This window comes from Nyctereutes procyonoides, unplaced genomic scaffold, assembly GCF_905146905.1.
Source record: "Nyctereutes procyonoides isolate TBG_1078 unplaced genomic scaffold, NYPRO_anot_genome, whole genome shotgun sequence".
NCBI lineage: Eukaryota > Metazoa > Chordata > Mammalia > Carnivora > Canidae > Nyctereutes > Nyctereutes procyonoides.
This window is the reverse complement of record NW_026575142.1, coordinates 13,104,485-13,248,663: the sequence shown is the minus strand read 5'-3', so window position 1 is coordinate 13,248,663 and position 144,179 is coordinate 13,104,485. Positions and strand designations below refer to the sequence as shown.

General features: G+C 41.1%; 1 protein-coding gene across 2 annotated transcripts; it reads right to left on the bottom strand.

The window, feature by feature from the left end:
* Positions 1-38,914: 38,914 nt before the first annotated feature.
* Positions 38,915-95,273, bottom strand: SP3 (Sp3 transcription factor). 2 transcript variants are annotated; one of them, XM_055308121.1, is made up of 7 exons: positions 95,099-95,273; positions 94,312-94,481; positions 93,602-93,748; positions 84,135-85,494; positions 49,065-49,257; positions 43,587-43,783; positions 38,915-40,677 (listed from the first exon to the last, which is right to left on the bottom strand). In XM_055308121.1, exons 1-7 carry the CDS (start codon positions 95,103-95,105, stop codon positions 40,361-40,363), a joined length of 2,391 nt encoding a protein of 796 aa, XP_055164096.1. In that variant the 5' UTR covers positions 95,106-95,273; the 3' UTR covers positions 38,915-40,360. The 2 variants fall into 2 exon arrangements, with proteins under 2 accessions (XP_055164096.1, XP_055164097.1); XM_055308122.1 differs by lacking the exon at positions 93,602-93,748 and having other exon boundaries at positions 95,099-95,271.
* Positions 95,274-144,179: the final 48,906 nt, after the last annotated feature.

Sequence of the window (144,179 nt, the reverse complement as noted above, 5' to 3'; positions counted from 1 at the left end):
CCTGATAGACGCACCCCTGGTGGACCGTCTGCCGCCACAAGGTTAGGTAGCACATCCTTCACCTCACATAGTTACCACTTTGTAGGTAAAGTTGTTGGTACAGCTCTACGCTCATCGCAGCGTCCAAGCACACGATAGGGTGCAGTTAACCATAGTCGCCACGCGCTACACTCCACACCCCTGGACCTTGGCCACCTTCCAACTCAGAGTTTGTACCCTTTGGCCAATGTGTCCCCACTTCCCCCCACCCCCTGGCCCCCAGCAACCACCATGCCACCCTTTCTATAGTTTGATGTGGTTAGAGTCCATGTAAAAATGAATATTTGTAAAAATATTTGTCTTTTTTTTTTTTCGGTCCAATTTATATCACTTAGCCTCAGGTTCCTCCCATGTGGTCACAAATGGCAGGATTTCCTTCTTTTCTTGTGGGTGAATATTCCATGGTATACAGATGCCACTTTTCCTTCATCAGTTGATCCCTCAGTGGACACTTTAGATGGTTTCATGTCTTTGCTATGATGAAGAGCGCTCAAGGAGCAGGTGATTTTGTCTCCTTTGGATATACACAGAAGTGGAGATGCTGGGTCACAGGGTAGTCCTATTTTTAATTTTTTGAGGAAACTCCATGCTGCTTTCCACGGCCCCTGCACCAGTTTGCATTCCCACCACCAGCGCACAAGGGTTCTCTTTCCTCCACATCCTCACCAGCATTTGTTAGCTCTCAGGTGTTTGTTGTTTCTTTGTTTTTGGTAACGGCCATGCTAACGGGGCGAGGTGACATCTCGCTGTGGTTTCGATCCGCATTGCCCTGATAATGAGTGACGTTGAGCAGCTTTTTCATGTGTCTTGTTGGCCACCTGGATGTCCTCTTTGGAGGAATGTCTGGTCAAGTCCTCTGCTCATTTTTAATTAAGTTTTGGTTTGTTTTCATTTTGGTTCTTTGGGGTTTTGGGGTAGGGGATTCGTTGTAGGAGTTCCTTATACATTTTGGATATTAATCCCTTATTAGATATAAGGTTTGCAAATATTTTATCCCATTCCATAGGTTGCCTTTGCATCTTTTTCATCATCTCTTTTGCTGTGCAGAAGCTTTTCAGTTTGGTGTAGTCCCACTCGTTGGTTTTTGCTTTTGTACTTGTGCTTTTGGTGTCATATTAAAAAAAAAAATCGTTGCCAAGACTGACATCACCAATATTTTCCCTTATGTTCCTTCTAGGAATTTTACAGTTTCCATTCTTATGGGTAAGTCCTTAATCCTGTTTCAGTTAATTTTTGTAAGTGGTGCCAAGAGGGGTCCAATTTCATTCTTTTGCATATAGATATCCAGTTTTTCCAACATGAGGAAAACCGAAGAGCCTGTCCCTTCCCCACTGAGTATTCTTGGCAGCTGGAGATCTCCGTATTAAACCTTTACAAAAATCAGCAATATCCCAAGACCACCTGATATGTCATATCCAGTGGGTCTTCATAAAAGAAAAATCAATGACTTTATACACAGCCTTCTGAAGAACGTTTGGTTATCATGCAATTTCAGTGCTGAGATCCTTAAAAATCATCAATGTAATGATCTTAGAGAAGACAAAAAAAAAAAAGAATCCACAGATTAGCTGGAGTTACACAGCTAGTTAGGGGCAGAGCTGAAACAAAGATGCCCATGCTCCTGACTCCCATCGCAGCAGAGCCTTCAGTGCCTGGCGGGACAGCTCACCGCAGGCCGAGAGTACGCTACAGGTAGGCCAAGAGATGGCAGTGGTCCACTAGATCTTGTAGAAAAAAAACTTTTGAACCTGCGTTTTATACATAAAACTGAAATCATATCTGACAGGAACTAGGTAGCTTTCCCTGGAAACATCCTAAATTCCTAATTATTATTTTGACCTGTGAGATTTCAGCATAGCATCGGCCTTCGGAGCACGTTCCAGAGTGGCCATACCATGCAGCATCTTCCCCCAGTTGCGCCGTTCAGATTCGGTGGATCTAGTCAGTGCCACGATGCGAGAAGGGTTAAGAACTTTCCCATTATATTTTATATTTTATTTTTTATAACAACCTTAAAATATACCAATGTTGGTGACCTCTCCTTTCCAGCCCAGCAACCCTCCGACAATCTTTTTATGTTTCTTAGAAAGTTTCACTGAGGGTCATCTTAGAACCAGCCTGCGCTCCAATGGCAAAGCAAAGAGATTCAAGGGCATCTTCTCACAGGGGCTGTGAGAAGAATGAGAGCATCCCCTCGTGGGCATCAGCCTCACAGTGACATGAACCTGTCAGGAATACGCAGGCTCTGTAAGGAAAGCTGCAGCTTGACACCCTGTCAGCCCTGCTGGATCCCCTCCTGGTGAATGTTTACAGCTGCTCTGAAACTCTGCAATAATTTGTATTGTTTCTCGAAGTCTTTCTTTGCTTCCTTCATGTCCACTTTTTAAAGTCTTCTGTATCTCTCTCTTTTTTTTTTAATTTTAAGGATAAGGTGTGTGTAAGGCTGGCTCGAAGGATGTACTCAGTAAATATGTGAGGAAAGAATTATTGCAGCTGAAGTCTATAAAGTTGTACAACAACATAAGAAGTGATCGTGTTCGTTATTAGCTTGAACTGGATGTTACAGAGGACTCCCCTTAGTAGAAAAAATGAGTAAGGGGCACCGGGGTGGCTCAGTCGGTTGAACATCTGCCTTCAGCTCAGGTCATGATCGTGGGGTCCTGAGACCCACCCTCGCATCAAGCCCCACATGGAGCCCCACATCGGGCTGCCCGCACAGCAGGGCGTCTGCTTTTCCTCCACCCCCTGCTTATGACCTCTCTCTCTCTCTCTCTCTCATCCTCTCTCTTTCTCTCGAATAAATAAATAAAATATGTTTTAAAAATAGTAAATGGGTTCATTCAGCAAAACAAAACAACAAATATTTGCTAAATGGTTTTAGCGAATATAAAAAAAAATAGATTCACTGATACTAAATTCACCAGGTACCATCACCAATGCTTTACCATTAAAATAGTATGATGAGATATATAGAATATTGGCTTCATAATCCACCAAACAATCAAAACAACCAAATGGTAGTCATTTATTTTTTTTATTCCAAGGATTATGTAAACTACATGGAAATCACTATAGTGTTTGGAAAATGGCAAAGCCTTCCGGCTAGAAATGCTCTACTGTGAATTAGATGAACCTCCACGCTTTGGACTAGTAGGTGCTCCCGTGGGATTTCCACCGTCCGCAGAGTACTTGATGCCTTTGAAGAGTTACTTAGCTGGAGATTCCGTCTCTGCTCTTACCTTTAAGTTCCTCCTCTACTTCTTTACTTGCTGGAGGCCGGGGGTGGGGGCGCTGTAGAAACAGAGGCCCACAGAGTGCCATGTTACATTGTTATGCATTCAATATTAACCCAAAGTAACTTAAACAATGTGTTCTTCATAAATATAGGCCTTTGTGGGACACCCGGGCCCAGCGGTTGAGTGCCTGCCTTCAGCCCAGGGTGTGATCCTGGAGACCAGGGATAGAGTCCCACGTCGGGCTCCCGGTGCATGGAGCCTGCTGCTCCCTCTGCCTGTGTCTCTGCCTCTCTCTCCTCTCTCTCTCTCTCTCGAATAAATAAATGAATAAATAAATAAAATCTTAAATAAAATAAAATAAAATAAAATAAAATAAAATAAAATAAAATAAAATAAAATAAAATAAAAACAACCACAAAAGACAAACATTTTAAGGCCTTACAAATTACCTCTGAGTTTCCAGCATTCACCAAAGCCATACCACGGGAGTTCCACTAGCCTGGATCCTTGCCCTCCGGACACACCAACACGTAAGCAGTTTACGCCACCTGCCAAATGGCCAGTGTGATGCCAACGAGCTGCTGGGAACCCTGTTCGGTATTTAACAAGGGCACATTCCTGGTGCTCCCCCGGCCCCCCATCGCTCCGCACGGTTGGAGGTGATGCTAAGCTGTCGCGTACCTCCTGAGACCTCACTGCCCCTTGAGTGCAGTGCACGGAGGCTTCTCAAGGCCCGGGCCCCTTGCGGTGGACAAGGCCACGGACGGTCCCGATCAGCGGGCCACCAGGGGATGGGAGCGTCCTTTCTGGGGTCTTGCGGGGCAATGAGGAAGCAACGGGCTCGGGCGGTGCAGCTGCGGGTGGGGGCCTCTGTTACCCCAGGCGTGGCTGTGGAACGGAGCCCCCTGCAACCCGAGGGGGGAAGGCGTGCAGAGCTGGACCCGAGGGTGCCCCGTTAGACAGCGGATCTCGGGCGTCACTTGCTTCTACGGCGCCCGATGAATCCGTGCCCGTCGCTGCCAGTGCTTCTGAGCCACCTGGACCAGCTCCTTCCCCTATAGCCTTCCTGCCCGTCCTCCGGCGAGCCCTGCCTTCCGACCCCGGGGAGGGACCCGTAACTGTAGTTGCACAGACCCAGGACTCCTGCAGCAGGTGACTTCTTCCTCACGAGACACCCCTCCTTCAGGCCCACAGGGGCTGCCCGCCGAGGTGTGCCCTGCACAGCCACGGGCAATCCGGGGGGGGGGCTCCTGGTGATCCCCCTGTGGCCGAGCCACACCTGCAGGGCCCTCCTCCCCGGGAGCCCCAGCCCAGGAGCCAGCTAGCTCTCTCAGGCCACCCGCCGTCTTAGCTGGAGCCCTGGCTCCAATCTGATCCACTCAATGAATTCAATTCTCGGCTCATTTTTTTCTAGAAAGCAGGCCAAGAATCACCTGGGGACTCAGTTAGAGATGCTACTTTCTCTGTCTCTTCATAAGACAACGCTCACATTTCTGCATTTTTCTCTCTCCTCTACCAAAGGAGGAATCAGCCACTTTCTACCAAGAGCCTGAAGCCAAAAAAAATCCAAAATGTGGCCCCGAGGTTGCCAGGAGGATCTCCTCCATTCTGTGCCCTCCATTCCAGCTCCAGCAACTCCGTGCAGATGCTCCGCCTCTCATTGCCAGGCCTTCCTTGTCTGTCAGCTAAGCCTGCCCCCTCCTGTTATTTTTAGATTCGATTTGACTCCTCACAAAGGGCCAGGGGTGGGGAGGGGAGACTTTTCTTCTTCTTTTTAATTAAAAGCAGATGACAAAGACAACTCAGTCATGGAAAATAATAGGAGTCACACTGTCTCTCTGGCTCCCATTCGTGCATTTCCGCCATCAGCCTCCACCGGAGCTGCAGCAATGCTAATCGAGTCTCCCCTGCCTCTTCTGGCAGAGACGCATTATCTAAGCAGATGTCTACTGGGATTCCATTAGAGGGCTCTTATGCTAGTCTTCCTTTCCACTCCTGCTCAGAATGATTGCAGTTGGGAGCCGGCTGGGAGCTTCTCTGACTACATCCGTACTCCCCTGGAGGAGCCCAGGGCCTAGGGAGTGAGACGTGAGTGAGGAGGTCCAGCCTCTTCAGGTCTCTCCATTCCCACCTTCTGAACGCTGAGCCTGCCTTTTAAATCCGTTTCTTGGCCACCCTACTGGTCCAAATAGACTGAGAGCTCCCTCAGGTGGGACCCCCCCGCTTTCCATATTCTGCTTCTGGGGTCTCAGGAAGCTGCACAGGCAGATGGGTATTGATGGTGCAGCACATGCTCCATGGGCTCCTGTTGTTCACCCCCTTTCCAACAACTGGTTTTTTTCTGTCTCTCACCCAAACGCAGCTTGTGCATATCCTATGAGCTTGGACGTTTGTTTGCTTACCTGTTTGCTAATTCAAAAGACAGTTTAATTCCAGATCTCTTGTAAGATTTCATTTAGATTCAGTCTCAAAGTCACATTTTTAAATGTGCTTACAGTTAAAATGTTCTGTTATCATTTATAATTATTCAGAAGTCCTTGTGCTCTGCTAACTTACATGGAACAGAACGTAGCGTTGGTTCTGGTCATAGCAGAGGATTTAGTTTTGCATTGTCAAACTCTTGCCTTTCTTGTTTCCCAAAGAAGAAAGCCATGGGGTGGGAGTGACCAGATGAAATTACTTACAGGTTATTCAAGAGACTAAGCCTCGGCAGGCCTGATAAGGACAACTTCTGATCGTGTCATATGGCAGATGGAAAATGCAGGCATTCTAGAATCTCTGTCTATCCCACTAGGAAAATTAGAATTCTTGATTGTAAGTGACAGAAACCCAAACTTAGCTTGAGCAAAAAGGCTGACTTATTTGAAAGCCCACATCCCCATCTAGAAGAGCGGGAATGCCACTGGACTTCAGAGACAGCTGGGACCAGGGACTCACAACCCTCCAGCATGCTCTCTTTCCTCTACATCTTTCTCTGAGGCAGCATTATTTCCCCCACGCTGGCGTTGTCCCTGTTGGGAAACCCTCAACTCTTCATCATCCCCAGCTTAACCATCAGGGAGACCATTAGGTCCCTCTTCCCAATTCCAGTTGCAAAATCCCCAGGGAATGATTCGGTTGGTCCAACAAGGGCAAGATGCTTACTCTCATCCCTGGATATTGGAGGCTTTTCTCAGAAAAGGGGGACATCATAGAGGGCTCTTCAGTCACCCTAGTTCACATTTGCCATGACGTGTGGCAATCGGGCAAGTTTCTTAACCTCTCTGAGACTTGGTTTCTTCTTTATAAGATGAAAAGTTCAGGAAGCGGGGAGAAATACCTAGTCCAAAGAGCTGTTGATTTTACACAGATAAGCGATGCTAATGGCTGGTGCAGGGTCTGGTATATATATATGAAGCATCAATAAATGTTCATTTCTCTTTCAAGGTGAGTCTTAAAGTCAAGGAAGAAGTGAGCACATTAAAATGGAGAAGAAAAATTTTTGGAGCACAGGGAACCAAATGAGAAATGCTATACAATTCAGAGTAAGAGGCACTATAGGACTTGTTAAAAGGAGGGTAATTGAGCCTTAAATCATTCCCACCCATAAATCACCCACAAGATCCATGTTCTAGAAAAAAGGGGGACAGCATTCACTATTGGGAACCTGGAATGTCAAGTTGACCAATTAATCTGTAGCTTGTGAGACAGTCTTTGCTATCGAGGGGAAGATTATTTCAGTCAAGTAACATTTTAGGGCCAACATAAAAAGAATTGTAAAAGATTTGGATTTTGATGAACTCTGAGGAGCAAAAGCTGCATTTGCTCATATTCCCTTTATAACTTTTTGGAGTCAAGCCAACGAGCATACCCAGCTGTGCGGTAGGATAACTTGAATTTACTACTAGTTCTACAAAAATATTCCCTGTGTTGTCTTCCCTCATACACTTCATCCTTAAGTTTTAGGAGAGGAAAAATAAACTTCATATTATGTATTTCTTCGGTAAGATTACTACACCAACGCAGCCCTGGAATCAATAGTTTGTAAAATTTCCAGTTTTCCCAAAGCTTTCCCAAGCCATTTAATATATCTAAGATCTGGCCTTTTTTTTTTTTTTTTTTTTGCATTTGAGTCGATTTGACTCACACAAACATCTGTTCTTGATAAAATAATATGAAACGTAGTGTTTTCATGGTGGCACAGAATCAAACTCCACCCCCCTCTCCTGTGTCTTCATCCCCTTCTTCCATAATCTGCACATCATCTGCTCCCTCAGTTTGTAAATGACCACGATGCCTTGATGACTCCTTAGAATCCACCTGCCCCCGGTTACCATCTCCCTAGACACGCATGGGCGACTAAAGGCGGTGACCACAACTCATCACCTGTGGCTTGTGATGTCTTGTACAGTCAAATCTTGACACCTGCCAGGTTCCTTCCATCCCCTTGAGCTTTGACTCAGCCCAGATCCTGGCTCGAAGACCCACTCCGTCCACGAAGGCTTCTCAGCTATTCCAGCACATGTGCACGCTCTCCTCTAAGCTCTTACGGCCCTAGTGCTTTGCTTGGTACTCTAAGCAAAGGCTGCCTGGTGCTGCAATGTGATGTTTCCGCACCTACGTCTGGGACCTTGCTGTCTCCTTGTTCCCTGGTACCAAGCACAACGCTGAAACATAGAAGAGGCTCTGCAGATTCATGTATGAATGAATAAATGAGCGGTGGAATGAATGCTTTTCTACAAGGCTTGGCAGTTACAGTCTTTGGGAATTGACAGCTATGTCCGACTTAAGTCTACAGACCGCAGATTTGGGCTCAACCCTGTCAGTTACCCTTAGTACAAATTCCCTCTTGGATCTGGGAGACGCTGGGATCAGCATTCGGAGAGTGAAACAGGGTGCCGTTAGGGATGGCCTGGAGCTGTGGCCAAACACAGAGGTGGGGCCGAGGCCTGGAGATGGGTGCTCATCCCGAATTCTGGTTCGGGAACCGAGTAACCTGCATTCCGTCCCAGCCAATCACCGAAAAGCAGGTTCTATGATCTAGGGCAAGTCATTAAATCCTCCTGAGCCCAAGGAAGTTCACAGACATCAACCAGTGTGAAGACAGAGTGGCCCTTCATCAGCAGAACAAATTACTGCAGGGCTCAAGAAGCATCCATTTGAAGGAGAGCAGGCCCAGCAAAGAGCTTTCTGCATTTGTCTACTGCTTCAGAAGAAATGTTCAGGAGCGCGGGTGTTTAGGAGACCATCCTTCATGGATAAAAGGACTAGAAGCTGCTTCCGGGAACTGGGGAACACAGTCTCATCCCCTGAATGTTCCTCAAGGCTCAGCAAGAAGTAGATAGGTCAGAACACAAAGGATGAAGGCCCCTTGACCCTTTCGGAACACAGTGGAGCCCTGCTAGCATTTTAATTAACATTGACCCCCTGATGGCTTGGTAAATAGCAGGTCCCTGGGTACTGAATGGTGGTGACAATGACTGAGGAAGAGAAGGGGCGAAGGGAAGGAAGAGGGGGAAAAGGAGAAGGAGAGGCCCCCACGTGCCAAGCTCAGTGCCCCCCCTCCCAGCATCTCCTCCCCTAACTTCCCACAGCACCTCTCTGTGGCGGTGAGCAGCCTGAGGCCAAGGGCAGGCTGGGAACTTGCCCGTGGTCACATCACCAAGTGCAGAGGCACTCACCAGTCAGAATGCACAGGCAGTGAGCGATCAGGGATGTCAGGGGACAGGAAAGGGACTCCCAGAGGGCAGACAGAGGGTGCTTGAGGCCCTGTTCAGGCCACATCTGCAGTGTATAGGATCCTTTACACATCAAGCTCACCCCCTGGTTTAATCCAGGTGCGGCACTCTGCATCACTGGGGAGCATGGGGGGGCAAGAAGCAGGTTCCAGGGGGTCCCAGAGCAGCTGTGGGGAGGGACAGAGCTGGCGCAGGAGCATGGGCAGGGCCAGTCCACCACCGGGCGCACAAGGCTTTCCACTTTCAAACCACCAGTACACACATCAGTGTGCACCAGCAAAAGCTGAGTCCCTGTTTAACCCTGTGCGGATACAGAGCACAAGGTTCTTTGCAGTGTAGGAGATTAGAATTTTTTTTAAGCCTTTGGCATCCTCTTTCAACCATCCTTAATGAGGTCCCAGAGGTCTCAGCGGGGCCACAAGCACAAGCACATCTCACCGCATCAGTGAGGACAGGGAGGCTCCCTCTCCCTCTGTTTGGAAGCGGAGGCAATAATTGTTGCACAAGAACCTGGTGGGCAGAGTGGTAGGGAGAGAGGAGGAGAGATCCCTAAAACACTGCCCAGATTTATCTCAACTTGCACATTCGTGCTGGGAAAAACACACCCAAAATACACCCAATGGGAGTCGCTCATTACTTCAATGTTCCAGGTTTTCAGTCTGCCGGGGGGAGAGCAACACAGTTTGGGCAACTTCAGAAAAAATGTCATCCCCCCCCCTTAAGGGAGGGAGGGAAGGGGGAGGGAGGGGAGGCCCGCGGGAAGGCCTGAGGATTGCAACAGAGCTGGGAGTCTCAGGCGCACACAGCGAAAACAAATCGCAAGTTCCCCAAACTATGGAATAAAAATGTGTAAAGAAAAATATGAGTGATGGACACACACTGTTTATGCAATTCCTTGGCACAGATGTAAGGAAATCAGAGCCCCCAAGAGGGGGCATCCATCGCCCGTGCCCTGTGCCCGGCCAAAGGGCAAGCGACCAGGGTTTGACTTGTAAGCCAAACATCAAACATTGACTCATGTCCATGGTGACAGGGTAACCGTGAAAACTGAGCTATTCGGATGCAAAGTTCCCCTAAAAGTCAAATGCCAGCGCTGCAAAGATCCCAGTTACCAGAGAGCAGAGCGTCTCTCCCGCGGCCAGGGACCTGTCCTGGTGCTCTTGGGTGTCAGTCACCCAGCCAGCGACCCCACGAGCAGGGTGCCCGCCCCACAGCCGTGTGGCAAAGGAGGAACGAGGGAGGCCCCACGGGACGTGCAGGAGTCGAGGTCGGACTCCGGGCCGGTCGTTTCTTTCTTTCTCTGGCCGCTTGGCTTAGACTATGAAGCCCTAACCCTGGGCCCCAGTGTGTCCCCGGCACTGTGCTGAGCCGTCTACAGGGATTAACTCATCTCGGAGCTAGGAGATGGCATTCCCACCCTTTGTTTGCTTGCTTATTCGTTTTTTTTTTTTAAAGATTTTATTCATTCATTCATGATAGTCACACACAGAGAGAGAGAGAGGCAGAGACACAGGCAGAGACACAGGCAGAGGGAGAAGCAGGCGCCATGCAGGGAGCCCGACGTGGGATTCGATCCGGAGTCGACAGGATCGTGCCCTGGGTCAAAGGCAGGCGCCAAACCGCTGCGCCACCCAGGGATCGCCCGCTTATTCGTTTTTGAAATGGAAAAACCGGAGGCACGGAGAGGAGGTCAGTGGTGGAAACAGGGAGGTCAGTGGTGGAACCAGGGTTCAGAATTCTGGAACCGGTTCCAGGACCCCTGCTCCTGCCCAAGAAACGCACCATCAGAGCTGGAGGGAAAGCGCTCACCGAGGTCTTTTTTTTTTTTTAAGCTTTTATTTATTTATTCATGAGAGACACAGAGAGGGAGGCAGAGACACAGGCAAAGGGAGAAGCAGGCCCCATGCAGGGAGCCTGACGTGGGACTCGACCCTGGGTCTCCAGGATCAGGCCCTGGAGTCTTACAGCGTTCAAGACCCCCGCTACCTGAAATCTGACCAAGGTCAGGGGCAGGGCAAGCTCCCACCGGCTGCCCACCTCAGGGACCCAAGAATCAGGGGAACAGGTGAAAAATGTACTGGTTGGCATATTCGCCACGCGAGCTAGGGCTCCGGATGAACAGACACGGCTTTGCCCCCGTACCACCCTGTTGGCACAGGTAGGATGGTTCTCCAGCCAGCTTGCCCCCTCCCAACCCAGATCTATGTTTTCTCAAAAAGTTAGCCTTTCTATTTAATTCCCTGAGTATGCACAGCCTCCCCGCTGGCCCCACGGACCTGGCTCGGCCTTGCGGTGAACCGAGGCCAGACTCCAGCCTGCTCCAGCCCGGGCCAGGCCCCACCGGATGGGGGCAAGGGCGCTGGCACTCTGGGCGCGTTCTTGCATTCAGCTGCGCCACCAGGCAGCCCTGGGCTACGCCATCCTCCCCTTGGCAGAATTTCTTCCATTGCCTTGCACTCAGGTATTTTGCTGTGGACATGTAGCAGAAATCTTTTGTGAAGCAGGTAAATGAAATTCCTTACCGCCTCTGCCGTAGGAAAAATATCTGATGATGTCATCCACCGTATCACCCCCATAGGAAAGACCCCATGAACCACTTCCTTTTTTTTTTAAGATTTTATTTATTTATTAATGAGAGACACACACACACACACAGAGAGAGAGAGAGAGAGAGAGAGAGGGAGGCAGAGACATAGGCAGAGGGAGCACCAGGCCCCAGGCAGGGAGCCCCATGCAGGACTTGATCCCTTGACCCCGGGATCACGCTCTGAGCCAAAGAGAGGCGCTAAACTACTGAGCCACTGAGCCACCCAGGCTGCCCCACTTCCTTTTTTTTTTTTTTTTTAGCTCAAAAAAGTTTTGCTTACCTTGAGGAAATAGTCTATTTTGTCATTTCTGAGCATGAAAATGTTGTCCTAATGGTCCATCTCTTTTTCTATCTCCATCTCACTTTTTTTGTTCCATCTCACTTTTTAAAGCTTCTAGAAAACTCAGAGTCAAATTTGAAATGGAAGGTATGGGCTTTTTTGATTCTCTACGAGGGGCTGCAAGACTTTTTGTAGTCTCACCATCTCCATAGGGAAAAATTTTAAATTTAAAGATGACTCCCTGGTAGATATATATGCATTTCCTTATTTATTTTTTTTTAATTTGGCCGATTTTGCTTTTTATTATTATTAATTATTATTCTTTTCATTGGAGTTCAATTTGCCAACATAGAGCATATCACCCAGTGCTCATCCTGTCAATGCCCATCAGTATTTCCTTATTTATAAATCATGTGCGTGTACCTGATTATATATTATTACCTGATTTTTTAAATTTATATTACTTGATATTTTATAGATTTATTTTTTTTTTATTTTTATTTATTTATGATAGTCACACACAGAGAGAGAGAGAGAGAGGCAGAAACACAGGCAGAGGGAGAAGCAGACTCCATGCACCGGGAGCCCGACGTGGGATTCGATCCCGGGTCTCCAGGATCGCGCCCTGGGCCAAAGGCAGGCGCCAAACAGCTGCGCCACCCAGGGATCCCGATTACTTGATATTTTAAAGCACAATATACACAGAGGCCAAAGTTCATCATTAATGACTAAAGATGTAAATCCATATTTCAACATGCCTTCTAATGATTTCAAAATTGTTTTAGCCTCTTCTTTCAGCCCTAACTAGATTGGACTATCATTATATTTATGCTTAATGAGGCTGACAAAGAGCTTGCCCAGGCAGCATGAGAAGGATCAGCAGCTTGGCCATTTTCTTCTTTGCTTAAAGATGATACTAGCAGGACAGGCAAAACCAACAGGAATATTTTTAAGTTCCTATCCGCCTTCGGTGAGGATATACTTGCACATGGATAATGTAAACCAGAATCTGCATAACTGGACGCACACACGCTACAGGATGCCACAGCCTCCCGGAAGCAACCCAGCCAGCCAGGAGGCTCTGCGGCCTCTCTGGGTGTGGGACGTGGGCCCAGAGTTCCTCAGGACACCTTCCAGAAGTGCCATGGGCTGCCCCAGGGGTGCACATGACCAGCACACATTAAACATTACTGAATCTTAATGCCTCTCATTTTAAGATGAAAAATGTCTCTAACTGAGCATTCTACTGTGTGCTCTTCCCACTGATGCATACCCCTGGGGAACCCATCGCTCCCTCCCCTCTCCCTCGCGTCACCTTATCCTGGCCCTGACCTCCCATTTATGTGTTTTCCTCTTGGTCACTCTAGTTTTATTTTTACTAACCATTATTTCTGGCCTGGGTCCTCCTTAAATCCTTTATGGAACCAGCGTGTGCATTCCTACGTGTCGTGAGCAGGATGGAGGCAAGAGGCTGAACGAGAACACTTTTTCTCAATGTCCATGTCGTTACTGTAGCTAATCATGCATTTGGGGATCTGTAGACTGGGGAATCACCTTTGGATTATTCCATATACCTGTGTCCCCAGACACTCCAAGGTCGTGGTCAGAGAATTACAACGTCAGCTGGCATTGACCATCACCTGAAATGGAAATACTTAGACTTGGACAGGACATTAAGTATCTACCAAATCAGAAGTAGGTTGGGTGACAGACACCATCAGAAAACAGTGACTTTAAACACTGGATTTGGTTCTTTCACATAAATGAAGTTGAGGAGGAGGTTCTCCAGGGTGAGTCTGGCAGTTCCATGACAGTGTCTGGCACTCAGGCACCTCCAGTCACTCCCAGGAGTGGTCTTCGTCTCTGTGACCCACAGCAGCTGCCAGAGCTCCGACCATTGCGTCCCTTCTCCAGGCTGACAGCCCAGAACGGTGCAGAGGGGTGGCGTCCCTTAGGCGACAGGCCCCCTCATACTGCCTGGCCTGGGCGAGCTGGTCGGAACGTAGGCATCCAAAGTCAGGGAGGACGCCCAGCAGTCTCTGCACACCCGCTGTAAGATCTGCAATGTTAGGGACGCCTGGGTGGCTCAGCAGTTTAGTGCCTGCCTTCGGCTCAGGCCTGATCCTGGCATCCCAGGATCAAGTCCCACGTCGGGCTCCCTGCATGGAGCCTGCTTTTCCCTCTGCCTCTCTGTCATGCTCTCTCTCTGTCTCTCATGAATAAATAAATAAAAATATTTTTTAAAAAATCTGCGATGTTCACGAGCAAAGCGGGGATTCAGGGTCAGAGTCGCAATCCGGAGAATTCTCATTCTAGACCGTCAACTTGTAACTAATTCTGATCCTTTTTGTCCCCCCCCCCCATTCAAAGACCCATTATTAATTACCACTCAGAGGTATCTAAAATAAGAACCATCCCGGGAGCACGTGGTCCTTTGCCGAAGCCCTGGAAATCGCTCGGTGAAGGCGTAGTTAACACCGTCCTGCCTGCCGACAGGCCAACACTCTCGGTGTCCTAGAAGGCCCCAGAGGGATCCTCCTGGGATACGGTGGCACAGCAGGCTTTGCAAACCTGATCCTCCTTCAAACGTGCTGGGAAAGTGAACTATTTCATGAAACTTGCAGTGAATTTTGGAAGGGGGGGGCTTCCACCTAGTGATGTGGGTAATCACGCTCTCACGCATCTGCCTCCGGAGCTGGAGGCTCAGTGCCAGATTCTCCTGACTTAGGCCCAGCGGGCCAGCTGGTGACCACGAAAGCAGCCTCTGAGAGACATCCCAAATGCAAACAGGGTCACAGGCACCAGCTCCTCCTGCAAGTCTCACCACCACCACCACCACCACCACCGTGTGTCCCATGGAGAGACGCTGGGGAGGCGGCCCCTGGGGTCTTGTCTGCTTTCCCACCCAACCAACTGCGACAGCCAGAGAAGCAGCCAGATGCTGAGGGACACTCTGCCGCTGCTGAACACACAGCAGGGACAGGACTCATTGTGCAACAGCGCACATTTCTCCTCTCGCAGATGCCAGATGCGCAAAGTATAAAAATACCTCCACGGGTCACCTCACCGGCATAACACACGCAGCGTTCCCTTTGCAAGCTCACACCGTGTCGGTGACATCACACTCCAACCAGGGGGGGCCCCGTGCACTTTCTAACGAATCAACCAGAGACCCCGAAGTAGATGGGTCCTCCCTTGCTGGGCCTCACCACCCCCAGCCAACCTGGGGTGCTCGCTGGCTCCAGGTCACAAGAAAGTCTGGGAATCTGGATAGCTCCGTGGAGCTGAAGAGTACAACATGTTGGGGACGGGGTCTGGATGTAACTGTGTACCTTTACGAGTAACGAAATTGCCACAGCAAAAGGTGTGGTTTCCAGAAAGCCGACACCGCGTGAGCACATTCACTCAACCCACCAACGTTACCTCCAACGCAGGAGGAGGGGAGGAAATCTCTTCCTCTGTTTTATATTCCCCCCCACTCTGAATTTTAAGTAAAAAGGGAAAGAATATAAAATCAGGAGCCTGTGTATCCCCCTGAGACCTTTAAATTTAAGCTGGACCAAGCACTACCCATGTATCACAGGCAACAATTTCACCCTGGCAGGAAAGTGGACTAAGTGACTTAATGGGTATTTTCCATCTCTAATTTCCATGATTAAAAGAAAGAGGTTGAGAGGGGTACATGTGGAGCCTATTGTGAGTTTGCCAATGAATCCTAATTTAGATCAAAGAGAGTCTATGTGACACTGAACCATAAACACCCTAGTGTGCGTTACTTCAAGGAAGTTGTTAGTGTGTCCCCGATGGCTATTATGTGATATAGTTGCACTCTAGAGCCTGCACCCTTTAATTACTAATATAGAAGAAAATCCCATATGAGCGGGAGGAATGTAAATGAGACCTCTGCTCTTTTGAACATTTTATGCATTTGCCAAATTAAAATTTGCTGTGGACTTTGGTTTTCCCTGATCGCTGTTGGTAGTGATCATTTGGCTCATGGGATTAAATCTGAATTTCCAAAAACGATTTCTGATCAGTGTGCAGATTTCAGATCTTTATGTATGATTTTGCAGTGAGACCTGGATCATCAGAACCAGATTGGGAAGGGTTTCTTTGAAGTTTTCAAAGGTAGAGCAGAAGTCCTCTTTCGTTCTCATCTTTCCCCATGCCGAGCGCTGCTCAGCGCAGGTCCAGGGGTATGGCCAAGCGGGGCCTGCGGAGGCCAGAGTCTCAGGATCCTCCCTCCACACTCGTGAGGTACCCCCAACATGTGCCTGTAGCCCCTGCGTGGGGAGGACCACCTTCCAGGGACATGGGTCTGATCATTGCCCACGACCACCCTTGCTGACCCTGAGATTTACAGCACAATTGCAAGATGAGGGCGACCACAAATGTAAACTTGAACAGCACATTTTTCATGATATTTCCTTCTCTAGGGTTCTTCTCCCCTTAGCCTATGTGCATGAAAAAGAGGATCGATAACAACTTTGCACTTGAATTAAGAGCTGAGTGTGGGACCGGGCCTTGCACAAAAGCAAACACGCTCATTAGGGCGCAATGTTGACCAGAGATATTAACCATCCAGGAGATTTGCCGTGCCCAGCGCTCCGTCTTGTTCAGTAAAGCAAACTCCTTCTTTGCCATCTGTCTCATGCTACAAAGAGATAATAATAATAAAATCGTTGCTTAATGAGTAAACTAAGTAGAGGATAATGCTCTGGTAGATCGTATCGATGTTCTTCTCTGAGGATGCCATATTCTCAATGAGGCAGAGAACACAGGGGAGAGCGCGTGATCGTGCACAAACGAGATGCCTAAAATCAAAAACCAATGCAGCATATGTCAGTATTTAAAGCCCCATCAAAGAAACATCCAACTTTTCAGCTGTAACCCAAATACAAATTTTCCTTACCCTGTCAATTAGCAGATTACAAAACTTCTGCAGCAGGAAGACCAGTCTGCCAGCAACGCCGTAGTGTTTGGAATGAGTCCAGGTCAGACAGATGGTGTGGAAAAGGGGTGCAATGAGACGTTCCCGATCGCCAGACTCCACGGTTCTTCCAAGCAGCAGAGGCAGCCTCGGAGGGGCGGAGCCAAAAGGTGAAGCCCATCTCCGCACAGCTGGAGAAGCCTGCGGCCTGGCCCAGAGAATCACCAGAGCACTCAGTGACAAGCACAACAACCTGATGGCTTCGGGGAAGCACTTAGGGAAGAAAAATAGGCAAAATATTAAATAAATGGAAACCTTGTTCTTTGGCACCAAATGAGCGCCCTTGCCCCAACCATAAACCAATGACCTTAAAAAGCAGAGCTATACCTTCCCCAAGACATGATTGTTAAATCAGGATAACAGAGTTCTTGCTGCCTTTGGAACACTGACTGCGCTATACACAATCAAATGATATAACCAGGAGGGGAAGACAAAGGATATTGGCTGTATTGTTATTAAATGCCATAGGTACCCGTCAGTCGATTTGCAAAACTGGCTCCCTTACCAACAGCACCTAGCCAGCTGCACAGAAAGGCTTGGTTCAGAAGCTGATGACTAATGAAGTCATTATGCACAGTAGTAACAGTAATAGCCCACTGAATTTCAGAAGTGAGTTCTAAAATGTAAACAGTCGCTGATGATTTTAAAGATTTAAGAATTTAAATTCCCTTTCATTAAGATCAAGGAAGCAAAGCAACTTCATTAACTTGACTTAAATATTTTTACGTCAGTAGAAGTGTCTCTGTCACGGTCTCTTTAACAGCAACCAGCCATTGTAAGCACCACAGTGCCCTTAAGCTCCTAAACAACTGTGCAGAGTGGGCTGATTCTCAGCCTTTTAGAGGCAAGAAATGAAAGATCCAAGAAAGAAACCTGGTTCACCCCCTGCAATAGCTCCAGTGCTCCTATTCCGATACCTGGGGTCTGGCTCAAAAACCTGTTTTTCCGCTCTCCTATGGTGCTCCCCAAGGAGGGAGTGAATACTATCCTAAGCTCCAACTCAAACTTTTGTCTTCAAAACGAGAAGTACCACCAGGTGATGATGTGCAGATGAATTGGCCCAGGGCAAAAGAGGCGGTTAGATTTATATTCCTTATTTTTCTTTTAGCTAGTTCCAGGGCTTCGCTAGAAATCACTTCACCATGAAGTTGGGGGTCAAGCTGGGGGACAAGTTGGGGGTCTTACTTTTAGGTGGCTCTTCCTGAAGGTGTTCCTGCATGACCAGGAACCGGGTTGCACCCTGACACCAGTCTTCTTCCAAGAGACAGAGATAGGCAACACATAAGGAGGTCGTGGTACTTTTGATCCTCACAGTGCCCTTCTGCCACCAAGTCCTGATTCTTGTCTTTGTGCTATTTTTGCATCTGCCTTAGAGACGCTCGGGTCTCTCTGGTGCAATAGTGGGGAGGAGAACACGGAGGTCATTATCCTGAGGATGCTGGACTAATCTCTTTTCAGCTGCATTAGCACAAGCAGACTCTGCCTTCGACCAGAGGCCAGGTTATCTTCTTTGACATGAGCTTGTTGGAACAAAGTGGGAGGAAACCCACACCTCATGCTCTGTCTACAATAGCCCCTGATGAGATGGAATCTAGACCCGGCAACGCATTTGATGCTATAGACACTTCAGAACCAAAGCAAGGTTGACCTGTCAAACCTGGCATGAAATTTTATGACTAGCACCACTGTCCTACTTCAGAACAACTGTACGAAAGGTGATCCCATGATTGGAACAACAAGTAACCTGGTGGATAGTTTAATGTTTTCAACCCAGGTCCCTGCCCTAAATCCACACCATGTGAAGAAAACGAGGAAAAATAGCACAAAAGCCTGATAGAAGTAACAATTGCCTATTTTAATGTTGGCAACGTATAAATGACAATTAGGTTGTTAATTGAGAGTTATTTCAATGAATTGTCATCCATATAGATTGTTCAGATTAGTAATGTTGTGCTTATATTGTGATTAAGCCGCTGGGCAGTTGCATAAAAACCGTTATATTCTGTGGTAGACACATCCTAACAACTCAGAAGAGGGAAAAGGGCCAAGCCCCTTGAAAGAGACAGTTGACTTCTAAGAGAGGCTGGGAGATAGAAAGTCTTGTTAAAATGTGATTTTTAGCAGAATGCTAGATTAATGAAGTGCAGTGTTTAATTAAAGAGGTTTTTATACAAGTGAAGCATTAATAAGACAAAAAGCAGTAAAAGAGGAAGCAGTCTGGTTACCAAGCACAGCAAGGAAAATATTAGCACTGCCTAGAACAAGGCTAGCAGCGCCCCGCGTTTGTCCCTAGAGTGCAGTCTCCCTCTCCAACTCAGGACAGGCACCGGTTTCTTTTCAGGCCTGGACACCAGAGCAAGCAAAACCCAAAAAGGTCTGGCCTGAAGGAAAGATTTAGAACAAACTCACAGCCCAGGACTAAATAGCAATCATTAACTCTGGATCTTTAAAAAACAAAACAAAACAAAATGCTCTACATCTTACTCAAAAGTTGTCTGTGGCTTTTCAATTTTGCAAAGACAGTTTGAATTTTGAAGTTCTTCTACTGTATAGAAGCTGTAAGTTATAGCCGTTGCTCAGTAACACACACAAAAAAATGATTTCAACATCCGCAGGCAGCAATTCAAGAGGACTTGACTGGCTTCGCCAATCTCACGGGGCATCCTTGTGGCAGCTGCTCCAATCTTGGGTAGAGTAGCTTGTTGGAAGCAAGTAGAATCTAGAGGCCATGTCAGGGAATTTCTTTTTTTGTTTGTTTGTTTTTGTTGTTTTTTTTTCATGTCAGGGAATTTCTGCACAAAATTGGACAAAAAGCATGATATTGATCAAGCTTCTCTTTATTTCTTCTTAAATTAGGTCAAGCCAACAAGCCTGGCAATAACTCTTATTAAATCGGAGTGATATTCCTATTCCTATCAACTGTGTATACTTAAAAAAACAAAAACAAAACCCTCACCTTTTGGTAGTCGTCTGCATCTATGCAGTACATCTACACTTCACTCCCCCACCCCTGACACTTCCCAGTATTGACATTGTGTCACTATTGTCCCACTTGATGGAGCAGTGGATGTCTTGGTTTTAACTTGCCCAGAATCATTTCCCTATCTTGTGGTAATTGGACTCTAAATTTCCGGGAGCACCCATAGAACCCATCTTGGAACTTTCCCTGGAACTCCTAGGAAAGAGAAAGAAGCAATTTGGTGACAGCTTTGTATGTTTATACCAGGCTTGAGAAAATAGGTAAGTACATGGTAAATAATGACAGCCAGGTTTCTCATCATCAGAGAAAAGAAGTTAAAAATAAGGAAAGAAGGGAGGCTAAATGAACCCTAAGATTTTGGATTGAAATTGGAGGTACTAAAGAAAAAGAAATGGGAGGTACTAGTAGGAATTCATGGCTTTTAAATATGCACCCAGATAGGTGGATGGATTTCAGATATACTCAGAAATAAATTATATACGCATGAGTTAGTGTATTTCCTAGCTTGGTCTTCTGAGAAGGCCCAGACACTATGACATTCGAGGGTTGATGAGCACGCCTAGGCACCCAGGTCTTGGGTTCCATTATTCTCCAATAAAAGGAACCAGGACTTCTTGGAGACATGATCGATTCCGGGACTATTATAGAGAAAATAAAATATGAATCTGTAGCATCTCAAGGTGCCAGGAAGTAGAGAAGGGCTCCAAAATAATGATGGAGGCATAAGAAAGGACATGGCTATCCTCCAATAGTCAAAGAGGAACAATCTGACGACAAAATACACAATGACAGCACTGGATTATAATAAGTGTTCATGGGTCCATGATGATACCAATAAATAATTGAACCAATAAGTCGATGGAGGAGAACAAACAGATGTTCTTACAGAAAAATCCCAACCAATAAATATAGATGGAAGGAAGCAACTAAGAAATTACTATTAAAATAAGATAGTAAGAGTTGCTGCAGGCAAGATCAACTGATAATTTCTAAAATTAATGGGCAAAGGTTTGGGGGAAAATAAGGCATTTGTGTAGTCTCAAAGTATCTCCCCCAAGATCTTTAGTAATTACAAAGGGAGACATTATGAATTTTTCATTGGAGACACCTAGCTGACACCATGTTAGATTAACATTACTTGTAACACGACATCCTGACATCGTGTACCCCCACAATGATGGACCAAGAAGAATCTATCATTTCTGAGATATTCTTAATGCAAATGCATCATCCGAGTCTAATCATGAGTACATACCACAGACTCAAGTGGAGCGATGGTTTATAAAAGAACTGATCAATACTCTTTAAAAGTAATCAAGGTCATGAGAGACAAAGATGGTTGAGGAAATGCCACAGAATGGAGGAGACGAAGGAGATGTGACATCTAAATAAGCTGTGCGATCCTCAATTTTCATGAAAAAATACTGGTGAAGCTCAAAATCTTTACATTGTATCAACGTTTTCAGTTTCCATCACTGTACTCATTTCACGTAAAAGTTAACATTAGTGGAAGCTTCACGAATGGTATTCAAGAACTTCCTGAGCAATTTTTGAAACTCCTCCACAAGTTTAAAGTCATTTCAAAATAGTCATTTCAAAAAGTCATTTTTTTGAGCTATTTTGTACTGCATGCACAGCATGAGGACTATAGTTAATGACACTGTATTGCATACTCGGTTATTGCCAAGAGAGTAGATCTTACAAGGTCTCATCACAAGAAAAACCATTTGTAACTATAAATAGTGACAGATGTTAATAAATCGGTGCTAGACTCAAGGGGGTGGTCATTTCACAATATCTACAAGTATCACATCATTATGTTGTGCACCTGAGATGACTATGATATATGTCAATTATATCTTAGTTAAATTTTTCAAAAATTAAAACAAACTTTTTAAAGTTTCAAGCAGTGGTCTTTTTTTTTTTTTTAAATAAAATATAGAGGGTAAAAGTCAGGCATTGTTGAAGATTACTGGGCAGTGGAGCAGGAGGAGAGGGTGGCCAGGGCCTGGAAATATGAGCTCCTGGGCCAAGCTCTGACTAAAGCTAATTTACTCCAGGATTTTTTGATTGTTCCTGGATGAGGGTGCAAATAAATTTACTCTACCAAGCAATACATTTAAGTAAGTGTAACAAACATACAGGCCATTGAGAAGAAAGAAGAAAAGTGCAGAGCAAGGGGAGCACTCGGTAAGGGTTGCATTCTACCAAATGTTAAAATGCTGTCATTAGTATTTAGAAACAAACAAAAAATTGAAATGTTTGTAAATATACTTCTCCAGTGCACCCAACACTTCTGAATAGCACTTCAGGCTATCAGCTGAATTCATGTTTTACCTACTAGCGGGCCTGAGAAAAGCAAGAAAACCCAATCCTGAAACGTCTTCCCATTGGCCGCGCCATAGTTCATGAAACTCACAGCATCCACCTCCTTTGGGGGTAAGATCCTGAAGATCTCTACCAAAATGTGAATCCTGTGGCCCAATCTATAAAGGCTCATCCAGGGGTGCTAGCTGGATTAGCAACCTAGCACCGATTTATTACCCAGATGAAGCCCTGTACCCTGAAGGTCTCGGAGGAAGGGGGCAGAGGATGAGCAATTGGTAGCAAAGGAACCAAGCAGGGGTGGTGGTGGGGATTCTGAAGTGCAGGAAGGGAGACCTGGATAATGTGCTGACATTGGGGGTTCGTCCAGCTCGAAGGTCCCAGGTGGAGAGAAGAAAGAGAAACACAGAGAAAAGGAATAGGAAAGAAGAGTGGCGCAGTGCCATGAACAAGCCTGCCAAGGAAGCCGTCTGCGGCCCCATTTGCAGCACTGGTACCAGCATAGTTTAAGGGGTACATGAGATGATGCCCTCCACGTACAGTCGTGCTGGGTGTTTCCAGACCCGGGGACAAGGAGGGATGGAAATCCAGGCCGAGTGCCCTTGCCCAGCCGTGAGTCCTGGAGGAGGCTGCATCTGCCAAGACGGATGCTTTTCTGCAACTGATACAAATATTGTGCAGCGGCAGCCTTGCATCAAAATAGTTTGCAAGCCTTTTTTTGTGGAGGGGCAAGAGCATGTTGGGACTTTCTGGTGCCACAATTTCCCTCCTCTTCGGGGAACGTGACGAGAAACCCTCTAGCCTTCCACATCAGTTGTGCTCCCGGGCCACTGTCACCCAGGCACCCCCTGACACTCAGGCTTGTGTGGGAGGTGGCAAAAGGCAGACAGCTGGAGCTCTAGTTCTGGAAAGAACTTTGCAGCAGGTTTCAAATTCCTTTCGATGACAGCCACCGGAGCAAAGTCCGTGCTACTAACGTTTCGCATACACGCTATGCGTTCGAGGGGGTCACAGGAGAAGGGCGATGGTGGCAAGCTGCCATTCTATGAGCATCTTCAACAAAAATTGAAAATTAAGTGTCTATATCCTCTTGTTTTTTCCCCCCGCTTACATTATTTACTGCCAAAAGTAGCGGTCAAAGTTAGGGGAGTCACCGGGCCTGTGGGTTATTTCTCCCTACTGCTTTCAGGACAATGTTAATTCGCGGGGCTGCTTCTAATATATTTTGACAAGGAGAAAAGGCCAAATTAGCTCATTATCTCTTTAGAGCAGAGCAGCTCAGAGAAAATCCCATCTGGCCTTAGAGTATCCTTTTTTTATTTTTTTATTTTAAGATTTTTATGTATATGAGAGAGAAAGAGAGAGGGGGAGAGAGAGCAGGGAGGGGGCGGAAGGAAAGGGAGAGAGAGAGACTCTCAAGCAGACTCTGTGCTGAGCACGGCCGAGGCGGAGGCCCCAAGACATCACAACCTGAGCCCAAACCTAGACTCAGATGCTTAACAGACTGAGCCCCTCCGGCCGCCCTGGCCTGTGAGAATCCTACCTGAGAAGGATAACCAGCAAATGCTCCTTTTTGTTTTGTGCAAACTCTTTCTGCAGCTTTTCCTCTGGCCGGTAGTTGAAGCTGATGCTCATCTACTGTCCCCTCAGGTTTGCTACTTCCAGAGAGCACCACTCACCTCTGGGGAGCCCCGATGAGAGCCCAAAATTCCAGCTTAGGCGCTCCTCATTGGCATTCGCGTCCCTGGTTTTTCCTTTCCATATTACTAATCAGCGACATAACGCAGATGCGGAAGATGGGGAGACAGCCACCTAACAGCTTTTAATCTTAGGCACCATCTGCCCTGAAGCTCTTCCTCCCAAGAGTCTGCTGCTGCCCAAAATATTTGCGTAGGGCTAAGTTCCCGCTAAATGCAAGCGTGTTGCTGTGGAAGTCCAGCACATCAGTAGCCCTTTCCTCAATCACATATCCATTATTTGTTTGTTTGTTTTTTTAAAGCATGGGCTTTCATTTTTTTTAAAATTTAATTTAATTATTCATGAGAGACACACACAGAGAGAGGCGTAGACACAGGCAGGATCCATGCAGGGAGCCTGATGTGGGACTCGATCCCAGGTCTCCAGGATCACACCCCGGGCTGCAGGCGGCGTTAAACAGCTGCTCCACTGGGGCTGCCCTATCCATTATTTGTTGACGGCCTACTCTACTTAACCCGGTCTTTGGTTCAGCCCTAAGGAAACAGCGGTGACCAAAATAGACACGGGGTGTGTCCTGGCCAATTCTCCGTTCTTATCTATCCAGGCCCATTTCATCTCCAACATTTGTCACTCCTCCAGAAAGCCTTCCATGAGCTCTACCCCTGGTTTCAATGACCCTCTCCTATTCTCCTATAACATTCTGTGCACACCCCCATGGCACTTAACACTAAAAGGGAACTCCGAGTTCCCAGGATTTCAAATAAGGGCAAAGGTCAGTTTACATCTCAAAATCCCCTTTCATTTTCATTTCAGTTATAAAGGACCACATAAAATAACTCTTAAAACGTCATCCTTAAGTGCTACTCAAAGGAGGGAAAAATTGATATTCATGGCACAGAATCTGGAAAAAATAAAGTCTATATTGCTCATAATGGCAAATGCGGTTGTGGGTCATGAATCTGGTCTAAATCACTAAAATCCATAAAAATCGTTACAACTTGTTCATAAAACACCTCTTGCGAGACTTTCCAGAAGAAACTTCAGAAGGTAATGAAACATCAGGTAATGGGGAATGCTGATTAGCTCCGGCAAAGCCCTGAGAGGCTCTGCTTTGTTATCTTCATTAGGTGTGCCATGAACACCTGCTCCCACGGACAAGCGCCTTCTTCATCCAAGTTTCCAAGAATCAGTGGGCAGAGAGCCAGAGCTCTTCCTGCCAGGAGACTTCTAGCCTAGATTTTATTTTTGAGTTGAACAAGGCAACTTCTCATGTCTTCCTCCACATTCCTGGGTCATCAGAATGATTTTGGTAAATAGATCCTTTAATTGAGAATGAAGACTATTAAGGTCCCAGGTCCTATGTTCAAAATTTGAAACTGAAACCAGACCTATAATTCGTAGTGAAAGATGGAAAAACCAAAGGAAAACGAGGGAAGAGAAAAATTCTCAAACAGGCTAAGAAAACCCTTTTATGTCTAGCTTCTCTCATAAAATAGGGAGTCTTGGGGAAATTTGCCGAATCTTGGATACAGAAAGCCTTTTTACTCTTTCTCCTCTTTGCATTTTTTTTTTAAATCCATGATAGTCTTGGCCCATTTCCTCAGGCTTTCCAGACCCATTAGCCATCCTGTATTACCGTGGTGTTATTATCATTTTGAGCCCTTGACAAAAGTAGAGGCAATTTTGTATCACGGTGAAACATTTGCTAAGTACTGACAAACACAATTTGCACATCTCCAAGTGGAGCTAATTTTGACATGATAAAATAGATGAAGATTACTGAGTATCTAGGCTTCATAATGACCTATTTGATTTCACAAAATAATTCAAAGGGAGGCAGAGGGAATCCACCAGTTACTAACTGTCAAAAACATATTAAGAGGCATCAGGGCAAGTATAAAGTTATTAGGTTAATCTATGGAAACTTCTGTTCTCCCCTCAACCAATCTTCTGTTCAATATGGACTCTCTTGACAGTGTCCTTTAATGCCTAAGAACTGTTTTAATAATCTTGAAACAGGAAAAAATAATTAGCATAAATTTGTAACAAAAGGTGTATAGACATTGATGCTATAATTATATACCATAATAGAGGATATAATTCAATGTCCTAAAAGACAGCTTGCCTGAAAACATGTAGGAGATGATTTGGGGATGTGTGCAAGGACAGAGCAATTTGGTAGTTGGAAAATAATTTAGGCAGCAAGCAATGTGGTCTGCTTACCCGAACCACAGGGCAGATGTAATTAAAAGGGGGAATGGAAAATATTGTGGGTTTGCCTAAAAAAAAAAAAAAAAAAAATGGGGTAGGGACTTTTTTCTGACTATAATCTTCTCTTGTTACAAATGTCAGCATAAGGAAGTATTGATGCGAAGAACACGAAACAATGGCAGATCTGTCGGGGCTCTTCCTCTTAACCACCTGGTATGCAGACAAATAGCGAGAAAGACAGAGATAAGTCTAGGTGGTAAGGCCAGTACATTTAGATACTTCATCCGCTTTGATTAAAACCCTGTACTAGTTCCCTTTAGTCTTTAGCTGAATTAACATACAAGAAAAAGAAACCAAGAGCAGGGAAATAAAGAAACTTGATGTTAACATAAAGAGGAGAAAGACATGTTCAAACAAAACCTATCCTCTCTCCTTTCCGCCACCAGCAGTTTCCTGCACAAGTACCTGAGGGGATTTATGATAGGGAGATCACCATGCTCTCTCTTATACTTTATTTATTTATACTTTATTTTTCTTGGAATTTCTTTCTTCAGAAAGTTCAGATTTTACTTGAGACTTTCCAATAGCATGATGTCTTGAAAAGAAAAATAACTAGGTCAGAATAACTTGGTCATACGTTACTATCTGTAATGACACCACCAGTGCCATACTCAAGACTAGAGGCATCAGTTATTTTTTTCTCATGTTAAAGTCGGGTTCCCCAAGGGGAAGGAGGGAGCTGGGGTGAGAGCATGTGAATCAAGAGGACCCTGGTGCCAGGAGCAGGGGAGATGGGATAGGCTCCAGCTGAGGGAGCTGGAGAGAGAGTTGATTACACAGATGTGCAGAGCAGTTCTTCGCTCTGAGTGCAGAATGACTGTTGCCATCCGTTTATTTCTCCCTGAGATGGAAATTGAGAATAATCCACTCTCTGTCTTACTCAGTGGGTCCCATCTCCTCTGCAAGGCACAGTCCTCCTTCCCAGTGGACACTTTGTACCCCCCCCTCCCATAGTGCAGCAAAGATGCAATAGATGCATCTCAGAGGGAAGGACTAGAATGCAGAGTCCACTTAATCAGCAGCTCACAATACATTTAGGGGTCCAGCAAATGTTTTTTGAAATTCATTTTATTTTTTTTTAATTTTATTTATTTATTTATGAGAGACAGAGAGAGAGAGAGAGAGAGAGAGAGAGAGGCAGAGACACAGGCAGACTGAGAAGCAGGCTCCATGCAGGGAGCCCGATGTGGGACTCGATCCCGGGACTCCAAGATCACGACCTGAGCCAAAGGCAGGCGCTAAACCGCTGAGCCGCCCGGGGATCCCCTGAAATTAATTTTAAAATCAAGTGAATGGTGAATCTAATGATTATACTACTAAGTATCTACCACCCCAAACTGAAACAGGCATTCTAATAAGTACATATTATACATGAAGATTCAACACACTACTATTCACAACAGCAAAACGGTTAAACAACCAAATGGATACACAAAAGGTTGCATATCTGTACAATGCAACATTATTCAGTCGTGAAAACGAATGAAGTCCTAATAATGTTCCCTGGTGAACCTCCAAGACGTTGTGTTAACTGAAAGAAGCCAGACATAAAAGGTGACATATTGTATGATTCCACTTATCTGAAATATACCGAAGAGATAAATCCATGGAGATAGAAAGCAGATTGCTGGTTCCCTCTCTCTCTCTCTCTTTTTTAATAATAAATAGATTGCTGGTTCTCAAGGGACTGGGGCATAGGAGGTTATGGAGAGTAAGTGCTTACTAGGGACAGGGTTACTTTTTTCAGATAATGTCTTGGAACCAGATAGAGGTGGTGGTTGCACAACATTGTGACTATGGTAAATGCCATCGAATTGTACATTTTAAAATGGTTAATGTCATGTTGTGTGAATTTTGTCTTGATAGAAAAAGAAATCTGAATTATATTTATCTTTGTGCCAATGTTATCATAAGATGTAATTTCTTAGAAAACTTTATGAGGGGCCCATAAGGCAAAAGTGGCTAGAGCGTCATGCAGCCTTAAGAGAATACACTAGGCCAGATGCAAGCTGGGAGCAACGTGAGATATCCGAGGAAGTGAGAGAAGGCACGGTGGCTGGGGGGACAGACCTGCTGAGAATGCTGGTGAAGTCAGGGGGGACCAACCATGGCAAGGACGCAGGATGCTATCCGGAGTGCCCATAGAGTTTTAAGGAGTCCAGTATTTTTTTCAAAAAAAATCACTCTGCCCTGCTATTTGGAGAGTGGACTAGGGTCAAGGAGCGTGGCTATGAGGAGCCCAAAGAAGAGGAAATTGCTCTAATCTGGATTAAGGCAAAAAACGACAAGGACTAGGATGAGAAGCAGAGGGCTGTCGGGGAGAGCTTTCCCTTTTCTGGCATGAGCCTCCAGATGCATATGAGGATCCTATTCATGTAGACAGATACTGACAGCCCCCAATTAGGGGCAGACATTCTGAAATTGAGTTTTGAACATATAAATTTTGAGGTACCTGTGAAACTTCCAATGGAGAGGACAAATGGGGAGTTCAATATCTTAGCTGCAATTCAAGTGAGGAGCGGAGTAGAGATAGGGACTTGGTTGCTGTCCAGGTCTGGGGTAAAAGGAAATTACAGAATGAATATGAGATCATCCAGTAAGAGTGCAAAATGAGGAGAGAACTCAGCTCAGCTCAGGCCCTGAGAAAACCCAACACTTAAGTGTCAGGTAAAAGAAGAAAAGCTGGCAGGGGATCCCTGGGTGGCTCAGCGTTTTCACACCTGCCTTTGGCCCAGGGCAGATCCTGGAGTCCCGGGATCGAGTTCCGCGTCGGGCTCCCGGTGCATGGAGCCTGCTTCTCCCTCTGCCTGTGTCTCTGCCTCTCTCTCTCTCTCTATGTCTATCATAAATAAATAAAAATAAATTTAAAAAAAACGAAGAAGAAAAGCTGGCAAAGGAAGGAGAAGTGGGGAGAGGTAGAAGGAAACTCAGGAGGGCCACGGATGTCAAGGAAGCAGACCACTTCATGAAGGGGAGAACAGCCAACTGACCTCCACACTCTTCACCCCAAGGATATGAACACTTCGTGTGACATGGTTATGACGTGGAGATCAATATCACCCTTTTCTATAGCTTGTCAGTGGAGTGATGGAACAGAAACCAGACGAGAGGAAACGGAGAGGAGGAGGTGGAGAGAATGTGAACAGCACTCTCAAGAAGCTGACAGTGAAGGTGAGCGGGTGATGGTAAGGCAAGCCATACCCTGACTTCACTCACCCTCGCTGCCCATCTGGCAAGAGGGAAATGAATGGGACAGAGACCTAGCCAAAAACGAGGGAGTTGGCAACACGGTGCCACTAGCTTTTAGAGACCAGCCATGAGCACCATGAGGCCCTCGAGCAGCCGGAGGCCTGACCGCCCAGCAACTTGACAGGAGCCACACAGCGATCCTGCTAATTTTATGGCCGTTTGCAAAGGGACAGTGTTCTCTACCTTTGCAGAGCAAAACCAAATAACTTAAGTTTGCACCTTGCTTCCCAGCGGCTCTCAAGTTGTGGAGGAAGGCCTCAAGGACACAGAAGGTAATGATCACAGGGAGTCGGAGTCCAAAATGCGATCTTCAAGTTAGAGTAAGACTCTGTACACGCAGCAAGCAGTTGGCTCCTGTGAACGATGTCAGAAGACACGAAGCGCCAACGCTGAAGGCCGAGCCCCCGCCCGATTCCCCTGCACATTCCTCTTCACTGTCCACCTCCTTCCTCCAAGCCTCTCTGGCCTGTGCCCTCGGTTTAAATTCTGGGACTCAAGAAATATCAACAACTGTCCCTTTATCCTTCGCCAATTGAAGGATCAGTCCAGCAGAGAGGAGCCCAGGGGGTTTGGGTTGGGGGGAGCCCTTTGTTCCTACTGCTCCTTCCAATGTATGTCATCAGTCAAATATGATTTTATGCGCAGAATATTACTTTTTCTTTCCTCCAGAACTGTGATTAGAAAGTTGTTTGCATATGCTGCTGCCTTGTAGTCCCTAGTTTTTCTGTTTCAGGGTTGACTCACTGTCTCCAGTATTAGGGTAGACTTGAGCCAGAAAGACCCCCATAAACAACTTTTCTGTTTCTTTCCCACCCCGAATTTGGCCTATCAAGCAAGCCTTGAGCTTAACACTAGAGCCTTAGCAAGTAAGCCCCTATATTCTCTATTCTTTGAATGCCATAAAAGGTTTATTGGGTGCCCTCGTGCATATAACCCTGTGCCAAGCAGACAGAGGGCTTACACTCAGGCTCTTGCATACTTGGGGTACAATGTTCCAGATGTCACATCTGTGGACACTTAACAGGGCTATGCTGGAGCTCTTGGAGGATAATGTTTAAGGATTAAAAAAAAAAAAAAGCTAGTCCTTCCCTAACTTTGAAATATAGGGAATATATTGTTATAATGGGAAAGCACAGAAAACTACATTGACAAAGATAGAATTTTTTAAAAGTCAGAAAGGCCATTGTAGTCAGAATGTCACCAAGCCTCTCTGTTTATCCTTTAGGACAGAAACTATGAATTGATCATCTTTTTTATCCCAAGTGCTAACCACAGAGCACAAGGATCAAATAAGGTTACAAGGGGAAAGAAAAGTAAACAATACTCAGAAACAGGCCAGAGATGTCTGTTACCACCACTTCTGGTGAACGCTAAGCCGCCAATGCAATGCAATGTTTTTTTAAAAGTAGAGGTAACAGAATTGGAAATGAAGAGACAAACCTTTTCTTATTTGAGGACACTATGACTATCTCCATAAAAAATCTTATAGAATCCATAGGCAAACTATTAGAACTGGCAAGAGAATTATGTAGGACTATTGGACAAAATGAGTTTATAAAAAATCAATAGCATATATATAGACCATATATAGACCAGTATTGACCAATTCACACATTTAATTTAAAAAAGCTATCTCCATAGCAACAAAAAAAGGGGGGGGGGCTCCAGAGGGGGGAAAAAGTGAAATGAGGTTTAAGACCTTTCAAAGAGAAAAGTTTATAAAAAGAGCAATAAAGTGAAGATACAGAAGGTCATGGATAGGAAAATAACACTCTTTCTCCAAATTAACACATACATTCCACGTAATTCCAATAAAAATCACAACATGAGTTTTCAACAGTACTTGACAATTTAATCCTAAGCTCATAGAAAAAGCCAGGGTTCAAGAATAGTCAAGACTATTTTGAAGGACATTAGGCATGAGCAGAGACGTGCCATGCCAGATACTGAGATGGTACGGACTGTATGGCCCTAGCACAAGGGAGACAGAAAGGACTGAAGGACTAGATCCACACACAAATGGAAACCTGCTAAATGACAGAAGTAGCATGACAATTACAGTGGGTCAAAAGTTGGGCCATTCAATAACGTGCCAAGAGATTCATAGGAAAATATTAGAGACTTCGCACCATAATGGGAAATAACTTTAAATTGGATTAATGAGCTAAACTTAAAAACAAAAATCTTAAAAAAAAAATCCTAAAATGTTCACAGAAAATATTTCTATGACCCCATAAAATTTCTTCAGAAAGAAAAGCTGCAACCCATAGATTCAGTAAAACTCTTACAAAAACTTACACTCAAAACAGCATAGAGCTAAAAGACAAGCCTCATATTGGGAAAAGATTTATTAGCCCATGCATCTCTAAAATAATACCTACCTGGAATTTATTTAAAAATCAGTGTAAGGGTCAGCCCAGGTGGCTCAGTGGTTTAGCACTGCCTTCAGCCCTGGCGGTGATCCTGAGGTCCTGGGATTGAGTCCCACATCAGACTCCCTGCATGGAGCCTGCTTCTCCCTCTGCCTGTGTCTCTGCCTCTCTCTCTCTCTCTCTCATGAATAAAGGAAATCTTTAAAAAAAAAATCAGTGCAAAAATGCAAATACCCAAAAAAGGCAAGACGGTAAAGGATTCAAGTAGGTAATTCCCTTCAGAGGAAACATGGATTGTAAACTTAGTCAAAATAGGCTCAACCTCACCAGAATATGGGGAAATGAGAGTTAAAATCATGAGTTATTTCACATCCATCATGTGGGACTATATGGTAACACTGGCGGTCTGCAAGAAAGGGTTTCCCCAATTTGAAGTTGGCTTATGCAGCTGACAGGTTGATCAGTTAGGACTACTTGGAGTGGGGGTAGGGATGCAGGAGGAAGAACTGGAGAGAACAGGGCAGAAAAGAGTAGCCTGTCCTCCCAGCCCCTGGATGAAGTGAACACCTTGGAAGACAGTGAGCGGGCTTGAGCCTTCTCTATAATATTCAATCCAAGAGGATGCTCTGCTGTGTAGACACCTCTACAGTGAAAGGCAGTGGGGAGTAGCCTAGCAGGGCAGGGACTGAATCAGAGTTAAAAGGTGGAACCAGTAAGAAAACCACACATTGTTCCTCCTACACTTGACAAATGTTTGCTCATGACTTACTGGTGTCAGCTTTATATATAAATAAATGTGGCTTAGGTTTTCTGATTCCTTGTTAACTTCTTACTTTTGACCCGGATGAATTTTAAATGTTGTTAAATTTCAAAATAAAATTGCATTGCTGAAAAGAAAAAATATCTGCCAACGCCAATGGTTAGAGAGAGTATAGGAAAATGTGAACTCCTATGCACTGCTGGCCGGACTGTAATCTGGTATGTACGCTGTACAGATCAATTTGGCAATAGTTGATAAACTTGAAGATAAGAATATTCTACTGAAAAAAAAAAAGAATATTCTATTGACATTTGGCTCAGGTCATGATCCCGGGGTCCTGGGATCGAGTCCCACATCGGGCTCCCTGTAGGGAGCCTGCTTCTCCCTCTGCCTGTGTCTCTTATGAATAAATAAATACTTTAAAAAATAGTTAAAAAAAGAATATTCTATTGACCAGTGATTGAAGTTCATGACACATACCTCAAACATACAAGTGCACAAGGGACTATGTCAAGTATCTCACTGCAGCATTGTTTGTAGTAGTGAAAAAATTTAAATAACTGAAATGTCCATCAAGAAAATGGAGAAACCGTGATATACTTATTCAATGAACTACAGCATTTTAAATGAATACTTTAAAAAAACAGGTGTTCCCATGGATACATCTCAACAACATAAGTGAAAAAACAAATCTCATAAGGTTAATCTACAGTAATGATACTATTTATATAAAGCTTCCAAGACATGAAGATAATCCTATATATGCATATATATGAACATACAAAACCATCCATGGTATCATTCTGATAAACAAATAAAAGAAGAGCAGCAGTTACCGCCTGTGGGTAAAGGGAAAGAAATGGAGTAAGACAGGGCTGTATAGATTTCACTGTAGCTATAACTTTTCTAAAAGAAACAAGCAAATGTGTATAAAATATTAAGACTATAAAAGCTGGATGGTGGATATATGGGGATTCATTTATTTTTTTTTCCATATTTTTTTCTGCGTGTTTGAAATGCTTAATAAAAAGGCACAAGACAAATAATAGCAATTTTGTTGATGTCTGCTGACAGACAACCAACTAGGTCAAAGTGATAAACACATTAATACAAGATGGGGATAATTATTTCCAAGTGTAGGGAGAGGATTGATTCCTCCAACGCTTACATTTACTTAATACTTAGCTTTGAGTCAGCCACTGTGAGAAGTGGTATACACTCATTAACTTATTTCATCTCCTTATGAAGATAATGCTACTATCATTTTACAGATTAGAAAGCCGAGGCTGGGAACAGAATGAGGAGTCTTACGCAGCACAATCTGGACATAACCCAGGGCTGTCGAAGTCCAAACTCTATGCGCCATGTTACACTGTGCAAAGTTTCACCTTTATTAAATGATTCAAGATGGAAAAAGCCACAGAAATTTACCAAGAGTAAAAACGGAAAAGGTGCAACTAACTGAAGATTTTTAAAGGTTCAGGATGTAAGGAAGACTCAGGAAGTGGGTACACACAGTTAAAAGTGAGGCCCTAACCGAACCTGAATCTGTATAATGAAAATAAAAGAGGGAAGAACATATGGCTTGAGACAGTAACAATAAAGCTGGATTGGCAAGAGAGCCAGTATTCCTTAACCCACTACACAGCCCTTGGACAAGAGGAGTCTTCAGACTTCTAACAGATTTCCAGGTTTTTTCATCAGTTCCCTTGGGTACATTATACCGGCCTTTCAAGGCTCACCCTTTCTGATTCCCTCAGGCTCTATACCAAGTTCTCCTTCACCTGAACCTGCCTCATCTGGCACTAGCGAGGACCTTCTGTGGTATTTCCTACAGGACCAGTCATCAACTATTTCAGACCACTATGTTTTAAGCAAGAAGGAACGGATTCTCAGATGTTTTTAGTTGGTGTTACTTGGTAGCAAGTGACAGCCTCCCAAAGTTAAGAACTAAAGGTGGAAGTGGGGGAGTGTCTCTCTAAGATTTTAAGGGTAGCTTATGGAACGCAGGAGCAGGCAACGCAGACAGGCACAAAACATTGGAACAGACACTGTAGTTACCGGCAATCAAGGCTGTCCTCATCTTTTTCTTCTAGAGTTGTATGGTCTCTCATCTTGGCTGTATCCTCTTTCTGCTTCATATCCACGTCCCAAATGCAACTTCCCAAGACATGGGCTTTCCGATTCCAAATTCTCAGAAGAAATCACCTATTCGGCTCAAATTTGACCAGATGTCCAACTCCTTGTCCATTCTTCTAAATAGTTCCTTCTCTGAAGGTGGCAGAAGTAATCCTCAAATGGCACAAAAGTTGGGCAGATATCCTAAAAGTTGTCTACTAATACATCTCCCTTATTGCTGTTGTCCGTTGGAGGCTTAGACTTTTCTTGGAGAAATAAGCTGCATTTCTTTGATGGCTTTTTCCAACTCAAGGCTGGAACCACTGAATGCTAAATTCAATCAAAATGAACCAAAGATTCTTTGGCTGGTTCCTAGAAATGTTAAAATAGGGATAGAATTCTACATCAGATTGTAATTTCCTTAAGAAAACACTTTTCTGTGCTTCATTCTTTGCTTATTTCCATCCTGATGGGACAGTCATGTGACACATCGTACGCCAACAATTCAGGTTCTATAGTTTTCACCTTTTTTTTCATTTAAAAATCCCCCTCCTTCTCTGAAGGAGGAAATCAATGCACGAACCATAGTCAAACAATGGAATCTCCCAAACACTGGCCCCCTTACTAGAGAAAAACAAAGCCTTCAGAGGCTAGTAACAGATGTGGAGGGGGAAAAAAATTGAGTTGCTATAAGCCAGAGACACTATGTTAAATGCTTACATTTTAATCCTCACAACAATCCTATGAAGGATATCATTGTTAGTTATCCCTTTTTATGGATGATAAAAATTAGGTTTTAAGAAGGTAAGAAACCCATCTGTTTTTGCACATCAAGTATGCAGCTTAATTCAAATTTACAGAAAGGAGTTAAAAGCTGGGGAGTGGGGAAAGACTGAAGGAAACAGAGACCCCTCAGCATTTTTAATATAAAAAAAAAACACATTTAAATATACAGTGATGAAATGGTAAGAACACACTACAGCATATGCAGCTCTTTAAAGATTTCAACTCCAGCTTAGAGGTCACTTAAATTTTTACACTTATTTTAATATTTATCAATATAAAACTGAACCCATTATGAAAAACTTGAATGATTTTCTTTCGACTCAGCATTTGCCCCTAGTGTTAATCACCACCAATTTTAAGTGTATGTTCTACTTGTCCCCAAAGCCTCTTCTCCTGTGCCTAGTCTTTTACTGAATACTTATCAATTACTTGCAAAGATCAGCAGCCAACTCATTACCAAAATCTTTTCTTACATTTCATCCAACTTAACCCCTCTGCCGCATTTGATGTTCATCACCATCGTGACACTTTTTGGTTTCTTACAGCCTCTGTGACTTTCTCCCCCAGTTCCTTAAGTATGACTGTTTTCCAAGGTTCAGACTTTAGATCAGATTCCCATGCAGTTTCAACAACCAGGATTTGAATGAGAGCTAATGTACATTTTCCTTTTTTTTTTTAAAGATTTATTTATTTATTTATTTATGAGAGAGAGAGAGACAGAGACACAGGCAGAGAGAGAAGCAGGCTCCATGCCAGGAGCCCGACGTGGGATTCGATTCCGGGACTCCAGGATTGTGCCCTGGGCCAAAGGCAGGCGTCAAACCAATGAGCCACCCAGGGACCCCCTAATGTACATTTTTCTAAGACCCAGGATTCCGAAAAGATCAGGAATCACTGGTAAAGATCAAATTCTGAACTCTGCATTTTGACCACCTTCCTCCAACTCTCAAAATCCCCTACCATCCACAACAAACCACGCTGTACCTTTGCTGATGCCATTTTCTCTGCCAGACTTTCCCAGATTTCTCCATGCAGAATTTTCCCTCTAAATTTCTAGAGCACCTTGCATTTGCTAGCGTACCACAATGTATTTGATTATATTCACATCTGCCCAAAGGACTGTATCAGTATTTTTGTGTCTCCCACACTAAAGAGGTGATTTCACTAAAATATCAAATCTTGTCCCCAAGATTACCAATTTGTTTTGTGCTCATTTTCAAAGACTTAGTACTCCTAACAAAAAATTTCAAAGATCCTATTTAGTGAAACAAATAGTTCTTTTACATTGAAAATAATTCTTATCAACTTAATTAAAACTAAGAACCAAATTGTTGGGGCACCTGGGTGGCTCAGTTGGTTAAGCATATGCCTTCGGCTTGGGTCCGAAGGATTGAGTCCCTGGATTGAGTTGTGCATCCAGCTCTCTGCTCAGAGGTGAATCTGGTTCTCCCTCAGCCCCTCACCCCCTTCATGCTCTCTCTCTCTCTCTCTCTCTCTCTCTCTCTCTCTCTCGGCACGCACACACTCACGCGCGCTAATAAATAAAATCTTAAGAAAAAAAACTGATAGGGTAGCATGACCAACACATTAACATATTCTAAAACCAAGTGCTCTATAGTAATAATAACCACAAATTTCAAACAATATTGAATACAAGATTTTTAATAAGACAAGAGATAGGCTCATGAGAGTAGTAGGATTTGGACTATTAGGATACTAAGATGCTTGCTCTATTTAAGTGATTCTAACCCAGGAGTGTTTATCAGAGCCACTTAAGGAGCGATTACAAGATACATACATATTCTCCATCCCCAGAAATGTAGAGTTACTAGGTCAAGAATGCAGCAAGATCAGTAGATGTTTTTAAATGTTCCCAGCATTTTCTGATGAACAATACTGGCTAACGTACTATTTTCCATGATATGTTTTTGACATGCTTTCAACTTATGTGCACATGTATTTTTACTATTTAAGCATTTCCACTACTTTGAATATTTTAAGCATTTTCACTATATTGCCCTAAGTCACTTACAGGGCACCTGACTTTTTGCAATAGGTGTATTCCTTTAAAGCTTTATGTGGATTTTGGTTAATTGAATTACTTCTCAAAGTCATTAAGTCTCAATACACAGAAAATAAAATTTTAAGTGACATTTCCTTTAAATTAAGGTATACAGTGTACAAACATCTAGCCTACCAGGTAAGTATGTTCTGATAAACAGGAATTGTTTGCATGTAAATACACTGAATATGCGCTCTAGCCTTCCTGAAAATAAAGCAACTGATGAAACACCTATTAAAGAGTTATACTTGCACTAATATACTCAATACTAAGATTCTGTAACTAGAAAAAATTATCAATATATTCAGCATTTTAAAATACAAAAATAGAAATATTTGAAATCAGCTAGGCTGAGGCTGAACATTAACTGATTTTTTTTTTGGTTAAGATTCAAAGCTCACATATTCCTAGTGGGTACTCTTTAAAATCCAAAAACTTACTTAAATAACTTTCAGAACTACTTACTTTCTTCATTGTATTCATGCTCTAAGATAAAATATGGTTGGAAACTCATGGATCAAGAACACTCTATAAAACTTACTGAAAAACCTCAATATTATTTAAAAACATCTCTACTATCACACTCTAAAAAGATTTTTAATCTCCTGACTTAATGGGTATTTTGCTCATGCGAGCAACCCTGTCACATAATCCTCTTCACACATCCTCAATAATAAAAAAGTCCTAAAAGTTATCTGAAGGAGTTTAAAGACTCAAATTCTAATCCTTGTAACTTCAAAATAATTGTACATTCCATTAATTTCTGTAATTCAAGTAATATTTCCTATTGCACATCACAAGCTTAAGTCTCATATTTAAGAAAACTCTGCCTGTGTTTGTATGGAGATCTAGAGTTGTCCTATGCATTCAAAGATATTATTGACAGTGTCAGATTGGGCCTGGAAAACAGACAATGGAAATCTTAATCTTTAACCCCACTGTACACATGTGGAAAGTAACTGGACTTTTAATTTAAAAATATCTAAAATATAGTCATATTGTACTCTGCTTTTATCATTAGACATACACAAATCCAAAACATAACTTTTTCAAATAACTTTTGCCATGGTTTACATACCAAAGTATGTCTTATGTTATCATATTCAAGTTTTTAACAATTCATAATATTCTGCACTGCCTTAACAAGGGCAACAAGGTTTGCAAAATAACATTATTACAATTAACATGAATCAATGTGGACTTAAGAGTTAAAAGATTTTTTTCAAAAGTTTTATTTAGTAATTAGCTCATTCTCAGGTGAAAATTAGTAATGTTAATGTCTCTACTCTTCCCTTCCCAGGTAAATATACCTGCTCACAATAATTTCAGTGTCTGAAATCAAGAATTTGTGACCAAAAGGCTAAGATGAAGAAAAATAAACCACACAGATGTTTCTTACCCCATACCACTGCAAATATTTTAAATGCATAGGAATACAACAAACTCAAAAGAAAAAAAATAGTGTTTTATTAACTACCACACTGTTATAATACACTTTAAACGTACAATAAGGTAGCCTTTAAATTTGAGGTGGTCTTAAGAATAACAAATGAACAGAATTCCAAATTTTTGAAATAGGTGAACTGCTGTAGTTATAGGTATACATTTAGGAAAATTGTATAGCTTTTACAAGACCAGCAATGAAACTTTATTTTGTACATTTTTTTAATAATTGAAAATATAAACAATAATTAAAAAATAAAAGAAAATACAGCATAATAAAAAACATACATTTCTCAATTAAATGTACTGGATACATATAAATTTAAAGGGAAGAAGCAAAAAAGGAAAATGGTTGATATTTAAGTGCAGACTGACTACCTAGACAAAAAAAAAAAAGACTTAAAAAAATATCATAAACCTCTAGTTTTCTATGACTAATATCCATATGGTTGGAGTATCGTCACTATGGAAGTGATTTTGTTATGTTTGCATATGTTATACTTTACTGGTAATTTACATGATGGCTTTTAAGGCCCTGGCAGACATATGGTTTTTGGAAACAAGATTGGATTTAAAAAAAAAAAAAAAAGAAAAAAAATCACTGCTAAGACGCAATACACCTTATTTTTTTGGTCCTCCAATATTCAAGAAAAGGGATAATTCACTGTAACATTTTCTTACCACCCAAATGCCTCAACCTATACATTTTAAACTTTTTTTTTTAAACATTGGTTATATTGCCCAACTTCATTATTGAAAGAATATTAACAAGACATTATTTTGGCAAATTAAATCTTAAACATGGCTTTTCAACAGGATTTAAAAGGTGACTATCCCTAGAGTTCCATGTTAAAATGTAGTTTTCAAAATCTTACAAGAGTAATGCTTAAAATATTGTACATAGTTAACCTAATTAAAATAATTAGCTTCAAAATGACAAATTGATAAGCTAAGTAAAGCCTACACTATGTAACATTTGCTTGGAAACTTGATTTGTCAGTTATGCATAATAAAAATTCCAGTCATCAAGAAAATTACAAAAATTTTTTTTATCATAACATGATTTCTTTCACCCACCAACTTTTTTTTTTATCTTACAATAGATAAATACCAACATGTTCTCATTTTTACACTAAACCACACAGGATTGATGCATTTGGTTAGACTACCATTCTCATTGTTAAATTCAATTTTCTCTTTATATAACTTGGTAAAATTTCATTTCTTCTAGATTCCAAAAGTACCTACAAAACCCATGCAATTTTACCATTTTTAATATACTATGGAATATCATACAAAGTAAGGCATTTCAGTGTCATGTATAACCAAGTTACTGTCAATCCAAAAATTTTTGCACATCAATAAAAAGATATCTAAGAACTTAGGAACAATATTCTTCTCACTACTGTATAAAAATAACCACAATGAATAAGTATTTGTGTAATATTTACTCCATTGTCTCATTTCCAGAAACTGTGACAAGCTGTAAAGGTATTTCAGTGTTGGTAAGGATATCTTGATTGCTGGTGGTGGAAGTATTAACAGTTCCTATCCCTGAAACAGAACCTTGTTGAATATTTGCAAGGATAAGTGTTGTTCCTCCTGCAGTAATCAAAGTATCATCTCGTGCAGCTTCCACAGATGCCAGCACTGTACTGCTAGAGTGAATACCTTTTTTATTCTGATGGGTTTTAATATGTTTGGCAAGATGGTCACTTCTCATAAAGCGTTTTGAACATTCTGGACAAACAAATTTCTTCTCACCTGTGGGGGAAAAAAAATTTAAGTTACTTAGTTTTTTAAATTCAACATTAATAGATTGATCATTTGCTGAAAAAGAAAGAAAGCCAACACTGACAGGGACAGGAAGCAGAGTTCAGTTAAAACTGTATTTAGTTTCATGAGCTGCCCTTGCAAGATTTCTCTGAGTATTTTTCCTCAAAATAAATCTATCATCTCTACTCTTCAATGAGAGGCAATCTTCAAACATTACAGATGGATACTCAGATGAGACTTTAATAGTTCAACTATGCCAACAGTTTGTTTTGAAACCTGTTACAAATACCATCCAGCTAAAAAATGACTATCTGTAACATATTTCTTTAAAGAGTACACTGTTTTAAGCTATATTTAAGATATTCTTAACATGTCCTATCCATGATACTAAACCTTCAACTCTTAAATGTGAATTCCAGTAACTACACAGACTACTTCTAGATTAAAGCAAAAACACAAGCTTGAGGTCCAATAAGACTGAGTAATCCCAGGAATAATGGAGATGGCTACATGACTTGATTTTAGCTGGAAGAGTCAAGAGCAAGCCTAACATATCATTATGTCAAAGTTAATTTAAGATCCTGGTGCCTAAATTTATTTCCCAGAATGAATAAAATAGGTTTTTTAAATATAAAAGACAGACAAATTTTATTGTCAAAGACCTACTATGCAAGAGAATTACTGGAAGATAAAGCAAAAGGTCAATTTAAAGAGAATCCAGAGAGAAATAAATCAATAAACAAATCTTATATTTTGTTTTCTTCAAAATTCTTACCTATCTTGGTCCAGCATCTCCACCCTACGTAGGTCCTCACCAGACTTCACACCTGAACTATGCGCCAATGACACTCTGGAGTTACTCCCTCTTCAACCCAATATATCAGTGTCAGACAAATCTTCCTTAATACTAACTTGTACTGCAGTATAAAATTCCACCATTATACTAAGGGGTATGCAACAGTAACCTGCAGATAACTAAATAGTTTAAGTTGAAATTCTCTACTGCTTCATAGTTTAAGTAGTTTAAGTTGAAATTCTCTACTACTGGGGTGCCTGGGTGGCTCAGTCATGATCTCAGGATCCTGGGACTGAGCCTCACCTCGGGCTCTCTGCTCAGCCTGCTTCTCCCTCTCCCTCTGCTGCTTCTCTGCTTGTATTTGCTCTCTCTCAAATAAATAAAATCTTTAAAAGAAATTAACTAATTCTCTACTGCCTAACGGAAGAGGACCTCTCTGTGGCACAATCCTAATTCTTTAACAGAAATGCAAGAGACAGAATCTCATCTTCATGTGGCAAATGGTCTCTCTCTCACCTCTTCTATTCACATACTACTCTCTTCTTCTAAAGCATTTCCCAACATTTCTCTTGGAATTAATCCTGAGAGATGTCCCATGGAAAATGGCACAACCACCACAGGAGGCTGGGAAATGCTACACATACATACTGCATCTCCCCGACGTTGGAGATGCACAGTCTTGTTAACGTTCAATTAAAGGTCCTAATGGGAGCTGCCTTGAAGTTCCTTGTAGTAACTGTTTAACCAAGTGTTTCTCACATTTATTTGATCAGACCTTTTTTCCCCTTTTACATTACTCCTTTTTATATCCTGATGAAATTCCACCACAGAGGAAAATTCTGTTATCAGGCCATCTTAAGGTCTACTATCCCAGCCCACTGTCCATTTATGTCTTATCATCCCAAGCACTAATGACTTCTGCCTCTGAGCATACTCTACTTTCTTACATTGTTACAGTTTCAAAGAGGTTAATAAGCTCATCCGTATACATACCTGACAAGTGAGACATAAAATACTATGAAGTATTAATACATACCTCATAGGTTATTTTATATATTTAAACACAATGTAGGAGATGTGAAAGCAGAGACAGTTTATCTCCCGAATCTAACAGAGAACCTGGATTTGAATCCAGATCTAGAAGACTTCAAAACCGACACTGTCTTTCATTTCACCATGCTTTTTCCTTCTAAGCTCTCTAGAGACTACAAATAGATATTTTTCAATTCTTCAGTGTTGAGCACAGATTGTTCAAACACCTTGACCATTATATGGTAGCAGGAGGAAAGCATCTCTAAGATACATTAAGTTAGGATTTAGTTGGGTCACTCTAGGCTCATTTCACATAATCACACAATACTGTGTGGAAACAAATGAAGAGAGTCTTTCCATCAATAATGCCTTAATTATTCCTCAATGAAATGTTTTTTGCTTATCTCACAGATATTAAAAGATGAAATGCTTGAATTTATCAGAAAAAATGAATTATTCTTGTAGTACTGAGGAACAAGAATAAGAAAAATCAAAAGTAAAGGAGACAACTAATTTAAAATGTTAACATAGGGGTGCCTGGGTGGCATAGTTGGCTAAGTGGCCAATTCTTGGTTTCCGCTTAGGTTATGATTTCAGGGTTGTGAGATCACTTTGCATCTGGCTCTGAGCTCAGCAAAGAAGAGTCGGCTTAAGACATTCTCTCCCTCTGCCCCTCCCTACCCCCTGGACTCTCTCACTCTAAAAGAAAATAATTAATCTTTAAAATGTTAACCTAACAAATAAGAATAGCATAAATGTCCCCTAAGACATTAAACAATGTTAAAGCAAAACAAAAAAAAAGCTAACTAAAAAAAAGGAGGGGGGGTGGGATGTTAAAAGCTAACCAAAGCCCACATAAAATAAAATGTTATTTTACAAGAGAAGCCATATTGGCTTATTGGGAATTATTATTTTTAAATTGGTGTTACTTAAGATAACAATTGGACGTAACCAGTCATATTTTAAAAGATCCAGATTAGTAAGGTATGCTAAGAAAAAAAAAAAAACCTTCAAGGTAGTATGTAGCCTTATCATTTATTTTTGTCCGTTAGAAGTAAATATTAGTAACCTGTATGTGTTCTTCTGTGCCTCTGTAATTCATCACTTCGAGTAAATCTTTTACCACAGAACATCCAGTTACAAACAAAAGGGCGCTCCCCAGAATGCCAACGCAGATGAGCTCTCAGATGTGAGGTCTTCCCATAGACTTTACCACATCCTGGTATATGACAAATGTGTTGCTTCTTTTTCCCAAGATTGGTACCTCTAAAAAACACACAAGAATAATATATACTTCTATGAAAATATTCGAATAAACATTACCACGTATATCATTACAACCCTGTGTTGAATATAGAAGACATTATCACCATGAGGTCAATCAGAAACCAAGACCATTTAAAATCAATTTAAATAAAATGTATGTCTCAAACATGTAAGTATTGCTTATTACTTTTACTTCAGAATTAATGTGATTGCTGTCCAAATGTAAATATGCTCAAGAATTACATAATTTAAAAGGACATTTCATAAAGAATGTATAAATAAAGCTATTTGTTATTCGGTCAGAACCATTCACAAATTCGATGCATAGGCCCAATACACATTAAGTTAGCTGTATAAGAAACTAAATGGTCTATTCAAAGTCATGATGTCAGCTAATTTAAAAATCAAAAACCAAGAAATGACTGCATAATAACAGGTACAATTAAAAAACAGATAAGCACCTTAAGCGGACTTTAAATTAAAATGACTTAAGCATATTTATTCATTTATTTGTACAGCCATACCCTTAAGTATACACTGACCTGGAGACAAATCAAAGGAAAAAAATCTAGACAAAGCTATTATCTCAGCTCCTTTAGCACTATATGAAATAAATATAAATCAAAATTATCTTTACAGTTAGAATTCTCTTCATATTAACCATGCAAAAATACCCCAAACTATATACATCAGAGATATAATAAAATACAGTTCTCCACAGCGCAAAATTTGACATTTGTTACATTTTAGTATTTGATACCAAGAATAAGGTTTGGGAGATATGTGCTTAGATGAATGAACTCAGTATTTTAGGCTAAGCAAGAAGAAAACTTTTTTGATTCCAGAACTGATATTCAAATGGTATTAAACACTATAGAAAATGTTATTATTCAAGCTATAAAAAAAAAAGAAAAATTAGGCTAGTTACTGAATAAAAAATAAATGAGTTTATAAAAAACATGACACTTTAGACTCACTGTCAAAATCATAAAAACTCTGCAATGTTTCTCAGAGATTAAAAAAAAGTACATTTAAGACCCCCAACTTCCCCTCCTCCCCCAATCTCACAGTATAGGTATAGCCTGTAAACTTTCCTTAAGCCTGCAAATCCTCCTTTATATATTATACCTATTGTTTTTCAAATTTTACTGGAAAAATGCATATTTCCCCACATTTATATTTTAATGTACTCACACTCAGTAGCATGTGAAATTGCCATAGGACAAACAGTGCTAAACGGTGCAGTGCTGGCTGTTAGATGCCATAGGTGTTCTGAACAGGGAGACATCAATGTGGGCTCCAGTAGTTAGAGAAGGCTTCGTGGAAGAGGTGGGTAGGATTTAGATAGAAAGGAGGGAAGGCATTCCAGGCAGAGGAATAGCATAAGTAAAGACAAGGAGGAGTCATGCTGTTGTCTTAAGGGCAAGGACGTCATAATCTAACACAATTCTAGTTCCTGCTCCAGTCCACCCCCAATTTCTACAACTCTCTTCCAAGAGCTGAGTTGAGTGAAACAGGTTTTTCTGGCTCACCTGCAATGCCAAAGTATTAACCAAAGCCAGTATTTCCATTTAATTTAGCTTTTAAAAATTTATTTTATTCTTAAACAGCCCTAAGAAAAAGCAATGTTTGTGATTATTGGTGTACAAACCAATTTTACACATTGTGTTCACCATAGCAATTTCACAGAGAACCCAATTCAGTTCACTTGTACTCATGATTTTCCTATATGCTAATAAGCATACCACTCAAGTGAATTGATGTGCTTTTATAAACTCGAAAGTGCTATTTTACTAACTTAGCAAAATTTAGCTTGAGAGCACTAACAAAGCACAAGACTGTAACAAATTACAGTAACGAATCTGGGTTCTCAAAGAACCAAAAAGCCCGGGAAAGATATTTTCAATTGAATTATGAGAAAACAAGAAATACTATTTGAAAATGGGACAGGCATCAAGGAAAAAAAAATGGGGACAAGGATGCACACAAATATATGTAGTTAAGTGAAAAGCTCAATACCTGGGTCCAAGTTTCTGTTTAAAAAGGAAATTTTATTCAAGATCTAGATATGCTAGATATGGATTTATGGCATATGAAATGAAGGAAGAGAACTTTCTCAACAAATAAAACAGTAATAAAAGATTTAGCCATAAGTTTTCTTCTTGATTCACATAATCAGACCACTAATACCTCTTACACAACCTAGAAAAAACTATTTTAAGTTTCTATTCCTGATTGCCTAAACTTAAACAATGCCAAGGCAGAGTGACACAGAATAAGTAAAGCTAAATTCTCAGTATGAAAATTAAGAAAAGTTAAGTACATCAAGTACTTTCTTTTGTTTGGGATGGGAGAAATGAGACATCAACTGAAATGCTGACAGAAGAAAAATTTTAAAATATGGATTGATGTTTAATCCACACAAAACCAACATAACAATAATGCTTTTATAATTTATTTTACTTTATTAAAATTATTTGTCTCTCCCACTAGAGTAAAAAGTTTCTGAAGGCTGGTTCTGCTTAATAAATATTGGTTAAATGCCCAGATGAATACAATTTTTAAATATTTAACTATCTTTTATACCTTGCTCAAGAGGTAAACAAAATTTTGTTCTCTAAAGATGCCACTTTATACATATATACACACACATATACACACATATAGAAAGAATATAGGTGAGGGGGGAAAATTTTTAAATTTTAAAGCATTGCCTATTTTTTTTAATTTTTTTTAATTTTTAAAGCACTGCCTATTTTCACCTTTGTTGAACACTTTGGAATATTCTGGATTTACTATATGGTATGCTTCTATTAATTAGAAGCAGCAACTGTCAATGATACAACTGTGCCTATCACATATATGTTAACTGAAGTTTGTTCAAATGAGCTCTAAGAAATAATATAGTTTTTTCTTAAGAACTTCAGCTTTGACTGAAAAAAAATAAATTTTTTAAAAAACAAACTCCTCAAAGTTCTAGAAAAAATAAAAGTTAAGTCTTTTTTGGTAAGGTATTTCATAAAGACCGACCAACCAAAAATTCTGTGCATAAAACAAAGTTTGCAAACTTTTAAGTGGTGGAACTCTTCTTTTACTTGTGTTAATGCATTAAGCAAACCACTGACAAAGTTGAAAGGCAATGTAAAACTAGGAAAAAATATCTGCATATATGACAGTTAAACACACAAATTGTTAACAGATTCACAAAAGACAATTCACAAAGGAAATTTTAAAATGGTAAAATAATATATCAAAAAATGAATCTCACAACATAACAAAAATAAATGAAACAATAATGAGGAATTATTTTTCATCTGTCAGCCCTAAAAAGCTATTAAAAAAATGTGAACTTCACTGTTGGCAAGGGTGTGGAAAAGCAGATGCTTTCATACACCACTGGTAGGAGTATAACTTGATACAGATCCAACAATTTCATGTCTGTCAACTTACACTGATGAAGTAATCAGAAAAATGCGCAAAAACGTATGTGTAAGGATTGGAATGACAATAATAAACTCAAAAAAGATGTTAAATTCTTATGCATCCATACAATAGCATAACAGCCACTAAAAAATTGATACAGACTCTATATAGACTTGGAAATATGGTCACAAAAATTTCCAAAATAAGAGCAGACACATACAACAGTAAGAATAAGATGATTCCACTTTAAAAGATACGTAAAGTCTGGAAGAATACATACAAAAATGTTATAATGGTTATCTGGTTGTGGGATTAGAAGTTTGGTATTCTTCTAATATTATTCTGTATTTCTGAATTTTTATGAGCATGTATTAGTTGAATAAACACAAATCTAAAGGATTTTCATTTTCAAGAAAATGAGTAAGTAAAACATAGGCCAAACCTTGACCCTTAGATTTGACTTTCATGAATAATTTATCTTAAAAGTTCCTCTAAAAATGAGAATAAATTTCAGAAACATTACCAGAATTCCGTATTTAAATTGATCAAAACATTTCAAAGAATAAATAATGTTTCAAACAATTAAATAATTACCATTAAATACAAATACCTAAGGATCAGATGCAAAAGCAAATCTGCTTGTGAGGCAGTAAGTACAGTAGAGTGGTTAAGGCTCTGGAGTAAGACTGGGCCCAAATCCCACTTGCATGTTGCTCGTAAGAGTCATTCAATCTCTTTGTGCCTCACTTATGAGACTGTCCAAAAACTCTCAATGTTAGCAGTTATTAGTCATTATTACCATCATTGCGAATGGGCTGGCCAGCGTGCAAATCAACCAATAGCACCAACTCAAAGGCAGATAGAAAGGCTCTATTTCTATCAGATCAAGCTCATTAACCAATTTAATAGTATATTTTGTCTACTTCAACAGTGCATTTCTTGGAGGGACATGTTAAGGCTTTTCACTATGACTGGGAGGATTTGATCAGTATGTCTTTAGAGTTCTAGCAGTTCCTGCTCTATGTATTTCAAAGTTATGGTGAAAACTGTATTATTAAAAAAAAACCTGCCCCTATTTGTCCATTTGATGATTTTCACCGTAATCCTTCATTGCCTAATAGTAACATTGCTATCCAAGTCTTATTAACATTTGCCTAATAAATCTTTTCCCATCCCTTTATCTTCAACATTCCTGTGCCAATTTATTTGAGATGTTCCTTAAAAATCAACATAAGGCTGGATTTTATGTTTTTTAAATATGATCTGAGTTTCAAGTCCTTAATTATTAAGCTTAACCCATCCATTCACATTTCATAAAATCAGTGATCTGTTTTTAGTTTTTCCTGTCATGTTATTCTCTTAACGTTTATTTTTTTTAAAGCCCTGAATTAAAATACTACAGTTCCACTTTTTTAAAAAATTCCATCATTAAGGCTTATTGTTCATTTCTGTTGAAAATAGAAAATGTTTATGCTTATCAACTATTTCTGAACTTCTTATTTTTATATAATTGCTATTCTCAAGCTAAAAATCAACTTTTTATCTGTATTTAGGCAAATCTCATTGCTGGTTTGCAAATAGGCTAATTTCTGATATGGGTCTATTAAATGGCATCTGTTACTTTTTTTTTTAAGGCAAATTAAGAAACTTTAGTGTTTAAAAAGGCATTTAGATCTGAAAATTCTATCTTATATTTTTGTTCTCTAACTTTTCCTGCCACACTCATACAGACATACACACAAAATGATCATGTAATGAATAATTTCTCATAACTGATACAGCATGCAGTATTTCAAAAATTAGGATGATGGTATTAGCAGCCTTAAAAAAAAAAAAAGTATGTTTCATGTGTGCATACCTCCCACCACCTTCTTTACAGTTGGGACAGGTGCAAGCTACCCTCCGAAGTCTTTTTCCTTCTTGATGTTGTTGGTCCCCTTCTTCATCTACCACCTGTACTCTTAAGTGTGTTAAATCATTGGTATTCAATGTAGAATCGCCACTGAGCTGCCACTCTTCAGGATCAGGTTCTTCTTCCTTGATCCTAATATCTAAAGAAAAAAGCAAATACAGATGAGAAGCAGCCCACTGGCCCAAAAAGCATGAGAACTGAGCCTCTCTAAGGTAAAGTGAATATTATGTAAAAGTCAAAACTTATGTTTGTGGAACATAACCATTGGTCTTTATTGTGACTTATTCTTATAAAACAATTTCTCTTTTATTCTAAATACCAAAGAATTCAGCCAAAAAGGAAATGAAGCAAGCATGAAAGCTTGCTTTTTAAAAAATTAAGGAAAACAATTTTTTTTTTTTTTTAGCAAGCTGAGTCATAAGGAATCTGAAACTTCCAACGAGTCAATAAATCCAACAGTTAATGCAGATTGGAACAAATTCTAATGCCTTATACTTCTTTTTCATAACCTGTATTAATCAATCATCCCTATCTATAGGTACTATGTAAATGCAAAAGAAGGGATCATTCACTTGAATCTGTTACAAGTTTAAGCTTTAAATTAAGTCAATTATTGGGATCCCTGGGTGGCGCAGCGGTTTGGCGCCTGCCTTTGGCCCAGGGCGCGATTCTGGAGACCCGGATCGAATCCCATATCGGGCTCCCGGTGCATGGAGTCTGCTTCTCCCTCTGCCTATGTCTCTGCCTCTCTCTCTTTCTCTCTCTGTGACTATCATAAATAAATAAAAATTTAAAAAAAAATAAAAAATAAATTAAGTCAATTATTACTAAAATATCTATAGTAGACATAATATCACTGTGGAAGAGGGTACAGAAATTTGAGACAGTTTGTTTTCAGGGAGTTATATTACAAACCAGACTGGGAAGCAAAAATGAGGATGCAATGGTAAGGAAGAGTGGACATGGCAGGAAGTTATGTCATTTGTTTATATCAGTAATATTACAATATAATTTTCTATGTGAAACTAAGAGGTTTTTTCATCTCAGAAAACTTTTTTAAAGAAACAATACAGGATTTAGAACAAATCACTGAATATAACCATCTTTGGTAAAACAAAGTCTTGCAGATTTTTATTTTGATTAATGTAAACTAAAAATCTTACCAGAAACTTTATTATTTTAGGTCTATATTAGTCACCAATAAGTGAAGTAAAAATAGTCTTTAAAAAAAATGTGTCCAGTAAGTTCTGAATTTAAACTAATAAAAATTAGAATATATAACCAACAATTTAAAAAAAATGCCTCAAAAAAATAAAAATAAGAAAATTTAAAAATGCCTCAAAAAGTTTAAAACTAGTTTATCAGAATAACTGCAACTAAGAATCAGGGAGAAAAGGAAGAAGAGAGATCAGTCTGGCCTGGACAACAGGGTAGATAGTGGTACCATTCACTAAGACAAGAAATACTGGAGAAGGCCTAAGTAGAGGGAAAGAAGGAAAATTAATGGGTTCAAGACCATGGAGTCTGAACTGCTAATGAGACATACAAGTAAAGAAGTTGGACCTACAGCTCTGGAGCTCAAAAAAAGAAGTGCTAGAGATAAAGAAATTATCAATACAAGAGTGCTGGGTGGTTCAGTTGGTGAAGTGTCTAACTCTTGGTTTTGGCTCAGATCATGATTTCAGGGTTGTGAAACTGAGCCCTGCATCAGGCTCCACGCTCAGCAGGGAGTCTGTTTAAGATTCTCTTCCCCTCTTCCTTTGCCCCTCCCCTTGATCACATGCACTGGCCCCCTCTAAAATAAGTTAATTTAAGAAAAAAAAAATCTCAGTGATGGAGTTCATCCAGAGAAGTAGGTTAGATCACTTCAGAATTATAAATAGGATGAGAAAAGAAAATAGCAGATGAGGAGGAATCTGCAAAGGAAATTAGTATCCAGGAAATGTGCTACATCAAAGAAAGGAAAGAATGTGTTTCAAGAAAGAAAGGAAGTAGTCAACATCAAATACTGCAGATGAAGAAACTAAGAACATAGGCAAGAAGTAAGAAAGTGTTTAATAATAAATACAGTTAAGTTTTTCAAGAAGTCTGGTTTGAGGACAGCCCGGGTGGCTCAGCGGTTTAGCATTGCCTTTACCCCAGGGCCTGATCCTGGAGATCCAGGATCGAGTCCCAAGTCAGGCTCCCTGCATGGAGCCTGCTTCTCCCTCTGCCTGTGTCTCTACCTCTTTCTCTTTCTCTCTGTGTCTCTCATGAATAAATACATAAAATCTTTAAAAAAAAAAAAAAAAACATGAACATGTTTAAATGCTTAGGAGAAAGAGCCACTACAGAGAGGTTGAAAACACAGGACTGAAATTCCTAAAAAGTGGGGAGGGGATGATGAGCCACTGCACTTACAGGTTTAGCTGATGGAGCACAGCCACAATTCCCTCTATTACATGAGGTAAGAAAAGATACAAGCACATTCATTCATCCAGTATATAATTAGCTACTATATGCCATGAACTAACTATGCTAGTCTCCAGACCCAAAGAAAATTCAATGGCCAGAAATTAAGAGAAAATTGGTTTCTCACTCTTTAGTCTAACTCTCATCCTTTCACTATGTATAAAGCTCCTCCAAATACACAACATAAATGAGTACTGACCTTTGTTCCTTTATAATCAGATGTCCATTTGCATCACTAAGACAAAATATTTAAGTACCTGCAAAAATATCGCACAGTACTAGCTTTATGAGTTAAATAAAAGACACAGTATAAGGATATCACATATCCAGAGTTGGATATGTTTGAAGTCTAAAAAATGAGGAATTCTATCAGATGTTTTTAAAGCTGCTCATCTTACATTATTTGTGATAAGACAGCAGGTAAAAAGGAGGACAAATACAGATATCAAGAATGGATAAGGAGTCTAGAGAGACAAAAGAAAGATTTACAGACAACACAGAACCAAAAAAAGCAACTGATGAGAGAGGGCAATGAAATGCAACTTGACTGAGGAGATGAAGGTAATATAGCACATTCCTGCTCCTATTGCTAATTCTCTTATTGAACCTACAAAATCCGTTTAAACAATGTGTCATAGACATGAATACTCATATTCTAGTTTTCTTTCTTACAGAATCTGAATACAACACAGGCACATAAAAAAATTGAACACATCTGTCTACCTACCAAACCTTCTCCTTGCAACCCCCTTTGGTTTACAGCATTACAAACCAGCTCATTTCTCAAACTATCAACTCTAGGTTACTCCTGTCAGTTCATTCCCAGTCTCTCATCATCTTCTTTTGCCAATCCATCTTCTCCAGGTTCTAGAATTTTCTTCCTGAATAAAAATCTAATGACACTTTCCTGATAACCATACTTATACTAATTCTCTATTTTCTACAGTATAAAGACTAAACTCATTAATTTGGTATTCAAGAATGTTCTCAATTTGACCCCAACCTGCTTTTCCAGCTTTAGTATTAAAAACACTAAAATTCTCATCATTTCCAGAACATAAGCCCTTTCTCAATGTCAGGTCTTATGTGTGCATCTTGCCTAGATTGTTTCCTAGTTCTTTCCTTCTTCATCTAATTAATCTCCATTTATTCTTCAAGGCTAGTTCAAATATCACCTCCTCTATACATGCTTATGGTAGAATTACATTTATTGGCTCATACATCCCTTGAGATAATGAATGCTTCACTTCAAGGTGCTCAAAACACACAATCTAACTAAATGAACAAACCTTCCCTAAAGAGGAACTTCCCATGTAGGTAATAATAATCTGGAAAAATTTTGCCCTCTACTTTTCTTTTTTTTTTAATTTTTTTTTTTTTATTTATGATAGTCACAGAGAGAGAGAGAGGCAGAGACACAGGCAGAGGGAGAAGCAGGCTCCATGCACCCGGAGCCCGATGTGGGATTTGATCCCGGGTCTCCAGGATCGCGCCCCGGGCCAAAGGCAGGCGCCAAACCGCTGCGCCACCCAGGGATCCCTTGCCCTCTACTTTTCTATGCTCCTTCTGTCTTATTTCATAGGGACAGGACTACAAAGTGCTCACTAAAAATAATAGATTAACTCCCAACAAGTGTTATACCAATTTTTATCACTTCACTTGCTCATACACAATCTGGGGTATTTCAGAACCGTAACAAAAAAATTAATTAATCCAATAAATTCAAAATAATTCCCCTTTGCCAACTGCGTACCAATTTAATTACAGACACCTTAAAATAAGTCTTTGGTACTAGGCGGTCAAGGTTACATCTTCCTTAATATCTTAGCGTAGATGATAGGAAACTATTTTTTACTGTGCACTATTAATGTCCTACATGTGGTACCCACTTATTCTGAGAAATCTACTATTTATGGGGGCGCCTAGGTGGCTCAATCCATTAACAGTCTGCCTTTGGCTCAGGTCATAATCCTGGCCAGGGTCCTGGGATGGAGCCCATGTCAGACTCCCTGCTCAGCAGGGAACTTGCCTCTCCCACTCCTCCTTGTGCACTATCTCTCTGTCAAATAAATACACAAAATATTTTTTTAAATGGCCCATACAAGTATGAAAAGGTACCCAATATTATTGGGTATCAGGAAAACTAAAATTAAGAACACAATGAAATATCCTACATATTACCAAGATGGCTAAAATTCAAAACAAACCAGGCCAACTCCTGACAAAGCAATGGAAATGAAATCCTTCTACACTACTGGGAGGTGTGTATATCAATATAACTTTGGAAATTCTTTTGACCATATCTTCTAAAACTAAACCTATATATACTCTGTATCTCAAGCAATTTCACTAAAACAGAAATGCATATACACATGACACCAAAAGTATAAAAATTCACCTTAAAACAAAACAATTCTAATATCCACTAGTATTGGAACAGAAAATAAATCATGATACTTTTATTCATATACAACGAAATTGAAAACAATGAAAATTAACAAGCTATATGCAACAGAAACAAATGTCACAAACATAATTTTAAACAAAAAAACGTGAGTTTTCTCTCAAAATTCCATTTACATAAAGCTCAAAACAATAAATGAAACTACTGTATGGTGACTGCCTACCTTTAAGAGGGGTAATGACAGGTATAGGGAGATTGCGGGGTTATTGGTAATATCCCATTCTCTTGATCTGGGTGGTAATTTTTCCTAGGTGTTCATTTTATGGAAATTCATCAAGTTATACACATGATTTTACATTTTTCTGAATGTGATTTAACATACTGTACTCAATATAAGTACTTACACTCAATATACTTATATTCAACTATACTTCAATCTAAATATTATTCTAAATAAATCTTTTAAAAGTAATCTACAGGAGATTACTTAGGAATTCTGTGTCAACTTCTTTTGTTGTGGCTTCCTCTATAGTTCCTATGTAATCAATTTTAACACCTTCCCCCAACACAGGAATTTAAAACAAAACAAAACCCTTAAGAGGAGTGTGCTCCAAAAATTAAGTCCATAAATTAAAGTTTAGAATACAATGTTATTTACTCAAATAAGTGTGTGAGTGACCACAATGTGCCAGTCATTGTTTTCAGTTCTAAGAATAAAACAATTAACAAGAGTGAAGTTCATACCTTTATCAAGTTTCCTTTTTAGTTGGAAGAAGACAGAACAAGTAAGTACATACATAGTATTTTAGGTGATAAAATGTTATGGAAAAAAATGGTAGAGAGACAAGGAAGCAAAAGGAGTAAAGTACTGACTGTTTTAGAGTAGTCAGAAAACTGCCTAGAGGCAAAGGATCAAGTGCGGTGGAGGAAAGTATTCTAGGCAGAAGGAAAAGCAAGTTAGATGTTTGCTTGATATATTCAGGGAAAAGCAAGGAGGCCTGTGTGGCTAGAATGAAATGAATATGGATAAAGTATAGTAAGTGATAAGATCACAAAGGTAAAAATATGGAAGGCGAGGTAGAGATAAGATTATATATGATGTTACACATTGTATATTACCTTGTAGACCATTATAAGGACTTTACATTTCATTAAGAGAGAAGCCACCAAGGGATTAAGAGTAGAGGGGTGATATAATTTAAGTTACATTTTATTAAAATAAATTCAAGATCACTCTGGATACTGCACTAAAGAGACTGTTGGGAGGCAAAGGCAGAAGTAGGAAGACTAATTAAATTAGGAAGCTATTATATAATTACCAAGGCAGAAGATGCCAGTGGCCTAAAACTAAGATGTTCATAAGGAGTAGTAAGGATTGGTCACTAAGTATTTTTTAAGTAGAGTCAAAGACATTTGCTAACAGGTTTAACAACAGGGTTGTTAAATAACTGTCCTGTGCCATTAACTGAGATAGGGTAAACTAAATAGAAAAAGACTGTGTGTATGTGTGTGTGTGGGGGGGTGCCAATCAGGGTGCCATTTTCACATATGAAAGTTTTGAGATGCCAAAGAAATAACCAAATGACGATGCTAATCAGGCAGTTTATGGGTCTTGAGTTCAGGCAAAAGTATGGCCTGCAGTTATAAATTTGGACATCATCAACATATATAGTTGGTTATTGAAGGTGACCTGGAATGGAGTGCGGATAGGCAGAAACTTTGGGGCATTTCAAAGTTAACAAGTAAAAATTTGAGATTAAAAAGAACCAGACAGTAAGACAGGAGCAAACTAGTGTCCATAAAGCAAGTAAAGCAATCATTTCAAGAAATGATCAGAGGTGTCAATGCTTGGTAAGTAAGTCAAGTAAAAAGAAGACTAGGAAATGACTTTTGGATGTAAAAATGTGGTAATTACTGGTGATCTTGACAAAAGCTGTTGCAGTGGAGATGTTAAGACACACGCCTGCCTGGAATAGATTCAAAAGAATGGAAGATGAATTGGAAACAAGTATATACAACAAACACTTCCCAAGAGTTATGCTGGGAAAGCAAGCATTATAAAAATGTCAGTGAAATTCCTAACCTAGCCAACAAAAGCAGATTTAACATGTCTAGTAGCAATACATGTATAATATACACTAGCAATATAAAAAATGAATATGCTTAAACATGACTTTGGGTATATAAGAGAAAGCAAGTTTAAATGCAAAAAAACTTAAGTGCTGTAAATAGAAATTTTTAGGAGACTTGCACACACATTAAGAACTTTATAAACAGTACTAGTTTTTAAAAATTATATATTTACTCTCTACCTCAAAATGTTTAAATTTTTCATCTGGCCTTTTCATCTGGCCTCGTATATGACAGTACTGTCTCATATTTATGGTTGGTTTCAAGGCCTACCCTAATAAAACAAAGGGATACAGAAATGAAAAAAATTACCTACATATCTGGACAAGACTTGAAGGAAGGAAAACAGAAACTTTAAGTGATGAAATACACATGACACAAACACACTCATGTGATATGGTTACACAGACTAAATTTCTGGCATAGCTTATGGACAAACGCAAAATTGAGAGAAAGACACAGTTTAACTTATTATTTTTTTTATTTTTATTTATTTATGATAGTCACATACAGAGAGAGAGAGAGGCAGAGACACAGACAGAGGGAGAAGCAGGCTCCATGCACCGGGAGCCTGACGTGGGACTCGATCCCGGGTCTCCAGGATCGCGCCCTGGGCCAAAGGCAGGCGCCAAACCGCTGCGCCACCCAGGGATCCCCAGTTTAACTTATTATTAATACACATTAAGTAAAGAAATGCCAAAAAAGAAGGAATATGATAGAAGCAAAACCCCTGAGGTACAGGAGTATGGTGAAGGTTAGATGAAACTGACTTCCCACAGCCACTACTAAATACCACTGTTGACTTTAAAGAGTTTGGCTGCTTTTATTAGAAAGATAAAGCCAGCCAGGGATCTCCAAGTCTTTGACTATACAGCACTGCTATTAGTAAAGCTATGACTTTGTACCCCATAAATATTAAGCATATACACTCTAATTGATTATAAAATATTATAAAACACAAATACATATAGAAGACAATTTTAATTTTGTTAATTATGATAGCTCAGGGGTGCCTGGGTGGCTCAATCTGTTAATTGCCTTTTAACTTAGGTCATGACCCCTCTGCCCCTCCCCCATTTGTGGGTACATGCTTTATCTCTCTCAAATAAATGTCTAAAAAAATTATGATAGCTCAATATTAGGTAATATGCCACAACACAAAAAACAGGGCAAGATTCAGTGTTATCAATAACAGATAGAAAGTAACTATGCTGGGGCAGCCCCGGTGGCACAGCAGTTTAGCACCGCCTGCAGCCCAGGGCGTGATCCTGGAGACCCTGGATGGAGTCCCACGTCAGGCTCTCTGCATGGAGCCTGCTTCTCCCTCTGCCTGTGTCTCTGCCTTTCTCTCTCTGCATCTCTATGAATAAATAAATAAAATCTTTAAAAAAAAAAAAAAGAAAAGAAAAGAAAGTAACTACTCTGCCATCTTCTTGTTGTTCAGTGATACTTCTATTTTCTCTTCTAGTCAATTTATGGATATTAAAGCCACTTGTCCATGGATATTAAAGCCACTTGTCCACTTTGAAGGTTATTCAGTTAAAACTGGAAAATATAATCCATTTAATTCAAGCATATATAAACAGCAATATGCAGCAGTATGTTAAAAGCATATAAAAAGTGAAGGAGTAAAGCAGGCATATCATATGTAACATAAACACAGCTGACATGGAATTAATGAAAGCCTCAACGGTAATCTGTATAATCAATATTAGTTAAGCATTAACTCAGTGCATGCCTAGATTTCTATTAAAAATATTATCAGAAAATGCTAAATGCTTCCTCTTAAGACTAACTGGCTAATTATTTATCAATAGAACTAACAGAATATTTAAGATACATTCTTAACTGGTTTATCAAGTCTAGAATATGCATATTTAATTTAAATAACATTAGATAAATACGAATTACAGTTCTGTTGATAAAATGAGATATTCTCCTTTATCAATAGCATATCATTAGGATTTTGTTGGTCTTATCAAAGGCTTTCATATTCTCTGCCTTCAATTTTTTAAGCCCTGATGAAATTACTTCATTTGATTCTAAAGTTTATTTTATATTTTCCCTTTAATCAGTTTCACCTGCCATAAAAAAAAAATCACCTAAACAGAATTATAGGATAATCCTAAAAGATCTCATATATTATTTTAATTAGATTTTTACATTCATAACTATTCAGATTCCTAAGGACATATCAGAACTACCAAGCCTTTTTCTTCCAGTTTTTCGGTCAAGGAGATAGTTCTAAACTACAGACATGGATTCCCAGAAACATAACTTTGCTGACTTACTCAAAAGTTGTTAACACTCTAGGGGAAAGTTATAAAACCAAATTTTCTTCCTTTACCTATTATAAACAAAATATATATACACGAAGCAATCTCTTTCCCACAAACCGTATCTCCTCCCTCAAACCGGATCTGGATAATTTTTCTTCTATGACAGCTCCCTTCCCCCTATTTAAAATTAATCTTTAATTTCATCTCAACTAATCTTTTTTAAATCCTCCCTTCTATTTTTTCATAGCAGTTTTCCAAATTATCTTCAAAGCTTTTCTACCCAATTGGAGATTATACCATAGGATTATTCATCCTAGTAAATCTAGACAATACAAGCTTTTACAGGATATGCACACACAGATGTAAACACAATTAGAAATAAGTGATTTTCTAATAGGCCTTATAGAAGACCTCATTTTATAGCCACACCACAAATATAAAAGAAAAAGGCCATGTGACTTACAATTAATACACTGTAAATAGTAAAATATTCACTTTATTTAATATCTGAAGTACTAGATTAAGTCTCCGTGTTAAGAAAGCAGTGTTCCATCAGATAATGATGATGATAATAACCACCACTTAAGATTTACTAGTTGTCAGATATCATTCTAAGCATTTAATATTTATTCCCCTACTTTATAAATAAGAAAACAAAAGTTAGGGGCACCTAGGTGGCTCAGTCAGCTTAGCGTCTGTCTTCGGCTCAGGTCATGATCCCAGAGTCCTGGGATCAAGTCTCACATTGGACTCCCTGCTCCACAGGGAGCCTGCTTCTCCCTCTTCCTTTGCCTGCCACTCCCCCTGCTTGTGCTGTCAAATAAATAAATATTTTTAAAAAAGAAAAGAAAACAAATGTTGGCAGTTTTAAGTAGTCAGAAGTCACATAATTGAAAATGGACAGAGCCAGGACATAAGACAAAGAATTATGCAAAACATACTGCAAGGATTGTAAAAATCACCTCTGTACCACGGTTTGTTCCCAGGGATAGCAGCTGAAGTAAGCCTCCCAACATATGAATATGTAACTTTAACTGTAGTGTGATCAAATCAAATTAATAGGACTTTTAAAATCGGGAGAGGCTAAAGAAAATGTTGTATATACATACAATGGGATACTGTGCAGTTTTTAAAAAGAAGGAAATCCTGTTGCACGCTACAACATGGATGAATCTTGAGATTATCCGCCAAGTGAAACAAATCATTAACAAAAGAACAAATGCTGTATGATCCTACTAATATGAAGTATCTAAAGTAGTCAAAAATCACTAATGAAAACAAAGTAGAAAGGTGGTTGCTTAGGGCTAGGGAGTGAGGAGCAGTGAATACAGAGTTTCAGTTCTGTAAAATGATTCTAGATATCTGTTGCATAACAGTATGTGTATACTTAACCCTACAGAACTGTACACTTAAACGTGGTCAAGATGGTAAATTTAATGTTATGTGCTTTTTACCACAATAAAAGAAATCTGGAAAAAATCTTCCCACCATAGAGGACTTCATTTTAGGAACCTCACAGATAAAACCTTCAGTGTCACAGGTAACAAGTTCAGAATAACTATAAAGGACGACACACATCAATATAAGATATTACTGCAGACAGTACTCCTTTCTAGGGCTCCTCCCTTCCCCGTAAGTTTTAGAGACTAGTCTTCCTCTCTCCTTCAGATAAGAAAAGACTACATTAAAGTTACTCTAAAGTTTTTTTAAAAAGATAAAGTTGTCTCCATCACTTCCCCAGATTAAAATACCAAAAAAGATGATAGTTCCCAATAATCCTCGACTGCTAAGAAACAGCAAGAAAATGATTTGTTAGAAGCAGCTATCACAACTCTCACTTTCAAATCCTAAAAGTAGATTCAATTTTTGGAGACAACTTAAGATGAACTGAAGTCACATATTATGAATAATATTAAGTAATTAAACTGAGGTATATAACATTGCTCTTTATTCAAAACTGTGACCATAACATAAACTGGATCCTACAGGAAGTTTACCTCCTTACCACCTAAATATTCTATTCCTGCCATAAGCCAACACCTTTCTAGTTCTAAGTAGTTGAGGCTCAGGTCACAATCTCATGGGTCATGAGATCGAACCCTCCATAGGGCTCTGTGCTAATTCAGGAGCCTGCTGAGATTCTCTCCCTCTGCCCCTACCCCACTCAGGTTCACTTTCTCAAATAAATAAATAAATAAATCTTTAAAAAAATTTTTTTCTTCAGTCTAGTATGAGCAAAAGGGAAGGAATATTCAAAAATAGCAAACAGTAAGTTTCCTATGATTTGTTTAACTTCACCTTGCAAATTCTATTGTTTTCATGCCACCTACCCAATAAATATCTTCTTCTACGTTCATATATATATATGTGTATATATATATATGTCTACATTACCCATCAAGAATACAAAAAATAGCTGTACATGGATTCTATTACTAATTCAATCTCATTTCATGTTGCAAGAAAACTCTTCAAAATCAAACAGTTGCAATCATCTCTTAAAACATTCCTTTAAAAAAAAATAGCCATTACAGGGGCATAAGTAAGTTAGGCACTGGACTCTTGATTTCGGTGTAGGTCATTATCTCAACATCTTGAGATCAAGCCCTGAGCCTGTTTAAGATTCCCTCTCCCCCTCTACATCTGCCCAGCCCTCCTCCCCCAAACCCCCCCCCAAAAAAGGCAAATCACAGAACAGATTTCAATTATGCTTTTTAGATATTATGTATCATTACCATAACTTCTTGAAATACAATGGCAATGGCATATAGCATAATATTAACTCATTTTTCTCAAATTTAAATAACCTGGGGCTTTTTAAAGTTTTAATTATAAAAACTTTTGGGCAGCCCGGGTGGCTCAGTGGTTTAGCGCCGCCTTCAGCCCAGGACCTGAGCCTGGGGACCCAGGATCGAGTCCCATGTCAGGCTCCCTGCATGGAGCCTGCTTCTCTCTCTGCCTGTGTCTCTGCCTCTCTGTGTCTCTCATGAATAAATAATTAAAATCTCTAATAATAATTATTATTATAAAAACTTTTTTAAAAAACTTGAACACTGGAAAAGAGTATTATTATTACTACTTCAATGTTTAATTATTTGTATAGTGCTTTAAAAATCTATCAGAAACTTCTAAAATTCAAAACCTTCAGGGTATGAGTTGTTTAGGATGACAGTTTATGAGATAACTACAGGTTACCATATTTTGAAATCTCTCCAGAATTAATTACACACTTACCTACTTTTTTTTAGCAGGAACCTAAAAATATTATTTAATCTTTGTTTAATGACTCTAATTCATTATTTAAAAGAATTATGGTATTAAACAAGCCCTGGAACACTGCAACTAAAATAAATCCTGAATTCTAATTTTTGTTTTCTTATACCTGTTTTTTTGCCTCCTTCCTAACTCTAGTTAGTAGTATCAACTCACTCCATCTCCCAAGCCACATACCCATCATCCTTTCTAATGCCTGTCTTCTAAGCCAGTTTGAAACTTGGAAATCAGCCAGGATTGTTAAAAACTATAAATGAAACTGGAAAAATTAGGCCTAAAGAATCTGAGGCTTCTCCTAAGAGACCCAAACCCCAAAAAGACAACACAATGTCTATACCTGCTCCAGCCTAGGAGCTATCAAACTGTCCTTAGTGGATACTATAAACTCTAAGTTCATTGGCAAAGAAGATGAATATGCAGGGTCCCAGGTTTTCATATAAATCAGAGCAGCCCCATAAAGTCAATTTTATATACTGGGGTTCTACTGAGACTTTATTTGAGAAAAGGGTTTTCTTTTTTTTTTTTTTTTTTTTATTTATGATAGGCACACAGTGAGAGAGAGAGAGAGAGAGGCAGAGACACAGGCAGAGGGAGAAGCAGGCTCCACGCACCGGGAGCCCGATGTGGGACTCGATCCCGGGTCTCCAGGATCGCGCCCTGGGCCAAAGGCAGGCGCCAAACCGCTGCGCCACCCAGGGATCCCAGAAAAGGGTTTTCTATTCTACCACTGGACTAAAACTAATATGGCTATCACTATATGGCTAGAAAAAATAATGGTTTGGGTTTGGTTTTCTCCTGTCCCTTCATTAAAAAAAAAAAAAAAAAAAGAAAAGAAAAAAAGAAAATCCCCCATTTAAACAAAAGATTCCCTTTCCTCAACTGTTTTAGAAATGCCTGTTTCAGGGTGCCTAGGTGGCTCAGTCACTTAGGTGTCCGACTCTTGGTTTTGGCTCAGGTAATGATCTCACAGGTAATGGGGATCCAGGCTCAGAAGGGAGTCTGCCTGGAGATTCTTTCCCTCTGCCTCTACCCCGTTTCACGTTCGCGCTCTTACTCTAAAAATGAATAAATCGTTGAGAAACAAAAATGCCTATTTTTTCCCACTATTTACAACACTGTGTATTTTCAATAATCTTAATTTGAATTGCTATCATCAGAGATAAGAAACCAAACCATATATGTATAACTTTGAACAGTTACTTTTAGCTGTATATTACAAATTTCATTGTTTTCTATTTTTTCCTTTGTCTTCCATCTACATAATCTCTTTGCCATATCACCTATGTGACGGGGCACTTAGTCACTGTGTGGGCTTGGCTACTACAAGGAATATAAAGCACAAAGCTGCATCTCAGCAGCTTTAGAATTTGTACATTTTCCCTTGCCTTCAAATTCCAATGTCTTCAATTCAAACCTCTAATGAGCACCTCTGTGACTAAAATTATAACCTGGGCTAGTAAGGTTGTGCTACAGTAACAATCCCAAAATTTCAACAGAAATATGTATTTCTCACTAATTTTACATGTCCTGGGGTACCTGAGTGGCTCAGTCAGTTAAGTGTCTGCCTGCAGCTCATGTCATGATCCCAGGGTCCTGAAATCAGGCCCCACGTCAAGCATCCTGCTCCTTGGGGAGCCTGCTTCTCCCTCTCCCTTGGCCTGCTACTCTCCCTAGCTTGTGCTCTGACAAATGAATAAATAAAATCTTTAAAAAAAATTTTTTTTTACATGTCCAATTCAGGTTGACAGAGGGAGATCTGTTCATCAGTCCCTCAAAAACCTAAACTCTATTTGATACATGCTTCCAAGACTGCCTTGACAAGGAAGGTAAAAGGAAATGTGGTAAATCACATCCTGCTTTTAAACTCCCATTCACGTTTTCCTGGCCATAATAAACACATGGCCACGCCAAACCTCAACATGACAGGAAAAGTCAAGAAAAAAGAATTGGACTATTTATGAAGAATCCTAACTCCCAAGTCCCCTTGATGGTCAAACATTCAGTTTATTCTCCTTCCTACAAGTGAAATACACGTGTACCCTCCGTGCGGAAGATAACCTGAAAATCCCATTTAGTTACAACATCAAGTTCAAAAACCAGGATCTGTGGATGATATGGAAATAACCTATCATGTCCAGATGTGGCCCCTCTTAACAGAAACCTATTTACTAAAACAAGCTTTCTACCTCACCACACATACAAAATAGACAATTATACATACATATAGACAAACATACTGATGAGGGAACTAGAGCCATAAAAACGAGGTCAGTATAACTATTCAAAAACACTCCTGTTCAAAAGAGGGGCAACAGGAGACACAAGAGTCAGTGGTTCATGGTAATTCATAAACCCTGCTGAACACACAGAGGGCAGGGTACGCTCTGAGTGATGACTAGGAGTTTCTCAGTACAGTGTTCTCTGTGCTTCTTACTTAGGTCTACCCTCCAGTGTAGACGTTTTTCCTTGTCTGTTATCCTCCTCATGACAAGGTACAGTGGACAGAGAGCGTGCCTCCTCAACTAAACAGAATTCTCAGCCTGCTGGTAGAAGGTTGGGGGCAGGGACCAAGAACATTAAATCTCAATTAGTTATAATTGTTTCACACTTCTTTCAGGCTTGTGGTTTCTTTGGCTCTGTAAGTCCCTGAAAAACTTAGAAGGCTTCTTACCTATTTGATTCTAGCCATTTCTAAGTGCCAATATATAGACCACAGCTTTTTTTTCTAGATACATCTCTTAGACTGACTAGGTTTGTTTCCTGTCACATGAGGCTGTGTCTATTTCTCTCTACTTAATTTTGAGTAGCATGGGCTTACTTCTACCACCTGGCTTTAGTAGGAAATCCATACCATTATTAGTCTTTTTACCCTAAACAAAATGAATTAGTAGACCGTTACTCTGAGTCACCTTAATCCATTCAGATATTTTAACAATGAATCATGGTCATAACCTTGTTTTGATCCTTGCCATTAGACAATTCTAATTATCTTCTTCTCAAAGGGCTTCTCGGTTTCATCTCTTACTGAATGAAGCTGAAAAGCAGTTGCTTCTTCCTATCCTATAAATCCCCAAGTATCTGACCTCTGTATAGATTCTCATTCCTACTTGCCAATCAACCAATCATTTTCTAGCTCATTTCCTCTATCTTGTCTAACTGAGCCAACAGCAATTAAAATACAATTGTTTTAGGCAGCCTGGGTGGCTCAGCGGTTTAGCGCCGCCTTTGGCCCAGGGGATCCTGGAGACCCTGGATTGAATCTCACATCAGGCTCCCTGCATGGAGCCTGCTTCTCCCTCTGCCTGTGTCTCTACCTCTCTCTGTCTCTGTGTCTCTCATGAATAAATAAATAAAATCTTTAAAACACACACACACACACACACACAATTGTTTTCCAATTTCATTTCCTAAAACTACAAACGCAAGTTACTGCAGGCAAGTTTTTACCAGATGCTTCTCTGCATTGCATCTTCCCAGTCTCTAATGTCAGTTTCCTTGCTGCTTTCCTTGCTGCCGAAGGAGGTCAGCTTTCCGTCTTCGTCAATGCCTGACTCGGGCAGGCCAGCTTTCCGCGTGGTGGACACCAAGTTCTAAGCTGAGTTCTAAGCCACAAACCGAGGCCCCAGCAGGCAGCAGCAGCTGGAGGGATGCCACTCCCCTCACAGGGCAGCCCCCAACTTCATCCTTCTTGCTTGCTGCCTGCCTACCTGCCTGCTCATGCTCGCCTGCCCACATGTTCCCTGCTACCTGTCTGAACACCCGACCATTGGCCTGTCAGCCCACCCATTGGCCTATCTGCTGGGTGCTAACAAAGCTCTCATCGCTCCTTCAAAAAAAAAAAAAAAAAAGCCACATTTGAGAGTTTTTTGTTAGGGTACCCTATGTATACCCTACTGTTACTAATTTTTATTTTAGTCAGGATAGGCTACATAGGTGCTGCCCAACAGGAACATAATACAAGTCACATATGTAAGTCTAAGTTTTCTAAAAGCCACACATAAAAAACTTTTAAAAAGTGGAATCAATTTTAATAATATTTTAATATATGCAAAATACCCAAAATAATTAATTTCAACCTGCAAGTAGTATAGAAATTATTGAGACATTTTACAATCTTATTTTTCTTCTATACTAAATCTCCAAGTCCAGTTTGTTTTTCACACTTAATCACATCTGAACTGAGTCTATCCACAATTTAAGTGCTTAACTGCCTCAAGGTGCTAGTAGCTACCATATTATACATGCAGGGCAAAATTAAGTTGTAGTAGCAAGCAAGCCCTGAAATCTCAGTGATCTATCTTTTTATTCATGTCCACCACAAGTCAGCTAAGGGTTTACTGCATGCTTTCCTCACTTAGGGATCAAGGCTACTAGAGTACTCACTATGGTGTATTTCATCTCTACTACCAACAGTCGTTTCAACCTAGAACTATGAATTCAATCCATTAAAACTGCTTTCCCTTTGCTTCCCCCACATCAGTTTCCCTTCCCAACTCTGCCAATGATACGACCTTTTTTAAAACAAAGGACTGGGCAGCCTGGGTGGCTCAGCGGTTTAGCACCGTCTTCAGCCCAGGGCGTGATCCTGGAGACCCCAGATCGAGTCCCACATCAGGCTCCCTGCATGGAGCCTGCTTCTCCCTCTGCCTGTGTCTCTGCCTCTCCCTTCTCTCTGTATCTCATGAATAAATAAATAAAATCTTTAAAAAAAAAAAAAAAAAAAGGACTAATCTTTTCTTTCCAACAGCTAATCGCCAAATCCTATGATTTGTTTTTTGAGATGTCTAGCATTCTACTTCCTTACCTTGTTCCCGTATAACTAACATAGCTTCCTACCTTCTTCAGTGCTAATTCCTTCCTTATTCCAATCTATTCATGAAGTAAGTCTTCCAAGAATTAATTCATGTTATTCATCTGTTCAAAAACCTTCAAGGGCTCCGTACGTTAAAAATATTAAAATCCTCACCAGTAGTATAGTTAGTGCTCCCCAGTCTTACCCAAACCTGCCCTATCAGCCACCAGTCCCCAAACAACATTTAAGCCCTCTATTCATGCTATTACAGTATTTCCCAAAGTGTTCCTTGCAACTAACTCATCAAAATACTAATCTCTTGAGATATATAATCTAAAAAAGAAAAAGGATGCTGCTTTCCTTCCTTAGAGGTTTATTTTCCAGAAGATTGCTCATAAATTTTATATGCTAATTTTCATAACTTATTCAATAATATATAATATCTCACAAACCATTTTTGAGAAAATGCTGGGCTACTAAACTGTCTCCTGGATAGGCTACCTCTATTCTCATCTACATTGCTTTCTGCCTTGTTAGTATGTCTCTACCCTTCATCTCTCTACCTATACAAATTAGATTACTCCACAGAAGTTCTCCCTTCTCTACAAGGTCTTTGCTGACAATTGGAGCCCTCTTTGAACATCTACAAAATTATCTGTATCACGCGATCAGTAACATTACATTGATTTATATTCTCAACTGCACATAGGCATACATTATTAGCTTGTTTCATGTGTCTGATTTAAATACCCCCAACAAATCTATAAGCTTCTTGGAAATATGAAAATGTGCAACCTTCTCTTACCACATAATATCCCCAAAAAAATGGTATTTAACTTATTTACTAAATACAGTTCCACTCTAAGAAACTTGCTGAACTCCTCTCTCCTCTCAAACTCTTGAGCTTTAGTTACTGTTCCTTGGGCAGAATTTAAGCACCAAGAGCATTTCTCTCTAAGATTTATTTATTTTAGGGAGAGAGCAAGGGCATGAGCTGGAGGGGTAAGGGCAGAGGGAGAGAGAATCTCAAGCAGATTCCACTCTTGAGTATGGAGCCCAACACAGGGTCTGATCTCACAACCCTGAGATTACAATCTGGGCTGAAACCAAGAGTCAGACACTTAACCAATTGTACCACCCACCCAAGTGCCCCAACAAAAGCATTTATAAAAACATATCTAGTTTTTCTCCTTCGCCTATAAGAAAGAAACAAGAATACTTCATTGTAGTTTAGTATGACTGGCTATTCTCTAAAATTTATCAATTATCTTCTTCATGTTGAAGGGAAGCAGGGAAATAAGACTCAATAGTCAAAATCCATCTTCAAGGTTTTCATAGAACCATATAACTTCTTGACACATATGAAACTACTAAGTATTTCTCACATCCTGTCCAAGCTGTTATTATGAATAAGGCTCACTAACTCAATCATGGGATTCTTGATACGAAAATTAAAGTCCGATTTCTTTAAAAAACAAAACAAAACAATAAATCCAACAACTCAGCCATCCAAAATGTCCCCTAAATCAAAAACACGAGAGAAGAGACCTGAATTTCCAAAAGCTTTTTAGTAAAGAAACCTCAGATTTATAACAAAATCAGAACAATATAATAAACCCCAATGTACCCATCATCCAACGTCAACAACCAACTCTGGGACAATTCCATTTATCTATACCCACACTGCCTCCATATTTATTTGAAACAAACCCCAAACAGAACATTTCATCCATAAACACTTTGGTACATATTGCTCAAAGGTACAGAACTTACATTTTTAAAATCTTTTCCCATGTTATTCTTAAAATACACAAGACCTACAGTGTTAAAAAAAAAAAAAAGACATAAAAGTCATTTAATTCTTCTTAACTGCCTCACAATCAGGCACTACTAAATCTAAAATTCCTTTTGCTTCTCTTGGCTTCTCCCCCCCACAGGTTTATAGGTTGGTTTCTGAAACATAATTCTAAATGTCAAAGTCTTTGAACAGCTACACATTTAACAAAATCACACAACTCAGAGTGGTATGAAATAAAGTACCCTGCATCCCAAACATCTGAACAAAGTTAATTATTTCAGAAGAAAATAGGTAAAATTTACCTTATATATTACCACACGAGTCTATGTTTATTCTGTATCACTGATATTTTTTCATTTACTCATTCTCTAAAGCAGATATAGAAATGAATAAGAAATGAGTAAGAAATGACTGAATTCCAAAAGATAAACATATTAACCATAATACAAAAACAAAAGAAATAGGATGATATTAAACAAACAGTAATTTAAAGGAGGAGAGTGGGAAGAGGCTTTGGGACAAGGAACCATCTAAGGTAAGCCTTTAATGATGTCAACCAGAAGGTTAATCCTCTCTGCTCCTGAAGTACTACAGTTCAATGTTTGTACATCACTGCTATGTTATGTTACATTCCTCTACATGTCTGCTAACCCAATGGTTCTCAAAGGGAAGAGGGGGGAGTTTTGCCCTCCTGGGGGCCTTTGACAAGATCTTAGGCCATTTTTTATTGTCATGACCATTAGGCAGGGAGTGCTACTAGGACCTAGTGGGTAGAAATGAGGGATGTTACTTAACATCCCAAAATCTACAGAAGCCTCCCACAACAATCATCAGGCCCAAAGTATCAATGATGTAGATACTGAGAAACCCTGGTCCAATCTGTTAGATTATTAACAACTTTAAGTGTATCTTTGTATCCCCAGTTTCTGGCACAGCAGGAAATCTCTAAGTATCTGTGAACTCAAGAGACTTCAATTTAAAGGCAATGGAGGGGCACTTGGGTGGCTCAGTGGTTGATCATCTGTCTTTGGTTCAGAGTGTGATCTTGGGGTTCTAGGATCGAGTTCCACCATCAGGCTCTCCAAGGGGGAGCCTGCTTCTCTCTCTGCCTTTGTCTCTCATGATTAAATTTTTAAAATCTTTTTTTTTTTAAATTTTTAAAATCTTTAAAAATTCTTAAAAAAATAAAATACTAAAAAAAATAAAATAAAGGCAATAGAGTACAATCTACATTATCAATTATACCTCAATACAGTTGAAATAAAAAAAATAAAGGCAAGAGAAAAGTCAGTGAAGATTTTAAGGAAAGGAACAGTATGACCTGTGTTTAGGAAAGAGAACTGATGTAAAGCATATATTAAAACAATTTTAAGTATCTTCCAAAATTTGAAATCCATATACTGTAATCTCTAATCCAGGAATTTTGCTTCTAGATATAGATCTTTCAGATTTCAGATATATATACTTTCTCTAAGGGAAAAAAGAATCACGTGTATAAGGATAGTCACAGCAGTACTGGTTGAAGTATGATTGAAAATAAATACCCATCAATAAGGATCTTATTAAATAAACGACAAGATATTTGTTCAAAAGAATACTGTTGCTGCCATTGGTAAGAATTTAAGAGCTTTATACCTATAATATTAAGAGATCCAACATAAAAATTTCAAATGCAAAAGCATGGTACAATTCCAAGAATGGCAGAGAAAATATAGGTATGTTAATGCTTGTACATGTATCCTTCCACTAGAGATATTCCATACATTGAAAAAAATGGTTTATCTATACTTCAATAATAAATTTAGAACTGGTAATGATGGCTGCCTCTAGGATAGGGAACTGGGGGATTAAGGAGTGAAGGAAACCAACTTTTTAATAATTATCCTTTTATACTTTCTGAATTTGTGCCTTGTGCAGATATTGCTTATTCAAGAAATACATTTTTTTAAAAAGAATTTTATATGCATTGGGGAAAGACTGAAGCACAGAAAAAAGATTAAATGTTATAAATAGCCTAGAACAGTAAAAGCCAGACTAACAATATGAGAACGGAGAGGAAGAATAGATCACAAAAATATGGCAGAGATAAAACCAAAAGGACTTAGAACTTTCTATAAGGAAACAGAAGAGCTAACCCTGAACCAACATCCAAGCTGCTAAAGGTCCTGGAGAAAAACACACAAAGTGCTAATTATTAGGTGGGTACCCAATGAACCCTGCAACTCCATATTTCATCAGTCATTTTACTTTCCAACTCTCTGAGATGGACCATTTCATATTTTCTTCCTTCTTAAATTTCTATCACCTAACCTCCTCACCCACCTCAGCTTGTTTTATTATGAAAGAAAATTAGAAGCAATACAACAAGAATTACCTTATGCTCCAACCAACAAAGTTCTGTCTTATGCCCTTCATGTTAAAATATGATTATCCCTACTTTTATCAGTGGTCAATCCCTATCTATACCCATGTCCTATACTTCATCTGGCTTGCCCTCTTAAAAATTTTCCTCTAGGGGGGTGTCTCGGTGGCTCAGCAGTTGAGTATCTGCCTTCAGCTCAGGATGGGATCCCGTAGTCCCGGGATCGAGTCCCACATCGGGCTCCCTGCATGGAGCTTGCTTCTCCCTCTGATTCTCTCTCTCCCTCTCTCTCTCTCTCTCTCATGAATAATTAAATAATTTTTTAAAAATCTTTTCCTCTATTATACCTTCTTTATGCATCATCAGTGTCTCACTCTTTATTGAGACATTCACATGAACATCTCAACCTCAAGTCCACCTCCAGCTACCATCTATTTCAAAATTCCTCTTAACAAAAAAACCTTTAAAATATTAGTCTGTAATTACTATCACTGCTTCCTCTTCCCTTAATCTCCTTTTCAGTCATTCTATTTGGGCCTTCCTCATCAGTACTCCACTGAAATCTCTTGTCACCAACAACCAGAATCCCTTTTCTCTTACTTCTCATATACGCTCCACAATATGCAATATTAAGAACTCTCTCCTCCATTCTTAAGCAGTTTATTCACTTGGCTTCCTGGATATCACTCTCTCCTGGAAGTTACTTCTATTTCCTTTGCTGGCACCTCCTCTAATTCTTGCCCCCTAAATGCTGAAATGCATGGGATTCAGCTCCAAAGATTTCCCTGAATTTTGGCTGTTTTAAGATACAGTTACTGAATTTCTATTTGGTTCTTTTCAAATCTGCTGAGTCATTTTTGTTACAGTCTCCATCGCTGTTAAAAAGTGCTCAAGCTTGGCTTTAATCTCCTAGACCATAGTAAACAGTTTGTGTAGTTTATGTTTGAGAATTCTATTATCTAGAGTTCCAACAAATCTTTTTTTTTTTTTTTAATTTTTATTTATTTACGATAGTCACACACAGAGAGAGAGGCAGAGACACAGGCAGAGGGAGAAGCAGGCTCCATGCACCTGGAGCCCGATGTGGGATTCGATCCCGGGTCTCCAGGATCGCGCCCTGGGCCAAAGGCAGGCGCCAAACCGCTGCGCCACCCAGGGATCCCGAGTTCCAACAAATCTTATTTCTGTCTTTCTGTCTCATCTCCTCGTATGTCCAGTTACCTTTGATTCTGTGATAGTATATTTGAAAAATCTAGAAAAATAATTCAGAGCTCAGAATGACATTATATTCCAATCCCTTCTCTAGCTATATTCTTTCCTCTACTACATTATTAATTCTCAACCCAACTGCACTTCAAAATCACTTGGGGACTTTTAAAATAGATCTTTCCTAAACCTCACACAAGGCAATTAAATTAGAATTGGGAGAAAGGTGAACAAAAGTTGTTGGCATTTTTTTTAAAGTTCCCTGTGAAAGCTTACCAAGCAATCAAATAAGATTTCATCCTATCCTATCTACATTAATGACTCCCAAAATTTTACCTCTAGCCCAACATAGTACCCAACTCGTTACCTAAATTATCCACCTGAGTATCTAATAAGCATTTCATATTTAACAAAGCCAAAACAGAAGTCCTAATCCTCCCTTTACTCCATGCTTCCCCAGACTTTATTAGTAGCCTAGCCAAATTCAGTACAGTATCTTCTTTTGCCTAGATTATTGCACTAGCTTCGTGCTGACTTCTGCCATTCCAACTCCCACTCACCCCATCCCCATTTGCCACAGGGATCTCTGCCAGAGAGATCTTTTCAAAACATAAATGATATCCATAAAATTCCATACTCAAAAATCCTCCAATGTTTTCCTATTAAAAAGATAAGTGGGGTGCCTGGCTGGCTCAGTTGATAGAACATGGGACTCATGATCTCAAAGTAGTAAATCTGAACCCCATGTTGGGTGTAGTAGAGAGAACTTAAAAATAAAATCTTTAAGGGGCACCTGGGCAGCACAATCAATTGAGCATCTGACTCCGGTTTCAGTTCAGGTTATGATCTCATCAGGATCGTGAGATCGAGCCCGTGCTTACAGTGGAGTCGGCTTGGGACTCTCTTTCCCTCTGCCCCTCCCTACAGCTAGCTCCCTCTGGAATAAATAAATCTTAAATTAATAAAATCTTTTAAAAAAAGAGATAAATAAAAACCCAAAAAGCTTACCATGGCGTATATCATCTGGCCCCTGTCTACTTCCAATCTCATCTTCCAATACCTCTCATTCACTGAACTCCAACTATCTTCATTCCTTCTTGCAGGAATACTCTTTCCCCTAGATCTCAATGACAGTCTCCTTTCTTAATGTTCAGATCTGTACTTCAATTCCATTTCCTGATAAGGACGTATTTCCTAACCATCCTACCTAAAATAACCACCATCCTTCAAAGCTCAGAATGAGCTTTTTCCATGCTCTCTACTCCAAAAACATACTTTATTTTCTTCATAACATTAATTATCTAAAATTACTGTTTGCTATTTGTCTTCATCCACTAAAACACAAAATTCATGAGAGTGAAGACTTTGTCTCTTTACTGTTGCAAAGAACCTAAAAAACACTACCTGGAATACTTTAGCACACCCTCAAAGATCTGTTGACTGAATGAATGATGATAAACTGCTCTCATCTAGGTTGCTGGGAGAATGTTACTATTCATCAGAGAAGAATTTAGGAGATTTATGAAAAGCATCACACATCAAATACACTCATAAAATAAAGTTGGATACAAAAACTATCCCAAGAACCACTAAAATGACCCAAGTATTTTAGAGAATAGCTTTAATAAAGTTATTCTTAGATTATAAATAATACATTATAGATCTATGTATCACTGAAAGCATGAAACCTAAACACGTGACAACAGAAGATCAGTTAAATCATGGAACATCCATACAAAAGCACTTAGTAATGAAACCAAAAAATCATGTAGGGAACTACTGTGGGAAAACACACACAATACATTGTTTGAAAAAAAAAGTTACAAGGCTGTTATGTATAGAACTCCAATTTTATCAAAACACTTTATAGTATATAATATATATATAAAGACTAGAAGATTATATATAGCAGAATACTAGCAAATAATTTACCAACTTTACTAGCTGTGGTATTAATAGTATGTTTTTTCCTGTTTCCTTTTCAGAGCTGTCCTGAATTTCTGTATCTAGGACTCTTTTTCTTTGCTACATTTCTTCTCCTTTTTTATTTTCTTTTGGACTGATAATTTTCTATTGGATTGACAATTTCCTACCTCTGGTCCCAATTTATAAGTTAAAAATTGCATTTTTATTCTCTTAATAGTAACTTACACCAAAATTTAAATTTCTGCAAAAAAAATGTAAAACTATTCTCTATAGGGGCACCTGGGTGGCTCAGTCAGTTAAGCATCTGCCTTTGACTCGGGTCATGATTGGGTCCTGGGATCAAGCCCCATGTTGGGCTCCTTGCTCAGTGGGGAGTCTGTTTCTCCCTTTCCTCCACACTTGTGCTCTCTCTCGCTGTCCCTGTCTCTGTCTCAAATATAAATAAAATCTTTAAAAACAAAAAAACCCCTATTCTCTATAAAGATGATCCTAAAAATGAAAGGACCTTTACCCATACCTGAATTCCTTTGTTTTCATGATTAGCATTCCATTTCTTTTTCAATATAAATAGTAACTACCAAAAATAACAGCTATGTATTAAAACACAAATGATAAAATGAGTTCATAATGATATTCCAAAAAAAAAAAAAAGAGAGAGAGAGAGAATCTCTGATAGAAGTTAGGACACCAACTCATTCCAAAAACATAAATAAAAGGAATGAATTTAATAATTTATCCTGCCTTTCTTGTACAAACTGTACTTGTGAGTAACCAAATAGCTAATGAGGTAAAGTTTTTTATGGAAGAATAAAAGCTGTAACACAAAAGGATTCAGAAAATTAGAAAAATCATTATTTTACAAACCTTAATGAAGTAATGAATACAAATGACAATGAAAAGCTGCTAAAACCATTAGTTGAGAGGCAGAGAGTTGGAGGCACATCAACCAACAAACTATACTGTCCGTGTTTGAATCCTAATGAACAAATTCTAAAAAGGCCTTTAAAGGTTTTTTTAATTTATTACTGAGTATAATTGACAAACATTCTTACAGTAGTTTCAGGTGTACAGAATATTGATTTGACAATTCTACACATTATTCAATGCTCATCACAATAAATGGATCTTACACCATATGTTATTACAATATTACTTTTTATAAACTCCCTATGCTGTACTTTCATATCTGTGGCTTACTTATTTTATAACTGGAAGTCTGTTACCTCTTAATCCCCTTGAACTATTAAAAAGACTCTTTTTAATCAATTGGGGAAAACTAAACATTGTGAAGATGCTAGGTAATATTACAAAATTACTAGAAATTTAGAATATAGTAAATAATGGTACTGTGCTTATATTTTTAAAAATCCTTATTCATTAGAGCAGTTATCACTTTAACTTAAAAATTACTGAGGAAGATGTCAAGGAACTTTTGTGTGAGTTATACATAGGACAGGGAGAGAGGAATGGCTATGAAGTGACACATGGAACCTGGTAGGAGCGATGAAATGACACTATAACATGAGTACAATGGCGATTACATAAGTGCGTGACTTATCAACATGTGCAGGATTATGCATTAAAAAGGATGAATTTTATTGCATGTAAATTATGTTTTCTATAAAAAACAGGAAAGCTTGTTTAAAAATTTGAGGACCTCAAAGGCCCTTTATTTATTTAAGTAAATACATAAATATATATATATCCATATTGCCGTATTAGGAATCAAAATGGGAAAAATTTTAAAGCTGCATGTATTAATTTTAAAATAAACTCATTAAATGTTAACAACACTGATGGAAAATAGATTTTCAAAAAAGTTAGTAAAAACAGTATGAAGTTTTCACAAATCACTTTAATATCTAGCTTATTGGGAAACAACTAGATCTTCCCATCAGCTTCTGCATTCAATCTGTTTTGTTGCCACACATCGTGAAACTCCATTGTATACTGCATGTGAAGTAAGAATAAAAAAAGGCAAATAACACCTATTATGATAAAAATAGCTTTGATCTCACAGACCCCCATTAAAAGGGTACCAGGAACTCCCAGACCACACATTGAGCACTCCATCAGTATTTTTGGGCAAAATTATACAATTCTGAAATTTTACTTTAAAATACTCCAAAATAAAAAAAAACAATAATAATAAAATAAATAAAATAAAATAAAATACCCCAAAATAGGGACACCTGTGTGGCTGTCAGTGATCTCAGGGCCATGGGCTCCAATCCCATAGCAGGTGCCATACTCAGCAAGGACTCTGCTTGAGATCCTCTCCCTTTCCCTCTCCCTCCCCCTCTAACCCTCTCCCTGCAAGCACACACTCTCTAAAAAATAAATACAATCTTTAAAAATAAATAAATAAAATATTCCATCAAGAATAAAATTTTAAGTGGCAGAAATCGAGGAAACAAGCAGGAAAGAATACTGATAAATGTTGAAGCTGGAAGGTGATTACATTACAGTTCATTATACATAGTATAATGAACTTTTATGTACTTTTAAAATTTCCTGTAACTTTTAATGTTACAAGTACTTTATTGTCAGTTAAACTGTTAATTTTTTAGCCACTTCTATAATCACTATTATTCCCTCATTTCCCACGTAGTTCCTCTGAAACTGTATTTCCACTTAATCCTTCAGTAGTTAGTTTAATAAGGGTCTTTGAATAGTAAACTCTCAGGCCCTGAATATTTAAAATGTCTTCATTACATCCTATCTCCAGTAGTTTAACTGCATATAGAATTCTTGGCTGCTGGTTATTTTCTGTTGGTACTGTAAAGATAATACTAACGCCAACTTTTGCGATCTGTGTGGCTGATGACAAATTTGTAAGTCTGTGATTTCTTTGTAAATAATCTTTCCTTCCTGCTAAATTTACCTTTCTCCATAATTTTAGTATAAGTCAGGGGTGACTTATTTTTGTCTTATTTTGATTTAAAAAATAAAAAGATTTAATCTTTAAATAAGATTAAAAATCTTAATATTTGAAGTAAAATTTTCATCTGTAGACTGTATTTCTAAACACAAGAAAATTCTCAACCATTATCTCAACAAATACTACTACTCCTGCCATTCACTCCATTCTCTATAAAATTCCTACATTGGTGGCTCTCAATCTTTTCAAGTCTCTTGACTGCTCATTATCTCTATGCTGTATTTTGGGGAAATTCCTTAGTGTATTACTATTGACTTACTCTTTTTGTAGGTCTAGCCTAAAAGTTGTCCTATTTCCTGACTCCCAACCCCTCCACAAATTTCTCTATTTCATCTAAAGACAATGTTGACAAGACACACCACTACCAGTAAAAAAGAAAGAGCATACTGTCAGTTAAACACTGACATGCCATGGATCATAAGATCCAACTTCAGAAATATTCAAATGTTCAACAAGGTGTGTTTTAGAAGCAATGAAATGTTTCTCATTTCTAGGATTTCTGATTGTTTCTTTTACATACCTACCCTTGTTTCACAACTTCTTTTCTAAAAGTGCTACATTTATCTCATTGATAATTACAAAAACATACTAATTTTAAATTAAACTCTTCAATAGATTGTTCTTTCCTTAATGACATAAATTCATTTCGAAATTGTTGATTTTATTAGCTATCTGTCATAGATTCTGCATTTATCATGTATTTTGGAATTTTGGTTTTCAGGCTTATCCTGAGTAAAATTTTTCTCTCTGTATCACATCTCCATGTCTGGAATTTCTGCAAGTACTTCCACTAAGTCTCTCTGGCCCCAGCACAGACCCAGGTCTTGCAATGGCTTTAAAGAAAATACTGAAGATACCACAAACCCAGACACTGAGCTAACAGTTCAGTGGTTCAGATCAGTTGAGATGCTGATCACAGACTGTGTTCCTGTCCTATTTTCTTGTGTCCTCTTCTCGTTTCTGTAAGTGTACAGCTTCATTTAAGCCATACCTTGGAGTAGCAGAGAGCAACATCACTCTTGGTTTTTTTTAAGCTCCCCTTTAACAAAAAAAGGAGCCCTACTTCAGCTTCATTTTAAGCAGTGAATCTGATCCTTGGCTCTTCCTCATGTGGGGTTACTTTTACCTTTTTAATAAATTATTAAATAAGATATAATTCCTGACCTAAGTACTCAGCAGGTATGTTCCTCCTATTAAAAAATATATCTAACTTAAAATTAAGCAGGTAAAGAAATAAATAGACAATAGAATTATATTAAAAAGCATATATGAGGGATCCCTGGGTGGCTCGGCGGTTTGGCGCCTGCCTTTTCCCCAGGGCATGATCCTGGAGACCCGGGATCGAGTCCCACATCAGGCTCCCTGTGTGGAGCCTGCTTCTCTCTCTGCCTGTGTCTCTGCCTCTCTTTCTGTGTCTCTCATGAATAAATAAATAAAACCTTTAAAAAAAAAAAACTTAAAAAAAAAGCATATATGACACCAAGTTTTATTCCTGAGATTAGAGATTTCCACTTTCTACATTAAAATTTCCAGATTTTTATTCTCCATACCAAACATGTATTATTTTATAAGCAGATAAAACAAACTTTAATAAAGTACATAATTATGGTAACACTAGAATGAACAAAAAACTATGGTTGGAGAAATCAGAATATAAATGATTTTCCCAAACTCTGAAATAAAAATTTAGGAGTTTCCAAAATTTAGTGAAAGACCATGGCATACATATACAGTGTACGGATTCCCAAATGAAGAGTTTAGAATTAGAACAAAGTACGGTATACTGTACAATACCCTAAATAAAATACCTAAATTACCTATTTATACCTAAATAAAAGGTCCTCCAATTATGTTTAATAATAAAACTTTAAGGTCTACATCCAACAATAGCTAGGCTGGTCCTCTATTTGTGTAAGAAGGCTAAAAGATTACTTTAAATCATCACAGATCACCGTCATTCCTTTTCTCCCATTCTTTCTTTAGCTCTAAAAAGACTGTATTTCCACCATACATTCTACTCTTCAAGCAGCAGGTTTGGCCTTTTAGCAATATATGTACATTCCTGTAATCAGCCAGTTCTAACATGTGATTCCTTAGACAAAACCAAAAACCATTACCTTTATTTTGTTAGAATCTCCAATAAAAATGTTCCAGAATACATTCCCTCCACTTACCATGAAAAAAATACCTAAGACCAGTATCTTTCTCTAAAAAATGAAAAAACAAAAACAAAAACCCATATTGATGTAAATTAAATAGAACTCCTAATCAGCATGGTACAGAAAAACAACAACCAAAAAACAAAACCCCAAAACCCCAAAGGCTGTTGCAAAAGCCTTGGGCCAGTTTCCTTCCCTACCCAAACGTTAGAATAGTAACAGGATTATTCCAAGAGAGAATTACATTAGATGATATATCTGATATATCTAAAAACACCTAAACAGTAGCTGACACATCTCTCTCCTTTTTGTCCTTAAATACTTGAACTATAAAGGTTTTAAAAATCCAGCTTTTTGTAATGCTTCCATTCTCTTAATTTTAAAAAGCACAGCTACCAATTAGTCTACAACTATGTAGTTTTCCAAAGGTAATGGGAAATTCCAAACGAGGTTTTTTGCCCTAAAGAAGTGATGATTTCCATAGGCCTTTCTTCCTACCTCAAAGACCTGACCAAATTTTAAATATACCAAGTCTTTTTTTTTTTTTAAGATTTTATTTACTGATTGGTGAGAGAGACAGAGAGAGGCAGAGACATAGGCAGGAGAAGCAGGCCCCCTGCGGGGAGCCCAATGTGGGACTCGATCCCAGGACCCCCGGGTCACCGCCAGAGCCAAAGGCAGATGCTCAACCCCTGAGCCACCCAGGTGCCCTAAATATGCCCATTCATTCATTCACTCATTAATAAATAAATAAATAATAAACCCAGTCTTAATAAATTTGTACTTCTAAAAAGACAAAATCTGGAAGAAGATTAAAATTTGAGAGACTGTAAGTCTTGGTTTGAACTTTGGGGAAATTTTCTGAAATTTTCTGACTAGAAAATCTTTGGGAAGATACATAAATCCATACTTTGTCTCTTCCCACCCATTTTCAAATACAAAGCAATGGCAGACAAAGTAAAACTTCAAAATCAGTAGTTCTCCAAAACAGCATACATTTCTCACTAAAAAAGAAACAAAATTATAAGCAGTGAATGGGCTTCCAAGGAAAATGGGGGTCCGGTTTCTGAGGGATAAGAGGCACTAACCATACCTATCACCACCAGGAGAGGTCCAGACTCAGACTCACTACACTGCCTTAAACAAGCCGAAGCAGAGGTCACTTTTGTTAAAGGGGAGCTTAAGAAAAAAAGTCAAAGAAACCCCAGTGTCCCAGTAAAAAATCTGTGTCTTCTCATTTATTATGACAATTGTTGCATCGTTTCCATACTTATCAAACACAAAAATTCAAACCAATGATGTAGTAAAAGTTTTAAGCATTTCCTGTGGGCATACAATGCTCTAACACAGACAAAAAAAAAAAAATTATTCTTATTTCCTGGTAAAACACATCCTAGAGTAATTTATCTTGCTTCTTGCCAATTCAAAAGACAGTACACCCAAGGGGCAGTTTTCCTATTACCAAATATTCCCCAAATTAAAATTTCCTGGATTTCATTGCTATATATGCTATTGTGTACTAAGGCAGCATTTATTCTCATTCTATTCTCATTCTCATTAACTTCTATTCTCTCAAATTTTCTCCTTATTCCTTTAAAATTGGGACAAAATTCATACTTAAGGGCCTTCTGGAGTGCTTCTTTATTTTACCCTTTCTTGCCACCATTCAATAAACATTTTTTAAAAGTCACTTTAGGGGCACCTGGATGGCACAGTGGGTTAAGTGCTGGACTCTTAAATTCGATGCAGGTCATAATCTCAGGGTCATGAGTTCGAGCCCCGACTTGCAGAGCCTGCTTAAGATTCTCCCTCTCCCTGTGCGCCACTCCCTCTCTCTCTAAAAAAACAAAGTTAAATTTGTAAAGTAAAATTTTTAAAAAATAAAAAGTCTATTTTGAATCTAATTCATACAATGTTGCTATTTTGATAGTATTTTAGAAATAAATCACTGTACTGAAGTATTGTGTGCTTTGTAACAATCTAATTCATAAATCTACCAAATCATAAATAAATCTCCTAAGGATTTTTTTAACACGTATAGTTCTCTCCACAACCTTAATTTTGTTCAAGATTTAAAAACTGGTTTCTAAAAATATTAGCTGTATCTTCAGAAGTCTATCATTCTATCAGCATTCTCAACCTTTTTGGTCTCAGAACTCCTTCTAAACTCTTAAGTACTACTGAGGGGTCTCCAAAAGCTTCTGTTCATGTAGATTATATATTTTACTATTTGCCATATTAAAAATTAGAGAAACCATAATTTTCTGTTTTCTTTAAAAATAAAAAATCCATTGCATGCTAACACAAATTAACATTTTATGAAAAACTATTATTTTCCAAAAATATAAACAAAAGCTTAATGAGAAGAGAGATAACGTTTTACATTTTTGCCAATCTCTTTAAAAATGTCTAGGTTAAAAGAAAACAAGTAGAGTCTATTTTGTTTCTGCATTGTTGGCAGCATGTGGTTTGGGATGAAGCATAGGATGAATATCTAGTCTTACAGAGCTATATTCCTGGAAATGAAGGATTAATTTGATTGCCTTCAGCCAAATATGGGTATTTTTTGATACCACTCCAACCGTGACAAGTGGCAGTTTCTAATAGGGCAGTTGCAGTGTAAGATCTGAAACCACATTGATAAATTTTCCATACACCTGTTATTGGTCTATCTCAAACTCTGGATGGATCTTTTTACCCCTACATGATTTTGTTATATGAACTGATATTTGATAATACTGGTTCACTGAGTTATCATACAGATCTTCTAAATGTTGACACATTTCTTTATAATAGAGTATCCCCCAAAATCCTATTTATTAGTATCACTATCCTCTCATCAGAAAACTATTTAATTATTAAAAGCTCTCAAGTGCATAGTAGTTTTAAGTTTTCCAAAATTTTAATTTTCACTGGAAAACCCAAATTTTATCATTGGTAGCAAATACTGTCAGGCTTTTTTCCTTTAAGTGATAGGTTCAAAAAAAATTTTTTTTTTTAGAAAATATATGCACTTAAGTACATGAATCTCTCAATAACTATAGTTTGTCAGTTGTTCAAGTAATAAGAGTCTTTCATGAAAATAGCATATAGTTCACCTTGCAACTCCTACAACTGCACAATCCAAAAAAAAAATTTTTTAGGACAATCATCTGATTATGGTATGCAGCAGAAATGCTTTTATTATAGCATATTTCCCATTTTGTCATGATGAATATTACAAAGACAAGCAGCAAGAACAGTAAATCAAAAATAAAATGATATTCCACTTCACACCCATTAGAATAACTTTAATCAAAAAGACAATTACAAGTGTTGGTAGGGATGTAGAGAAATTCGAACACTCAGTGGTGTAGTCTCTTTAGAAAAAGTTTGGCAGTCCTTCAAAACGTGAAACACAGTTACCATACAACCCAGCAATTTCACTCCTTAGTATATACCCCAAAGAAAAAAAGACATGTTCACACAAGAACTGTCCACAAATGATCACAAAGCATTATTCACAATAGCCAAAAAGTAGAAACACAGTCCCTTAACATGTAAATGAATAAAATGTGGTCTATCCATATTATTCAGCCACAAAAAAAGAAATAAAATACTGACAGACTATAATACAGATCAACCTTGAAAATATTATACTAGACAAAAAAAAAGACCCCACAGAATGTATTATTCCACTGATATGAAGTAACAGGCAAATCCAGAACATGCAAACCCAGAGACAGAAAGGAGATTAGTGGTTGCCAGGGGCTAAGGGGAGGAAATGAGGAGCGACTGCTGATGGGCAGGGTTTTTTTTGTGGGGTGATGAAAACATTCTAAAATTAGATAGTGGTGATAGCTGTACAAGTCCGTGACTATATAAAAAAAAAAAACCACTGAATTATATACTTTAAAGAGTGAATCTTATGGTATGCAAATTATATTTCAGTAAAGCTATTTTTTAAAAAAGGACATGCAGCACTCAAGCGTCGAGATTTAGTAAAAATAACTATTTTGACTGGTTCATCAAGGTCATTCTTTAGTGAAAATGCCATTTTTCTTTAACTACAAGTACACAGTCATGAAGAATACAACTAGTTGTACAGTTTGGTACCACATTTCATTTTTGCTAAGACACAAGGCATTTTTAGCCACCATCAGTGAAAATGTCAACACAATGAATAACTTTAGGATTAAGAAAAGTAGTTTAACATCAAGGACCTCTGAAAGGGTCTCAGGGATCCCCGAAGGGTCCACAGACCATGCTTTGATGATGGGTGCTCTATGCCGTGGCTTCAAAAGGCTCAAATGCAATTAAAGGTTTGCCAAGTACAGATCTGAGGCTTTAGAACAATTCTATTTTTCTAAGTATAGATGACAAATTTCTCTAAAGAAAAGGGATAATCTCTATGGTGAAGGAATTATTTCAATAAATTAAATTCAACTGTGCTAATGTTAAGAGTTTGGAATCTGATTCAGTGGAAGGTTATAACAGTAGTACAGTCACCACATGAACACAAATAAAAAGGAGGAATGTAAAACTAAGGATTTAGTGCATAACAAAACATTCAATAACATGTTATCTAAATGAACATCAAGGCAATGATGACATCATCTCTTTTAAAACTGTATTGTTTAGTTTCTCCCAACATTCAAAGAGTAGACTTCTGAAATTTCTATCCATACTATCAGTAACAACACATCTAGCAGAGTTAAATTTAATGCTCACTACACACTTGGAAGAATAAACTATCACAGAATCAAAGAATTTTAAATCTGGAAGGTACCCTAGATACAGTTAACTAGTTCAATAACCCCATATTACATAATGAGAAAACTGAGTTTGCAAGAGAAAAGGTAACCTGGCCACAATCACACAGCTAGCTAGTGGGTGAAACAACATAAACAGTCTTGGCTCCCAGTGCCATGTTTTTACCGTGCCATTCTGACTCCCCAACAAATATAATGCAAAAATATTTAACTCCCATCATAAGAAGCACAACCAAGACACCTTACCTGACAAATAAAAATTTTGTACTGCTAGACAATATCAATCAGATGTGAAAACAGATATAAAATTAAGAAAAAACTACAAACATAATTTATGGCATAAAGGAGAAATGAATCCTTGACTTCAAAATTTTCAATGAAGAACAATCTGGAAGACACTCTAATGTCTACTTTTCATTCAAACATAGGGAAATGTATCCTCACCTTTAAAGATAGCCAGATACTAAAAACACCTTAAAGCAAAAAACATCCCTATTTGTTAACAAAATCACTTATTTATGGCATGACATGACTTAAGACTCACCTGCAGGACTGTCAGCATTCTCTCCTGGGTGTAGCTGTATACCAGTAGAATCTATAGAGTTTACTGTGACTGTTTGTAGATTTGGCAACTGACCAGTGCTTAGACTAACTGGAGTTGAAGTCAAGGCTCCGCCTGCTGCAACTTGACCAAGCGTGAGTGTCTGAACAGGCGTCAAAGTTATTTGTTGGGCAGCAGTATTCTGTATTTGCAAATTCTGCAAGTTCTGGACCCCTTGTACTTGAAATGTTTGCCAAGTTATCTGTCCAGAAGGGGTCACTGTCTGTGCCTGAATTAAAAAGGTTCCAGGATTCAGCTGCAACTGAAGATTTTGCAAAGCCTGTTGTGATATATTTTGACCACTGGCTTGCACACCATGGATTGTCTGTGGTGTAATACCTTGCACAATTTGGGCTTGACTGGTTGGCTGCTGAGACTCTGGAAGTTGTAGATGTTGTACAACAGGCTGTGCTGTAGAAACCTGAATATTCTGAGCCTGTGTCTCTTCAGAAACAGGCGACTGGATATAATTTCCCTGAAGATCTGAAGAATGGACTTGCCCACTAGAAGTAGTCAAGCTATTTGTGTTCTGTTGTAATATGCCTGTACTATCTATAGTAACAGGCAACTGTGATGAAGAAGATGTTGGCACAAATAAATCTGTATCAGTATTAGTTTCATTAATATCAGGAGAAACCCGCTCACCAGTCCTTTCTGAATTGTCTGAACTATCCATAGCTTGTCCTGTGTTTATCAAATGTCCATCGGCATTAATGCCTGCAGTCATTGTCTGAGAACTGCCCGAGAGTCCCAAAGAATCTAGATCGACACTATTGATTGGTACAAAGGTAATATTTCCTGGCAGACCAAGAGGCACATTAGCAACTACTTGGGTTTGGCCAGGAAAAGATGAACCACCAATTGCAACTCCCTGAACCTGGACTTGACCAGTCTGTGGTATGAGATTCTGGATATTAGCAGGAGGTGTTCCAGAGGCAAGCAAGGTTTGATTAGAGCCAGGAATGATCTGAATTTGGCCACTTTCTTGATTTATACCCCCATTATCTGAAGAGCCTGTGAAACCGATCTGAACCTGCTGACCATCTGTTGACTGAATCTGTGGTATTACTTGATATTGAACATTGGACACTGTACCATTTGATGAATCTGATCCTGGTGCAACTGAAAATATTTGCTGATTCTGCAAATTCTGAAGGGGAAGGACATACTGCCCACTCGAAGTAGCAGCACTTGGAATCTGTACTAGATTACCAGCTTCATCTTTTATAGTTGTAGGTGTGGCTGACAAAACCTCCCATCGGTTTGGTGCTCCTCCTAACTGTGCAGAAGCCAAATCACCTGTCTGGATAAAGAAAACAAAAAAATGTTGTTATGTGATATATATTTGTGGCATACTTAAACCAGTCCTCAAAAAAAAAAAAAAAAAATCTAAAAACTGACAGAAATCTTACTACCTGAAATTAAAAGTTCTTTTAATAACATTAAGTTCTCTTAATAACAGTAGACTTCAAATACTGAAACAGTGCTATATAAACTACAAAAATCATTATTTTCAATTTTGTTAGTTACTGCAAAGATAACCAATGCTATCTGAGCAGAAAAAAGATTTCAGAGTATTCTATGTTTTACAAACTGGTCTTCTAATTCCTCAGCTATGATCGATCCCTAATCTATACAATTAAATCAATGAAAGTACAGTGGCTAGAAAAGATTAGGGACAGCTCAAACCAAACATTACCTCAAACACTGAAGAGTTCAAGAAACATATAACCTACTAAAATATATACATCACTAAATTATGTACATTATATTAGTGTACAAAAAAGAAACATAACTAATACATTATCAAGTCATCTAAGTTAGAAAAGGTAAGATTTGTGTATTATTGCTATAAACCTTAAGTCAAACTATTAAAGCCACTCATTTATGGCATGTATTATCATCCTCCAGGGCAAACCTTTGAGTAGGGCTATTTCACTAGCAGGCCATCAAATTCTTTACTCTTCCCATGAACTCCAAAAAAAAAAAAAAAAAATCTTAAAATTTTTTTATTTATTTTTGAGACCTTAAAAGTTTTTAACGAGGAAATATTATTGTCCTGTGGCCACACGGTAAAGTCATTCCATCTGGAAGGTTTTTCTAGAACCTAAAAGCTGGTGGATACAGACTATGGTTTTACCTACTTCTCTAGCTTTTCAGTAAAATGATAGACATATACAATGTGCATTCTGTGACGTGACCAAATTCTCAGTTATCATCCTCGTATTTTATGGATTAGGCAACACTGGAAAAACACCAACACAGGAAAGCAGAAAACAATAAAGTCTTACACATCAATGTTAAAGAGTAAAATTTTTTAGGGGAATAAAGTAATGCACACATTGGAACCATCCTTTTAATGCCAAGTACTATAATAGTGATTCATAAGATTGTACCATCTACTCCTTACAACAATCCTATAAGGTAGGTGTTATCACTATCCTCATTTCACAAATGAAAAAACTGAGAGACAAAATCACACAGGTTTCAAATGGTCAAGACAGGATTTAAAACCAGGCCAAGTCTAACTAACCCCAGAAGCCTGGCCTTTAATTCTATACGAAGCTTGTCTCTCACTAAGACCAAAGTGTCTCTCACAAAGACCCATACTAAGGTATGGGGAATGAGACCCTATATGAATTACTCATCCTCAAAATAAAGCCATTCCTATGCCACTTCCTTCTAGATCAATATATAATTTTCTGTGACGCTGTGTATCACTAGACAATTAAAACATAAGCATATGTAGCCCAGCATTCTCAACCTAGGACCCACACCTGGGCTTCAAGGGATCTGTGTGAATCCTCTAAATTAACACAGCAACTTTCTGAGAAACTGCAGTGGGGGGGGGGGGGGGCAGAGGAATAACCTAGGGTCTCATCATATTCTCAAAGAAAGTGTATGACCATATAAAAAGGTTAAGACATACACGGTTCTCTCAATATGAGCCACTCCACAAAATTTAATACAAATATTAGAGAACCAAAAGATTTTAAGAGTTAAACTGACTACCTAATTTTCATGCAGATGCATAGTTGAAAACCATTAATTTCAATGGATGAACCACAGTTTAATGATTCAAGACATTTGAGCATATTTGCCAAGTTGAAATAAGCATATAAGTAAGCTCATGAAATACACAATCTCTGTTTCAAATGGTTCTCAATTTATCCAAGCAGACATACACATACATGCTACTACTATGTGAATAGAATGCTTTTTGGGAACGTAGAAGACTGAAAAGAGAAAAAAAAAATTTTTTTTCACACAGATATTTTAAAGTAATCTTAGAATAAAATTTATTTTACCATAGACAGCTAGGAAATAGAGATCGAGGCACTAATAAAGGTATAAAACCAATGGTCACGGACAAAAAGAAACTAAAGAATATGTAGTTTGGAGTTCAATAGACGATCCAGAAAAGGCTCATATTCATAGAGAAAAGTAATGGGGAACAAGACTAGACATTTTTATCAAGGACTGTAGTTAATGGCTTTGTAGATCCTGCTAAGGAGTTTGGACTTTATCCTACAGATAGTAAATGAAAGCTATAAAAGGTTTTTAAGCAAGTGAGTGGTGCAATCAGGTCTGTGTTTTATAAAGATAAACTATGGCCCAGTGAAGGAGACTGAAAGAAAGGCGGAAGAGACTAAAGACAGATAAACTGTGGGACTCCGTACAAATGTGTAGGCTCGCACTAAAATCATCATCTATCAAATACTAACATTTAAACTTATCAAATTTAAATTACTAAAATGAAGACCAGTCATTAAAGCTGCATGTCATTCTTCAACTTTTATCTGGTATAAGAATTACAAGCCTAAGTTATCTTACCCAATATCTGAGTAAAGACTCATGTTTCATTTCAGTCTCTTGGCATTTTAAATAATCTAAAAATATTTACATCTATACTTTATACTGAAATCTACACTAAAGTATAATGTCTAAAACCCAATTTTTATTTTCCTAATAAGGTTGGTATTTACCTCTGGAGAACTGGCTGATGAATTTTTTCCTGACTAGCACTCGATTCACAGTATTCAACTTATACCAAAGAATAAAGTATCTCAGGTACAGATTATTTTCTAATACTGGCATTCTCTTGCTTTTCATTCTTTTTTTTTTTTAAATTTATTTATGATAGTCACAGAGAGAGAGAGAGAGAGAGAGAGAGAGAGAGAGAGAGAGGCGCAGAGACACAGGCAGAGGGATAAGCAGGCTCCATGCACCGGGAGCCCGACGTGGGATTCGATCCCGGGTCTCCAGGATCGCGCTCTGGGCCAAAGGCAGGCGCCAAACCACTGCGCCACCCAGGGATCCCTTGCTTTTCATTCTTAAAGAAAAGTTAAATTTATGGTATCTGAAGTATTTCTTTACAAGATATTCAACCATCAGTGAACAGCTTTTTAGTAAAGAAATTCCTTGAAAATAAATACAGCTACTCAAATGACAAATCTGAGTAAGTACTACCCAAGGACCCCATCTACAGAAGTTAAATAAAAATAAACTATGGTACCACTTTTCCTAACAATGTAGGCCATTAATGGAAGGGAAATCCCCACACCTAAGACAGTATGATGTATTTGAACTTTTTTTTTTTTAATAAACCTTAGGTAAAATGCATATACAAGAAATACTTTTGAAGCACAAACCCAGAGGGCAGAAAAACAGCAACAAATAATTTAAGCAAAAAAGACAGGAAGCAAAAAGGATCTTTTTAATGAAATAAACTTACAGGTTTAAAAAATTTACTAAGTATTAAATTTTCAATGGAATTGGAGAGAAAACACTGAGTCAGAAAGTTATCAGACTTTCATGATTTTTAAGCTACCATTACACGCTGGGGGGAGGGGAGGATATTGCACTAGAAAAGAAAGAACTCAGAACGGACTTTCAGTCCCAGCTAGAACCCTGGAATTGTGTGTGATTTAGAGCAGAATTCAATTTTCTTATGTTAAAAATGTGAACATTATTACCTTACAGGGTCATAAGAACCAAAAGAAAGTGTTACGCTTTACAAATTATAAAGCACTATACAAAGGCACCTGGGTGGCTCAGGGGTTTAGCACCTGCCTTTGGCTCAGGTCGTGATCCTGGGGTCCTGGGATTGAGTTCCACATCAGGCTCCCCACATGGAGCCTGCTTCTCCCTCTACCTATGTGTCTGCCTCTGTGTGTGTGTATGTCTCTCTCATGAAGAAATAAAATCTAAAAAAAAAAAAAGGACTATACAATCCTAAGGTACCATTATGATTAGTAAAGATTACGAGGACAGAGGATGATTAGAACGCTTAGTATAATTCCTGACATAAAGATCCATACTTATTAAATGAACAGTTAAAATTATTTACTTTAGAATCATTACAAAGAAAATGATAGAACTAATCAATTAAACTGGCCTTGAGATATTGAGTCTTCTATGGAAAACTCTATACCAATTTTAAACCTACTTATCTCCATAATTCTACAATAAGGCCCCCAAATTTCCAAAATACAAAACCTTTACAAAGCCCATTCATTTGTAAGAGAAATTTCATTACCAGCATACCACTAAGAGAGATGAATTAGAAAATCGTCTCAGACCAAAGAAGAGTTGTAAAAATGTTTGATGGTAGGCTATTGGAAACACTACAGAAACAAAAGGAGATATAAAAACACATAAACCCAAGCAAGAACTAGTATTTGGTTTAGGTTTAAGATAACCCTCAAGCAAAATCTACCAGTGTCTGTCTCAGTAACTCTAATATTCTTAATAGACAACAAAAAACCATCTGATATGAAAGATGGCATTATCGTTAAAAGTTTTAACTAAAGGTACCCTTAAGTCTCCCTCTGTACATAAACATATAATCACATGATAAAAAGGACCAAAACCAGGAGTAGCCCTGGGACGTTGCTATAGTAATTCATTACAAGGGCATTCTCCAGTGCAACCAGGCATAAAAAAGGAGGGGGGGGGAGGGGCAGTTGACCGGGGGGGGGGGGGGGGGGGGGGGGGGGGGCCTATCTTCTCAGATAATACCTGTGTAAAGGAAAAGAAGAAAAATTCATAGTACTTATTGCATAGCATTTGGAAAGGATTATTAACTTCTTAGTTCCCACAAATAGCTTTTTGAAAGCCAGAAACAGGCAAGAGCAGAGTGTTACTGGAAACAAAAATAAGTGTGAAGCTAAGGTGGAAACAAACTAAGAACTACTCTCAGGCAAATACTCAAGTTCCTTAAAATATTCAAGGAACATGAAGAACTGAAACCAATTTCAAGTAAATAAAAACAATTATCCAATTAACTGATCACAATTTAAAGTACAAATGATATAAGCAAATTAATAATCCAGAAATTCACATCAATATAGATTGGACAAACGAATATTGCATAAAAGTCTACATCTTATATTTCCTGATTTATTACTAAAATTAACTATACAACTTCTAATAATGCAGTACAAAAAAGAGCCCTGCCATCAAACCAACTTTGGGAGTCCATGCTGTGGGACATTATAGGTGAGAATGGCTTATGATTAGAGCTATTCAGCACTGTACTGAGGATAACCATTCTTGGCCAGGATCCAGAAAGAACCTACATCATATTATAACATATTCTAAATTCAAAATACTTAAATCTTCAGTGCAGCTGACTGGCTTTTCAATGCCCTCCTACTATTAAAATACCAAACTAAACCGGCATAAAGTTGAATTTTATGTGTATATTTCTACTTGATTTTAAACTCAACGGTAACTTATAGGCAATATGGTACCCTGGGATTAGATCCTGGAACAGAAAATGGGCATTAGTGGGAGAAAAAAGTGAAATGAGAATAAAGCCTGTAGTTTAGGGATCCCTGGGTGGCGCAGCGGTTTGGCGCCTGCCTTTGGCCCAGGGCACGATCCTGGAGACCCGGGATCGAATCCCACGTCGGGCTCCCGGTGCATAGAGCCTGCTTCTCCCTCTGCCTGTGTCTCTGCCTCTCTCTCTCTCTCTCTCTCTCTCTCTCTCTCTCTGTCTGTGACTATCATAAATAAATAAAAGTTAAAAAAAAATTTTAAAAAAAAGCCTGTAGTTTAGTTAAAAATACAGTATTACTGCCAGTTTCTTAGTTTTGACAAAAGGACTATGGTTACGTGACCATTAGGGGAAGCTGGGTGAAGGGTATAAGGTAACTCTCAGTTCTATCTTTGCAACTTTTCTATAAATATAAAATTATTGCAAAATATTTTTTTAAAAAATCACAGCTACAAAAAAGCTCTCTACAAACCTCTCATGAGTCCCAGTAATTTTGAGTGATTACAGTAATATTATCTAAGCACATTTTTTAAATAGAAAAAAATGCCCATAAAAATTACTTAAATTCTCTTCCATTTTCTGAGATGTACATGTCTGAAATTCATTTTTAAACTGGAAAACTAATTTTCCCACTTGCTAAGGCAAACATATTCAAGCCAGTCTTACTAATTCCACTCAGTGAAAAATTTTATGCATGTGTACCAAACATACAAAGAAAAAAGTGCTCCTACTGATTCTAGTTCATGTTCATCTGGCGGGAAATGTGATGTCAGTAGAGATTTGGTAGCCGAGAGGAGGAGTTGAAGGAGGCATGGAAACAACCTCCGTACAAGTGTATGACCCCAGTAGGATAAGGAATAGAACACCAGAGACAGTGTTCTATTCCCAGGGCTGAGATTCACACATACAAGTACATGTACATATTTTTCACCCATAACTTCCTCCTTCATCTCTCCCCCTCCCCCATCAGTGAGCTATATAAACTTGGTAAATGGCAGTTACAAGAAATTTTTTGTTCTAATTGAAAATATTGTAAAAGACAAGTAGAAGCAATCTGCTTTGTAATTTTACTTGTGCAGTGGTTTTTTGTTTTTTGGTTTTTTTAAGATAAACAGTCAATTTGTTTTGGCACTGTGGGGCTAGAGGGATAATTCATAAAAAAGGCTTATCAATCCCTAAGTTTGTCTAAAAGTAACAATGCCTCTCACAAACATAATTTTATGCTTTTACATTTTAATCAGCTTAAGAAAGCACAAAACCTAAAATACTTTTAAGACATTAAAACTATTCACATCCCTCTATAGTATAGTTTGAAGCACTAAAGTTACAAATACAGCATTTAACAGTATTTAAATATTGTATTTAACAATACAGCTTAACAGTAGCTTCACTTTTAGTGCCTAGACATACTAAGAATTTCCTGCAGACTATGCCAAATATCAGACTTTTTTGTCTACAGTGACCAATCAAAATAGTACTCCATAAATCAATTTCTATAATCCACCTCAAAAGAAACCAAGAATGACTGAGAGAGCTTTTTATTGTTTTAATCAGTGAACACATCTACACGTTTAACACGACAATTCAAACAGATAAAATTCACAATTAACAGTCTTAAAAATTGGGTCCAGTTAATTTGTATTAAGCCCTCCTACAACACACTGACCAGGTCCTCTTTCCTGCCCCCAGACAAACTAAAAACACTACAAACAGAATCCCACCACATCTTACCAGACCAGTAATCGTAATAAAAATGAAAATACAGCTTTGCCAACCAAATTCAACTGTAAGGGCAGTAGACGTTAACAGGCAGGTAAACACAATCCTTTCCATGTACTTTTGTCTCCAACGCTAGTATTTCATATTCAATTTCAAAAACCAAAGTACCATCTGAGTAATAACTTCACCAATTTCAACGGTCGCTAAGTGAATGTATGTTTCACTTACTCCACTTATGAAGAATTCCCGCAAATTTAAGTCGTCGTCTGCAAAAACTAAAATCCAACAACTTCGAATGGCCCCCCCCAAAAAACCACTCAGTGTTCACTGCTGCATTACAAAAGGGTCATCTCCAAAGAATAAACCTTCATGCCCCCCCCCGTTTTGAGGGGTTTTTTTTTGGGGGGGGGCGGGGGTCTTTTTAGCAATTTACGACTTAAATCACTTAAGATCTAGTTAAGTTCCAGCAGGAAAAGCCCCAGGTTCAAAAAAATACTAGAAACTAAAGACCCTGCCTTCTGTAGTTGATACTATCTATGGCCGATAGGGCTGTGCTTGAGAATTTTGCAGTGTGCAGCGAAGGAGTTTTTCGGCACTGATATGAATTGCTCCAACATCCATTTTGGAGTCCTCTACCCCCGCCCTCTCTGACTTCATTTTGTAGTGAATTCGGATCGAGGCGCCGCAGTGACAATTCAGAGAAAGCCTGGGCCGGCCTCCGATCCGCTCGGGCACGCCAAGGAGCCCGAGAGGGCGCCCCGGCCGCACCGCGGAAGGCGCGGGCCCGGGGAGGCCCGGCGGGCGGGAGGCCGGGCGGGAGGCCGGGCGGGAGGCCGGGCGGGAGGCCGGGCGGGCCCGGGATGGCGGGCGCAGGGCCTCGGCGGGGGCGGGCCGCGCGCGCGAGACTTACCGCTCCGGCGGCGGCGGCGGCGGCGGCGGCGGCGGCGGCGGGGGCCCCGGCTGCGGCAGCCGCCTCCTCCTCGTCGTCGCCCGGCGATGGCGGCCCTATCTTGCTGCAGGTAGCGGCCAGCAGGGCGAGCGGTGACGGCTGAGTGTCCTACCCCCGATGGGCGGGTTCAGAGAGGGAGACAGGGGGAGGGGGTGGCGGTTAGGGCCGGGCCGCCGCTCGCACAGGAAGTGCGCCTGGGTCCTCGCAGGCTGAGCCCGGGCCAGCGCCAGCCCGCGCTCTCCTCCTCCCTCCTCCTCCTCCTCCTCCCTCCTCCTCCGGCTCGGGCTCGCGTCCTCCCGCTCGCACGCACACCGGCTCCGCCGTCCGCCGTCCGCGGGAGGGAAGGCGGGCGGCGGGCTGCACGCCGGGCCCCCACCTTCCGCCCGGAACCCACCCCCGGGAGGGCGCACACGCTCACACTCGCGCGCGCACACACACACACACACACACACACACACACACACACACACACACACGCTCACAAAAAGGCGGCGGGCGGGGGAGCGCGGGCGGGGTCGGAGCGTTGGCGCCTCGGGCGGGCAGCTCCCGGGGCGGGGGGAGGGGAGGAGAGAGAGAGAGAGAGAGCGAGCGAGGCGCGGAGGGAGGGGAGAGGCGAGGGGAGGAGAAAGCGGCGCTGGGGGGAGCCGGGCCGGGGCTCAGCCGCTCCTCACCTGGGCCGCCGCCGCCGCCGCCGCCGCCGCCGCGCCGTTTCCGTGCTGCTGCTGCTGCTGCTGCTGCTGCTGCTGCAGATACTCGCCGTGGCCGCCGCCGCTGCCGCCGCCGCCGCCGCTGTCCACGTCCAAGGCAGCCATTTCCTCTTGTTTCACGGGCTTTTCGGGAGCTGCAGGCACAGCGCGGGGGGGGGGGTGGGGGTGGGGGTGGGGAGGAAGGCGGGTGGAGGAGAGGGAGGGGGCCCCGCGGGCCGCGGCGGAATTACTCGGAAAGCCCGGGCCGCGTCCCTTCCCCTCCCCCACCCGCCCCCCGGCGGCGGCGGCGGCGGCTCCCTCCTCCCCTCCCGCGGCTGCCCCCGCCCGCCGCTGCCTGTAACCCTCCTCCTCCTCCTCTTTCCCTCCTCCTCCTCCTCCCCGCGCTGCCCCTGCCCCCTCTCCTCTCCTCTCCTCCCCTTTCCCTCCGCGCCGCTCGCTCTCACTCGCGCTCGCTCCTCTCGCACCGTCAGTCACTCACACGCGCCCGCCCGCCGCCCGCGCCCGCACGCGGGGGGATGCGCTCCCGGCGGGCCCGGCCGCCCGCCCCGGGGCCCGGCGGGGACACGGCGCTGCTGGGGCTGCAGGGGGCACGCTGGCTGGCCGGGAGGGCAGGGAGGCGGCGGGGGAGTGCGGCTCTGCCTCTCACGGACACTCGTCGCACACACGGGCCGGGAGCCGGCGGCGGCCGCGGGCTGGCTGTGGTCGGCGGCGGCGGCGGCGGCAAGGGCTGCTCTCTCTCGGCTCTACGTACCGGTCATAGTGTGTTTAGGGCACCTCAGGCGGGGCTCCCCGCCGCCTTACACATGGTGAGGAGCGAAGGCGGCGGCGGCGGGAGAGGATGCGGGAAGCGGCGGCGGACACGGCCGGAGCGGTCCGGGGATTTTTTTTTCCTATTTTGATTGACTGTGCGGGAAACACAAAAGGTGGAGCCTCCAGCCCAAAAGGGGGGAAGAGGGTGACAGCCCGCCCGGAAGTCCCGCCTCTCTTCTCCGCGCCCATTCGCCGCCGCGCTCCCGGTCGGCCGCGCTCATTGGCCCGGATGCCCGTCCGTCGCGCGGCCAGCCGGCGCGCTTCCTGTTTGCCCCCGGGTGGAAGGGGAGAGACAATAAGCGGCCGCGGCGGCGCAGGTTCCCGAGAGCGGCCGCGGCTCCGCCGTTCCCCCGCGGCGCCCGCCTGGCTCGCCGGCCGCCGCGGTCAGGCCCGGGACGCAGGCCTCCTCCGCCTCGCGGGTGCCTGGAGCGGGGCCCGGCCGGGAGTCCAGCCCCGGCGGCCGCGGCTCCCCTCGACGCGTCCTCCATCCCGACGGCAGCCCGCGCCGATCTCCCCAGGGCCCCGCGCCCGCGGAGCCGCCGCTTCCCCGCGCTGCCCGGAGGCCGCCGCTCAGCCCCGGGGCTGCTCCTGCCGCCGCCGCCGCCGCCGCCGCCCGGCTCCGAGCAGAGCAGAGCAGAGCCCGCCCCGCGCGCCCGGGGGGAGGGAGCTGGCCGGGGGGAGACACCCCCTCCAGGAGGGGAGGCTGGAGGAGGACGCTCCCTCCGCACCGTCCGCCCTGCGCTTCCCAGCCGGAGCCGCCGCGCGCCCGGCCCGGCCCCGGGGCAGGCGAGTGCGCGAGGAGCCCGGGCTCGGCCCGCCCCAGTCCCCGGGGACAGCTCCGGCCCGGCCCGGCCCGGCCCGAGGCCCCGGAACCGGCCTTCGCGCTGTATTTATTTCACTTAATACGTGGCAAGTGCCTTGTTCAAAGGGCTACAATTTTTTTTTTTTTTTTAGATCCGCTCAAATCATTTTTGCTGCACCGAGGGGGGCACTTGGTGGGATGAGCACTGGGTGTTGTTCTATGTGTTGGCAAATTGAACACCAATAAAAAATAAAATTTATTTTTAAAAAATCATTTTTGTTGCTTAAACATACATTATTCTCCGCTTTCCTGATGGTCTGGGTTACAGGTCAACCTCTGAAAAAGCCCATTAAAAAAAAAAATGAAAAATCCCATTAACTGCCAACATTTTTTTTTTAAAAAAGGGATTCTCGGCGAAGTTCTGTTTTTTGTTTGTTTTTTCCTCCTTTTCCTCTGTTAAAATGTTAACATTTTAGTTAACTCTTTAATTTAAAACCGCATTGCACATATTGGATTAGTTGATTAGCACTCCTTTCCATCCTTGACATCGTGCTGTCACTCTGGGAGGAAGGCTCAGGCTGTGTGAGCAGTGTTTTGTCAAGAGACATTTAAAAAAAAATTTTTTTTTAAATAAGAAACATTACTATTACCTTTAGATCTAATTGCCAAAAAAAAGTGGCATTTGTGAACGTGACATGTAATAAGTGAAGTTATTAATAAATTCAAAAGGCAAAGACATCGTCCACGGTAACCCTGTTGCTTAGAAGTCTGGACTCAAAACAAGAGTCCATCCGTGTTTCGATTACTGTGATTATTGTGGTTTGCAGGAGGTAAAGGTGGGCTGGGGATGGGATCGTAAAGTCCAAGCCACTAAACTAGATCCTGCGTGTGCTAACTAAAAAGAATTTTTGGCCCATTTTGTGAGATACTCAATAAATTTGCATCTCAATTCCTGGGATCTATACTCCTAGAATCAAAAACACTGTGTGGTTGGTTACTTGGCCTTTAATTGTACAAAAGACAGGACTTCCCAGGGAAATGACCTAAAAACTATAAAGATGCAAAAGCAAAGCTTGAACTTCTAAATCCAAGCATTGGTTTGGTCTTGGGGGCTCCCCCGTCTGCCTTGAGCTCAGGTTATGGTCCTAGAGTCCAAGGGGTCAGCCCCACATCCGGCTCCCTGCTCAGCAGAGAGTCCACTTCTCCCTCTGCTCCTCACCCTGCTAGTGCTCCCTCTCTCAAATAAATAAAATCTTAAAAAAAAAAAAAAAAAGTTCATCTTGCCTAATAGTAAGACTTTTGATCTCATTTAAATAGAAGAATAATTTAAATAGAAGAATATGAATGCTATACATACACTTAATTTTAAGGGAAAATTAAAGCATCATAAAATGAGCTGATGGGGGGGTTAGGAATGGGAGGCTTGAAGAGAGAAGTGAAAATGAGTGGGAGAGAAAGGGAAGTCACTATCACTTTTCTGGCATGATCTGTTGGATAGAAGATCTCTCTGTCCCTTCAAGAGAGATCTCAGGCATTTTCAGCTGTCTTTGCAGGAGTGGCAATGTGTTTTACGGGTCTTAAAATACCATCTCCATGCCCCTTTTACAAAGTCTTAGTCCAACCACAGATAAAGAGCAAAGTATTTAGCCACAGGAATTCATTTCCTCGTTGACACCGATTAACAAATGGAATGAAGGAATCATTTTCAGATTTCTTTGGTCCGTAGACCATTCCGACACAATGCAAAAACACTTCATCTAATCTTTCTGAAAAGGGAAAATAACCTACCAGAGCTAACTATTCTGCTTTTAATGCAATGCTTTTAAGAGATACATATACCAAAAGTATTACTACCACACAATCAGATTCAGAGGTCCCTCTCAGACCACACTTAAAAAAAGTGATTGTCATGCAGTACCTTAAGGCTGAAAACAAAGATAGTCTCTGGACAGAACACCTTTTCCTAGTTTTTCCAGTACTCTAGTCAAATCTCGAAGTACAGTTTATGTTAATTAAAAGATAGCAATTTTCTCAGTTGAAGGCAGACTCAATGGCAACTACTGCCACATTACATAAGAATCCAGAACTGCAGCTGCCTATCAGAAAGGGAAGCACCATGCTGGATATCATTTATATTTTTATCCTTTCCAAAGATAATTTCAGGAAGCTCTGTGCTAGCCATTGTTTACATCACAGGAGGAGATCTGGGTGTTACTGTATTTCCCCTTTTCCTCAGTTTCCTCACTTATTTTATCTTCTATATGTTTTTTTTTTTAATTTTTTTTGTTTTATTTATTTATGATAGGCACACAGTGAGAGAGAAAGAGAGGCAGAGACACAGGGAGAGGGAGAAGCAGGCTCCATGCAGGGAGCCCGACGTGGGCCTCGATCCCGGGTCTCCAGGATCGCGCCCTGGGCCAAAGGCAGGCGCCAAACCGCTGCGCCACCCAGGGATCCCTCTTCTATGTGTTTTTCTAAAGTTTTCTTAAATCCCCTGGAAACATGAATGTCAAAGGGCCTACAAGACTAATACACTGTGGCATGAATCTTCACCCTTCTCCAACTCCCCTTTTCAAAGAGAACAGGCTACTAAATAGTGCTTTATTCACATCTGCAAGAGCCTAGCCATTCTGTATTTCAATTAGCGACAGCCCTGGTTAACTGCACCACACCTGAAGGACTGCCCCTTCTGCTTTTTTTCCCTCCTAAGAATTAAGTGGACTATACGAAATTGCCAACACTCATTTTCATCTAAAAAGGTGGTGATTTTTTAAAGTTACACCTAAATCAACATCTCTGACATAACCTTTATTGCTATGATTGTGACCCTCCTCCACCCCTGGATCTCTTTAAACTGTTTACACTGGATTTCAAAAATCTTCCAAGTTTGTTCTACTTACATAATCACTATCATATTTCAGGAACATTCTGGTTGACATTGACGAGGTATACTTAACCCCCTTCATACTTATCTTCCCTACTTTCTTAAAAATATACCTCAAAAACCATATTTCTTATTTTTTCTTAATCTACTAAACAGGGCTTTTACAGTGTGCCACCTCCTTCACATTTTTAATCCTCAGCCTTAGGAGATAAATATCATGAGTTTATAACTCATGATAGGTGAGGAAGCTGGGGTTCAGCAAAATTATGGGACTTGCTCAGGGTCATTTTTCAGATAACTGGCAGTCAGGATTCAAACGCACGTTGGCAGTTTCACCCATCAACATACGAAGTTTTTTTTTTTTTTTTTTTAAGATTTTATTTATTCATGAGAGACATAGGCCTAGGGAGAAGCAGGCTCCCTACAGGGAGCTTGATGTGCGATCCCAGGAATCTGAGATCACTGAGCCAAAGGCAGATGCTCAAAAACTGAACCACCCAGGCATCCCTCAAATTTTCTTAAATAACCAGTTTAAGAGATTCACATACCTGTTACGGAAAAAAGAAAAAACAAGATAAAAACACCTGGCTGGCTCAGATGGTAGAGCATGAGTCTTGACTTCAGGATGGTGAGTCTGAACCCCTCGTTGGGTGTAAAGATTATACACACACACAGTAAAGTAGATAAAATAGGTCCATATGTATAAGGAAGATCATTTTTAAAGCGTGTCTCAGGAGGTGAGCTCCTTATGTTAGGGATTATATTTTGAATGCTCTAACCAATACCTAACACTTGTGGATGGTTAAAATTAAGTAGAAAGACTGTCAAGACAATTGTGGGAAAAATAAATGATGAATAAAAAACTACAATTAACCAATAAATACTGTATAATAAAATATCTTCAATTTTTTATATATATTCATGAGAGACACAGAGAACGGCAGAGGGACAAGCAGGCTCCATGCAGGGAGCCCCACATGGGACTCATTCCCGGGTTTCCAGGATCACACCCTGAGCTGAAGGCAGACGCTAAACTGCTGAGCCACCCAGGCTACCCAAACATCTTCTATCTTAAAATAGTTCACCTCTTTCAAGATCACTTTTCCCAAATGAGTTAGACCCTTATTTTCATTCAAACTCCACACCAATAATATAATCATGGTACAAAAAAAAAACTCCTCTTTTCATAATTCAAGGAATCTCATTCTTTTGATCTAGATTATTGACATCCCTAGGTATCCTACATTTCCTAATTATCCATGACACTTATGAAACCATCTTCATGTCAGTCCACAAAGCTAAGTGCACTGACAGATTTCTGAGTCATTGCAATTTTCTGAAAAAAAAAAAATGACTTATATATTTCTACCTTGTTAACCTATCTTCAAAGAATTTTGAACGCTAGAAAGTGTCTTCTTAACTACCTTTCTTAGAATAATGTAGAAAGCTTATTATTAATGAAGAATGCTTATTATTAATGTAGAATGCTTATTTTGGTTGCAATTAACAAACATGAGGTAGCTTTACTTAACAAATGATACTCATCACCTGATTCCACTAAGGTGTAGTGTCCTTAAATGTGCCACAACCTTTGACATGAAGTATATTCATACTATATTTCATGATTCACTATCTTATTATGGATTTTTTTTCTATCCTTTAATCCTATAATCCAGACATATCCATCAACTAGAGTAGACCTTTGAACAATTCGAGTTTGAACTACGTGGGTCCACTTTACGCAGATTTTCCCCCCAGTAAATACAGCACAGTTCTGTAAATGTTTTTGTCTCTTCCTTATGATTTTTTTTAAAGATTTTATTTATTTATTCATGAGAGACACAAAGAGAGAGAGAGAGGCAGAGATACAGGCAGAGGGAGAAGCAGACTCCATGCAGGGAGCCCAATGTGGGGATTCGATCCCGAAATTCCGGGATCATGCCCTGAGCCAAAGGCAGCTCAACTGCTGAGCCACCCAGGCGTCCCCAATCATTGTGGATTATACTATATATATTAGGCTCTCGAGGAACTTGCTTCTCCCTCTGCCTATGTCTCTACCTCTCTCTGTGTGTCTCTCATGAATAAATAATTTAAAAAAATCCACAATGATTAATAAATGTGGTGTACTTATTAAGCAACATTTAAAATAAACGAAAAAAGATGATTCATCATGGATAAATCTCAATAATATTGAGTGAAAAAATCTAGTTACAGCAGGATTAACAGTACAATACCACTTATATAACATTTAAAAACAGGGGCACCTGGGTGGCTCAGTCAGTTAAACCTCGGCCTTCAGCTCAGGTCATGATCCCAGGGTCCTGGAATCGAGCACCACATCGGGCTCCCTGCTCAGCCAGGAGCCTGCTTCTCCCTCTCCCTCTGCTTGTGGCCTCTGGGTCATTCTCTCTCTCTTTGTCAAATAAATAAATAAAATCTTTAAAAACAAAAAATAAATAAAATTTTAAAATTTTATTTAAAAAATAAAGCCTAAAAACATACCAACTTACATTCTAGATGTGGAGTAAAACTATAACATCTTGCATGGGAATGATAGATGCTAAATTTTAAATGATGATAACCCTTGGTGTGGAGAGGAGAATGAGATTTGAACAGACTTCTCAAGGGGCTTTGTTTGTATTTGTAAGTTTTACTTAATGCCAAGTATGTTGTTATTGTGATACTGTCCTCTATTACTACTGTTTGCCTGAAATACCTCATAATCATTATTTTCACAGGGAGAATAAATTAATAAATAAGTCTGTGGTAGAGATAGTAAAATAAGCATGCCCAGGCCACTGACTGACTAAAGGAGGGACAGGAGAGAATGATTCACATATGACTATGTTTTCCTGCTTTAGTAATTAGAAAGATAGCCAAAATAAGGGATATAAAAAGTGGGAATAGGGATGGGATGGACAAACATGAGTTTAGTTTTAGATGTGTGCAATTGGAGGGACTACGAGGATATCCATGAGATATCCAAGAGACTATTGTAAATTTGAACCCAGAGCTAAAAAGAAAAGCAAGTGCAAGCCATGGATTTGGAAGCCCATGATATAATAGGAAATATATAAATATATTGATCTCTGCCCCTCACTCGTGGACAGAGCTCCTAAAACCCTCTTGCTTTCCTAGTGGTAAGAGCACTAGGTTCAATATCGTGTTCAAATATTTGGTCTTTGACCCTGGATCTTAACACGGTGTTCCTAATTCCCTTGGAATCTCCTAAATGACAGGAGCATCTTTAGTTCTAATGAGGTGACCCAGGGTGGATCCTGGGTCGTGGCTGGTCACCGGTATGACCAAGTCTTGATTAGAGGCTTGGAACTTTCAGCCCCACCCCCATCCTCCAGAAAGGTACTGGAAAAGGAGTTAATAATTAGACATGCCTATGCAATGAAGGCTCCATAAAAATCCTTTAAGTACAGAGTTTGAAAGCTTCCAGGTTGCTGAACTCATGAAAGGGCTAGAAAGGTGGCCTGCCCAGAGTAGGTACAGAAGCTATGCACCCTATGGCCCCTACCTTGCCCTATGTGTTTCTTCATCTAGCTATTTATCTACATTCTTTGTGGCACACTGGTAAAGGTAAGCAAGTTTTGCCCCGAGTCCTGTGAGACATTTCAACAATTTATCCAACCCTGGGAGGAAGTTGTGGGAACCTGGATTTACAGCCTGTTGGTCAGAAATACTTGCAATTGGTATCTAATGTGGGAACAATCTTGTGGGATTGAGTCCTTCACCGATGAGATCTGACACTAACTCCAGGTAGAAAGTACCAGAACCGAACTGAATTGTTGGACACTTGGCTGGTGTTGGTTGATGTGGGAATAAACATGCATATTTGGTGACAGAAAGGGAAGTGTTCTGAGTATTGTGAATGTGAGAATAGAGAGAGAAACAGGGAGCTTTTCCTAGATGGAGTCCTTACCATCTTCAGAGGCCTTCATAGCTTCAAACAGCAACAGTCTCCCTAACCTTAAAAAGCCTCCATGGGACTCTGAAGTTCTAATTATTGTCTTCTTTTTTCTTTCCTTTCCTTGTCCAAGGTCTCAATAACTTGCTCTCTACCCACTGCCTTCCTAATTTAATGCCACACTCAATTTCTATGCCTACCGTGCTACTCAGAATTGCTGTCTGAAAGACTGCAATGACTTCCTTATTGCAAAACCATGGATCTCCCCGCCCCTACACCAATTTTGATTATTTTTCAGCATGTGACACTTTAAACATTTAATCCTTAAAGCTCTCTTTTCCCTTGAAAGGTCATTTGCTCTCCGGTTTTCTCTCAAATGAATATTTCCCTCTATCTTTTCAATGCTGTCCAATACTGTTATCTGTGATGCTAGAAGCATTCTGTTTGTACGAGCCACTAGAGTGGCCACTAACTACATGTGGCTATTGAGCACTTGAAATGTGGCTAGTGTGACCCAAGAACTGAATTTTTAATTTCATTTCACATTCATCATTTTAAATATTAGATGGCGGTGACTACCATACTGGGCAGTGCAGTTGTAGGGTTTCTTTTCCTCCTTCCATTTTCTAAATACAAACATTACTTCAGACTGTGTTTTTGATTCCCTGAACTTATTCATCTTTAGAAGTTCATCCCCTGGAAGCTGCACCATTCCTGGAACTCCAGCCATGTCTCTAAACTCAATGCTAAGTCTAATCTTTAACTGTCCCCTACCACTTGAGTTCCTCAAGCACTAGAAATGCTCTTAATGTCTCAAAATTTACCTCAAACTCAGAATGTTCAAAGCTGACCCCATAACTCTCTCTCTACAGAACCAGGCCCCTTATCCCTATGACATTCCTCTCTCTGACAGCAATGTCGTCAACATTGTCCCAGACACCCACACATGAAATTACCTTTGACACATCTCTTCCTTCTCCCACTGGCATCCGCTTACCAGGCGCTAACAAGTTTTCCTACAGAATTTCTCAGCTAACTATCTATTCACTGAGCCCACAAAATTAAGTGAACCTCACGTTTCCAAGATTCTGCATGGTCCCTCCCTTCCAGAAGCAGATAATCCCATTAAGAAACAAGATAGAGGGATCCCTGGGTGGCGCAGCGGTTTGGCGCCTGCCTTTGGCCCAGGGCGCGATCCTGGAGACCCGGGATCGAATCCCACGTCGGGCTCCCGGTGCATGGAGCCTGCTTCTCCCTCTGCCTGTGTCTCTGCCTCTCTCTCTCTCTCTCTGTGACTATCATAAATAAAAATAAATTTAAAAAAAAAAAAAAGAAACAAGATAGAAACGTACACAAATTCAGATAATAGAGAACAGAAATGACAAAGATGCATTGCCAAAGGAGTGCCCTCTGAATTCAGGTATCCGTGAGGGGCAGTCAGCTCCTTCTGCAAGAGATCAAAGCATGCTTTGCCCTGCCTGGACTTCCGCAGCCCTCTAAGGTACTCCACACTTTCCTGCTCCTTTCTGTTCTGGATCTGCCACCAGATTCCTCTACCTTGCTTTGACACATTAGTAATTCCCAAGATGTAACGCACACAGAGTCTCTCCTCAAAATTCGTCACTGCCCTATATTTAATCACCCCTAGTCCAGGACTGTCCTTCCCTGCCCCCTGTTCTCATGCAAATTCTAACATGTCTTTAAGCTTCCATTCAAGTCTTAACCTCCTCCCAAAAGCCATTGCTTCCAGCAATTAGTAATTCCCTTCCCTTGAATTTTCCATTACACTTAGAGTCTGTACCCTTAACTTACGACCGTGTTGCCACCACTGTTTAAATCATAAGCATTCTGTGTGCAAGCATGACGTCTCGCCTTCCCCAGCTCCCAAGCAATGATTATCCAAGGAAGGAGAGATGTATAAACAGCTCTTCCGTCTGTCCCACTGGGACTGTTTTAAAAAGCTATGACATTAACTTATTTGCATTTCAAATATTAAAGAAAACCGTTAGACTTGTGTGCTTTATCAAAAGAGAAATCTTATTAATACAAGAGTTCAAGATGGGCAGCCTGGGTGGCTCAACGGTTTAGCACCCCCTTCAGCCCAGGGCGTGATCCTGGAGTCCCAGGATCGAGTCCCACGTCAGGCTCCTGCATGGAGCCTGCTTCTCCCTCTGCCTGTGTCTCTGCCTCTCTCTCTCTCTGTGTGTCTCTCATGAATAAATAAATAAAATCTTTTAAATAAAAATAAAAATAAAAATAAAAGAGTTCAAGAAACACATCTACAGGGGCACCTGCCTCAGTGGTTGAGCGTCTGCCTTTGGCTCAGGTCGTGATCCCGGGGTCCTGGGATGGAATCCCACATAAGGCCCCCACCCCGCAGGGAGCCTGCTTCTCCCTCTGCCTTTGTCTCTGTCTCTCTGTCTACCATGAATAAAAAAGAAAGAAAAAGAAAAAAAAAACACATCTACAGTAGTGAGCAAATAGAAGATAACTAACAAAATCTGTTGCATTATTATTTGTTGATTTCAATAAACAACAAATTTGGATTCCGTTAGGATTAAATTTTCAGGCTTCTTATTTTAACAGAGGAACTGCTAACAACATGAACCTGCTGATTGTAAAGGGGCCACAAAACTAGTATTCGCCAGTTGCACAAATCATCACAAACTTTTAAGGAACTCTTCAAATATTTTCGATATATACATATATATATATAAAGTATGTGCAATGTATATGTAAATTACAAAGCATAATAAATAATAAATTAGGTGACCCTGTCAATTAATTTGTTTCTGGTATTGATAGACCACCCAGAATTGAAGGGTTCTTTCATACTTGACAGCAAGTGTCATTATTTTTGTTCTAATTATATATATTCCAGTAAGTTATTTTCTTGGTCTAGCACAGTAAGAATATGCTTAATATTTTTATTTAAAATATTAACGCTTACATGAATATTGAAATTCTGTAGTCAATATTCCTGTCTTACTCATAGCATTTGAATGATTTTCATTTATTTCTAGCATGCTTATTTACACATCTGATGAGTTTTTACTTTTTTTACTCTATTTTGAACATTCCGATTTCACATTACTGTGAGATAATCTTTCTACTTCATATTTCCTCATACTGAATTGAATAAGCTACTTATCTGCTTATGTTCCTAGTCTAGTCAACTTATTTCATTCCCTCTTTGTATTGACTGTCCCTCCCTTGGTTTTGTACGACAAGCTTACTGCATGTTCCTTCTTCTAAGTCACTGACATATAAAATGAATAAAATTGGTCCTAATATTGATCCCTGGAGCTTTGTAATCTGTCTGTTCCAAACTCTTCCACACATTGATATCAAAGTCAATGTTAATCTACTTAAGTAGTTCATCCCTATACCATACTTCTCTAACTTCTAGATTGGTTGTTTGTATGGTATTCTTTTCATGGTGCTTTATCACAAGTAATTGGTTCATGGCTTCCCTCAGCTGATATTTGTCATTAGACCCAGAGGTTATTTCACATCACTGAGGCAGATGAGATGTGAATCCATGCCGACTCTTTAAATTAAATCATATCTTTCTGATACTTCTAGTCATTGATGTTCTACATAGTCCACCAAGGTCTTATCCTCCATGTAAATTATACTAAATAATTCTGAATTTTAGGGGTGCCCGGATGGCTCAGTCTGTGGAGCATATGACTCTTGATCTCAGGGTTGTGAGTTTAAGCCCCACATTGTATGTAAAGATGACTTAAAAAATAAAACATTAAATTTTTTTTAAAGTCTGAATTTTATATTCAAGAGAAAAGGGATATTTCAGGAATAATCAATAATTTAATGAGGTTTTATTTATTTTAAGTGATAGTATATAAGACATAGTATATAAGTATTTCAAGTCACCTTTATTGATAAATCCAAGAAGCTATTAAGAATCAAGAAGAGGGGCTCCATGGTGGCTCAGTGGTTAAGAACCTGCCTTTGGCTCAGGGCGTGATCTTGGGGTACCGAGATCGAGTACCACGTCAGGCTCCCTGCCTGGAGCCTGCTTCTCCCTCTGCCTGTGTCTCTGCCTCTCCTCTCTCTGTGTGTCTCTCATGAATAAATAAATAAAATCTTAAAAAAAAAAGAATCAAGAAGAAAATACTTGAATTACAATAGTCAAAATCTAGTAGTCAAAAATTCGTAGAATTATGCCCAAGACGGGTGGGTTTCAGTGAATATAAGTTATATTTTAATTTTTTTAATGGGACAAAAAAGTAAATAGAGAAAATCTTCACTTTAAAAAATACTGTAGAATACTGAAAGCAAACGCCTATAAGAAGAACATAGGGGACCTATTCCTGTACATGGGTGGGTGGTGGTGGTGGTAACTCATCATGGAAACTTTTATTATTTTATTTTATTTTATTTTATTTTATTTTATTTTATTTTATTTTATTTTATTTTATTTTATTTTATTTGAGAGAGAGAGCGAGCAAGAGAGCAAGGGGCGGGAAGCAGCAGAGGCAAAGGGAGAAGCAAGCTCCCCACTGAGCAGGAAACCTGATGGGATGCGATGGGGGCTCAACCCCAGGACCCTGAGATCATTAAAGGCAGACACTTAAGCTTAATTGACTGAGCCACCCAGGCACCCCTGGGGTCAGCATTTTTATAGGGTTAGTGCCATTTGTATATTCTTATAGTGTACCCTACTTGTTTGCATCCTTTAAAATCCAGCTTCCTCGCAAGGCATTCATCATTTTCTTATTGACTTAAAAGTGTGCGTTGATGACATTAAACTTCTCCCATACAAGTTTCAAATACTTATTTTTCCCTGATTTTCATTTGCCTTTTAATGATGTTTTGATTTTCAGAGGTATGAAATGTTAGCATTCATTTTCTGCCTTTGGTAGGTACTTTGTGTTTTTTGTTTGTTTGGGTTTGTTTTTATGTTTTATGTTTTTATGAACTCTGTCCTGCATCCTGGCTTTTCCTGTTCCTGGCAGCTCATGTGAGTCTAGGAATCCTGCAGCCCAACAATTCCAGCATAGCTTGATATGCTCCCTTTCATAATGAGGCAATAACCTGAGTCCTCATAGGACCAAGCTTTAGGAGCGAAGAAAAGAAATAAAACAAATTCAAAAGCCCACTGCCAAAAAAAAAAAAAAAAAAAAAGCCCACTGCCCTGAATGCTGCCAAGCTTGGGCTGCTACTTACTTCCAAGGAAATAAATTCCAAAGATAGTAAAAACTCAGTTAAAAAAAAAATCTTTTAAGACAGTTCAGCTCCCAAACCTCGAAATCATCTGTTTTAATACATTTAGGGTGGACACAGTGGGGCTCCCCAGTCCACGTGCCTCTGAGTCCTTCCCTGGGGCTCCTGGCTCCCTCTGAACAGGGCAGAGAGCCTGGCCTCTGAAGTTAGGCTCAGGAGGGGCCAGGAGTTCTCTTCCTAGTTCCCCTTCTCCTTGCCCCAATTTCAGGACATCTGAAGTCCCTACAATTTTAGGGCAAATGCCAGGACTAAAAGTTATTAAAAAGAACCAGAAAAAAAAAAAAAAAAAGAACCAGAAAGATTTAAAAGCCACCGCCGCCTTCTTCTTTCTTCTTCTTCTTCTTCTTCTTCTTCTTCTTCTTCTTCTTCTTCTTCTTCTTCTTCTTCTTTCTTCTTCTTCTTCTTCTTCTTCTTCTTCTTCTTTTTAATGAAAACATTTAAGATGGCTTAAGTTTTATATTACACTTAAGGCAAGAAAAAAATAACTAATAAATAAAAAACAAAAACTTAAGACAAGGAGAAGGCCTGGTTCACAGAGAGTAAACATTGTCACTCTTGTGTCGTGAATCAAGGGGCCTGGGGAAGGCCTCCTCCTCACACATTGCCCAGACTGTCTCCCTGCCACAAACTCACCATAAATGGTACCTTTCCGAAGTGCCTGACCCAATACCCAGATAGAGTGGGTGTTTGTAAGTGACTGCGAGAAATGTGATCCTTCTTGGGAAGCACTGGGGTCTATGAACAAGGTGTTTGTCCTCAAGTCTTCAGAGAGGCAGACTGCCCTCCAGAAATAAAGGGGTGCTTATGGGTCTCTGCCTGATTTGCCCTTTCCAGTTGAGAAGGGGACCTCGATGGAGACAAGAGCCCTTATGGCCTTGAGTAAGGTGGGAGCGGGAACTAGGAGGAGAGTGCTTTAAGCACATGCTTACTCTGTCTGCAAGGTAATCGGTCCTGAGGGAGATACCACATTGATGTTAAATGGTATTAAAAAAAAAAAAAACAACAGGAAATGGGGTATGGTTTTCACCCCAGCGTACTTACTACTCCCAGAAGCTGGTCTAATTCTGAAGCCACACATCAGAACAACTCAACATTCAGCTAGCAACCCCAGGTCAGATCCCTGATTCTAAAAGGCTCCAGCCCAGCTCCTGCTCAATGAAGCTGTGTTATAGAAATACTTTCTTGGGGCGCCAGGGTGGCTCGGTCAGTTAAGTGTCTGCATTCAGCTCAGGTCATGTTCTCAGGGCCCTGGGATTGAGCCCCTCATCAGGCTCCCTGTTCAGCAACGAGTCTGCTTCTCCCTCTCTCTCTCTCCCTCTCCCCCACCGTACTCCCCCACTTGTGCTCTTTCTCTCTCTCTTCCTTTCTCTCTCTCTCAAATAAACAAAATCTTTAAAACTATATATTTTCTTTAACATTGTAGACTGCCTGCTTTCTAGAGTTTCCTTGTTGGTGACCTTATTTTGCCATCCAGCTTCAATACTAATTCAGCATGGAAGGGGAGTGGAGGGGTGTCCCAGCCTGAGCCCAAGCTGGGCTCACAGCCAGGATTCAGATTCGTCTGGGCATGTCTGATGGGCTTGCCAGGAGTCTCTCAGCATGAGGGTTGGAGGAAGCTCATAGAAAACAACATCCTAAGGCAGTAGGTATGGGGGATACATCACAGGTATCAGAATCACCACGGAAACTTTAAAAAATATATATGCCCTGCACACATGCATGCCTCATTCTGGTTGTATGTGTTATGTGTGGGCGTGGGTGTGTGTTTGTCTATCTAGGTACACAGATGGGTGCACACTAGCAAGGAGCCCTGCTTTGGCGCCAAAATTGGCCCTTAGATTTACATAGGTCAGCCTGCCACTGGGGCACTGAGGACTCCAGAGAACACAGTGTGGCTTCCATACACGAGAGTTCTGGCAGTGTGGCCCTGCTGTGTAGCTCCGTACACCCATGGCTTCCACACCCGGGGACTGCCTGCATCAGTTCTTAAGCTGGAGGCCATGGCTTCCTAGGAATCCAAAAATAGGCCACAGGGGTCCCATAAATTTCTGAAAATTGCATGCGACTTAGTAGGTATATATGTTTTTCAGGTAAAGGTTCTATAAGTTTCTCTGACTTTGAAAAGAGGATATGATCCTCAAAAGGTTAAGAACTGCTAACTGCCGAGAAAACATTGAGCAAGCAGATTTTATAACATTTTGAGATGCCATAATGACAGACATGGGCAAGGCCAGAAAAACACTGTGTTTTCAGTTAATATGGCTTATTTGTACCTTGAAGCATCCATGACCTGATGAAATTGTGGTCCCACCTATGCTTCAAGCCCACCTCGAAGGCCTCCAGCTCCTCCCCAGCCAAGAATCATTGCTCCCTTCCCGAGGCCTTGTTTGTATAGCTCTTGCAAGACTTAACAGTTTTTACCTTGTGTTTTAGATCTGCATGAGTATATCACGTCTCCTCTACGAACTAGAACCTCTGAGAGTAAGAATCATGCCTTACCCATGTTCTCTCTCTGAGTGTCCAACATAGTGACCTAAGTATCACTGGATGAGGGAATGAGCAAGTTTGCAAAGCCCTTCTATCTACCAGAACTTTTTATTTTCTTCACTAAAAGCAACCAGCCCGAATTCCTTGTAAATCGTGCATTTCAGATGTAGTCCTTAGAATTTATATTGTCAGTTGATTGATTTACTTCTTTATGCATCACGCATTAATTACCTGCCTTATCTGTTTAGTTGGTTGTAAACTGCTTGGAGGGCAAGGATCACATATCATACCCAAACTAGGTAAGCCCGCATGCCCCTTGGGAGGAGCGCCCGGGGCCAACCAGGGTGTTCAGAGTTGTGAACAGCACACTCACAAGGAAACTTTTCTTGAGAAGACATAGGCCCAGAGATGCCTGGGTGGTTCAGTGGTTGAGCGTCTGCCTTTGGCTCAGGTCATGATCCCAGGGGCCTGGGATCGAGTCCCGCATCAGGCTCCCTGCAGGGAGCCTGCTTCCCCCTCTGCCTGTGTCTCTGACTATCTCTGTCTCTCTCATAAATAAATAAATAAATAAATAAATAAATAAATAAATAAATAAATAAATAAAGCTTTAAGAGAGAGAGAAGACAGAGGTCTGGTAGAACAGAGTTTGGTAGAAAAGCAAAAAAGCAACTGCTAGTAGGAACAAAGCAAAAGAGTGAAATGATCAGGGTATGGAACTGGATTCTAAAGAGGAGATGAAGCAAAGAGAGAGGTGCCTGAACCTGCGTGCTGGGGAGGGAGAGCCCACACAAGAGACAGCACCGCCTCAGAGGGGGTGCGGCTGGACCACAGTTCAGAGCTTTGGCATCAGCTCCGTGCAGGTTCTGCGAGGCCTGCCAGGTTTTTTCTAGCCCTGTTACCCTATTTGGTTTTCTCCTTATTTGTGTCAGGCTTCTCTTGTGTTCAAAAAAACCCTGGCTGCCATCACTACATGGAAAATGATGTTGACGAATCATTTTACAGGGCAAGTCTGTTTTCAGAGTTGAGCCCCGGCCGAAGATGCTCCAAAGGATCTGAGCACATCCCTGATTCGCAGAGAGGGACACACAGCAACGTGGCCTCCTTCTCTTTTCCTCCTTTGCTTCTCCGCTGCGGATCTCCGGGCTTACGGATCTACCCACACGGGAACACACCCTTAGTTCTCTACGATCGAAGCCTCTAGAAGACGGCATGATCTTGCCAGACCATTTTAGCTTACTGACTGAATTGTTACAGTAAGATTATTCTGGGGATGTTTACCAACTGATGGTGGATGGAGTCATAAATGTCAGACCAACCATCCCACAGGCAAGAGTCAGAAAAGTGAAAGTAGTAGTAGGAAAGGCCAGGCCAATTAGCAGCTACATGGATAGCAACTTAGCTAGCCATTCTCTCTCTCTCGCTCTCTTTTAAGATTTTTTTTAAATTCATTTTTGAGAGAGAGAGAGAGAGAACTTGCACATGAGTGAGGAGAGGGGAAGAGGGAGAAGTAGACTCCACCAAGCAGAGAGCCCTATGTGGGACTTGATCCCAAGATCCCAGGATCATGACCTGAGCCAAAGGCAGATGCTTAACCAACTGAGGCACCAGGTGCCACTTAGCTAGTGATTCTAAATTAACCACTACTGCTCAGATACCAGTCCTAAGACACAGGGGTAATTTTACAGTGACTACAGTTAGATAAATTAGATAATCTCCCATTGCTCGTTTAGTTTATTCAAATTTAAAGTATTCGTCATTGAACAGCATGCACTGAGTGCCTATGTGTGGGATCCATCATTAAACAGAACAAAAATCCCTGCATCATCTGTCAATCCTCATGGTAATTTTGCATCTTCTCTACATCTTAACTCTTGGAGGTCATTATCTTGCTTGTCTCTATTATTTGCATCTCTGAGCCCTAAATGAGTTTGTTTTTAGCTCTCTTAGTCCTTGGAAGAGTGGGGTCTTTGCGTGTCTAAGTCAGACTGTAGTTAAAATTTTAAAAACCCGTGTTCCATAAACAAATCCATTTATAAGTTTTTATCATTATCCAGTTTACTAGGAGGAGACAATTTTGAAAGGGTTCAGTGTTGTCACAGCTGGGTAGGACTGCACTACAAGGAAAGAGAATTTTTCTAGATCTCATTCAGTTTTGGAATTAGGAACAACAGCTGCCTGAGCCAACAAGGCTGAGGAATATGGGACGGAGAGACCTGAGCCCAAATCAAGAGTCGGGCTCTTAACCAATTGAACCACCCAGGTGCCTGCTTCATGTACCAGTTTTATGAGTTGGGGCAAGATCCTTAAATTTCCGAGGCTTGGCCTTCCCATCCATAAGGTAGACATAATAAAACCTGCCTCCTCTTCCTCTCACATTGTGCAAGATAAGTGAGCAAGCACGTGAATGCTTTTTATAAACTGTAAAGAAGTGTAAAATTTTAATAATCATTACCAACAATTCAAATTGAAGACTTTCTTAAACTCAATCTTAAATTTAGTAATAATAAGAACTTAAAACTATGCTTTGGGGGGCTTACATGTTTATTTTACAATTCAAAGAAATAAATTCCTACAGGTATAATCATATGAATAAAAATCCTTTTTATTTTATTTTCATTTCTTTTCTTCTTTCTTTTTTAAATAAAAAAATACAATTTCTTTCCCTAAGTGAGGAAAAGTTGGAGGAAAAAAAGCCACTGGGGGCATTTTTTAATACACATTTTATGGGACAGATATTGTTTGTTCAACTGCTAAGTGCTAGAGCAAAATGAGAATCAGTGTTAGCTGCCCATCCTTCCAAAGGGCTCGCAAGTCTAAGAAAATCTTGTTCTCTCAGATGCTCTACTTTCATTTTCCACCATGGAAATGCTTGTTACTTGGTCCCAAAGTGCATAAAGCCCTTTTTGCTGAGATAAGCAATCCTTTGGCACTTTGGGTACCTTCGATCCCAAACTGATTCTACAGATCTGGCTGCCCAAGCAAGTTGACTAGTGGTCAGATATTTATGAGTATGCACATAACTGAGGGATACCTTAAATTGCAATAATTCGTAGGTCCACATCTGCCAACCCCCAGGGCATAATTAACATTATTTTATTTTATTTTTAAAATTGCACCCTGTACAACACAACCCTCGGGTGCTTCTAGAGAAAATGAGCACATTATAACAAATAAAATATTATAGGACAACAACTAATAGCTTAAGCGAATTAAAAATAAGAACTCATAAAATAGTCTTATTGCTGGGCCACAAGGGAGGAACAAAGTCCTTTAACCACTAAGACTGTTAGACACTTTAAGGCTTTTCTTTCTTTCATGCAAAAGAAGCAGGAGTCAGTAGAGGGAAGAAGGACTGGAAGAGGAAAACCAGGAGTTTCATTCAGGGCGCTTTCTTTCCCAGCGGGACCACAAAAAGCGGCTGAGTTATGGTAAAAGGCCCCACAATGTCCTGCCGCCCATAGATAGGTGAGGTCATATTTGGTTTCTCGAGATGCATGGTCCTCCTTTAAATAACTAACTGAAGCCTTCTGTGCTTCACCTTCCTGCCAGACTTCGATCTGACGTCATCTTCTTCGTTTTCCCAAATAGGAAAAGTTCTTTCTCATTTGAAAACTTAAATCGACCTTATCTACTCCATATATTCAAATCGCAACACTAACTGTAACTTCATAAATAAGTGTACACATGCATACACACACATTTCCACGTACACTCCCACGTCTGCAACTGAACCTACCGGCCCTTCTGCAGATGACAACACAGGGTAACAGAACTAATCACTAAACAAAATACAAAGCCAGTCCACCAGGCATTTTTAAAATAAGAGTGTACTCTAATTTTTCCTTAAGCCTCCACAAAGTTTTGCATTGCTATCAAAATATTTTTGGAAATTCTGTAATGTTTCTCCTTTTCCCTTGGCTTCTTATTTCTGGCAAGGACTAAACCCCAAAATATCTTTCCTCTGGGACACTGAAATAACTGTCCCAAAGCAGCTGCCAGAGCCATAGCTATTCAGAGATTTGGGACAGATTTCCAAGCAAGGCCACTTGCAATTTTAATTGTTTGAGTCAAAAGCTCCACCTTCCGAGATTCTCAAAAAACAGGTGTGCGAGGCAGGGCGGGTGGGGGCTGCTGTCTCCTGGATTCTCTCATTTTCGTTCATGACTCGGTCTGCTGTTTCACTTCTGTTTCTTCCCTCCCCTTGTCTGCCGCCCACCCTCCTCTGGGTTTTATTTTAGACGTAAAGAAAAAAAATCAACTCACCACTCCCTCTCCCCCCAGCGCTCTGAGATTGTATTTCTCCTCTGCTGACTTCCCAAAAGCTTCCTTACTATAACGGTGCCAGTATTGGGTTCTTCTTACCCAGGGCCGCCTCCCTCAAGTGTAGAACTAAGTAGAGGGCGTATCTGGTAGATTAAGAGAAGAAGAAAGAGGTCTCCACCACCAAGCACAGCTGCCTGACTGGCCCAGACCTGGGGGTTTCCTGCAGACAAAGAACGTTTGGACTTGTCATGTAGCACACAGGGACCTTTGCATCACTGGTTCTCAACCCTAGTCACATCTCAGAAGTGCCTGGGAATTGTTCCCAAAAATACCTTTGTCAAAAAACCAAAAAAATAAAAATAAAATAAAAATAAAAACAAAAACAAAAACCTTTGTCCAGGCCCGTTGAACTGAATCTCTGGCCTGGGCCTGGGCGTTGCAATTTTTTAACAGCTCCCAGATGATTCTATTGTGCAGCAGGATTAAAAACCACTGATTTAGATTCTGCTTGTGGAAGTTATCCAGCCCTGAGCTTACTCTCTTCCTTCCAAATACACCCCAGGAGATTCCTCTGCTTGCTCTCACACCAAAGATTTCTGGGAGCCAGGAAATCGAGTATGGCGGCCTAGGGAGTGCAGTGCAGTTTCACAAAAGAAGAGGGCTGGAGAGAGAGGTGGTGCCAAGGCATGGAGGAGGCTGGTCCTGGTGGTCCTCCTGGGCCTCCGGGGGGAGCGGCACACAGCTGGGGTACATGAGGCCCCCTTCTCTCCCAGGGCCTGATCCTCTTAGAACTTGGCAGATGAGACACTTGAAGCATGGTGATGCTCAGTTTCTTTCTTGCCTGCGTGGGAGAGGGGAAAAACTAAGTTGTGGAGGACACAGGAGACTCAGAAACTATGATGCAGGGACTCAGGGTAGGAACGCGTCCCCGTCAGCAAAAGGACAACTTAACAATTAAGTCACATCTATTTTGAAAGGGTTGGGACACAGTCACAAGTATGATTTTACGTGCAGATGCCAAGGGACGGACACACAGCTGCTGCCGTGACACAGTCCACTCCTGGTCACACAAAGGCTGGGGACTCCACTGGCCAGGGAGAAAGTGGTTCCTGAGACCCCAAACCATCGTGGTCCCTTCAGACTCTCCAGCTGCTCACCCTGCAGTTAGGAAAGGCTTCCGGAGTCCCTCCCTTGAAGCCCTGGAGAGTTCTAACACACTCCAGGGGGTTCCAACCTCCCACCCCCACTCCCCCCCCCCGTTGCCAAGGCAACTGGTGGGCACCATCCAGCTCTTCTAGGCCAGCGACTCTGCTGGGCAAGGGGCCTGCCCTGTGCTTAGCTTTTGCTCGGAGCTCCTTGGCTCTCCGCCTGCCTTCCTCTGGCACATTTAGGGTTGCTCTTGCACTCTTGGCTTAGTCTCTACAGAGAAGGTCTCCCTGCCTCCACCCATCTTTCTTCCAAGCTCTCTCTCTCCCCAGATGTCTCAGAGTTTATGTGGGAAAGCATGTTCTTACAGCCTATTAAAGAGACTTTCAAAGTCATGCGTTCCTCTGCAGCCTTTGGAGTCCACTGTATGCAGGAGCTGTGTCAAGTGGACTGAACGAGCGGGTGTGACTCTTTTGTGAGCTCTGGGGAGAGTTCCTAAATGTTTCTGGGTTTCCCCTGGCATGGTTCTGATTTGTGAGCATCCAGAACTCAGGTCCTTGCCCTCAGAAACAATCATGAAAAGCATGGGCAGCAGGATTAATGCAGATGTGCAATCTGGACGAGTTCCAGCTACCAGGGAGCAAGGATTTTACATTTTCTTGTCCAAATAAAACCCTCCCCTATTCATGCAGCCTTGGCGCTTCCAACATAATGAAGTTCTAGTCCTTGGAATTTGGGGTGTGTTTCTTCCCGCCCCCTCCCCGCCACCCACCCAAAAGCAAACTCAAGCAAAGACCAAAAGAGTGTGAATGATCTCTCTTTCAGATTATGAGCTGCCAGGGTCCTGGCCCCTGCTGAACTACACCCCACCACCAAACCAGCAAATGTCAGCCTGTGCTGGCCACCACTGCTCCCTCCCGGAGTCTCGTTGTCCAGCCTGACTCCTCTGGGGCTAGGGCTGATCCCTTCATAAAGCTTCAGCATAAATTAGCAAACATGTGCAGGTCCCAGCTTTAAGAAAGGTTTGGGTTTTTTTTAATGAAATGAAACCATGTAACCTACCGCCTTTTTATTCTGATCCGGTAGTTAGATCTGGACACTGAATGTGATATATCTTTAAAACTTGTCAGAGTGATCACATACCAAGATTAGGGACAAGGAATGCCTTAAGGCAGACCCTCCTACAGGAGGAGACTGGCAGGGAACGCCCAGCCTGGAACTAATGCTCCCTGCTGCAGGGGTTTCTTGCCTTGTTTCATTTTTAGAAACCAGAAAAACACGAAAGGGCTCCAGTCCTAACCATCCCACTCAGCCCCAGCCCCAGGCAAAGCTAGAAATGGGCCAAGAGGGCCAGACCATTGAAAGTGCCCCCCTGAAAGTCAAGGACCCAGCCTGGGACCCTGTACTCCCCAGCCCAGGGTAGACAGAAGAGGCTCAGGGGCACCCGCATTCCAGAAATCTCTGAGTACAAAACAGAAGAAAAGGGGCACCTGGATGGCTCAGGTGGTTAAGTGACTGCCTTCGACTCAGGTCATGATCCCGGGCTCCTGGGATCGAGCCCTATGTCAGGCTCCCCGCTCAGCAGGGAGTCTGCTTCTCCCTTTCCCCTCTCTGCTCGTGCACGGACTCTCTGTCAAATAAATAAATACAATCTTAAAAAAAAAAAAAACAGAAGTAAAATCAGAGGAGTATGTCAGAAAGTCAATATAATAATCATCAGGATAGGGGCACCTGGGTAGCTCAGTGGTTGAGCATCTGCCTTTGGATCGGGTCATCATCCTGGGGTCCTAGGATTGAATCCCGCATCAAGCTCCTCCCAGGGAGTCTGCTTGTCCCTCAGCCTGTGTCTGTGCCTCTCTCTGTGTGTGTCTTTCATGAATAAATAAATAAAATCTTTAAAAAATCATCATCATCATCATCATTAGGATAATAATAATAAAAAAAATAATGGCCACTAGGACTCTTATCCTGGCTCTCCTATTTAGAGGCTTTATGACCTTGAGCATTTAGCCTCTCTCTTTCTTTACCTCTAAAATGATGACAATTATCTACCCAGCCCTTGTCCCAAGTGTTGTCATAAGAACCAGATGAGATCATGGAAAAAAAATTCTTTTGAAGAATATAAAGTTGGTTTGCAACCTGTTCAGAATATTTACCCTTTTTAAGACTACTTCACATAAATAGACATGCAGAACCAGATACCACACCTAAATCTTACATCAAGTGGATGAAATCTTAGCCATATTTATTGATGGTTAAATATGCATATTGTATTTTTCTTATAATAAATTACTGTTACTGGGAAATAAGTAAATAGCCCCATTGCATAAAGCCAGTTATGGCATTTGCTAAAGTAGGCCTCTACCTCTTGGGATGGTGTAGTTTCAAGGGTCCCTAAGGCGTGCTCTGTACAACTCTGAGTGGGTGGTGCAAGTCTTTAGCTAGACCACATAAAAATTATATCTCTTCTCATTGAATGCCACTATCTCTATGATTTGTGAGTAGGCTGCTCAATGAGTTCAGAAAAACATTTCCTTCTAGCTCCAGCTGGCAAGATCTCAAGATTGAAAAACACATTTCCTGCTTCTCTTTCTTGCCCCAATTGGGATGGATGACCCTAATTCTCACCACCCCATTTCCTTAAGCCATTAGCAGTGATTGAATCTCTGCCCATCCCAATGAGCCTCATACAGACGATTTTAATGCACAGCAGCACCCGTAATAGAGAGAACTATGTTGTGAAACTTCAAATTTACTTTTAATTCCATCTTCAACAGGCCAAATTGAAGCCATGGGTTATACTTTGTTATGGCCGCTTAGCACTAGCTGGAAATCCAGGCACCCTCCAGTTTGTAAAAGTTTCCCCCTCCCATTAGCCTCAGAGCAAATAAGATGCCTCCATCTCTATCTTGATGGCTTTCAGTTCACAAAAAGAGTCGGTTGTGGTGGGGGAAGTGGTATAGGAAGACAGCCAGAGGCCAATATCCCCGAAGAATTGGGGATCCAGCCGTGTCAAGAGGATCCAGCCAAGTGTCCTCTGACTGCCCGTACATTCACACACACTTGTTACATGCTGCTGAGCAAGAAAAGAGTTTCATGAGACCCACAAAAGCACCCACCGCAAGAGGGGACCTGGGTGACTTAGTGGTTGAGTCTGCCTTGGGCTCAGGTGATCCCAGGTCCTGGGATCAAGTCCTGCTTTGGGATCCCCGCAGGGAACCTGTTTCTCCCTGTGCCTATGTCTCTGCCTCTCTCTATGTGTCTTTCATGAACAAATAAATAAAATTGTAAAAGAAAAAAAAAAAAAGGAACCACAAGCAATATCCATTCATTCTTAGGTAACTGGGCAACACTTGCCCGCCAAAGCTTGAGAAAAGGGTAAGATAGATAATAAAGGCAACACCACCACAGATTGCTCCCTCTCTTCACTCTCGCAACAAGCCCACAGCGGACTGTGATCCCCACCTGATAGATGAGGCACTAGAAGGTTTAGAAAGGTTGCATACCTTGCCTGGTATGCCACAGATGCTTGCTGCACAGCAAAAATTCCAAGCCAGATTTATCTGATTCCCAAGCTTCTGCTCCTAACCATTATACCGGCTGGCTTCATTGTCCACAGGGATCAGTCAGGAGACCTTCTTCAGGAGACCTTTGGGATGGGGAGGTGCAAATTGGCTCTTGAGGGCAGTGTGTGCCTCGGACTGAGAGAAAAGAGGAGGGGGCGTCATCCAAATTGCTGAGCGTGTATCCTCAGGGCCCCAAACACTGCCCCGTATACAGTAGATGCTCAATGTCTATTCAATGAATGAACAGATGAAGAAATTAGAAACAGTACAAACAAAGGCAAGGAGATCAGAATAAAGATAGAGAGCAAGGGTGGGGAAAGGGAAACTGAGAAAGTGGAAGGGGAAAGAAGAGCAAAGAGACCAGACCTGAGCAGAGCTCACTGTAGCAAGAAGCGCTGAGCTCATCCAAGCCAGGCAGAGCTCTCCAAGAATGACTGAAAATCCTAGGGTAGGGAGCTTGCATTGGTTCTGTGTGTGGTGGTTAAATTAATTCCTGAAGACAGGGCCTGATAAGGTGGAAACCTCTCTGAGAGGGATTAGTCCGGCTCTGTGTGTGGGAGGCGCTGATGGTGGAGGGACCAGACACAGGGAGTCCAGCTGGTGAGCCGGTGACCGAGGGACTCACTAGGGAGTGGCCCAAGGGCTCTGACTGGTGACCTAGGTAAAAGCTGAGCCCAGAAAAAGAAAAACAAAAACAAAACAAACAAAAAGAGAGTTGAGCACCGACTTGGCTCTCAAACAGGTAAGAGAGGGGCACCTGGGTGGCTCCGTGGTTGAGCACCTGCCTTTGGCTCAGGGTGTGATCCTGGGGTCCTGGGATCGAGTCCCACATCGGGCTCCCTGCAGGGAGCCTGCTTCTCCCTCTGCCTCTCTTTCTGTGTCTCTCATGAATAAATAAATACATTTTAAAATTAATTAATTTAAAAAAATAAACAGACCAGGGAATTGGACGTGCCACGGTGTCCTCCTTGTTTACCGCCTGCCCGCAGAGGCCAGCGGGGACTCACACGAGCTCTCTTCATCACAAGCAAGCTAGGAGATGGAGATCCCATGACAATAAGCAGCTCGACCTCACTACACAAATAATTACTTTTAAAAATCTTTGGTCACCAGGTCAAAGGAATAGGCTACTTACTGGTCTGAGTGAATGGTGCCCAATGCTTTTAATAATCTTCATTGGCCTGAGATTTTTTTTCTAAAGCCCTCAGATTAGAGCAGTTCCTTTGTCAAATTTATTTATTTTTCTTTGTCAAATTTAGATGATCCTCTTGCTGATAAGAGTCACAAACCATAGCATGACTGCTATAAAGACTCCCCGAGCCAGATGATGGCAAACATGTTGAGAACAAAGGCAGAGCCTACTCCTTTTGGGGGAACTTCATAGTGGGTTTGGCACTGAGTCCCCAGAAACAAGTGCCTTGCAAATATTTCAACACACTTGTGTTTTGTTTTTTTTTAAGATTTTATTTATTCATGACAGACACAGAGACACAGGCAGAGGGAGAGAGAGAAGCAGGCTCCATGCAGGGAGCCCAACGTGGGACTCGATCCCGGGTCTCCAGGATCACGCCCGGGGCTGAAGGCGGCGCCAAAACACTGAGCCACCCGGGCTGCCCCACACTTGCGTTTTTAACAACAAAAGCAATCAGGAAACTTAATTTTTTGAGCTAGAATGTGCTAACACACCACCCCAAAATCCTTTCTCTGTAACAAAGCTCCCCCTGCTAGAACTCTGGCCCTACCTGGTACTGCCGTTCCACCAGGCACCATTCTTTCTCCAAGAACTACAGTGACAACTGCTCTCTTATCAAGATAAAAAACAGATACCAAGGTTTTGGAAGGGATAATTAATAGCCAGCAGCAAGTCTTTGCATTTATTCAGTGGCACGTGAACGAGTTGCGAAAATTCCCTTTGCCAGAGAAACGATTGGCTGCTTTACTACTCACGCAGGAGCCTTTATTTCCCACTTGGTACTGTATTTATGGCTTTCATGGGGCAAAAAGAGGCTAGGAATTCTGTGTTGGATAAACTGGATATCTGTCCAACCAATGATGACGAGTCACATTTAAGTGCATGTTGTTAAAATCGTAATCTCTGTTCCAGGCCCTGAGCTATTTTGTAATACGGGTATTTTCAAGACTTTCAGATTCCAAATGGCTCCCAAACTAGAAAATTATCTTACTGTTCAGCCAGGCAGGGGTTTGGTCTTGCACAGAGCCAGTTTTGACAACGTTCCTGAAACACAACATGTTCTGAGAAATTCAAAAGTATGCAGCGTGTGTTTCTGTCACATGATTATCACTCAGTTCCTGAGGGGTGCTCATGCTAAGTGGTCCTGCTCCAAGATTCAGCCCCAATGCCACCTCCATGTGTCTACTTCCTGCCTGCTTTCTTCTCATGGCATATAGATCTTCACTTCTGATTTTGCTCAACCCAGTTCAGGCCTTCCTCAATTCTGAGCTGCCAAGACCAGAGTGTGTGGCTAAAACACTTGAATACTCATGTGAAAGGAACTCAACTTCTGCTTTGAGGTCATTTAGTAACAGTTGCTCTATTTCCTTTTCTTCATTAAGCAATTCTACTTGCACAGAAAAAAAACCATAACCAACAAATGATTCTTTTTTTTTGGTTTACCAAGTACTAAAAGTAGTGATAATGAACTTAACCATGCCGGAGGTTTATATAACAGGCATGCTCATATGGTAATGTCATCTATGACTGTGTGATAGGGGCCCTTTCAGAAGATAAATGAAAAGGAATTTAATGACAAGAAAAATTGTTTCTACAAAGAAAAAAGAAGCATAGTTTCATTGTGATTTGACTTGATAAGAGACACGTCCCACTTTGAGCAAAAGTACTGAGACTTTTGGGCAAATTATCAGGTTGATGTTGAATACATCGCTTTATTTTTTTTCCGTCTTTTGCCAGATGCTCAATTCCATGGCTTGGTCTAGAACCACCACCAAAGAAATGCTGTTAAAGCACAGGAAGAAAATGAATGCTTTCTTCCACAGGAAGGCTCAATATATAAGTAAACACCACCCCTTTGCCCTATCCATTCTCAAGACTGCATTTCTGACTCTCTGCCTTCACCAAGCAACCCCGTATCTCACTATCACCTCACTCATCTTGCTATTGTGTAGATGAAATTAACTGTGACAAGATGAAGAGTGATTTGCTCAAGATTCAATCACCAGAACTAGAACCCAGGTGTTCTTTCGCCCAAGCTTACACAAGTGATTGACGAAAGGTGGTATCATTCCCTGATTTCCAACTTCCACCAACACCCCAACTTCCCTGCCCTCTAGTATCTGCCTCAACACACCTAACCTGTGCCTTACACACAATGTCTTACTGCTATAACATGCATTTGAATCCAGTTTCTTCTACGTCATTTGGCTGAGTGCTGCCTGTCTTAGATGCGGGGCTGATATACAAAATATTCAACAACTGGTATGGCCTAGGCACTGACCGATCAGAAGGGATACTTGCTTAGTGCTATGTCGAGGGCCTGGAGGCTCCCCCCCAACCCCCTGGGCCCCTTTAGCAGCAGATGTGTTGGGAGATCAGAGGGACCCCAGGGAAGCTCCGCTTAGGGCCATCTTCTAAAGAGAAAGTTGTAAGAGATCCAGCCTTCTGTAATTTGTGCACCACAGGTCCAACGCTTCTGATTTATTATACACTCAACAGATATTAAGTATCTACAATGTGTTTGTCCTTATGGGAAAAACAAAAGCAGTCAGACATACCCTCGTGTCCTACCTTGTTTCTCAGTGGAATAGTTAAGAAATTTACATCAAAAGCTACAACAGAAACCAGAAAATTGTCTGTTTTAAGATAGTCCAGGAAAATGGGTCTGACTGCTGACAAAAGGAGGGATCGTTTGTGGTTATACATCATACAAGGCCTTCTGGGAGGCTCGTTTCAGCTATGGCTCCTAAAGAGTAGGGAGGGTTTGGTGAGGAGGAGCTAAATAGCATTCCAGGCTATGGGAAGAAGTGCACCCACAGGGAAGAAATGGTAGGGTAAAGAAAGACCAAGGCTGTGGTGGCTGTCGTGGCTGCAGTCCGGCCTGGCTGGCAGCCACTGGTGGCAAGAGGCGTGGACAGGTGAAGGAGGGCCCAGTAATGCTGACCTGGGCCTCAGGGCTTGCTCCCTGGGAGCCCTCTCATTTCCAACCTGGTCAGTCACACACAACCCCACTTCAACCCTCCTGGAGAACAGGCCGCCATCGGTCAAATGGCCTTTAGGATGACCAGCCCTTGCCGGGCTTTGATGGGCCAGGGAAGAACTGGCGATTGGACGCCGCCCTTGGAATCGCTGCCTGGGAACAGGATCCATTCTCCAGCCTGCGTGGAGGCAGCCCAGCGCCTAGAGTCTGGCCCTAGTCCAGTCTTGTTCCAAAGCCAGGAGGGAGTATGTGACGATGCACTGTGAGTGCTCCCCAGTTCCTCAGCTGAGACCAGAGGTGGGAAAGGGGAGGGTTTGTTAAAGGTGGATCTAAAATAGGAACAGGAATAGGCGGTGAAGTCACTTGAGAGGAATGATGGATTCTCAGAGTCTGCTGTGGACGAAATTGGAGGAGGAAAAAAGAAAAGTTGCATTTATCATCTCCTATAGAATGGGTGGGGGGTCCCTCGTCATTTTAGCTCAATGACAGAAACCAGCAACACACTCAGGGGAAAGGGCATGCACGGGCCTTGGAGTTCCACCAATATGGTCCACGCTCCTTCCTTGTTGGGACCAGAGCACACTTCCCATTTACCTAGAAATGATGCATTCGCAGGGAGGGTTCACGGATTCAAGATGAGTCTAGGAAAAAGGAAGTTAGTGAATAATAATTTGTCGGTGCTTCTCTACCATAACGCAAGAAAGATGGAACTGGGTTCTCCAGGACTGATAGGCTTAAACAGAAGTATCTGTAGAACGAGCACAGATAGGATAACTAGCTCCCCTTGTCTAAGGGCTGTGTCCCCTGAGAACAGCCAACTCCCTCTGTTCTTATTCGACACCCAACAATCTGCCTTCAGATCTACAATCCAGTTTCCTGAGTAGACTTGCTTTAGAGCATCCTGTATACATAACTAGCCCTAATTTTCAAACAAAGCCTTTCTCCCTTTGCATTGTTTTTCATGTTGGAGTCTTTAATCAAATTCTCAGAGGCCCATGAATTCTTTAGGATAATCTTTAAATGTTGTGTTTTCATTTGAAAGGTAATATAAAAATTTTAACACACACATCATCCGAATCACCACCTTTTTATGGAGGAATGCCATGTAATATTAATGCCCAGACTGGATTTACATGTATGACTGTTTTGGTCAGGTGATCATCTAAAGTCTCATAATGTAAATGTGAAAGCAATATTTCTCAAATGGGGATATCTTCAGGGGCCCACAAGTTTTCAAGTCTGAGAAATATTTCCTATTATAATTAATAGTACAAGCTGATTTATACATCACTCTCTTGGAAGTTTGGCTATGACGAATCAATCCCTTTCAGCTTAATCACCCTGAGTGAAGGGGCCCTATGGTTATTGCATCTGTAAAGCTAAGGATCAGATCTGTGGTATCTGTACCGATACACCGCCAGTCAGTGAAGCAACCAGCCAGATGGCCTCCTCCTGAAAAGCTCTGCTCTCTTCCAATACATGGATTGTGATTGGCTAATCGGACAAACTAATCTTAGATGTGAAATGGGAGACTTTTGATCTTGGGGAAGTGCCTTAATCTCTGCCCTCAATTTTGTAAAATGCAGGCTCAGCTGCTACTACTACTAACAGGGATCAGACTTTGTGCCATGCCAGGTCTGTCTGGCCCTGCTCCTGACTCAGTACCCTTATCTTAAGGGGATTGCAGTGTGCCAAGAGACTAGGGAGAGGGGAGAGGCATGAGAAAGAACATCTGGACAAAGTCACCCTTGAGGTCTGGAGGCTAGCTCTGATAGGACCGGGAAAAGTTTCTTTAGGCAAATAGTGCATCTGAAAGACACAGCCCAGGCTGGTCTGCGCTGAGGAGCAGTTTGGGATGCAAATAACAGAGTAACAAAGGGGACCCCTTGGGTCTTGTAACTGGAAGTGCAGAGGTAGATCAGGCTTCAGGTGTGGGTGGCTCAGCGCTGCCCTCGGGAGGGACAATTTCTGCCTGCCACTCTGCACTGCCAACGCAGCACTGCCTCCCCCCTCGGGCTGCCTCTCCTCATGAACACAGGATGGCTGCCAGCAACATGCAGACCATGTGCTTCCTCACTGGGCTGCTTCTGCTCCGCATTCCAAGCAAAAATTCCAAGATTCACCCCGATTAAATTCCCCCTTGATATCTCTCTTCTCCAACATTTACATCTCATCAGTCAGAGAATGCTTGGTTCTGCCTTCAAAATACATGCAACATGCAACCACCTCTCCCCGCGTCTGCCCCTACCCCCCTGTTACCAGCCATCAGCATTTCACCTGGATTACCGGAGTCATCTCCCAACTGGTATCCCTGCTTCTGCACCTGTTCCCCCTACAGCAGCCTGAATGACTTTAAAACTCTAAGTCACGGGGGATCCCTGGGTGGCTCAGCGGTTTGGCTCCTGCCCTTGGCCTAGAGCGTGATCCTGGAATCCAGGGATCGAGTCCCACATCGGGCTCCCTGATGAAGCCTGCTTCTCCCTCTGCCTGCATCTCTGCCTCTCTCTCTGTCTCTCATGAATAAATAAATAAAATCTCTTAAAAATAAACAAATAAATAAAATAAAACTCTAATCAGATCATGTCACTGCTTGAGGCTCCCCATGTCACTTGAGTATAAGCCAGAGAAGCCTTGCAATGACCTGTAAGTGCATGATCTGGCTCCCCAGACCCTTTTGGACCTCAGCCCCTATCACACCAGGTGTGCTCAGCTTCTGATCAGGGACCTTAGACTGGCTGTCCTCTTTGCCTGGGCCATCCATCTTCTGGAGAGTCACATGGCTCACTTTCAAGTCACTTTGTCAGGGAGGCCTACCCAGGTTGGCCCACTGAAAACCACAATGCCCACAAGACGCTCTGCACTCACAACCTCCCTAACCTGCTTTTATTTCCACAGTACTGCTCGCCTAAGCATATTTATTGATTTCTTGACTCTTTTCCTCGCAGTTAGAATGTAAGGGATTTGTGTCTATTTGCTTCACTGCTGGAGTGCTCAAAAATTTTTGTTGAATGAATGAATGAATCATAAAGTTAGGAATAGGATCTACCAAAGTTGGACTAATGCTGGGTATCTCCAACGCTTGGAATTTTGATCAAGCTCTAAGAAAGAAACTGATATAAACCAACAATCAATGAGGTTAAGACCACCTGTGGTGCTTGTTAAAAATGATGGTTCTTGGGACACCTGGGTGGCGCAGTGGATGAGCGTCTGCCTTTGGCTCAGGTCATGATCCCAGGGTCCTGGGATCGAGGCCCACATTGGGCTCCCCATAGGAGCCATTGTTCAACAATAAAATCATCATTGTTTTTATTCAATATATTTAAACTAAAAAAGAAAAAATGTTCACCCATTTCTCTTACCCCCAAACCCCCTGCTCTGGCAACCACCAATCTGTTCTCTGTATCTATGAACTTAATTATATTTTTTTTTGGTCTAGATTCCCCATATAAGAGAGATCTTACAGTATTTGTCTTTCTTGGGGGATCCCTGGGTGGCTCAGCGGTTTAGCGCCTGCCTTTGGCCCAGGGCGCGGTCCTGGAGTCCCAGGATCGAGTTCCGCTTCGGGCTCCCGGTGCATGAAGCCTGCTTCTCCCTCCTCCTGTGTCTCTGCCTCTCTCTCTCTCTCTCTATGTCTATCATAAATAAATAAATAAATCTTAAAAAAAAATAAGTATGTGTCTTTCTACATGTTATTTCATTTAGCACAACCCCTCAAGTTCCAACCATGTTATCACAAATGGCAAGATTTTGGTCTTTTTTATGGCTAAGTTATATCCCATGTGGGGGGTATACCCCAATTTCTTTATCCATTCATCCATTAATGGACACTTAGGCTGCTTGCATGTCTGGACTATTGTAAATAATGCAGCAATGAGCATGGGAAGCAGATATCTTTTTGAATTAGTACTTTTGTTTTCTTCAAATAAATACCTAGAAGTAGAATTGCTGGATCAGATGGTAATTCTATTTTTCCATACTGTTTTCCATAGCTGCTGCATCAATTTACATTCCCATCAATGATGCATAAAGGTCCCCTTTTCTCTACACCCCCACTAACAATTTGTTATTTCTTCTCTTTTTGGTAACAGCCATCCTAACAGGTGTGAGGTGATATCTCATTGTGGTTTTCATTTGTATTTCCCTGAAATACAAATTTTTTTTGCATATCAGCAATGCTTTTATATTTTTATCTGAAAACAACTTAAATTTTAGACAAATGATTTTAGTATATCAATTTGATTTGTTTTTATACAGAATATAAAGATTTCCCTCATTGATCTTCCATGTTAAGGGTATTACAAGCCTGAAGGGAAATACTTTCTGCACACAAGTGTGTATCTTACACATAGGGTACTGGAAACCAATGGTGTAGTGCTTCTACACATAAATTAGGTCAAGTGACATCACATATTAAAAAGGAGCAACAGACATATTCTAGTTAATCAAATTCAAGAAGCAAACAGGACACAAAAACTGTGCAGATAAAGCCAAGTCAGTAACTTTAGTTAGGACACTGCAGATTACACTGGGGTAACAGATCTGCGAGGCTGTTGATTCCCTGATGATTAGTGATGTTGAGCATCTTTCCATGAACCTATTGGCCATCCGTGTGTCTTCTTTGGAAAAATGTCCAGATCCTCTGCCCTTTTGATTGGATTCTTCATTTTCTTTTTTCTTTTCTTTTCTTCTTTCTTTCATTTTTTTTTCTGTTGAGTTGAGTTCTTTATATATTTTGGATATTAGGGCCTTATGATTTGTCCCATTCAGTAAGTTGTGCTTTCATCTTGTTGATTGTTTCCTTTATTGTGCAGAAGCTTTTTAGTTTGATGTAGTGCCACTGGATATTTTGCTTTCATTGCTTTTGCTTTTGGTGTCAGATTCAAAACATCATCACTAAACGTGTGTGGGTGGCTCAGTCAGTTAAGTGACTGACTCTTGATTTTGGCTCAGGTCATGACCTCAAGGTTGTGAGACTGAGCCCCGAGACAGGCTCTCTGCTGAGTGTGGAGTCTGCTTAAGATTCTCTCTCCCTCTCTCTCTGCCTTTCCCCATCCTCAGTCATGCACCTCTCTCTTAAAAAAAAAGAAAAATAATAATCACCAAGACCTATGTCAAGGATGTTACCATCTATGTTTTCTTCTAGCAGTTTTATGGTTTCAGGTCTTACATTCAAGTATTTGATCCATTTTGATTTAATTTTTGTGCATGTTGTAAGATAGTGGTCTAGTTTCATTCTTTTGCATGTGGCTGTCCAATTTTCCTAACACTATTTATTAAAAAGACTGTCCTTTCCCCATTATATATTCTTGGCTCCTTTTATAATTGACCACATATGCATGGTTTACTTCTGGGCTCTCTATTCTGTTCTATTGATCTATGTGTCTGTTTTTAATGCCAATGCTATATTGTGTTAATTACTACAGCTTTGGGGATCCCTGCGTAGCTCAGGGCCTACCTTCAGCCCAGGGCATGATTCTGAAGTCCCAGGATTGAGTCCCACATCAGACTCCCTGAGTGAAGCCTGCTTCTCCCTCTGCCTGTGTCTCTGCCTCTCTCTCTCTCTCTGTCTCTCATGAATAAATTTTTTAAAAATAATAATTACAATAGGTTTGTAATAGTTTGAAATCATGGAATATGACACTTCCAGCTTTGTTCTTCTTTCAAATGACTGCTTTAACTATTTAGAGTTTTTATGGTTTCACACAAATTTTAGGATTTTTTCTATTTTTTTTTAGGATTATTCTGTTTTTGTGAAAAATGTCATTTGAATTTTGATAGAGACTTCATTGAAACGGTAGATTGCTTTCCGTGGTATAGATATTTTAACAATATTGATTCTTCCAATCCATGAATATGGAATATTTTTCCATTTATTTGTATCTTCTTTGCTTTTTCATCAATGCCTTGTAGTTTTTAATATTTAAGTTTTCACCTCCTTGGTTAAATTATTTTCAAGGTATTTTATTCTTTTTGATGAAATTGTAAAGTGACTGTTTTCTTAATTCTCTTTTGATATTTCATTATTAGTATATAAAAATGCAACATCTTTTTGAGTATAAATTTCGTGCCCTACAAATTCATTTATTCTAACAGCTTTTTGATGTATTCTCTAGCATTTTCCTGTCTATATTATTATGTCATTAGCAAATAGTGAATTTTACTTCTTTCTTTCTAATTCTGATGATTTTTACTCCTTTTTCTTACCTAATTGCTCTGGCTAGAACTAGTGGGCATCCATGTCTTACTCTTGATCTTAGAGGAAAAGCTTTCAGCTTTTCACCATTGACTATGATGTTAGCTGTGGACTTGTCATATATGGCCTTTATTATGTTGTGGTACGTTCCCTCTATACCCATTTGGTTGAAAGTTATTATAAATGGATGTTGAATTTTGACAAATACTTTTGCATATCTATTGAGCTAATCATGTGATTTTTTTTTTATGATAGTCACACACAGAGAGAGAGAGAGAGGCAGAGACATAGGCAGAGGGAGAAGCAGGCTCCATGCACCGGGAGCCCGATGTGGGATTCGATCCCGGGTCTCCAGGATAGCGCCCTGGGCCAAAGGCAGGCGCCAAACCGCTGCGCCACCCAGGGATCCTAATCATGTGATTTTTAACCTTCGTTTTGTTAATGTGGTATATCAAAAAGAATACATCAAAAAGCTGTTAGAACATTGGCTGATTTGTGGACATTGAACCATCATCACATTCCTGGATAAAAGCCCACTTGATCCATGGTATATGATTCTTTTTTTTTAAGATTTTATTTATTTATTCATGAGAGACAGAGAGAGAGAGAGAGGCAGAGACAGAGGAAGAGGGAGAAGCAGACTCCATGCAAGGAGCCCGACGTGGGACTCGATCCTGGGTCTCCAGGCTCACACCCTGGGCCGAAGGCAAGCGCCAAACCGCTGAGCCACCCAGTCTGCTCTGGTATATGATTCTTTTAAGGTATTGTTGAATATTGTTTGTTAGCATTTTACTGAGAATTTTTGCATTTATACTCATCAGGGATATTGGCTAGTAATTTTCTTGTCTTGTGACATTCTTGACTAGTTTGGGCATCAGGGTAATGCTGACCTTATAAAATTTGTTTAAAGGAGTTCCATGCTCTTCTACTTGTTTGGAAGAGTTTGAGAAGGATTCATTTTAATTCTTCTTTGAATGTTTGGTAGAATTCACCAGTGAAGTCATCTGGTCTTGGCCTTTGTTTGTTGGGAGGTTTTTGATTACTGATTTAATATCCTTACTAATAATCAGTCTGTTCATATTTTCTATTTCATCATGATTCAGTCTTAGTAGGTTGTATATTTGTAGGGATTTATCCATTTCTTCTAGGTTGTCCAATTTATTAGTGTAAATTGTATACAGTAGTCTCATAATCTTTGTATTTTTTTGGTATAAGCTGTAACATCTCTTTCATTTCCGATTTTATTTGGGTCCTTTTTTTTCTTGGTGAATCTAGCTAAAGCTTTCAATTTTGTGTATCATTTCAAAGAACCAACTCTTCATTTCATTCATCTTTTCTATTATCTTTTTAATCTCTACTTCATTTATTTCTGCTCTAATCTTTGTTTTTCCGCCCTTCTACTACATTTGGGCTTCATTTATTCTTCATCTAGTTTATTAAGGTGTAAAACGAGGTTTTTGTTTGAGATTTTTCTAGTTTCCTTTTTTTTAAGATTTTATTTATTCATCTGAAATTAAGAGAGACAGAGATGATGAGCAGGGGGAGGGGCAGAGAAAGAGGGAGAGGGGAAGCAGACTTCCCACTGACTGGGGGGCACAACACAGGTCTTGATCCCAGGACCCCAAGATCATGACCTGAGCCAAAGACAGACATTTAACTGATGGAGCTACCCGGGGGGCCCCTCTTGTTTCTTGAGGTAGGATTTTATCACTATAAACTTCCCTCTGAGAACTGCTTTTGCTCTTAACTATAGAGAACAAACTGATGGTTACTGAATAGGAGGTGGGCAAGGGGATGGGCTAAACGGGTGATGGGTATTAAGGAGGACACTTGTGATGAGCACCAGGTGTTGTGTGTTAGTGATGAATCACTAAATTCTATATCTGAAACTACTATTACACTGTATTAATAAAATAAATTTAAATAAAAACATGGAAAGTGGGTCGCCTGGGTAGGTCAGTATGTTAAGCAATAATGACTCTATTTCCCACTAAAGTCACATTCCGAGGCACTGGGAGTTAGGACTTCAACATATGAATTTGTTAGGGACACAATTCAATCCATAGCACATCCATTTCTCTCTTGTGATTTTAAGATCCCTGAAAAAGGGTCCCTGGGTGGCGCAGTGGTTTAGCGCCTGCCTTTGGCCCAGGGCGTGATCCTGGAGATCGAATCCCACATCAGGCTTCCAGTGCATGGAGCCTGTTTCTCCCTCTGCCTGTGTCTCTGCCTCTCTCTCTCTCTCTCTGTGTGACTATCATAAATAAATAAAAATTTAAAAAAAAATAAGATCCCTGAAAAAGCCTTCTGGTTACTAGGTTAAGGCTACCAGTCATATTGGATTAGGTGCCACTCTACTCTTAATCTTAACTAATTTCATCTGCAATGACTCCCCCAAGGTACCCAGGATTTAGCAGTGAGGATCCAGGAGAATATACACGAGTCCTTTGATCACTAGAGATGAATGTCTCCATTGTGAAATGGTGTTCTCTTCTTTCAAAAGTCTTCAGTGAGTCTGGCTAGCATGAATCAGTCCCTGGGAGTCTGGTCACTCTGGTTGTATTAACAATGTGAGTTTTGAGGACCACACAATAGTGATGACCTCTCACTAGGCCCTGTTTGCCAAACTGGCTGACTTTTTTCTCCGACATTAATGTATCCTCTCTATAGCTGCAATTGCTCTATAACTGTATCCATCTTGGAGGATTCAAAAAACAGCTAGTAATGCTAGGAGATGTGTGTAGTACACATCCTTCTCTAGTCCTGTTTCTCAGCAATCTCCATATCCAACCTACTTCTAAGGTTCCAGGCCCGACACGCTCAGAAAAGAAGGCTGTCCTACTGTGTGTCCTCATTAAAAAGGGAATAGAGGTTCCTGACTCACAGATGGAGAATCCCAGATATTTTGCCACAAATAGTCCATTCTTTCACCAACCCCATCTTCCCTGAACAACAGGCATTTTTGAAAAGGAATAAACTTCTGAAAGCTAGTACTGCAGACCAAGGTAGCTAGAGCTATCAACACAGGAAAATACCTGCCTGCCTTTACTATCTTCTCTGGCAGGATAGCCCCCAATATCTTTTGTAACTTGGAGCCTCCACTGAGAAGGAGGATCTTGATTTCAACTCAAATAAATATTCTTGCTGGCATATCATTCTCTAGTTCCATCAAATATCTTTCAAGTGCTGTGTCCCCAGGGAGAACCCAAGGCTATGACTTAAGTGGAGGTTCTTAGGGGCCCCAGACATTATCATAAACTAAGAAAACTATTTTCTTATATTAGTTTAGACATTTTATCAATCAATCCCCTTGTTCTATCCATGGAAAAGGATATCATCTAATGGACTTAAAATGGCTCAGTTATGGTTGGTTAAATATATTACATGAACTCGGTGGGCCATTAGCACTAAGTCTGAGAGTTTTAGATCCACTCCAACTTTCTTTAAAACTCAAAAGAGAAGCCAAAACTTGACTGCAATGAGATTGCCAAACCCTAGTGGTTCACCCAGAAATTTAATATAACAAAATTTTAATATAGTAGAAGCCTCTTAATGGAAGACTACTTAACCAACTTACTGGATTAACCTTCATTCTCTAACTCTCTCTAACCCCCACTGATGCCAGACGCATTGAATATTAGGAGGCTACTTGTCTTTGACACAGTATTTTTCAAAGGGTAAGTCTTCATACCAATTTACTGGATTGATGTAAATTCGCTACATCTTGACTGGCATTTTTAAAATGAAATTGTAGGGACGCCTGGGTGGCTCAGTGATTGTCTGCCTTAGACTCAGGGCATGATCCTGGGGTCCCAGGATCCAGTCCCGCATCCGGCTCCCCATAGGGAGCCTGCTTCTCCCTCTACCTATGTCTCTGCCTCTCTCTGTGTCTCTCATTAATAAGTAAAATCTTTAAATGAAACTGTATAGGACAGTTATACTGTATGATTAAAATCAGTTATTTATTCTAAAATGTGTTTATATCCATTACATAAAAAGTAAAATATAAGCACAAAAAAAGAAAACTCAAAACAAATAAATTTTAAAACCAGACATGAAAAATGATATAAAAATGAAGTTGAATGCTTTGAAAAGAGGAAGGTCACTAAAAAAAATAAATAATAAAATAAATAAATCATAAAAATGGATGTCAAATTAGTTACAAGCTAGAAAATTGTAAAAGATGAGGAAAGAAATTATAAAGCCTTTAAGAATTCCACAGTAATATTGCTTTACAAGTGTCTAAGCTCTCTCTACCACTATAGAAAAGCAAAGGTTGCAAATCCTAAACCCAAAGTATCAAGAGTCAGGCTTATGCAGGAAAAACAAGGAGTATTTCCAATCACGAGACCTACACAGTGAGCCCAACACCTAAAAATTGGGTAATGAACACACAATTATATCTTTTAAGTAAAAATAAAAAGTTTAAGGTGTAAGTTGTCTTGTAAGTCTAAATCGTACATGATAAAATGACTCATATTTTTAAATTTTGGCTCACCCTTAGAATATAATGGAATAGAATTTGAATGTTATAAACTCACCTCACCTGTTAACAAAAGAAGGACTCACAAGGTAAACCCTTAATGTATCAAAGAATGTAATCAGATGGCTAGATTATAAGACAATATGATCGGAGCAAAGTGTAGAAAAAAAAGTCTCACATCAGGAAGGACTAACCACTTATAAGCTAAAGATTTGTGATCAGCCCAGATAACTAGTTTTCTATGACCCTTTCCTGACTCCTTCTTGCGTCCTTTTACCCCACAAGAACTGGTTACTCCTTCATGTCCCACCAGCTGTTGTGTTAGTCGACTCAGGGACCTACCAACCCCTCTGAGATAATACCCTATACCTCATTGTTTATATATGCACGTCCATCTAGACACCAAGCTCCTAAAAGATAAAGGACCAGGTCTTGTCTCATATTCCCAGCATCAGCCTGAGGTGTGGCACTTGGTAGGTATTTAGTAAATTTTTGTTGAATGAATGACTATGCACATATAAGTCAAGGAGTTGTCCTAATTCTCAATAAAAATGGAAGGTAACTCAGTTTGAAGTAATTTGGAAATTTGGCAATTCAAAAAAAAAAAAGAGTTACGGTAATACAAGCAGGAGAGAATTGGTGTATTTTTCAGCTCAAAAAGAAAATCACTAGGAAGGTGAAAGTTCACTAGACTTTTTTACAGCTTGGTTGAAAAAACCATTAAAACTATTCTGCTTGCTTGGCCTTGACTCTGGATTTAATATGAATCCCTCTGTGATTTTGGTTTCCTGTTTGGGATCTTGACACTTCAAAGGAAGTCCCCCAAATTAGGCAAGACACGATTCTGGTCACTGAAAAGGAAATGTCTCTACCCCTCAAACTGATAAGTTGATTTTCTAGCACAACTCAGAAAAGACGGACAGGATGCCTGGTGGCTCAGTGGTTGAGCATCTGCCGTCAGCTCAGGGAGTGATCTCAGGATCCAGGATTGAGTCGCACGTCTGGCTCCCTGCATGGAGCCTGCTTCTCCCCCTGCCTATGTCTCTGCTTCTCTCTCTCCCTGTGTCTCTCATGAATAAACAAATAAATCTTTTTAAAAAAAAAAGTTGCAAAGGACTAAAAAATATAAGCGAAAAAAACAAAATAAAACACCACACTCATGATCCTACAACAGCAGAGCATCAACTCTACCATTTGGCACCTTCACTTCCAATTGTCTTTTTTGCATTTTTGCAGTCTTCTTTATACAGTCGAGATTACTACACATGACGCCTTTTTGTGGTCTTAAACTAACAAGGTAAAGGTCTCATATTAAGCTTCCTTCTACTTACGCTGCCCCAGGAAGAGTTTTCCTTGTCCGTAACTTCAAATTTTGTAGAAAAATCTCTCTAGATAATAAAATCAGTGAGATTTCATTACTCAATGAAAAAATGTTTATTGAATACAAGCTACGTACAATATATCAAACCGATGACGTTGAAATAAATGCACAGAAATACACAGTGACTGTGCTTAAAGAAATCAAAAGGCAGGATGAGGAAACAAACCATCCGCACACGAAGAGAACACGTCAAGTAGCTAGATGGCAAAGTAAAGGGGCACAGAAGGGGGGCACCAAGGGCAGCTTGAGGGTAAGTGGGCGCTCAAGTCTGGATAAAGCTATGAATCAGCTCAGTAGGCCCCAGGGAGCTCAGGGCCCAAGGGCGGGGACACCACTACCATCTCCGTGTTGCAGCAACGGGAACCGCCGCGCAGGGAAACCCACGACGGGACTCAAGTCACGGAGCGCGCTAGCGGCGGAGCTGGGACTCCACAGCCTGACTCGGAGCTAGAGACCGAGGAGCCCAAGGAGAAGGGGGCACGTGCCATCAGGTGTCAGAAAGGAAAGTAGGGGCGAGGAGGGGCAAACGTGCAGTGTGCACCACGAGGGCGCGACCCGCCTCCGGAGGTCACCGCGGAGGGGACGGGAGGGGCGCAGGCCGGGTCCCTCCACCCCTCTTTTTGGGGGGTTTCCTTCCGTTCTCTGAGGTGCTCCGCACCCGGGGCCCCCTGGAGCCAGGCCTTCCCTGGGGCTTCGCGCCCTCGGGTCGGACAGGCTGCCCCCCTTCAGGGAGCCCTGACCCCCCCCCAGGTCCGGGTCCTGCTCCCGTACCCCGGCCCCCGCACCCCGTCCCCCCACCACTTTGCTGCACGTGGCCAGCTGCGGCCACAGAAACGCAGACGGCGGGGTCGCGGCGGGTCGCAGACTGGCAGCCCGCGCGGGGGGGGGGCCGGGGGGGCCCAGGGCGCGGGGCCGCCCTCCTCCCGCTTCCTGCCCGCGCTCCCGCCCCGCCCCGGGCCGTCCGGGGCCTGGCCGTGCCCCCCCCACCCCCTCCCCTCCCCCTCCCCCTCCCCGGCCGCGCGGGCCTCCGACGCCGCGTCCCACCTGCTCCCCCCGCCCCGCCCCCGACTCCAGAGCCCAGTCCCCGCCCCACCCCCACCCCAGGTCGCGGGGAGCCGTGGACTCACCCCCCGGCCCCCGCAGCCCGCTGCGTCCGCCCGGGTTCCGCGGACTCAGAGCCAGGGCCCCGCCCAGCCGGCCGGCGGCGCGCGGTTGGGGCTCCGGAGGCTCTTTAGGCCAACTGAGCTTTGCTTTTTTTTTTTTTTTTTTTTTTTAAGATTTTATTTATTTATGCATGAGAGACTCGGGGAGAGAGAGACAGGCAGAGACCCAGGCAGAGGGAGAGGCGGGGTCCGTGCAGGGAGCCCCACGTGGGACTCGATCCCGGGTCCGCGGGGTCACGCCCCGGGCTGCAGGCGGCGCTAACCGCTGAGCGCCCCGGGCCGCCCCAATTGAGCTTTTCACCCTCCCTTAGGACCAGGGGAAGGAAAGCAAAGACTGCGTGCAGCTCCCGAGAGGCAGTGTGGCCCCCAGGTGCGCCGGAGGGCGGGCAAGATTTTAGGGGAAAAGGCGAACGTCCCAGGTCAGAGCCAGCTCGCGAGGGCCTTGGCTCTGTCCGCGGGGTCTCAGGCCCCCCCCCCCGACGTCCCTTCGTGGGCCCTCCAGGCCCTTGGCGTGCTCAGGTCCCGTCTTTAACGCCTTTTCTTGCGGGTCTTCAGGGCCTCCCCGGAGAACAGGAGAGCCAGCATGTTAGGTTGAGGGGAGGAGATTACAACACCAGATCTTAGAAATTTAGAGACAACGTTCTGATTTGACCAAAAAGCGAAACCCTGTGCAAAAAAAAACAAAAACAAAAAATCAGATGGAACTACAGAAAGATGGTCGGATCTAGAATAAAAAGACAGTCTTGGCCTTACCTCTAGCTAGTTTTAATTCTTCAATAAATCGGTGAAGCTCTCTGAGACCATTTCTTCTTATATAAAATGGGATGATAATCCCTACCCTAAGTGCTGTAAGGAAAAACAGAAAATGCATGTGACGATGAACTATACTATACAGATGTGAGCTGTTGTGTCTTCAGAGATTTGTGCCCTGATCCAAGGAGTAAAAGAAACAAGATAGCTTAATGACTTCCAATAACACCACAATGAGAGCCACACTTCCCAGCACTGCTTTAGCCATGCTTTGAAGGAGGCCCCAACGACCTGTGAGAGGGTCACGAAATTCTTGCAAAATTGTCTTAACCAGGATCCTTGTATTTTACCATCATTTTAAAAAGTAGCTTGTCAGTTAGTACATCTGAGAAGAGGGAATGTTATGAATCCAAGACTGAGTGTCAAAATAGTGAAAAAGTAGATACAGACTAGGAAATACTCAAACCAAATAAAACCGGTTGTGTGGGGATCCCTGGGTGGCGCAGCGGTTTGGCGCCTGCCTTTGGCCCAGGGCACGATCCTGGAGACCCGGGATCGAATCCCACGTCGGGCTCCCGGTGCATGGAGCCTGCTTCTTCCTCTGCCTATGTCTCTGCCTCTCTCTCTTTCTCTCTCTGTGACTATCATAAATAAATAAAAATTAAAAAAAAAATAAAATAAAACCGGTTGTGTGTTGTTTTATTACAGAATTCTTCAGAGCCTTTGGTATGCATATTGTGACCCAATAGAGAGTCCCAGGAATCAGCAGGTCAGGCTGATGGGTCTGTCAAGAAATGCCCTGGAACACCCAACCTATCCTTTATTCACATCTTCATCATCACATCATACTCGATCCTGAGTATGAGGATTGGACTAATCTCATACTCAGGATTTCTAAGCTTTTGGACCCGAGGCAATTTGCCCTTCTTCATCTGTAGCCAAATGTTTGCAAAGAATTAAGCCTCCTAGATTCATTAACTAACTCTTACTGAGTGCCTGTGTGCCACGCCTAGCACAGGGCTATTGTACAGAGCACATAAAGCAAGTACAAACTTCAGGCCTTGAGACGTTCCAGTGGCAGAAGGAGGCAAATAATGAAGTGACGATGCGGTCGGCTGTTCACTTTGAACAGCTATCCATTGGCCTCTAGCAGGGGTCTGGCCTCAAACTCGAATGCCTCCCCAGGCATGGTCCCCGGGAGAGACGGGGAGGCTGGGACTGCAGGACGGGAGAAGATAGGCCTGGTCTGCAAGCAGAAGCCCTATGAAGCATGCACTGGTTGTTGACGTGGAGGACCATGTTTACTACACCTCCCAATCTTTCAAGAGAAGCCAGAAATCTGAATTTTTATGTGAAATCGCCTGATCTCCAGTGATGTCAGCTAGTTCAGACTTTTAAAAAAAAACACTTGCAGGATCATCAGAACTCATTTCATGGACTGCCAGATTGTAACTTCTGGCCCGCAATTACCCGTGTCACCAAAAATTATTCAAGAGGGCAACAAGAACACAAGAAGTTTGTGAAACCCTGCTCTGTAGACTACTATCCATAAAGGAAGTGTAAGTGCCAGGTGGTATTCAATCTTCGTAACAGAGAAATATTTATAATGGGCATAATAAGTGATGGTCATCTTACTATTTTGATTGTAAGAACCCATGTGAATAAGTCACCAGGATACTGTTACCTCAGTTTATCCATCAAAAAGCAACAAAAACTTGGTTTTCCCTTGGTAGCAAAAAAAAAAAAAAAAAAAAAAAAAAAAAAAAAAAACCCACTAAATTTTCCAAAACAAAGCAAATAGATAGAAATGGTGATGGGAACCTGCATGTTTGCTGAATCCAAAATATTGTTTTATAATCCTGCCCCTCTAGATTCCCCAAATACTTGAGTTTGGGGAGGAATTCTGGTACACACATACTATATTTATATAATTACCATTTGTTTCAAAATTGCTACCCAGTACACTTCGCATTTCACCCAACTGTAGTATTTTTGTTTTTTGAGGACTGGGATTCCAAAGATGCTGAAGGGTTACCCCAGAGGGGACCTGAATACTGTCCAGCCAGGTTGGCTAGGATTACCTCAAGGAGAAACAGAGACAGTTGATTAATTTGGTCTCCCCTGTTTCTCTGACGGCTATTTCTCACTCTTTATAGAGTCCCCTCTCTCCCTCCTTGGGTTATTACAAGTTAAGCCTCTCCTTCCTTCTCTTCTTCCTGGTGAGGTTATTTATGCCCACAGCTTCTATTATCATATGGACGGCTAGGACTCTCAAGTCTGCTGCTCAGGCCCATCCCTCTGTCCTGAATCTAGATCAATGTGTCCAAAGACCAGACATCTCTGAAAAGGATCCCACAGACCTTTCAAACTACGTCATGTGAATAACAGAAGACGGGGCAGCTGGCTGGCTCAGTCAGTAGAGCATGTGACTCATGATCTTGGGGTTGTGACTTCTAGCACCACATTGGGAGTAAGGATTACTTAAAAATAAAATCCTTTTAAAGAAAATAAATAAGTAACAGAATACATCACTTTTACCCCAGAGCCCACTCTTCCTCTTTTGTTCCTATCCTTGGTTACGATACCTGTTACCTATGCCAGGAACTCAGGGCTTATCATAAGCTCCTCTTGTTCCTACATCCCCTCCCCGCATCAGGCCAGCCATCAAGTTGGATCTCAGCAATTTGTTATCTCTCCGTCACCTTCACAGACTACCTTGGTTTAGTTCACCTCTTATCTGGACTTTATTAGGATAAGGTTGAAAATACCTTGCCCTGCCAACAGGACCCTCTACAACTGACCTGTGTAGCCTCATTGTCACCGCTTCACCCCTTGCATGTTATGCTCCAGTAAAAACTCTTAGTGATGAGCTAATGTTGATGGGATCCAAATGTTTGCAGCTCAGCATCTTTGTCAGCCTTAAGCCTTTACTCAGACCCCAGTTTCCTCACACCAGGCAGTAAGCAAGCCAGAGGGGTGTGCAGACTGCCAAATCGCCGGAACACGCGCTAGGGGACCCCTCCTAAAATAGTGAGCCCCCACACAGTGTCCTTGAGATGCCTTTACAGGTCCCCCAGCCCGCCTCTGCCTAGAAGACCCCTGAACAACTTCACCTTCACTTTCCTGGCCACCTTGCCTTTCGTCCTCTTAGACCTCAGGAATGCTAATGTTTGTCAATAATGAACACACATGTATCCCCAAATGTTGCTGCTGGGTCATTGTCTTATCCTGGAAAAAACTGGCCCAACTAAGAGGGCTTGGTTTTCTCCTCCAGGCCCCTGTCCATTTTGTTTCTACTGCCAGCCAGGTCACAGGTGGATTTTTCTTCATGAGGAGGAGGGATCCCACTGAACCATTGGCCCAGGTCAACTGACATTTCTCATCTTCATCAGACTGTGGCTCCGTGGATATTATTGGTTAGGATGAGGCTAACTTGAGCATTTGTGGTTTTCAAAAAATAAGTTTATTAAAACAAAACATTTTAAATTAATAACTCATCCTCGTGTAGCTTCTAATGCACTTTAAGGCTCATAGTAAGAAAATCCTAATGTTCTTAAGAAAATTTATTGGGGTTTTCAGTGGGAGGAAAGGAATTTTCATGGCACTCTATCCTGCAATTAAGACGCGGCAGGAATCGCCTTTAGATGCTTGACTCGTGTACACACAGGAGAAAGGAACAGCTGTCACTCTGAGGCAATAAATTGTCATTTAATCATCTATTAATGTCCTGCAAACTGGAAGTCATTTGATATTTTCTACAAGAAAACATCTCCAAATTGTCAGCAGTCTCCCTTGCGTCCTAATTATTGTGTCACTAACTGTGTTGGTTTCATTTCTGTTTTCCACAAAATGGGTCCCTCAGCATTGGCTGATCATAGTTATCATTTTTTAATGGCCAAATCTGATGGATTTACAAAGAATTTCCCCCAAAGCCGTGGGCCATTTGGGCCTTGTGCGTCAGTGCGAGGCAAATGTGAATTGAGTAATGCTGCTTCGACCATTTGTCAACACCTCAGAGCAGGAAATGTCAACAGCACATGACAGTGATCAAACTAGTTATGAATTTGAATTTGGCTGTTCTCCTTTTAAGAATGGTAACTGCAAAAAAAAAAAAAAGAATGGTAACTGCGTGATGTTATCTATTACCTTTCAATTTCAGAGTCTCTCTCTCTCTCTCTTTTTTTTTCTTAACTAGATAGTTTAATTTTATGTCATAATTCTTGACCTACCAACCATGGGGAGAATGTCATCAAGGGAACTAGAGATTTAGTCTACAATAGTAATAATTACGAAAACAGTAGGAGCTAACAGGCGACAAGGGCCCTATTCTGAGTGCTTCGTGCGAATGGGCTCAATCCAACAGAAACTCTGTGAGCTGGTTTTTGCTATTGTCCTCATTTTACTGATGAGAAACTGAGGCACAGAGAGATTTATTATGGCTTCAAAGCTAGGCAGTCTGCCCTCAAATCCAACTGCCCACACCAGAAACAGCAGCTTCTTCATTGTCATCAAAAGCATCCACTGGGGGCGTCTGAGTGGGGCTCAATGGTTGAGCCTCATCTGCCTTCAGCTCAGGTTGTGATCCCGGGCTCCTGGGATCGAATCCCACATCGGGCTCCCTACAGGGAGCCTGCTTCTCCCTCTGCCTATGTCTCTGCCTCTCTCTGTGTGTTTCTGATGAATGAAGTCTTAAAAAAAAAATTTATTGGATGCTTAGGACAGGCATGTGAACTATTTCACATGCGTTCTCTCATTTAATTCTCACACCCCATAAGCAAGTACGATAGTTCCTCCCCATTTTACAGAAGAGAACACTGAGGCTTACAGGGTTATGTGCCCAAAGCCACACTGAGGCTTACAGGGTTATGTGCCCAAAGCCACCTAATGGCTGAGTGACGGGTCAGGGACAATAGGTCTGTCAGACTTTCTACCATTGTGAGAGCTGCCAGTGAGGACTGGATTCTGATCCTGGCAGAGCAGCAGGTCCTAAATAAAGTCACCAGCATATCAGCAAGGAAATTAAAAATGCCCTGGGAGACCCTTTGGAGACATGGGAGCTTCTAGTGCTGGGGCAGCTGGCGACTGGGCCATTTCACACCGACAGGAAGGAAAGCAGTGCTCAAAACAAAGCAAAACACCAAAAGGATGAAGGCGTGTCAGGAGGACACGGGAACAAGATTGAAGACGTTCCCAGTGTCCCCAACTGGGACAGTTTGAGCACCAAGTAGATAACTGTAGTATCAGATTATAACTCAAAGAAAAAATAAATACCTGTGAGTCCATACTGATAAAAATAAATGATTGAATAAATAAATAAATGGGTAGAGGACAAAAACTATCCTGAAGGAAGGAATCCAAATTATACATGTCGAAGGCACAAGGAAAGTAAAAAAAAAAAAAAAAATCCCCTGAAGCCTCGCAGCAATAATAGTGGCAGGCGGGGTCCCCTGAGGAATGTGAAGGTTAGTGGGTGAGGCTCTAAGGAGAAAGGGGATCTTTGTGCAGCCTCAGAGCAGCTACCCCAAAATATTGATTTATGACTCTGGAGGTTTTCACAGTCAACGCTTTCGCACTCCTTCCTCCAGATAATGAGATTAATACCTTTTCTCCTGAGGGTGGACTGGGTTTAGTGGCTTCCTGGTAACGAACCTAGTGAGGAAAAGGGAACGTGCTAACTAGGCGGTCCCACCTGAACCAGGCGATCAAGGTCAGGGTGGTCTGTAGTATATGTCTGCTCCTATCAGGAACCCTCCCCCCCACACATACACACACACACACACACACACACACAATGTCTTGAGAAAGGCCCTTCCCCTGCGGGGTCTTCTTCCCAACAATCCATAACCTCCGTCCAGTCACAAGCCCACAGCAGACAAACCCAAACTGAGGGACATTTGTACAAAATACCTGACCAATACTCTTCAAAAGAGTCAAGGTCATGAAAGACAAGGGAAGCCCGAGAAAATGTCACAAATTGGAGAGGACTAAGGAGACATGACAAGTAACTAGGATGTGGTATCCTGGATCGAAAAGGGATGTCGGTGACAACACTGGTGACATCTCAGTTACGGTCTGTGGTTTAGTTAATAGACTCATATCGACGTTAATGCCTCCGCTGTGGTAGCTGAGCCGTGGTCTGTGAGGTCTTGGTGGGAGGGCAGCGCCCAGGGGCCGCGGGACCGGGCAGGAGGCTGCAGGTAGGACCTCGTGTCTGGAGGTTGCCTTTTTCTTCTTTTAACCATTTGGTGCTCCCTGTCTTCTCTCATCAGACTGGACCCGCTCACCCCAGGTTTAGGATTTTCTCTATTAGCTGTGAAAAACCTGGAAGGGAATTCAAGCAAACAGGTGGCCCTGGATTAGGGGGAGGCGCAGGAGGCGTGGAGACACCTCCAGTGGATGGAAGCGCCCAGAGCACCAGGAAACAGCGCACACTTTCCCTAATAGCACATCGTCGTTGGCTCATTAGCTGGAGGGAGCGCACCGGGCTGCAGTAAGATGTTAATAGGTGTGGGGTGATGTGGGGACTCTCTGCGCTATTTTCTCACCTGTCCTGTAATATTAAAACTATT

Excerpts from the sequence above, each read along its gene's own strand:
- SP3 (XM_055308121.1), bottom strand. Across the intron at positions 49,258-84,134 it reads GAATGCTGACAGTCCTGCAG|ATATTAGGATCAAGGAAGAA; the intron begins GTGAGTCTTAAG and ends TTTTTTCTTTAG. Across the intron at positions 43,784-49,064 it reads TGTAAAGAAGGTGGTGGGAG|AGGTACCAATCTTGGGAAAA; the intron begins GTATGCACACAT and ends TGTGTTTTTTAG.